Source organism: Ceratotherium simum, chromosome 3 (assembly GCF_057802395.1).
Source record: "Ceratotherium simum simum isolate JZ-2026a chromosome 3, ASM5780239v1, whole genome shotgun sequence".
Taxonomy (NCBI): domain Eukaryota; kingdom Metazoa; phylum Chordata; class Mammalia; order Perissodactyla; family Rhinocerotidae; genus Ceratotherium; species Ceratotherium simum.
The window spans coordinates 28,705,339-28,849,517 of record NC_141902.1 but is presented as its reverse complement, the minus strand read 5'-3'; the positions used below and the strand labels follow the sequence as shown (position 1 = coordinate 28,849,517).

The 144,179-nt window shown below is 37.5% G+C and overlaps 5 protein-coding genes, 1 long non-coding RNA gene and 2 pseudogenes across 6 annotated transcripts; 6 read left to right on the top strand and 2 right to left on the bottom strand.

Moving 5' to 3' along the window:
* The first annotated feature begins 18,659 nt into the window (after positions 1-18,659).
* On the top strand, positions 18,660-19,308 carry LOC106800420 (olfactory receptor 11H6-like; annotated as a pseudogene).
* Positions 19,309-29,749: 10,441 nt separating this feature from the next.
* On the top strand, positions 29,750-30,718 carry LOC101407670 (olfactory receptor 11G2-like). Its single transcript, XM_014780370.2, has one exon. It carries the CDS (start codon positions 29,750-29,752, stop codon positions 30,716-30,718), a length of 969 nt encoding a protein of 322 aa, XP_014635856.2.
* A 23,030-nt stretch (positions 30,719-53,748) lies between these two features.
* On the top strand, positions 53,749-54,729 carry LOC106800419 (olfactory receptor 11G2-like). The gene has a single exon (XM_014780369.1). It carries the CDS (start codon positions 53,749-53,751, stop codon positions 54,727-54,729), a length of 981 nt encoding a protein of 326 aa, XP_014635855.1.
* A 7,311-nt stretch (positions 54,730-62,040) lies between these two features.
* On the bottom strand, positions 62,041-63,067 carry LOC106800418 (olfactory receptor 11G2-like). Its single transcript, XM_014780368.2, has one exon. The coding sequence runs from the start codon at positions 63,065-63,067 to the stop codon at positions 62,099-62,101; it is 969 nt and encodes a 322-aa protein (XP_014635854.1). The 3' UTR covers positions 62,041-62,098.
* Positions 63,068-83,533: 20,466 nt separating this feature from the next.
* On the bottom strand, positions 83,534-129,112 carry LOC147917501 (uncharacterized). Its single transcript, XR_015550054.1, has 4 exons — positions 128,829-129,112; positions 113,184-113,340; positions 85,874-85,996; positions 83,534-84,557 (listed from the first exon to the last, which is right to left on the bottom strand). It is a non-coding gene; the product is annotated as an uncharacterized LOC147917501 (long non-coding RNA).
* LOC101407392 (olfactory receptor 11G2-like) lies at positions 90,592-91,614 on the top strand. The gene has a single exon (XM_014781010.2). The coding sequence runs from the start codon at positions 90,628-90,630 to the stop codon at positions 91,561-91,563; it is 936 nt and encodes a 311-aa protein (XP_014636496.1). The 5' UTR covers positions 90,592-90,627; the 3' UTR covers positions 91,564-91,614.
* On the top strand, positions 115,899-116,861 carry LOC106800006 (olfactory receptor 11G2-like). The gene has a single exon (XM_014781009.1). The coding sequence runs from the start codon at positions 115,899-115,901 to the stop codon at positions 116,859-116,861; it is 963 nt and encodes a 320-aa protein (XP_014636495.1).
* Positions 129,113-135,765: 6,653 nt separating the features above from the next.
* Positions 135,766-136,796, top strand: LOC101387186 (olfactory receptor 11G2-like; annotated as a pseudogene).
* The last annotated feature ends 7,383 nt before the right edge of the window (positions 136,797-144,179 follow it).

Sequence of the window (144,179 nt, the reverse complement as noted above, 5' to 3'; positions counted from 1 at the left end):
GCCACCCACTTCCAAAATGTTGGTCATGAAAACCCTATGAATAGCAGCAGAGCATTGTCTGATATAGAGCTGGGAAGTGACAGCATAGCACCAAAGACCAGGCAGGGTTCTGCTCTGCTGTACATGGGATCACTAGGAGTCAGAATAACCTCAACAGCACTGAAAACAAAATTATAGGACATTGTACCTCAGGTTATGGAATAGAAATGTTTCTAGAAATTCTCTGTAAGCCACCATATAACTAACCACTCATAAAGAATATTAATGAATTCTCCAACACAAAATAAGCGTGACTATAAAATATAATGTAAATTAAATTACAAACAAGTATTATTTAAAACATTTAGGTAAACACAGACTTTAGTAATAGAAATCTTCAATCTACCATCCTGCTAAGAATTTTAAAAATACTAAATTTAAAGAAAAACAATAAAACTTGAAAAATCTAACAACCTGAACAGACAATAGGACACTCTTAAGTCAATTTTTTAATGAAAATCTGAGTGGTGAGCACTAAAGTCATTCATGTTCAGAGAACACTTGCCTATAGTTCAAATCCTTATTCTTCATGACAACGCCTGGCTGAAGAGATGGAGATGGGAACCCAGGGCTCCCATAAATTTGGAGTCCTCAGTGGTCTTCATCCTCAAGTAAATATGAACGAGAACTAAACTTGACACCACGGAGAGGAAAACCGAAAATTAGCCATCCCTGAAAGTTTGTGGCCATCGTTCAGCTCTTGCTTAGATTGACACCCACCATTTTGTCCAATTTCCCCAATAAATTGCCTGGAATATATTCTCCTTTGGATTTAAAGGTATTTAACTTTCTACTAAAGACTCTGTTATGCCCTTCCCTTTGTCTCTCTTCAGAAATGGACATACACGTAAACACACACATACACACACACGCCTTACAATCCCATGGTTCTTAAAATTTTAAAATATTTTAATTCTCCAGCATAGACCATATGTTAGTCCATGAAACAGTCTTAACAGGTTTTGAAGAATAGAAATCATACATGTCTTTTCCAATTACAATGTAATGAAATTAGAAACCGACAAGAGAAAGAAATGGGGTAATCTGAAAATAAATACAAATTAAATGATACCCTCTTATACCACCAAAGGGTCAAGGAAAAAATCACATGGAAAATTATAAAAGATCTTGAAATAAATGAAAATGAAAACACAACATACCAAAACTTATGGGATACAGAGAAAGCAGTGCTAACAGAAAAATTTTGAACTGTAAAGCCTTATATTAAAAAAGAAAACTCTCCAATCAAAAACTTAACCATATACCTTAAGGAACTAGAAAAAGAGAAACAAATGAAAACCAAAGCTAGCAAAAGGAAGAAAATGAAAAGGATTATAGAAGGGATGAATAAAATAGAGAATAGAAAATCAACAGAGAACATAAATGAAACCAAAAGTTGGGTTTTTGAGAAGATCAACAAATTGACAATCCTTTAGCTAGATTGACTAAGAAAACAGGAGAGAAGACTCAAATAAATAAAATCAGAAAGTGGGGACATTACAGTTGATTTTTTTAGAAATAAAAATGATTATGAAAGAATCCAATTAACAATTATCAATTAAAAAATTGGTTAACCTAGATTAAATGGATGAAGTCCTAGAAATACACAACCTACCAAGATGAATCATACAGAAATAGAAAATATGAATAGACCTATAAGCACTAAGGAGCTTAAATCAATAATCAAAAACCTCCTAACCAAGAAAACCTCATGTCTAGATGAGTTCACTAGTGATGCTATCAGATATTGTTTTAAAAAATCAACAACAATCTTCAAATTATTTTTTAAAAAATGAAGAGTAGGGAACACTTCCTACCTCAATCTATGAGGCCAGCATTACTCTGACATCAAAGTCAGACAAAGATACTATAAGAAAAGAAAACTACAGACCTATATGTCTTATGAATATAGATGCAAAAATTCCCGAAAAAATACTAGCAAAACAAGTTCAATCACATAGTAAAAGGATTATACACTATGACCAAGTGAGGTTTATTCCTGCAAGGTTCAATATATGAAAATCAATCAATGTAATACACCATATTGACAGAATAAAAGAAAAACCACATGATCATCTCGATGCATAAAAGGCATTTGACAAAATTCAACACCCTTTCATAACAAAAACATTCAACAAACAAGGAATAGAAGAAAACTACCTCAACAAAATAAAGGTCATATATGAAAAACCCACAGTGAACATCATACTCAATAGAAAAGAAAAAAAGAAACTCAAAGCTTTTCCTCCGAGATCAGGAATAAGGCAAGGATGCCCGATTTCATCATTTCTATTCAACGTAGTATTCAAGTCCCAGCTAGAGCAATTGGCAAGAAAAAGGAATAAAATGTTTCCAAGCTGGAAAGGAAGATGTAAAATTTTCTCTCTTCACAGATGATGTGATCTTATACATAGAAAACCCTAAAGATTACACACACACACAAAACTCTTAGAGCTTATAAATAAATTTAGCAAAGTTACAGGATACAAAATCAACAAACAAAAATTAGCTGCAGTTTTATACACCAACAATGAACAACCCGAAAAGTTTCATTTATAAAATCATCACAAAGAAGAAAATATTTAGGAATAAACTTAACCAAGGAGGCGAAAGACCCATACATTGAAAACTACAAAATGTTGCTGGAAAAAATTAAAGACAGAAATAAATGGAAAGACATCCCATGTTCATGGATTGCAAGACTTAATATTATTAAGATGTCAATACTACCCAACATAATTTACAGATTTGATGCAATCTTTACCAAATCCTAATGATGTCTTTTGCAGAAACAGAAAAATCCATCCTAACATTCATATAGAATATCAAGGGACCCCGAAATACCAAAACAATTTTGAAAGAGAAGAACAAAGTCAGAGGCCTCACACTTTTTGATTTCAAAACTTACTACACACAATAAGCAAAACGTGGTACTGGCATAAAGACAAACACGCAGACCAATGGAATGGAAAAGAAAGCCAAAAAATAAATTCTTACATATATAGTCAAGTGATTTTCGACAAGTGTGCCAACACCATTCAACAGAGAAAGGACAAATGGTGCTGAGAAAGCTGGATATCCACATGCAAAAGAATGAAATTGGACCCTTATCTTACACAATATTCAAAAATTTATTCAAAATGAATCAAGGACCTAAACTTAAAACCTAATACTATAAAACTCTTAAAGAAACCCAAGCTTCATGACATTGGATTTGGCAATGATTTCTTTGATATTACACAAAAAGTACAAGCAACAAAAGAAAAAAAATATATACATCGGACCACACTAGAATTAAAAACTTCTGTGCAACAAAGGACACTATCAACAGAATGAAAAGGCAACCCATGGAGTGGGAGAAAATATTTGCAAGTCATATATTTGAAAAGGAATTAATATCCAGAATATATAAAGAACTTCCATAACTCAACAACAACAACAAGAAAAACAATTTAAAAATGTGCAAAGGACTTGAATAAGGCAAAGAACTTCTCCAAAAAAATTATACAAATGGCCAATAAGTACATGAAAAGATGCTCAACATCACTAATTATTAGAGAAATGCAATTCAAAACTACGAGATACCATTTCACACCCATTAGAATGGCTATTATCAAAAAAAAAAAAAAAACAGAAAGTAAGAAGTGGCAAGGATGTGGAGAAATTGGAGCACTTGCACATTGCTAGTGGAAATGTTAATAGTACAGCCCCTATGGAAAATGGTGTGTCGGTTCCTCAAAAAAATTAAGCATAGATTTATCATATGATCAAGCAACTCCACTTCTGAGGATAGACCCAAAAGAACTAAATGCAGAAAATCAAACAGATATTTGTACACCCATGTTCATAACAGCATTATTCACAATAGCCAAAAGTTGGAAGCAACCCAAGTGTTCTTCAACAGACCAATGGATAAACAGAATGCTGTATACACAAACAATGAAATACTATTCAGCCTTTAAAAAGAATGAAATTCTGACACATGCTACAACATGGATGAACCTTAAAGACATTATGGTAGGTGAAATAAGCCACTTAGAAAAGACCAAATTTTCTCTGATTCCACTTTTATAAGGTTCCGAGAGTAGTAAAATTGGTTTCACACGTGTACATCTATCCCCAAACTTATCGAGTTGTTTATATTTAATATGTACAGCTTTTGCATGTCAATCATACCTAAAAAAAAGTAGTTAAAGAAAAGACAATTTTAGAGCAAATTTACATAGTGGCTAGAGAAAAAATTCAATAAAAAAATATGATTTTGGCAATAAGAACTTCTGATGATGTTAATAATAAAATTTCAGTGTAAACTCAGCCTCAAATGAATAATGATGAAATGCCCAGCAATGTTCAATATGTGAATGTTTCCAGAAATACAAGAAACTCTTCAAAGAAGGCTAAAAAGGTGCCCAGTAGAGGAAGAGAGAAGGTCAAAAGGGAGAGAAGAAAGAAAAAAAGAAGGGAAGGAGGAAAAGGAGAGAGAAAAAAACAGAGGGGGGAAGAAAGAAAGAGAGAAAGAGGGAGACAGATGGAGGGAGGCAGGGAGGAGGGAAAAAGGATAGAGGAAAGGACAAGAGAAGAAGATGTACTCAAACCAACAATAACGGAATTTAAAACCAGAAAATGATGATGGGGAACCTGATACTGCAAGGGAATATGAAAAACAGGTGGTATCATTCAGTAGTTAGTGATAGTCTTGAACTCACCAATGAAATAGACATTCTAGGAAGAGGGTCTGTAACAACATGACTTGAAGGCTCACCAGAGATCAGCTGGGCTATAGAATGAGGTAGTCTCTCCTGCACATTCTCTACAAGAAAATGGTTTTATATCTGAGACATCTCTGCCACTGAGTAGTAGTAGAAAATGTGAATAGTAGGGCAATATTTGTGGTTCTCTTTCTAGCAGAAGTGGTAGCAGCATTCTGCTGCCTAGTGGAGAGTATCAACAAGCTGTGTCCTCAGAAGGTCTATTATCTTCTGAAACTTGTTCTCTACTTATAAAAAACCTGTTGCTGATAACCAACTAAGAGAAAGAATCAGTGATGTATCAGATGAATCCAGTATTACTTTACCTGGAAAATCCTCATACATGCTCCATCTTCCACAGTGAATAGTCCTGGTTGCTGATGGATGATGTCTCAATGTCACAGTCTTATGGCTGTGGAAGAAATTATACAGGATATTTTTTCCATATTGCTTCTATTAAGTCTAGGAGGTTGATACGAAAGATGATTTTGGAATGAACTGAATGTAAAACAATTCCCTTTGAGTATAGAGAGTATAAATGATGACATCACAAGAGGACTATGCTTCCTCTGAACCATAGAAGGAGATGATATGAGATCTGAATTCCCACCTCAGTGATATCAGGGGTCTCTCCTTATACTTAGGAATGGTGCAACTATACAACACCAGTATTTGTGTTCTCAACTTCCATTGTACTTAGCTTTCCCTTTTGCCACATTAAAATGGTTTTGTTCGGCTTTACCTGTCCACACTACTATTTTAATATTCCGCAGTTTATATTTTTTAATTAAGATTTAAAATGTTTTAACATTGCCACTTGTTATCAGTTTAGAGTTATCACAAACTTAGGGTATATGTATATAATATACCATACCAAATATACCATATATAAATATGGTTTATTTATCCCTTTGGAATAAATGCCTAGATTTCTATGTAATTATGCTTGTTAAGGGAAGAAATGGAAGATAGAGTTATGATGATTTGGGTCATGAGACATCACAGATGTGAAGGAGCGCTATACAGGGTCCTGCAGACTTATTGGTAACTCTCTGGAATAACTTATTTCACTGAGACTAAAAAGCACATTTTCACCTTTTAATATCTCTGAAAGTTAGGTGCATCTTATAACTGATGATGTGTCGTAGTTTCATTGGCAGAAAGATTTTTCTTTCTTAGGCATGTATAAAATAGTCCTATGTCTTACAATTGATTGTGTTTTAGATTTGATGACATATGATGCTTCATAAGAGAAATAGTGCCAGTGTGTTTATTACTCTGTGAGGTTTTCCTGATGAGAATATTAGGATGAGAAAGTAGTATGTATAAAATAATAGCACTTGAAATTTAAATGCTAAAATGTATTTCCTAATTCTACTATTGAAAAGGTATATTTAAACTTCGATTGTTTTTAATAATCATCTCAAAACATATCTTAATTTTTATAAAATTGTATAGTTGTTTAAGCTATAAAGTCTCCACAAATTGTTTCACTAAGGAATCCAAATACCTATCTTCCTCTTTCTTCTTTCAAAATTTCTTGAATATATGTGTCCTTTATATCTGTGAAAGGAAACTCACAGAACTTGAAGTTCTTCCATTCTCTGTTAAATGAATAGCAAAAATTCTGAGGTCTGCTTGGTGTTAAGGGATGCTAAAAGCATGAATAATGTATTTTCAATTTTACCGCTCATGAAAATAATTTGGGGAGAAAGCCCTAAACTAGAGTTTTTTTAAATTTCTCATTCTTTAAAACAGCCTTTGGAGTAAATGCATAGAAATAGATGCCAGCTAAAGAAAGAAAACATGAAGGAAGGCATGAAGAAACTTTTCAGATTTCAAGAAAGTCTGTTATTCAAGTACTTATGCTTTGCGCAACTGATTTGTTAGTAAATAGAAGTTTTATGAATTGCAGTTCAGTTGAAGAGTTTAAATACATGCTGTGGATATGCTTTGATAAAGCAAAGAAACTGTGATATATATCAGTGCTATATAATGTATTTGTTTTTGTGTCTATGTTCATACATGTTGACTTTCCTTAAAATTACAAATAGAGGCAACAAAACAAGATGAATGATTATCTTCAATCCCAAAGCCAGACAGCCAGAGTGTCACTTGGACAACTTATTTATCCTCTCTGGAGAGTACGTGAGAATTCTTTGTGCTGATATTTCAATGATTTTCTAAGTTGAAATTATTTCAAAATGAAAGATTAAAGATTAAAAAAAGAAAAGAGAACAATAAAATAGGATCAGATTCAAAAAGAAATCTTGAGGCACTAAAAATGAAAGCATTTATAATCTCTTCATAAACGTAAGTATTCTGATGATTTTTTAGGTCAAATAGGCTTTCATATGATAGTAAAGTCACAAACGCAATGTGCTAAATTAGATTTCTAAAAGACAAATCACTCCTTCAAGAGCATGTAAAATCATCAGAATTCTATAAAAAGGTAAACTTCTGGTTTAAAAATAACTTTGACATTTGGAAATAAAACTCGCTGCCGTGGATCACGAATGAGTTGCAGAGCAGAGGAGGAAACTCTGAATCCAAACTGTCAAGTACACATCAGTCTACTCAAAGTTCTGGATTGCTTGTTTATTTTTTTTAATAAGGAAAAGATAACAAACTATTTTCAGGTATTGACCAGAGCTCATTGGAGAACACTAATCTGAGCAGCTGTACTAGTTAGTTTCATAATTAGCATCAAGAAAAACAGAAAACTTGCCCACAATCTAGTCTTTTCCTTGTGAGCAATGAAAAGGAGACAGCAGAATTAGGTAAAGCAAAGATGCTTTGTACTTTCTCCTAAAATGTGGTGAGGTGGGAAATATGAAGAATACATGTAGATGAGATATTTATAGACTTTTTGGAGTTAAACTGTTGTTGATGTTTCTGTTTCACAAACTTCCATAATTCACTTTTCCAAACAAAGCAAATAGTACTTTTAAAGAAACCATTATAACAATTAGCACCCATCTGACAAAATTAATATTTAAGTTGTCAAAAAGTTTAATCGGAAAAAAAGAGTTTAACTGGTTGTTAGAAACTTGAAACAAATTTGCTCATCTAAACAGTTACAAATGGTGGTTAGGCCACAATGTGCCTGCCCCTCTGTCTTCGTTGGTCTCCTCAGAAGTAAATCCTGAGACTAGGATTCCAGTGCAAGTAGTTCATTTGAGTAATGTGGGGAAACTGACAGAGAAAAAGGAAACAAGGAAAGGAAGTCTTCCAACAAAGAGTGCCATGTCAAGCCAGCTACCACTGTGGAAACTGGAGCTAATCCCACTGGAGAACCTCCAGGTAGTCAAGTAGACATTATAGAGTTATCTCGCTACAGGGGCAAGAGAGCTGTGATATTGATATTGATAGATGAGGGCTTCTGGGGAGTGTGCAAGTCATTAATTTCCCTGGAAGTTCCTTCTGGCGTGGAAGACCGAGGTAACTGCAGGCAAAGCAGATTTCTCAGTCAGAAAAACTTAGAGAAATAAATGCAGATGCTGGCACTTGCGTTGAAGTGGAAAAAAGGAGGAAATACAGAGCGGATATGGAGAGGGAACCTATGACCTCTGTTACTCTGTCCTAACACCACCTCCAAGAATTCTGTGAGAAAATATCTGTACTAAGGGGAACAGGGAGAGGAGAGGGTAAGAAGGAAAAGGAAGGCAAAGAGGACACTTTATAAGTTAGCTCTCTATATCCACATGAATAAATTAATCTCCCGGGTGCCTCATTCCACAAGGCTTAACTCTCCCACGGTGAGTCATCAATGCAGAGTGTTCTTGTCTACTTTTCAGAGGGTAAAATTATTCACTCAACAAAAATATATGATAGTCCATGGTGTGCCCAAGTAACATGATGTGGCTGTGACACAAGGACATCTGCAAGAAATGGTGGGGAAAAGGAAAAACAACAACAACAGTAATGATAATAATAAGTTTGGGCTGAATTGCAAGGGTCCTTGTTCACCAGTTTTGAATGTTCTGTTGTGGACACATCAGAACACAAAATGATTACAGAAACATCAAAGCTATTCAAACAAGGAAGTGAAATGAACTAAGTCTTTGAGATAAAACTCCCTCCACACTTGGGGATAGACAGACAGAGAATGAGTTGTGCTAAAGACCTGCATCTCCATCAGGGATAAGGAAGGCTTAGAGCCCAACTCCCAGATGCAGCTGCTGCAGTGGATCTATGGAACCCCCTGGTCTGGCCTCTCTTGAACCTGGGAACTGTTCCCTGAGAGGCACCTGCTTGAGACTCCCAGGGCCACCATAAACAAGAAAGGTAAAGATCTATAAGAAAGCAGGGTGGTCCTGGAAGGAGACTGTAACTGTACAGCCCTCTATGCCTGAGGTCTCATCACACCTCCAGCCCATGTCTACTTCTGGAAAATCAGAGAAGGCTCTGTCCCAAAAACTTATAATCAGAACCACTCACTAGAGATCCAATGAATAGCTTCCTGCATCACAGCCACCACACCCTGTGTTACTTTAATAGACTTTCCCTTGAGTGCCTGGTAGGCACCCTAAGTGGACTTAAAGATTGATTAGATCTCATGCTGCCCCTGAGAAATTTGGGAAATGTAATATTTTTCTACTCTACTAAAAACAAAGGCAATAGGCATCAGGGTCTCCAGAGAAGGCGGGTCCCAGGGAAAGGGAAGCACTAACACAGAAAAGTCTCCTGACACTCTTTTCCTTCTAGAAGTGGTAAACTGATCCTCATGGAGCAGGACTCATTCCCTGGAGGCTCTGCTTATAATCTCTCTATCCTGTAGCAAAGACTGAAAAATCTTCACCCTTTATCAGGTCCTTCACTCCTTGATGGTTATTGTAGAGGGGACAACCTCTCCTCTCCAGGAAGATCAGACACTGTCAGAGAAGCTTCAGGTTTGGATTCCCCTCTTGTCCATGAAAGGAGATGATGAAATCCTGAGAGGAGAAAATAAACACTAGAGAGCTAGAAAAACTACTACCCTCTACATAATGATCCCTTTTCTTCCCTTCAGCTGTATATTATATGGCTAACAATTCCTAAGCATTACTATCTGCCAGGACCTAGACAGCACTTCCACATATGTGATCTCATTCAGAGTCCTCAATACTTTGGTAAAAGTATTCCTGTGCCCATTTTACAGTTGACGGAACTGGGAATAGTTTATATAATTGACTTGACAAAGTTTCCACAATTGGTAAGGTAGGAGTTACAATTCAAACTTCAGCCTCCTTGCTCAAAATCCTTCGCTTTACTACTATGCCTTAGCTGCCTACCACTTCTCATAAATGGGAAAGTTGTTCTTTTTTTCAAGAGCTTTGCAGAAATGGGACAGGTGTGACAACCTCCTGTCCAGATCAAATGAAGCAGATAGATATCCTGCTGTGAGAACAGGCCAATAGTACTTGTACAACATTGTGCCGTCTTGGACTAGCCTTGGGGAAAAAGTAAAATATCAGAGAAATGTCTTTCTCTCATCTTAGATATTAGAGCTGGCTAACCTAGAGTTGGCCTCTTCCAAACTTTCCACGATATAATGGAGGTGAGGGTGTAGTCTATTTTGATCGGCTTTGCTAATAAACTCAGTCCAAGCAACCTGTACACATAACACAGCTGTGACAAGATTGTATCCATATTCACACTCCCTCTGCCACAGTGTTTTCTGCAGCTCATTCAGGAGAATCTTCCAGCTACTTTGGACAGTTCCAGCTTTGCCTTGTGCCAGGGGAACACCACTGCTGCTCTCTGCAAAGAGCAGCAAAGTAATAAAAGGTGAGTAACTATATGGTCTTGTTAGACATCTCTTTTTTCTCACCCACTGTTAAAATAGTTAGGTAAAGCATGAAATGGTACTGGCACACAGGGAATCATTTTTCACACCCTTCTTGTTTTCTAGGGCAGTTTTGCCAGATCTCAAAGTTGGAGAATTACCTTGAGAGGGAGTTGGCCTGAATCTTTTGGCTTCGTGTATAAGTGACAGACTATCCAACTGGTGTTTTCATCTGAGAGACAGAAATGTAACTAAAATATCACCTCTAGATCTATAAAGTCTTGATATCATGTGAACTTATGGTATAGTTGGAATAAGAGTAAGCATTTTACAATGAAAAGTGGTTAAAAATCATGTAATCCTACTCCCTTTTCATATGAAGAAAACAAAGCTTATAGAGGTTAAACAACTCCGCTAGAGCCACTAAGCAACTTTGTTGCAAGTCTGAATCTAGAATTTCCATCCCACCCTCTCTCCTACTTCAACATCCAGAGCCATGGGACCATAGTTATCTTTAATAGTCAGAGAGGAAACCATCTCAAGTGAGACATGTTCTACCACCCAGAACATTCAATCTCCCCTTACTTCCTGTGAATGGAATTCCTCTCAAGGCCAACAGTCTGGTAGCCTCAGGTCATTTGGAGCCTTTCTTGTATATTTCGTTCCCTAAAATTTCATCTCACAGGTTTTCTGAAGTTCAAATGAAGTAATTGGTAAATATCTATATCTATCTATCATCTCTCTATATTCTTCTATGTTTGTAACAGTGTAGACAATCATTTATTTGGCAAATATTTACAAAATACCTACTATCTGCTTCAGACTGTGCTGGGGACTGGGGATGAAGAGTGAGCATGAAGGACACGAGCAAAGACCTTGAACCAGGAACGTACTTGGCTGTTTCTAGAAACTAAAAGAAGACCAATGTTATATTACCAAACTGTTGTGTGGACAAGGGAAGGTGTGCATGCATAAGTGAGCATGTGTGGGTGGGTGTGGGTGTCTGTGTATGTGTGTGTGTCTGTGTGTTTAGATAGAGAGAGAGAGAGGCAATCCTGATGGCTTTTGACGCTTCCTTTGTAATTTAGCCTAAAGCTGGACCAACAGATTTGTTAGCTCAGCAGAAGAACAGGCTGATTCCAGCTGCTGACTTCTAAAGGTCCCTCCCATTTCCAGTAAGTTCACTTGCTGGACCAAGAAGCTTCCCTCATTCCACAGTCAAATGGCTGGTCCTTGCTCTCCTGTGCCTGTAAATGCTTAGAGCTGGGTTCAGCAAACTATGGTCAATGGGCCAAATCTGGCCTGCTGCCTGTTTTTCTGTGGCCAGCAAGCTAAGAATTTTTCATTTTTAGTATAAATTTAAAAATCAATATAATAATCACATTCTGTAACACATGAAAGTTATATAAAATTCAAATTTCAGTGGATATAAAGTTTTATTGGAATACTCTATGTGCGTTCAGTTAGGTATTGTCTACGGCTGCTTTCAGACAACAGCAGAGGTGAGTAGTTGTGACAGAGACTATATGTCCTGCAAGCCTAAAATATTTAAGAAAAAGTTTGCTGACCCCTGAGGTAAAGCATTACAGAAGCGTGTCCCTCTTTACTGAAATGCTGGCTAGTGTGGGTATAGTCCAACTATGCACACCGCCCTGTGGAATCAGGAGAGCACAGGAGATGATATACACTCTGCTACCCATTGTGTGTCAAACACTCTTTTATACTTGCAGTGCTTATGTGAGTGGAGTGTGTACGCCTCCTTTGCACAACAGAGTGTATGTTTGTGTGTGTGTGTGCATTTGTGTGTGAGACAGAAAAAGTGATTAATATAATCATGAGACTAGGTTGGAGATGTTAGGAGGAGTCAAATCAAAACCCACAGTTTGGAGATCTTATTCTATTCTTAGTGTACTGGGAAGCTAACTGATGTCTGAGTGCAAGGGAAGGGACTGATCTGATTTTCTTTTTAAAAGAGTCACTCTGGCTATGGCATGCATAGCAGGTTGTAGAGAGGCCAGGGTGGAAACAGGAACCAGTTCCGACAGCGTTAACGGTGGTCCAGGGGAAAAAAGATGACAGCTTCAACTAGAGAGGAGTGGACATGAGACTTATTTTGGAGACAAACTAACAGATATTATTGATGCATTAGATGTGAGGGTAAAGGAAAGGCAGGAAATATAACACTGAAATAAGTTACACCAGAAAAAAAAAAAATTAGCATTTACTCCAAGGAGTCAATTGTTAGATTGTTGAGCAGATGCTTACTCCTAAAATGAAATTTCAAGAGCACCAGCCAAACAACCTTGGTCAAAAATACTTAATCATTATTAGTAACAAGTGTTTTTAATTTATCATAATAAAGTTTCCTTCCTCTGAATTGGTACTAGATTTATAGACTTAATCTTTTTTAAAATCCATCAAGGACCTTTACACATACCAGAATTCTTCTTTTGTGTCCCTGTTTTTATACATTAGCAATCAAGGGGCTCATGTGACTCCAACATAACTTTGAAAACATACTACAAAGGCCTGGATATGGTGCAAAAAAGGCTAAATGCCTAGTGTCCTTGATCATGAGTGACGCTGAGACAGATGGACTTTAAAAATATGTTAGGCTCTTCTGCTGTCTGCTTTCAACTCCCCTTCATGAAAGACAAATATGTTGTCTCAGAAATTTACTGGGCCCCTGGACAAATGACTTTAAAAGCAGAAAAGAAAAAGACTTACAGAAAATGGAAGTTCATAATGCAGGTACCAGAACCTAGCCTACCATCCCCCACCAAGAGCAGAGACCACTAAATAGGTTCCAGTTATATACATTAAAATAGAATCTGGCAGATCTGTGGAGATTTTATTGGCCCCAAGCATCCCTCATGCCATGGGAATCAGGGAATCCTGAATTTAAAATGACCCAGAAAGAATTTTAAAAGAACATGTATTGTGTTATTATTACTCTCTCAGTCTCCGCCCCCCAACCACCAAACTTGTATTCCTGTTCCAAATAATGATTAAATGGGACAAATTGAATGGCTTTGTTAATGATTACACTTCCTTTCTTCTGATAGAGTCTTTTGTTCTCCAATTTAAATATCCCAGCTCCACCCTCTGTTACTCATTTCCATACTTCTAAGCCCCTCTAAGTTGCTTTCCTCCAAGTTCACTGCAGTTTGCCCATGTACTTTTTAAATTCTGTGACCCAGAACTTATGAAGAGATCTATATCTGATCTCTGTAGAATCAAACAAGATTATATCATTACCTCCGTTTATACATTTGTAGCTAGAAAGAAATCAATGCCTGGCTTCAAAGCTTCAAATGACAGGCTGACTCTCTTGTTAGGGGCTAATGCAGATGGTGACTTTAAGTTGAAGCCAATGCCCATTTACCATTTTGAAAATCCTAGAGCCCTTAAGAATTATGCTAAATCTACTCTGCTTGTGCTCTATAAATGAAACAATAAAGCCCAGATGACAGCATCTGTTTTCAACATTGTTTATTGAATATTTTAAGCCTACTGTTGAGACTTACTGCCCAGAAAAAAAGATTCCTTTCAAAATAGTACTGCTCATTGACAATGCACTTGGTCACCCAAGAGCTCTGATGGAGATGTACAGGGCTAATCTTTTCATGTGTGCTGACACAAGATCCATACTGCAGCCCATGGGTCAAGGAGTAATTTCAAACTGCAAGTCTTATGATTTAAGAAATACATTTTGTAAGGCTATAGCTGCCATAGACAGTGACTTCTCTGATGGATCTGGGCAGAGTAAACTGAAAACCTTCTGGAAAGAATTTGCCATTCTAGATGCCTTTAAGAACATTAGTGATTCATGGGAAGAGGTCAAAATATCAACATTAACAGGAGTTTGGAAGAAGTTGATTCCAACCCTCATGGATGACTTTAAGGTGTCAAGACTTCGGTGAAGGAGGTAACTAGGGATGTGGTGGAAATAGCAAGAGAACTAGAATTAGAAGTGGAGCCAAAGGATGTGACTGAATTGCTGAAATCTCATGATAAAACTTTAATGGATGAGGAGTTGCTTCTTATTCATGAGAAAAGAAAGTGGTTTCTGGAGATGGAATCTACTCCTGGTGAAGATGCTGTGAAGGCTGTTGAAACGATAACAAAGGATTTAGAATATTGCATAAACTTAGTTGATAAAGCAGCAGCAGGGTTTGAGAGGATTGACTCCAATTTTGAAAGAAATTCTACTGTGGGTAAAATACTATTAAACACCATTGCATGCTACATAGAAATCTTTCATGAAAGGAAGAGTCAATAGATGCTGCAAATATCACTGTTGTCTTATTTTAAGAAATTGCCACAGCCACCCCAACCTTCAGCAACCACCACCTGATCAATCAGCAGTCATCAACATCAAGGGAAGACCCTCTACCAGCCAACAATTATGACTCACTGAAGGCTCAGACGATGGTCAGCACTTTTTAGCAATAAAGTATTTTTAAATTAAGGTATGTGCATTGTTTTTGTAGACATAACGCTGTTGCACACTTTGTAGTGTAAACATAACTTTTATATGAACTGGGAAACCAAAAATTTTGTGTGACTTGCTTTACTGCAACATTCACTTTACTGCAGTGGTCTGGAACTGAACCCACAATATCTCTGAGGTATGCCTGTATTTAATATTCTGATCCAAGACTTAAGGCCAACTTATTCTTCAGCTTTGACCCAGGCCTCAATATCTTTCCCTTTTTGCCTAGAGGTTGAACCAATTTAGACCTCAGTTAAAAAAATACTTTCTGAGATCTGGCCAAAACTTTCTTACTGTTATCCCTAGATGAGGCCACTGGGTAATCCAGGAGAATCAGAAACAAACCTTGGCACATTTATTAAAAAGTGTACAGGGGACTGGAGCTCAGCGGCAAGGCCTGAGTGCACACACAGAGTGCTCTGGATCACCATCCCCCAAGATGGGCTGTCGAGGACAGAATAGCCACGGCTCAGAACGTGTTTGCTACATACTCTCCTTTAGACACAGGAAAGTAATCAGTCCTTCTCAAATCAGGAAAGCCCACAGCGCCTTTTATGACTGCATGTAACCAACTTTCAAGTTGTTTAAGCAATATGGCCATTGTGTGGGCTTCAAATAACTGCTGTACTTGAGAATATTACATTCCAACACTCATCTCCTTTTAGAGGTCTTCGGAGAAATTTGGAGGTGAGTTCCGTTGTGTTTGGCTTTGCTGCACACTTTCTCCTGCTGGAATGAAAGAAGAAGCTGAGGCTGACTGCATACTCCAGGAGAGAGAAACCTAAATTTGGACCTCTGCCCTCCACCGGATTCTGTAATTCTCACGCAACAGCTTCAGGTAAGGTGCAGCTCAGATATCTTTGTGATGTCTTCTTTACTTCTTTTTCTGTCCTCTAACCCTGTGTTGTATTTTCTCCATAAGAAAATGTAAATTAGAACAGCTTCCCCATAATGGAAATTGGTTAGATTCTCAACTACATAACATAGCCTCCAGCATCAGAACTGCTCTAAATAAATGTTAGGTTATATATGTTTTATTTATAAATATGTAAGTAAATATATTTAATAAAAGTAACAGTTTTTTACTAAAATTGAGGTATTAGCTGAACCACAAAACCACATGGGCCAGGAACAAATTGTAGAATCACAACTTTATTCTATACCTTATTTCTTATTCAAGTCACATATACCAGATTTCCTGACCCTGAATATGGAGCAGAAGAAAATACCAGACAGTAAGAGAAAAAAATTTTCTACTAAAGCACATGGCTACTACATAGGAAAAAACTGTCAGTTACAGACTATAAATACATTTTCTTTGAGAGGGAGAATTCTAAAACAGTTCATTTACCTATTTAAAAATAAGAGGAAAATATTATAAAAGCCATTCAATAAAATCATTTAAGGATATGGGCAATTAGATAGAGAAACAGACTGAGAGAGAAGACAGCAAAAAGCAGTGTATGTCCACACACACACATGCACATACACATACACTCTTCGAGTATGATTATAACTTAACAATGATAAGAAAACACAGAGCACAAAGCAGAGTGGATGAAGGGGAAATAAGGAAAGATGAAGCGATTCAAAGAGAGGCAGCTTCTATGGGGTTGTCTTGAGGAAGCTCCTGCAATGGAGATCCACCCGTTTACTTGGACAGAGGGTGTATCCCCATAACTAATACAGTCCTTGTTGTCTTGCTTTTGTTTTTAGCAAACTGGAGATTCCAGTCTTTGTATTTTTTTTTTACTTTTTTCCCTGACTACAAGCAACTGTTTCCTAATTAGTCACTATTAGAGCATGTCCATTGATTGAAGCAACAAATATTTAAAGAGCAACTATAATACACCGGACACCATCCTAGATTTGAGAATTACATCAGTGAGCAAAATAACGTCCTCCTCTTGTATTCAGGTAGTTGAGACAGAAAATACTTGCTAAGTTTATAATACAATGTCAGGTAGTGACACGTGCTTCAAAGAAAACCGAAGCAGGATTGGGAAACAGAGTCACAAAGACGCACTAAATTAGGGAAGGCCTCTCTGAGTCTCTGATTTTTACCAGAAATATGAATGAAGTAACAAATTAAGGTATGTGAATATTGGCAAGAGACAGAGAGAGACATCCCAGGACTTGACAGGACCACACTTGGCATAATCTAATACAGTGTCCCCCCTTATCCTGGGAGAATACTTTCGAAGACCCCTGGTGGATGCCTGAAACTGTGGATAGTACTGAACCCTATATATGCTATGTTTTTTTCTATACATACATACCTATGATAATTTATAAATTAGGCACAGTAAGAGATTAACAACAATAACTAATAATAAAATAGGACAATTATTAACAATATACTATATAAAATTTACTGTAGATCTTAGCAACCTCTGCATACAATTTTTTTTCTTTCCTTATTAAGTCAAGAACTTGCACCCCTTCACTTAAAGGAAGCACTTTATGACTTCTCTTTAGCATATCGCAATTGCCAGCATCACTCCTCTTTGGGGTCATTATTAAGTAAAATAAGGATTTCTTGAATACATGCACTGTGATACCCTAACAGTCAATCTGATAACTGAGAGGGCTACTAAGTGACTAAAAGACAGATAGCATATACAGCATGGATTTGCTGGACAAAGGGAAGACTCATGTCCTGGGTGGGATGGAGCAGGACAGAGCGAGATTTCATCACACTACTCAAAACAGCATGCAATTTAAAACTTATGAGTTGTTTATTTCTCGAATTTTCCATTTAAAATTTTCAGATTGTGGTTTACTGCAGGTAACTGAAACCACAAAAGCAAAATCATGGATAACGGGGGACTACTGTATCAGCAGGGCTGGAGCGGCATGGGTAGAGGGAAGAGTGGTAGGAAATGAGGGCATGGAGGAAGGCCTCATTGGCCATATAAGTGTGGTAAGGAATTTGGGGTTTACTTTAAATGTGTTTAAAAGATTGAGAGCAGATAGATGACATGATCAGATTTTTAAAAACCTATCAGTCTAGCTACTGTGTGGGTAATAGTCTCCAACATAAAAATGGAAACAGGCAATTGAAGAGGCTCCTGTAGTAGTTTAAGTGAGAATTTTATGGTAGCATTGACCAGGGTGAAAGCTGATGGGAATGCTAAAAATTGTTCAGATTCTGAATATTTGGAACATTATGCTTAGAGGGTTTGTTGATGGTTTGGATGTAGAGTATTGAGAGGAGTGGTAAGATGCGGCCGACGTTTGTGGCCTGAGCAACTGAGTAAATGCAGGTTACGTTTAGTAACAATACTGAAAATCTTTAAGTAATCTAAACCTATGCTGCTAATTGAATTGTAAAGAAATTCAGAGAATATCTTAAGGAGAAAACTTCTGTAGGGTCATTTGTAACATTGTAATGTCTTGTTATTGCAGTTTTAGGAAAAAAGAAATGAGAAGCCCAAGAGTGAGTAATCACTCTGATCTTGTGAGTGAATTCATTCTTCTTGGATTCCCTTGTACCTGGGAGATTCAGATCCTCCTGTTCTCACTCTTCTCTGTAATCTATGTCCTGACGCTAACTGGAAACCTGTGCATTATCTGTGCAGTGTGGTGGGACCACCATCTCCACACCCCCATGTACATCCTGCTGGCCAATTTTTCATTCCTGGAGATCTGGTATGTCACTTCTACTGTCCCCAATATGCTAGCCAGTTTTCTCTCTGAGACCAGAACCGTCTCCTTCTCTGGCTGCTTCCTCCAGTTTTACTTCTTCTTCTCCATGGGCACCACTGAGACCTTCTTATTGTCTGCCATGGCCTTTGACAGGTACCTTGCTATCTGCAGACCGCTGCATTACCCCACCATCATGACAGTTCAACGCTGCATCAGAATGGGAGCCGGCTGCTGGGTGTGTGGCTTCTCCTCTTTTCTCCTTCCAGTTTATCTCATCTCCCAGCTTCCTTTTTGTGGCCCCAATACTATTGATCACTTTTTATGTGACCCAGGACCCCTTATGAAGTTGTCCTGTGCACCAGCTCCTGCCACTGAGATCATCTGTGCCATCTTTAACTCAGTCCTAATTTTCTCCACTTTCCTCTTCATTACCAGCTCCTACACCCTGGTGATCAGAGCTGTGTTGAGGGTCCCCTCAGCAGAAGGCCGGCGCAAGGCTTTCTCCACATGTGGCTCCCATCTGGCAGTGGTGTCCCTGTTCTTTGGCTCCATCATGGTGATGTATGTGAGCCCAACAACAGGCAATCCAACAGGGGTTCAGAAAATTGTAACTTTATTTTATTCTGTGATGACTCCACTTTTCAACCCCTTGATCTACAGCCTCCGGAATAAGGAGATGAAAGAGGCCCTGAGAAAACTGTTTAGGATTGTAAGATTTGGTCAAAGACAGCCTCTAAAGAACTAGAATCCACAGATGTATAGGACATATAGTGATATAAAATTATAGGAGGTTGATGGTCCTAAGTAAATTGAGAGACAATTATGTTTCCTATATTCCCTGGAATATTTTTAAGGGTGCATTTCAATGAACCAAATAGTAAATAGGATCTTACTGGAACTTGCATAATCATTTGTACTAGGCTTTATTATATTAATATTCCTGTGTGTATGTCATGGAAATAGGAAAATGCCAGACATTCTCTGGCATTTTTGAATAAAAAAACCACATATAGCACAGATGTCAATTGGTCACTTTCTGTCTTTTGCAGATTTAGGTACATTTGTCTCTGACCCTCAGTTTCATAGTGTTTAGATGTCTAGAGTCCCTAGCACTACCTCCTTAAACATACACACACACACACACACACACACACACACACACCATACAAACATGTTCCTGCATGCTTCTTTCCACCCACTCCTGAATCCACCTGCTGTCTTGTAGTTTTTGTTTTGTTTTGTTTTTTTGGTTTTATTTTTTTTGTGAGGAAGATCAGCCTTGAGCTAACATCCATGCCAATCCTACTCTTTTTGCTGAGGAAGACCGGCCCTGAGCTAACATCTATTGCCAATCCTCCTCCTTTTTTTTTTGTTCCCTTTTTTCCCCAAAGCCCCAGTAGATAGTTGTATGTCATAGTTACACATCCTTCTAGTTGCTATATGTGGGACGCTGCCTCAGCATGGCCAGACAAGCAGTGCCTTGGTGCGTGCCCGGAATCTGAACCCCGGGGCCGCCAGTAGCGGAGCGCGCACACCCAACCACTAAACCACAGGGCCAGCCCTGCTGTCTTGTTTTGATCACATCAGTCTGGACGCGAGACTCATCCCCTTCGATATTTTATCCAAAACCAAACTCATTGCAGCTTAGTGTAGGTTTATTAACCTGACTACAGGTTGGGGTTAGAGAGAGTCAGAGGAAGGGCCACTGTGCTGAACATCCAATCAGTCTCTCATCTTATACCTGGTGCTGCCTCTTTCTCCTCCTTACTCATCTTCTTCCCACCAGCCACAAGAGTGATCGTAATGTCTTTCCCTTTCTTATTCAGAATATTTGTCCATGTGTAGGCCCTTTGGGGTTTTAAATTCTTCCTCAAGTGGGCTTGTCAAAAAATTTCTTCTCAGGAAACCTAATTCTTGAACAGGATCTTGTGAAAATAGTTTTCTCCAGCTGGTTACTTTTTGGGTTGTTTTAGGTTCTTGTAACTTGATATATTCCCTCTTTATCTTAGCACTACCCAGGGGCACTCAATGCCAAAGAGTAAATGTACTGAAAGACAATAGAGGTGAGAACTGGAACAAAGATTATTGGAAAAAACTTAAGGAAAAAATAATAATTCATATTTCAACTGCTTTATGATTTTTAAAGTGCTTTTCTCCCTGTGTGTATTAGAATGAACACACAGACAGGAAATTGTGTGTGAGTCTGAGGATGGAAATAAGATAATATAGCTAAGGTCTGAAATGAGGTATATTACTCCCCAGTTAATTTTCAAAGTGACCTGGAATTATCATATCGCATCTTAGTAAGTAAATCTTACTCTGAGAGGGCACAATCTCATCTGCTAGTGAAATTGTGCCCAGTTCCATAGGAGCACAGAAAAACAGACTCACTTGTGTATCTTCGTTTTAGCTATGCAACAGAGCTGAAAGCCAGTCTCTATGTGGGGTGACAGCATGACTTAATTTAAAGCTTGGGTGCAGGGCCAAGGCTAGTCTCTGAAGCCCTTTACAAAATCACAAAGCAGCCCCTCAGCTGCAGGTCTTGATCAGAAGTGCTTTTATGTACCCCTTCCTCAGGAGGGACCCACACACACATCAGCATGCACATTTCTGCTCCCAAGGCACAAGCTGGGTGACAGTCACCATTCCCTCCCTTGGATAGGCTTCCTTATGCCAGGAACAACCTGCAGAGCCTTATACAATATCCCTTGGTAGAGGAGGGAAGAAGTGAGCCCCATGTAGCCTTCCCCACATTCTCTCATTGGAAGTATTGAATGAAAGGGGAAGGCGAGTGTTTAACCTGCCAACACTTCTAAAAGAAATAGGGAGAATAAGGTAGGGATTAAAACATGGCACATCAATATTTATCAATTATCTCTGGAATTGAAACTCAGAAATTTGCGCTCACCTCAGTACTTATTTTTCTGCCTATTTTTCTTTATTGAAGACTAGTAGACATTTGACGTGAATTTTCATAAAAATAATTTCAAAGATGATTAAAATCAATAAGATACTTTAAAGTCGTGTCCAGATGCAAAGCAAATATACAAAAGATAATAATAGTGAAGTGTGTATGAATAAAACTGCAATTACTTACCTTGAAACGGTAAAAAAAAAAAAAAAGGTATGAATAAATGGAGATATCTACCATGTTTCTGGATGTAATGAGTAAATGTTGTCAATTTGTCATTTCGTCCCAAATTAATTTATAATTTAATGAACATAAAATAATGATAACATCAAAATCATACCCATTCAAATGTTCAGAAATTGGAGATTAAGTGAATTATCATATGTCCAAATTATACAATATCATACAGATATTAAAAATCATGTTTTGAAATACAGTTGATGAGTTGGGAAAATGCTAACAACATAATGCTAAGTTTAATTTCTCTTTTTTCAAGATAGAAAAGACTTATAGAATTGTTTCAGAGCTTATTTCGTAATTAAGAAAATACAGGAAGGAAATATATAAAAAAGTTTCACAGTTGCAATATTTTAATAAAATTATGGGTGATTTTGTTCTGCTTCTTAATGTGTTTTACAAATTTACTATGATAAGCTTGGTATTTTTTCTTACCAAAATAAAAAAATGTTAACTCAAAAATCTCAACTGACAGTGTTAAAGAAGGCTTATTCTTTATTTCTAACTCTTCCCTCAGAGTGAAATGGGGGATCCTGCTTCAGGAGCTGAAGCTCAGTCAACATAGTGGGACTTTGGTCTGGATTCCACGTGCTGCTGGCTGGAGCAGCCACTGAGGCCCTTCAGCGGCTAAATTTGGAAAGAATTTGGGTGATAGATCCCGTCCCCAAAACTAAAATTGGTTCAGAATCAATATACTGAACACATACATAATCCTTCTAGGACAAAATAACACATACATGAAATACACACAAACACAAACAAGCTTGTTATATCTTATATTTCCTATAAATTTTCCTGGAAAATTTACCTGCTGCCCTGAGCTCATTTAGAACACAAGGCTCTGTGTCAGTGAGCATGTGCTGATTTGGGGACCTCGTCAGTGTCCTCCTGATAGCACCAGTGGTATAAACTCACCACATAAGTAGACCAAGTGAGACAGTTCGCACTTCTTGGTTTTGTGCTCTCTCCTCAAGCCAGTTCTCCTTTATACCATCTGCATTTCCTCTTATCTATCTCAACTCTTCCAGCTTCCTTGTAGAAAATCAGCGCTGGGGAATAATCTGAAACTGTAAATAACCCATATACCCACCAATAAATAAATTGTTAAGACCACTATAGTATGTGTACATGATAGAATGTTTTAGCAGTATTAAAATAATTTCAAAGATTGTCCCAAAATATGGGTAAAGACTCAAAATATACTAAGTGAGAAAAATAAGATTCAAAATTGTTATAGTATGATTAGAAATAGATTAGGAACGGGAAAAATGCAGGAAGGTGTTAATAACAATTTGATTTAGATAGACTAGTAGTGCCATTAATAATTTCTCTACATTTTTTTCATATTTGCCAGTTTTTCTTAGTTTTATTTTCCAAAATAGTCATTTAAATTGCATATAATTTTCTGACACAGTGTAAATGCCTAGAGACGAGTCAAAGAGCAAATGATTAGAACCTTTATATAAGTGCAGAAGGTGTTAGTGGTGCTGTTTCTGGGATGAGAGTGCACTAGAAGAGGTACTGTGGGAGAGATTTAGGCTGGTGAATCTCAGACCTTTGAAGGTGTCTCCCTGAGACAGTATCCTTCTCGGTGCTCTAACTATCAGCCCTGTGTGTGGGAATGTGACCTGATTTGTGTATTTCAACAAGCTTAATTTCCTCGACAGTTGTGTCTTTAGCTTTCTTCATGTCCTTCCAGGCCTCCCTATCTATATACCTAGGAATCTTTCCTGATTTCCCCCTTGAATTTCATCCCATAATGTACCTGAGATTGTCTTTAAAATCTTAGGCACAATGAATCCTAGCATTTGCAACAACACAGGTGGACCTTGCAGGTATTATGCTAAGTGACATAAGTCAGACAGAGATAGACAAATACCGTATGATCTCACTTATATGTGGAATCTAAAAAAAAAAAACAAACAAACTCACGGAAAAAAAAAATCAGATTTGTGGTTACCAGAGGTGGGGGGTCAGTGTCGGGGGAATTGGAGGAAGATGGTCAAAAGGTACAAACTTCCAGTTATAACATAAATAAGTACTAGGGACGTAATGTACAAGATGATGACAATAGTTAACACTGCTGTATGATACATAGGAAAGTTAAGAGAGTAGTTCCCTAAGAGTTCTCATCACAAGGAGAATTTTTTTCTTATTATTGTGTCTATATGAGATGATAGATGTTAACTAAACCTATTGTGGTAATCACTTCACAATATATATAATTCAAACCATCATGCTGTATACCTTACCCTTATACAGTGATGTCTGTCAATTATTTCTCAATAAAACTAGAAAAAAATTTTTAATGGAATGAGGGGAACTCAGGCAGATAGTGAGGAACCAGAAGAGGGGGTTAAAGGATGCAGAAACTCTGAGGCATTCGGATATGGAGACCAGCCTCGGAAGAAGCTTAGACCTGCCCACTGCTCTGGTTTTACTGCTTCATCTATTAAAAGGATCCTCAACTGGAATAAAGGAGGAGGTGGTGAGAAATTGACTTCAAACTGGCCAAGTTCGGAATGAGGTCGACAAGCCAGTTCACAAACTCTACAAATGTCTTTGCTTGGCTACAGATTTCTACGTTACAACCCACCTCCCTCGTCCCTCTGTATTATAACATTGGCAAACAATGGGGAAGGGGCTCAGTGGAAAAAAGAAAAAAAATTGATGAACCTTCCATACAGAAAACTATAAAACTTTATTGAGAGGCATTCAAGAAGACAAATTAGTGGAGAGATGTGCAGAGTGCGTGGATTGCAAAACTAATTATTGCATAGATGACAATAAATCTCCCCATTCAAAGCAATCTCAATCAAAATTCCAGCAATAATTTTTGTGCAAATTGAAAATTGGATTCTAAATTTACATTGAAATGCAACGAGCCAAGACTACCAAAAAAAGTTCAAAGAGAAATAAATTGGTAGGATTTACCTTACTGAATATCAAGACATTATAAAGCTATGATACTTAAGAGAACCCATGCATATATGGACAATTAATTTATGATAAAAGTAGGACTAGATAGCAGGGGTGGAATGAAGGGTTTTTTACCAAAAAAAAAAAATGTCTAGGTCAAGTGGATTTTCATGTGAAATAATTAAATTTGACCTCTATTTCACACCATACAAAGAAATTAAGCCTAAAATGATTACAGATCTTAAATGTGAAAGGGAAGATATCAAAGCTGCTAAAAAATAAATAGAATATTCTCATGACTTTGAAATAAGCAAAAAATAGTTAACCATTTTTTGATAAATTGAACACATTAAAATTAAAAACTTCTGTTCATTAAAAAGTATTATGAGACTGGAAAAATAAGCCACATAAATGAGAGAAAATACCCATATACATATATATGTATGTGTATACATATATATACATATACATATATACATGTACATATACACACGTATATATACATATACATACATATATATGTATATGGGTACATATAACTGATAAAAGCCTTATTATCAGAATATATTTTTTAAATCTTTAAAATAGTAATGAAATCCCAAGAAAAATGGGCAAGACTCTTGAAAAGTCATTTAAAAAAAAAGTATATCCAAATACAACACAGGATGTGTTTTCCTAAACGTTTTTCCTTTAAAACGGACATAACCAAGAGTGGCAAAAAATACAGAATAATAGGGATTATCATATACTACTCATGAGAATGTACATTTGGGCAGCCATTTTGTAATACTCTTTGACGTTATCTGTTAAAGTTCAACATATGCATTCACTAGGATCCAGCAATTTCATATATATATAATATAAATTCTTGCAAACATACACGAAGAGATATGTAGAATATTATTCATGGCAGCATTTTTCATAACAGCCCCAAACTTGAAACAACCCAAATGTCCAAACAACAATGGGGTGGAGACTTGTGGTATATTCATTCAAAGGAATATTATACAGTAATGAAAATAAATGATCTACAGTTTGTGAAAGACCACAGACAAATCTCACCAATTTAACTATGAATGAAAAATTCCAAACACAAAATATATGCTGTTATGATTTCATTTATGTATATTTCAGAAACAGGCAAATTGATGGTATTAAAGATAGAGGTTACTTTGGAAAGAGAAGTAGTAATAGGAAGGGTCACAACGAGGCTTCTGGGATGCTAGGCAACATTTTATTTCTTTTATTCAAGTAATGGTTAAATGTGTGTGTGCACTTGAATAATTCAGTTAGCTTTATAATTATAATATGCATACTTTTAGGTACAATGTTTTGAAATTAAAAAAAAAATCTTAAGCCAGATCATTTTCTCTTTGCCTGGAATGCAATTCCCCCAGATGTAAAGTTTGTTCTCTTACTTCAAGACATCATTTAAATGTCACCTTGTCTGTGAGGGTTTCCTTACCACTCTATTTAAAATCATAATCCCCCATTCTAACATTCTCTCCCCACACCATGCTTTATTTTTTTTCTCCATATTGTTTTCTAACATACTATATAATTCTCTTATTGATGGTATTTATTTTTCTCCCTCTAATAGCATGTAGATACTGTGAAGACAGGACATTTGTGGTTGTTTTCCACAATATTCCTGGGATCTGAAATAGTGATTGGCACATGGTAGGTATTCAATAAATATTTGTGGAATAACTGAATGCCAATTAAATTTCTTGAACCGCCAATTCTTTTTTTCCAACTTTATTGAGATATAATTGACATATAATATCGTGTAACTTTAAGGTATGTAACATGATGATTTGATGAATGTATGTATTGTGAAATGATAATCGCAATAAGGGTAGTTAACACCTCCATCATCTCACATAATTACTTTTATTTTGGTTGTGGGACCATTTAAGATATACTTGCTTAGCAACTTTCAAGTATATAATACAATATTGTTAACTGTAGTCACCATGCTGTACATTAGAACTTATTCATCTTATAACTGGGAGTTTGTACCCTTTGACCAACATCTCCCCATTTCCTTCATCCCCCAGGCCCTGGCAATTACCATTCTACTCTGTTTCTATGAGTTTGAGCTGCCAATTCTTTTTTCTCTACATAAAATGCAACTCAAATATCTCTGACAAACTGTGCAAGTACAGATATTTGATAGACAAAGAATGATTTCTTCTTCTTCAAAATAGATATAGGGAATCCGATGGTAGGGCTTCCTATTGTAGCTATTATGACAATCCCTATTATTATTTAATTATTCCCCAGGCACCTTCAACAATACATGGGTACTAGAGAAGAAGGAAAAGGTAAAATCAACTTCTACATCTTCACTATTCTTTCAAGAATACTGAGACAATGTTTGATCATAAGTGAAAATTCAAAACTTATCTCCTCTTTTGAACAAACACTATCAAACCATCAAGAGAGAAAGCCCCAAATTCCCAAAGGTCATGATGCAAGGAAATAGACATATAAAATACCTTCATCTGGCTTTCATTTTGACCGCAAACATGTGTTTTGAAGCTGGAGAAAAAATATCTTCTGGGGTTCACTCTTTGCAACCCATGAGAGATTACAAACTGGATCATCCAATTTCTTGGAAGTCTCTCACATGTCTTTTGCTCCATGGAGTAATGTTTTATCTCCTCATCTCTGACCTTCTTCTTAGCATTCATCCAATGACTGAGTAGAGACTGTATAACATGTGAGCCATATGTACTCCAATTTTTTGCAAAAATAATTTAATAGGAAGCATTTTCTTCTTATCTTTGAGAAAACTGAAAATATTTCATTGGAATGAAATGACGGCAAAAGATAAAGCCTAAAAATATGAATTGCCTTCTTGCTTCCCTGAGTTCTGGAGGATATTTTTTACTTAGTTCATATATCCCTCTAAAAGAGGGATAAGAGATATATACAAAGAGGCTGAGGATTTCAAGTGAAGATGTATATTAACTGATAAATTGCTGGAGAAGGATTTATTTTGATAATTTTTGTTGCCTGGTGAGTAGAGGAAATATGGAAAATCTCTCTTGAGATCTTCTTTCTCAAGCCTGTATATTGCTTTTCAGTTCCATTAGATTAATGAGCCTTGGTTTAACATAGATTAATTCTTTTGGAAGTAATAAAAATATTCAGCATGTATGAGTTTTTGTTATTATCTTTGTTGCAGATACAGGATTTACTGCAAACTCTAGTGTTGGACAATTACTATCCCCAGGTAATATTCCAAAACAAGAAGGGTAAATATCAATAATGATTTGAAACGAATCCTTCATTGATGACCTTTCTCTAAGTAAAATAAATTAACTGAGGTGGCTGAGACTAGGGTCCTGAGTAAATAGGACACAGAAATGTCTAAGGTACAAAAAGACAAGACATTGTAATATAAAAATATCTTTCAAACACGTTATTAGGGGACATGATTTCTCAAAAGCCCTGTGTGAATTTTTTCTTTAAAAACATTAACTGTTTTAGACAACCCATTGAGCCAAGGATTTAGCTGATATGATTTACTATATCTATATTTATATAATCCTAGAGGCGATGAGAAACTATAAATAGTAGTCCTTCCAATTTAGATGCCATCTCAACCATCAAATAAAAGAGTCAGCCATCTACTTGGCCTGAACTAGGAATCTTGGTATTATCTCCCTATGTGAAAATATGTCAAGGGACTTCCCTGACTCAGAATATTGGATTCCCACCTTGAAAACACTTCCTTGATTTCCTATATATTCATTATAAAATGCAAAAATATTTCCAGGAGTGAAAAACAAAAATTCAACAAAAATGTATTAAACTTCTACTGTTAACCTCTTGAATATAAGCTTCATGAGCACAAGATCTTTCATATCTACAGCTGTTTCTCCAACACTTAAAAGCCCACTTGACACAATGAAGAAGTTTAATAAATATTTTTAAATTAATTACTTTTCCTAACATAATAGATCAGAGTAAGGTCCTGAGGAAAGAGAAGAATTGAGTTTTGATTCAATAACAACTGCTTGGGATGGAAGTAGCCAAACAGAGAGAGAAGTGAGAAGTTTCTTGTTTCAAATTTGCCCAGATAGGAAAGGCCTAGATGGGGCTTAGTGAGATATAAAAATATACCAAAGGTCTGTATAAAATGGGGAAAAAGGAACACGTGGATAAGGGTTGTGAATAAAGGAATATGTAAATCCTCACAAAATATAAAACAGTCACTCAGACCAGCTGCTCTCCCTTAGGTCGGTAGCCATAATGGACATATCTAGTCCGTATATGCATAGGGAAGTATAGTAAAATATTTAGCCAGGGCAATTTAGAGGCCGAGGTATGGGACTCTTTCTCATAAAGTATAGTGCATCCTGTTGCCCAAAAAGGAAAGGAAACATTTTTTTACACTAAATATTGGTATAGATACATGAAGTAGCATAAAAGGCCATATATCCTGGAATGATAGAGGTATGTTTTATTACCCCTTTAAAACACCATGAGTAAGCTAGAGGAACTGAAAGTGAAAATGAACATTAATTTATGTCCTGTCATGGCACCGTATTGAGATAGAGCCTTTTAAAATATCTTGATTTTGTTTTTTATTATTATATCAATTATAAATCATAAAGAATCAGGTATTCATATAACTGTTGAAAGAAGTTCACATGCACAGAAATGTAGTAGCAATATAGTTCAGGTAAACAGATGAAAGAGTAGACTATGTAGGTAATTTATGAGAATCACGAAAGTTTGTATTCCTAGTATCTAGTCTAGTGTCCTTAAAAAGGTAAAAATTTGTCTGTAATTCCTGTTTTCCCTCTTTTCTATCATTGTGAGTTTCTAAAATAATATATGTTCAGGGGCTGAGTCATGAAGGTCACAGTCAAAGTCTGTTTACCACTCTACGAAATAAAAGATTTTAAAGTTTGGTGTTTTCAGGAAGAACGAGAATACTCCATTAAAATGCAGTAACCAATGTCATCTCCATGTCTTCTAGACTAATGAACGCATCCACCAGAGAAACCACCAGCTCCATTAGGTACTTTATCCTCATGGGCTTTCCTTCGAGCCCAGAAATGCAGCTCCTCTACTTCGGGATCTTCTCAGTAGCCTATACCCTGACCCTGATGGGGAACTCAGCCATTGTCTGTGCTGTGTGGTGGGACAGGCGCCTTCACACCCCCATGTACATCTTCTTGGGGAATTTCTCTCTCCTGGAAATATGTTATGTCACCACGACCATCCCTAACATGTTGGCCAACTTCCTGTCCACCAGCAAGTCCATCTCCTTTGTGAGTTGTTTTGTGCAGTTCTACTTCTTCTTCTCTTTTGGGTGTGATGAGGGCTTCTTCCTTTGCGTCATGGCCTTTGACAGGTACCTTGCCATCTGCCGTCCTCTGCATTACCCACGCATCATGACTAAACAGCTGTACACTGGCCTGGCTATCTTTGGATGGTCGTGTGGGTTCATCCTCTTCCTAACCCCAGTTGTTCTCATTTCACAGTTGCCCTATTGTGGCCCAAATATCATCAACCATTTTGTGTGTGATCCTGTCCCACTGATGATGCTGTCCTGTTCTGAAGACACCACCACGCAGTTCATTTACTCCACTTTCAATGCTATTTTCATGATTGGCACCTTTCTCTTTATCTTTTGCTCCTACGCTCTGGTGATTCTGGCGGTGCTACGGATGCCCTCAGAGGCTGGTAAACACAAAGCTTTCTCAACTTGCGCTTCTCATTTAGCAGTTGTCACCTTGTTTTATGGCTCCATTTTGGTAATGTATGTTAGTCCTGGATCAGGATACCCAGTGAAAATGCAGAAATTCATTACCTTGTTTTATTCTGTGATAACACCTCTGTGTAATCCTCTAATATACAGCCTCAGGAACAAGGAGATGACGGCTGCTCTGAGGAATATGTTCAGAACTGAACAAGGTCTTCATAAAATATAAATGAGAGCCAAATTCCATCTCTCAAATGCAAGTTACCTTAATAAAACATGAGTTATATATTTGTCTACAAATTCATTAAGTTTTATTAAGAAACTACTGTAATGAGGACCCACTATCATCTTAAACACCACTCAGCATAAGACGCAGTAGTCTTACTTAGGAAGAGTATGTTTTAACAAGTGAATTCAATTTTGTTTTGAAGTTAATATCGTGAGCTAAATTTTATGAATCTAAGCCTGTTAGTCCCTCTATATGTAATTCAATTTCTAACAAGAAGACAGATGTCCACTTTGCAGTACTGATTTGAAGCAACTAATACACATGTAACAGAGATCATAGATTGCTTTGAGTATTAACACTATAAGCCAATAATTCTGCTCTGGGACATAGTGACTGATAAAGAAGATTCAAGTTTGAACAAAGTCTACCTTGCCAGAGTGCAGCTTGTGTCTTTACTTTAAGGAAAGAGACTAATAGCCTTAGCTGGATATTAGTGATTTTTCAGAGTGCACAAGACAAGGATAAGGAATTTAAAGTGTATTAGTTCCCTGGAATATAGTAAAGATAAGAGCTAAACATAAAGACCAGGGAATTACTCTGGGCATAACTCACTGTAGGGTAAATCCAATTTAAACAGCTTCTGGTACCATATGTGGTTTAGTGTTAGTACTGCGTGACTTATTTTAATACTGCCATAAGCATTATTAAAACTATTTCTATAAAATATTTAATTAACATTGTTGCTTTGATTATGAATTTTATTTCATTCTCTTGCCATTTTTCTCAAACATGACTCCCCAAAACGTAATTAAAAGGAATCATAATGTAAAAAGTAATTTATAGAATTTTAATTTGTGGGTTTGAAGAAGTCGTTTGCTCCATAAAGTGAAGCACATTCTGGATTGGATTTCATTTCATAAAGAACGTGGGTTGAGAACATTTTCTGCCCTTGAAAGCCAGGATTTCTGAGTTCTGGAAAAGAAGTTGTTGTCTTTATTCTATTTCACGTAAGAAACAAATTAAATAGCTAAACAATTGCCTGAAAACTACTTCATGTTGGAAGAAAGTATAAATAATTTAGAACTTCATCCAAACTAACTTCAAAGGTAGGTTCAAAGTGCTGATAATGTTAATACTGATTTTCATCTGTGGAGCTTAAGGAATGTCCATGCCAGTTCCTTTCATCTTTCTTAATTATATAAGAAAAAGGGATAAGAATTAGTGATTATTATTAAAATATTGTGTTGTTGTTATGAAGGTATACAGTCCCTATGTTTCTTTTGTCTTTAAGTTAATTATTAGCCAAATTTTTCTCATTCATCTTAAATTATACCTCATATTAAGTTTGCTGCCACTTGATAGACTTGCAAATTATCTAATACGTTAAGAAGCATTTCCTTAAGACACAGAGCTACCTTTATGGCACCAACATCTCTTCCTCAATTTATACCTATGATTTCATGGTGAGAAGTGAGGTTTCATAAACCAGCTGACAAGGGAAGAAAAGAACCTCAGGCTTGGTTCACAGATGGATTGTCTGAATATATACTAGTGCAAGGAAGAAATGTACTACTGCTGCACTACAGCCCCACTCGGGGGTCACCACAGAGTATTGAGGAAATCTTCACAAAGCAAAGAGCTGGGAGAAATCCATCTAGTTATCTACTTTTGTATGGTGGGAAAAATGGCCTGCAATACAAGATAAGAATATACACAGATGAATGACGGTTGCAAAAAGTTTTACTGATTGGTCAGGGGCCCAAAAGGAACCAGATAGGAAAATCAGAGTCAAAGAAGTTTGAAGAGGCAGCATATGGATAGACCTATGAGAGTGAGCACGAAGTATGCAGATCTTTTTGTCTCAAATCAATTCCCATCAGAGAGGATCTTCCACAGTCGAGGCATTCAACAGCCAGGTAGAAAGAATGAGTCACCCAGGACATGTCAGGCAGCTCTGATCTCCTCCACCTCAGTGCTTACACAAAGTGCTCATGAAGAGAGTGGTAGGGATGGAGGCTATACATGAGCCACAAAATATGGACACTCTCTTACCAAGGCTGGTGAAGCCGCTGAGCCACTGAGGATGCAGCCTCAATGAGAGACCAGGGTTAAGCACTCAATATGGCTCCATCCCTTGAGAAAACCAACGAGCAATGAGTAATAAATTGATGACATCAAATTCCTTTCATTCTGGAAGGTGCAAAGATTTGTCCTTTCTGTGACTGATATTTATTTTTTCCTGGATATGAGTTTGACTTCCTTTCCTGCCTAGCCTCTGTCTGCACCACCATGTTCATGCTCACAGAATACCTGATTTACTAATATGGGATCCCTGCACAACATTACCACCTCAAGGAAGTGAAACAACAGGCACATGATCACAAGATTAACTGGTCCTACCATATACTGCATCACATGGAAGCAGTTTATTTGATAGAATGTGTTGTTAGTGTCGTCGAGTGATTCTGACTCCTGATGACACTGTGTACAGCAGAGCAGAACCCTGCCGAATATTTTTGTGACATCCTATCACCTTCCAATGTTATGTCAGACAATACTCCACTGCTATACGTAAGGTTTTCATAGCCAATGTTTTTGGAAGTGGGTAGCCACGTCCTTCTTCCTTGTCTGTCTTTGTCTGGAAGCTCCGCTGAAACCTGTCCACTATGGGTGACACTGCTGCTATTTGAAATACCAGTGGCATAGCCTTCAGCATCACGCAGCTGTTACAGTATGACAGCTGACAGATGAGAGATGTGGCTCCTAGCGACTTGATAAAATATAGGAATGTAATATTAAAGGCTAACCAGGCTTCCTCAACCTAGGCATCATTGACATTATGGGCTGAAAATTCTTTGTTGTGGGGAGCTGTCCTGTGCAGTGCAGAATGTTTAGCAGCTTTCCTAGACTCCACCCACTAGATAGCAGTAGCAGCCCCTAGCTCTACTGGTATGACAAGTGTGACAACCAACAATGTCTCTAGACAGTGTCAAATATCCCCTGGTGTGTCGGGGGAACCGCCCCCATTTGAGAACCACTGGGGTAAGTAAAGATATCAATTAGAGGCTCCACTGTAAGTTTGGGACTCTGTCCTCTAGAAAGTGTTACACATATTTAATCAATTGTCAATAGAAGGGGCTTCACCCCCAGCAGCTAAAATTATAAGAGTCTGAGAACCAAGAAGAGAAAGTAAGTTTGACTCATAATTTCCAGTGATTCTCTTACAGAATTTGTTCTTGCTACTTCTGCAAATTTAAGTTCTGCCAGATAAATTATGGTTACCAGGATGGGAGGAGGGGAAGCTTCTATGAGGGGACCAAGAAAGGGTTCCATTAAACCTGACACTGTGACTGCTTCTATTTGGAACTCTCTTGTTGGTGGACCAACAGACAGAGAAGGGATTCGCTATACTAGTCAGTATAATCTGTTAGAATTATCCATTATTGCTGCTTCATAAGAGGGACGGGTGGAGTATGTTCAGAATTGAGAGCATCACTGGGGCTTCTTTTGGTCCATTCATGCCCAGTGATATCATTGAACAAGCAAACACAACATACACAGCCTGACAGGGGCAAAGCAACCAAAGGCTCAAAATCCTTAGAGATAAAGATCTAGGTGACCCCAGCAGGCAAGCAACTTAGAGCATCTGAATTGCTCATCAAAGATGAGAGACATCTACAATGGGTGGTAAAGGAGGGAGATGATGAATATCCATGATGGCTACTCATTAACCATTCTGCATGAAGTCATTTTTATAGATTTCAGGCTACCAGCACCTTGAAGATGCAGAAATAGAATGGACATAATACAGAGAATAAATGGATCTGAATAGTTCAAGTAGGAGATTGTAACAAAAGCTTTTGGTGTCCTGCATTACATCTATTCAGCCTGACTCTATTTTCAGTTATGGCTGCCTGGACAGTTGCAAGCTTGGACTCATAGTGATGGTGTTAACCTCAAGCGTTCCACATATCTTTTCACTTTCTGACTTGGAGCCTTCTCCAAAGCCTCTGGGGCCCAGTCAGCTAGAGAGAAAACGCAACCAGAATATAATGAAAGTAATTCTTCAAAGACAATCATCAGTCTAACGGGCAGAGGGGCCAGTGGATAAATGCCCAGCTTCTTAGACATGCTGGCAGAATCAAGCCCCTGATGCCCCAATTGCCTACCTCAGAGACCTTGAATAAGCTGACATTAGCTCTTCCTGCTTCCAAGTGTCACTCTCACTGCTCTATATTCCTCCTTCCTAGGTAACTCCAAATAAACTATGCACCCGAGTCTTTATCTGAGGTTCTAATTTGGGGAAACCTAAACTAAAACAAATATTAACTATGATCTCTCCCAATTATGCTTCCCACAATCAAAACACATGAATGTTCCTACTGCCACACTTACACTATTTCCATTCTTAAACATGCCTTCTTAGCAAATTAGGTCATTGTCTTCCTTTTCGTAGGCAACCTCTCCACTATTCCCTTGAGCCCATCCTCTCATATATCTTTGGACACTGTAATAGTTACCTTACCTTTCTCCAGAATCATGAACCTTAAACGTTTACCTTTCCAAAGTCTCCTTCCTCAAACAGAAGAGACAGGGAAGGAGAGGGATTGAGAGAGAGACTGAGAAGAGAAACCATATCTCCCTGGAATAAACTCACTTTTAGGTGTCCACATTTTTCCTCCATATCTAGACGACATGAGAAAATAGTCTACAGTCAAACTACACTTCATCTCTCACGCACTCCTCAACACCTTGTGATCTGGTTTCTCACTTCCTCTGCTCTGCTAAAAGTGCTTTTCTTCATGTTTCTGTAGAGGAATAACTAAAAATCATATGTATTTTCTTTTAGGTATAAAAAAGTCTAGTAACTCAGATTTCGAGATCTGCCATCACTTTCATTAGCCAGCTTTAACTTATACCAGAGTAGATGTAAACTTTACATTCTTGTGATTCCCCATTAATTGGATTTGAAAACCTCTGTTATAGCCTGGAAATAAGATTTCTTAGGATCAGTTACAGCCCTTTATGAACAAGAGTAAAGGTGAAAAAGTTGAAAAAGGTGTGTTATCTTACAATTGAAACTCAAAATCCAGTTAATTTTTGATTTTTCATGTTGTTGTGGAATTAACAAAAGTCTAAACCAATATTTCTCAAACTTTAATGTGCACTTCAATCACCAGTGAGCCTTTTTAAAACGTAGATTCTGCATTAGTAGGTGTAGAGCAGGACATAAGATTCTGCATTCTGAGAAGTTCCCAGAACTTCTGCTTCTGGTCCATAGGTTACACTTCAGATAGCAAAAGACTAGTCATGATCTACTTAAAATGTCAGAGGAGACAAGTTCCTGAATATGAAAGTAATATCTCCAATAGACCCACATTAATAGGAAAAAGTCAGAATTAGAGAAATTATTGTAAATGAATGTTTCTCGTTCACAGTCGGGTTAAGAGGTAGACATTGCCTGATTTCTATTACACTCTACTAAGATTCTGCCAGCTTAACAGTGTCTTTATTAAGTTACCTCCTGAAGAGAATGATTATGATTTTTCATTAATGCTGAGTGTGTGTTAAGTTCTGTTAGCCATAAAATTGCCAATGTAGTACAATGTGATTTATTATATCATTATATAAAGAACAAAAACAGACAAAATAATTCTTCATACTGCTAATTATGTAGACATGGGTTGCAATATTATAAAGCAGGCATATAAAAGATATTTATTATATATTTGTATTTTTCTCAACTAATTTTTGAAATTTGGCTATGTTTATACATGCAAACTGCATTCACTTGTTTTAACTACTTTATTTTCATCACGTGACTATACCACAATTTATTTATCAATTATTTTCATTGACTATTTAGGTTGTTTACAGTTATTTTGTTATCATTGTTTTTGTTACTGTTTTTTTTTAGCTTGGGGTTTTATTAATGCCGCTACAAACAATACTGACATGAATGAATTTCGGTATTTGTATACTGAAGTTGATATATTATATTTATATACCAAATGAATTGGCATATTATATTTCCATTTGCACGTGTGTGAGATTTTTCCTCTGATATATATCAAGAAATGGAATTTCTGGGTCAAAGAGCATGACCATTGTCAAATTTTCTAGATAATTCCAGATTGTTATGAAATGTAGTTGAACCAATTTACTCCTCATCCTAAGTGCGTGAGTCCTAATTTCTAAATATTCTCAACAATACTCAATATTTGAGACAAAACAGAAAATATTGTAAATGCAAATTGGGAAACTCCTTTATTACTTTTCATTTATTCACTTATTCAACATGTATTGGCTGAGCACCTGCTATGTGCAAGGATCTGTGTTATGCATCGAGAATACAGTGGTGAGGTAAACTGGACCTGCATTCTCTTGTAGAGCTTACAATCTAGTCTAAATCCTAAATCATAATTAAAGTAGCCAGATAAACAAACATCAAATTAAAACTTCGATAAGTATTATAAAGGAAAGGTACATAAAGCTCTAACACCATCCAACAGCAGGGGAGTGGGGAACTGTCCCAGTCTTCATAGTACAGGAGGACTTGGGGAAACACCTGGATTCAGCTGGAGCTGAGATTTGAAAAATAAATAAAATTACCTACGTAAAGGGAGATGAAGGTGGAAAGAGCATTTTGGGCACAAGGAATAGAATATGACATGATTTAATCTTCACTTTTGAAAAGTTAACTCTGACCACAGTAGAGAGAATAGTTTAGAGAAGGACCAGGGCATAAGTGAAACCAATTATTAGGCAAGTATATTTATTCTAAGTGGAGATAATGGCAGTCTAGAGGTAGAGGTAGTGGTGGAAATGGAAAGAAATGTATACTGTGGGAGATCAAGATTTGGCCACCCTGAAATATATCTCTTTACCTTGATTGTTTTCTCTGAGGGACATCTGACCTCCCCCACTAAATGCCTAAAGAATTTGACATGGTGGCTCCTTCCTGGAACAGATCTTCTATCATGATGGCTGTAATGATAAGGTAAAATAGATGTTACAATGGGAGGTGAACGAACCCCCTTTTATCAAAAAAACTGTATCTCTCCCTAACCACATTATCTATAGATGACCCTGAAAAGAATTGTCTTCTTGCCCTCTGAAGTCCCAGACCACTACCCACTCCCAACACCTTCCTCGCCTTTAGCTACAATACTTAAGCAAGCAGCTTAGACAGAGGGACGAGTTGCTCATTTCTGAGTTTCTCCCATGTATTCATGTTATTAAACTTGGTATTATTTTCTCCTGCTAACCTGTCTTGTTGATTATTTGGCCAGCCATAAGAACCTTAAGGGAAAGGGCAGAGGGGGATTCTCCCTCTCTCCCCACAATACTCTCATGATATATTTGGGAGGTAAAATAGTCATGATTGGAAATGGAAGTGGGGGTCAGGGAGATTATCAGAGATGCTCTCAGCGGTTTGCCATGTCCCTCATCCTTAGTACTTCAGTGCATGCCAGCCTGACTTCCAATTGTCAACACTTGCATTTCTTTGCCTGAGCACTTTCTCTGATCAAGAAGCCTGCTTTTGCTGTTCCTGCTGTAGGCTGAACATGCTGAGGAACTAAAGCCCCTTAGGAACAGTCCTTAACTAATGACTATCAGGAATGGGTGTACAAATATCCTTTACCTCTCAGGTAGGAGGTTTCTGAGATGAATTTTCTACCCTGGCTTCCAGAGATTTTTCTAAGATTAATCCCCAGTTAACCATTCTTTCCTTATCTGTCTCACTTCCCCACTCTCTGACCAGAGACTCTTTCACCTACCAAATAATCTACTTGTACATGAATCCTTGACTATGGATCTGCTTCCAGAATAGCCATGTAGTTCTAAGAATTGGAATCTCATTCTCTTAGGAACACAAGAGGAGAATCAGGTTTGAGAAATTCATTAGACCAGTTTTGGAGTCGAGTTTGAGGTGCCTTTGAAACATCCAAGTAAAAATACCATCTGTCAGTCATACATAAGTACCATGTAGTAGTTCTCATCTGGAACTCTGAAGATGTAATTTGTAATTTGATGTAATCATTGACATATAAGTGGTAACCAAAGCTGTTGAAAATGAAATGACCTAGGATACAGTTAGCATTAAAAGATATGACAGCCTGAAACCCACGTTGCAGAACATCAATGTTTAGTGGCCAATTTAGAGGGAATGAACCCAAAATTAGATGGAGGAGATATAGCCAAAAACATGGGAAATTTCTGGGAAATCAGGGAAGAAATCAAGATAGAATTGTCATTGAAGCCAAAGGAAAATTATATTTTGAGCAGTGAACAGTGCAGAAAATGATTTTTTTCCAGACAAATTTTATTTTATTTTTCCCATCTTTATTGAGGTCTAATAGACAAATAAAAGTGTATACATTTAAAGTGTACAATAATGACTTTGTATACGTATACACTGTGGAATGATTACCACAATCAGATTAATTAACACATCCATCATCTCACATAGTTACCTTTTCTGTGTGTGTGGTGAAAACACTTAAGATCTATTCTCTTAGAAAATTTCAAGTATACAATATAGTGTTAATAATTAGTCATCATGCTATACATGAGATCCCAAGAACTTATTCATCTTATAACTGAAAGCTTGTACCCTTTGACCAGCATCTCCCATTCCCCCCACCCCCCGACACTGATAACCAATATTCTACACTCTATTTCTATGAGTTCAAATTGTTTTTTGGATTCCACATATAAGTGAGATCATGGAGTATTTGCCTTTCTGTGTCTAGTTTATTTCTCTTTTCCTCATCTCCTTCAGGTTCATCCATGTTATTGCAAATAGTAGCATTTCCTTCTTTCTCACGGCTGAATAATCTTCCAGAGTGTGTTTGTGTGTGTGTGTGTGTGTGTGTGTGTGTGTGTAATCTTCTTTACCCAGCCATCCATAGATGGACATTTGGGTTGTTTTCATATCTCAGCTATTGTGAATATTGTTGCAGTGAATATGAGAGAGCAGATATCGCTTCAAGGCAGTGATTTGGTTTCCTTCGGATATATACCCAAAAGTGGGATTGCTGGATTATATAGCAGTTGTATTTTTAGTTTCTTAAGGAACCTCCATACTGTTTTCCATAGTGGCTATGCCATTTTATATTCCCATCAACACTATACAAGGGTTCCCTTTTCTCCATATCCTCACCAGCACTTGTTATCTCTTGTCTTTTTTATAAAAGCCATTCTATCAGGTGTGAGGTAATGTCTCATTGTGGTTTTGATTTGCATTTCCCGATGATTAGTGATGTTGAGCATCTTTTCATATACCTATTGGCTATTCGCATGTCTTCTTTGGGAAAATATCTATTCAGGTCCTTTGCCCATTTTTTCATCAGATTATTTGGGGCTTTTTCATCAAGTTATATGAAATCCTTATAGATTATAGATATTAACTAATTATCAGACAGATGGATTGAAATATTTTCTATCATTCAACAGGTTGCCTTTTCATTTTGTTGATTTCCTTTGCTGTGCAGAAGCATTTTAGTCCCATTTGTTTATTTTTGCTTTTGTTGCCTGTGCTTTTGGCATCATATCCAAAAAAATCATTGTCAAGACCAATGTCAAGGAGCTTTTTATCTGTATTTTCTTCTAGGAGTTTTATGGGTTCAGGTCATACATTTAAATCTTTAGTACATTTCAAGTTAGTTTTTGTGCATAATGTAAGATAGGGTTTGAATTTCATTCTTCTGCATGTGGATCTCCAGTTTCACAATACCATTTATTGAAGAGATTATCCTTTCCCCATTGTGTGTTCTTGGTGACTTTGTCAAAGATTAGTCAACTGTATATGCATGGATTTATTTCTGGGCTCTCTATTCTTCTTCATTGGTCTATGTGTATGTTTTTATGCCAGTATCATCCTGCTTTGTATCAGTTAAATCAAGAAGTGTGATGCCCCCAGCTTTGTTTTGCTTCCTGAAAGTTGCTTTGGCTATTTGGGGTCTTTGTGGTGCCATATAAATTTTAGGATCATTTTTACTATAAATGTGAAAAATGACACTGAAATTTTGATATAGGTTTATTGAATCTGTAGATTGCTTTGGGTAGTATGGACATTTTAACAATATCTTCCAATTCATGAACACAGACTATCTTTCCATGTATTTGTGCCTCCTTCAATTTCTTTCATCAATATCTTACAGTTCTCAATGTATAGGTAGGTCTTTCACTTACTTGGTTACCTTTATTCTGAAGTATGTTAATCTTTTGATGCTATTGTAAATGAGATTGTTTTCTTAATTTCTCATTCAGATAGTTCACTGTGGGTGTATAAAAATGCAACTGATTTTTGTATGCTGATTTTGTATCCTCTAAATACTGAGTTTATTAGTTCTAAGTGTTTTTTAGTGGAGTCTTTAAGGTTTTCTATATATAATATGTCATCTTCAGAGACAATTTTACTGCTTTCTTTCTGATTTGGATGCCTTTTTTTCTTTTTCTTGCCTAATTGCTCTGGCTAGGACTTCCAGTACCATGTTGAATAAAAGTGGTGAGAGTGGGAATTCTTGTCATGTTCCTGATCTTAGAGGGAAAGCTTTCAGCTTTCACCATTGATTATGATTTTAGCTTGTACGCTTGTCATATATGGCCTTCATTATATTGAGGTACCTTCCTTTTATACCTAATTTGTTGAGAATTTTTACCATGAAAGGATGTTGAATTTTGTCAAATGCTTTCTCTACAACTACTGAGATGATCATATGATCTTTATCCTACATTCCGTTAATGTGATGTTTCATGTGTATTCATTTGTGCATGTTAAACCATTCTTGCATCCTAGGAATAACTCTCACTTTATCATGGTGTATGATCTTTTTAATGTGCTGTTGAATTCAGTTTGCTAGTATTTTGTTGAGGATTTTTGCATCTATTTTCAACAGGGATATTGGTCTGAATTTTCTTTTCTTTTGTAGCGTCCTTTTCCGGCTTTAGTATCAAGGTAATGCTGGCCTTGTATAATGAATTTGGAAGTGTTCCCTTCTCTTCAATTTTTTGGAAGAGTTTGAGAGGGATTGGCATTAACTCTTCCTGAAATGTTTGGTAGAATTTGCCAGTAAAGCAATTAGGTCCTGTGCTTTTCTTTCTTGGAAGATTTTAAATTACTGATTCAATCTCCTTACTAGTTATTGGTCTGTTCAGATTTTCTATTTCTTAATGCTTCATTTTTGGTAGGATATGTGTTTTTAGGAATTTATCCATTTCTTCTAGGTTCTCCAAATTGTTCGCATATAATTGCTTATACTAGATTCTCATGATCCTTGTAATTCTGTAGTATCAGTTGTAATGTCTCCTCTTTCATTTAAGATTTTATTTATTTGAGTCTTCTCTCTTCTTAGTCAGTCTAGCTTAAGGTTTGTTAATTTTGTTTATCTTTTCAAAAAATCAGCTTTCAGTTTTGTTGATCATTTTTATTGTTTTTCTTGTCTCTATTTCATTTATTTCTGCTCTAATGTTTATTTCCTACTTCTGCTACTTTTTGGCTTAGTTTATTCTTCTTTTTCTAATTCCTTGAGTTGTAAATTTAAATTGTTTGGTTGAGATCTTTCTTTTTGCTTCACGTAGGCATTTATCACTATGGACTTCCCTCTTAGAACTGCCTTTGCTGCATCCGATAAATTGTGGTATGTTGTGTTTCCATTTTCATTTCTTTCAACAAATTTTTTATTTTCCTTTTGATTTCTTTTTTGACCCACTGGTTGATCAGGAATGCGTTGTTTATTTTCCACATGTTTTTGAATTTCCCAGCTTCCCTTCTGTTAGTGAGTCATAGTTTCATACTAGAAAAGATAAGTGGTATAATTTTAATCTTCTTAAATCTCTTAAGACTTATTTCTGATTGAACAAATGATCTATCCTGGAGAATATTCTTTACACATGAGAATAATGTGTATTTTACTGCTGTTGGATGGAGTGTTCTGTGTATGTCTGTTAGGTATCTAAAACTTTGACAACTTGGATGAAATGGACCAATTCCTTGAAAGACATAATCTGCTAAAACTTACAAGAGAAGAAACAGGCAATCCGAATAGGCTCATATCTATGAAAGAAACTGATTCGATAGTTAATAACTTTCTAAAATAGAAAGCATCAGACAAAAATGGGTTCATTTATAAATTTCTACCAAACACTTGAGGACAAAGTTATACCAATTCTCTACAATCTCTTTCAGAGGACAGAAGCAGAGGGAATTCTTCTTAACTCATTCTATGAGGCCAGCATTACCATAACACCAGAATTAAATGAGAACATTATAAGAAAAGAAAACTATTGACTAACATCTCTTATGAATATAGATGCAAAATCCTCAACAAAATATCAACAAGTCAAATCCAATGATGTATAAAAAGAAATATACAGTACAACCAAGGTGGATTTATCTCAGGTATGCAAGGCTGATTCAACATTTGAAAATCAATTAATGTAATCTATCACATCAACAGGTAAAAAAGGAAAATCACATAATCATATCAATAGAGGCAGAAAAACATCTGATAAAATCCAACATCCATTTATGATAAAAACTCTCAGTAAGTATCTAGCATCCAACATATATAACGAACTCTTAAAACTCAACAAAAAGAAAACAATTCATTTTAAAAATGGGCTGAAGACCTTAACAAACACTTCACTAAAGAAGATATACAGATGGAAAATAACCACATGAAAAGATACTCTATATCATATTTCATCAGGAAAATGCAAATTAAAACAACAATGAGATACCACTACACAACTCTTGGAATGGTCAAAATCCAGAACACTGACAACACCAAATGCTGACACAAGAATGTGGAGTGACAAGAACTATCACTCATTGTTGGTAGGAATGCAAAATAGCACAGCCACTTTGAAGAAAGTTTAGCAGTTTGTTACAAAACTAAATATGCTCTTACCATACAATCCAGAAAGTGAACTCCTCAGTATTTATCCAAAGGAGCTGAAAATTTATGTCCACACAAAACTTGCACACAGATGTTCATAGCACCTTTATTTATAATTGCTGAAACTTGGTAGCAACCAAGATGTCTTTCAGCAGGTGAATGGATTAATAAACTGTGATACATCCAGACAATGGTATATTATTCAGTGCTAAAAATAAATGAGCTACCAATTCATGAAAAGACATGAAGGAAAGTTAAATGCATATTACTAAATGAAACAAGCCAATCTGAAAAAACTGTATATATGTATGCATCCAACTATATGACATTCTGGAAAAGGCAAAACTATGGAGATAATAAAAAGATCAGTGGTTGCCAGGAGTTTGTAGGTGATGGAAGGGATGAAAGGGTGGAACAAAGAAGATTTTTGGCCTGTGAAAATACTCTGTATGATACTATAATGATAGATATATGCCATTAGACATTTGTTCAAACCCATAGAATGTACAACACCAAGACTGAACCCTGAGGTAACAATGGACTTTAGGTGACTATGATGTGTCAATGTTAGGTTCATCAATGGTAACAAATGTACCACTCTGGTAGGGGAAGTTGATAATGGGGGAAGCTATGCATAAGTGGGTTCAGGGGTTACATGGGAAATCGCTGTATCTTCTTCTCACTTTTGCTGTGAACCTAAAACTTCTCTAAAATAATAAAGTCTTCAAAAAGAAAACAAAGGCCTGTCTCCATTCACTAAGTCTAGGCAATTGCCTCAGTAAAAATTTTATCTCTGCCCAACTTATTCTGATTTAGGGATTCATCACTGCAACCTAAGAAAACTTAAAATATGAAGTTACCTCAAAGGTGGATGTGACATTCTCAAAAAAAGTCTCAAAAAAAATATATATATATATTTAATTAATTCCCATTGAAAATTCATTACTATTGTTACAACATATTTGGAGGGATCAGGGAAGGACAGCCACAGAATGGTAAAAAATCAAATCTAACTTCAAAAGATGGTAAATTATTGGTCTAAGATCAGTTATTAAATGATGCAGTATATACAATGATCCTCTCGTCTCCCTCCCCCCAAATTACAGAAGGGAACATGAAAGACTTCAGAGCCATATTCATTACCCCAGAAAAGGCAGAGTGAAAGGGCAGGTCCCTTGTGTCCTGAACTGTACTGCTCACAGACGCCTGACCCCTACAAAGCCTGTGATTCTTCCAAACCTGTTGTTACGCGAAAAGAGGATCTGGGAAAGTTGGATTCACTTTAGGGAGGCCACTTCATTATAATTACTTTCAGGTCCTAGTTTCTGTGCAGTGGCCAAATTCAGAAACGCAATCAGGATCTAGCCGCCTTCAGGATTTCTTAGATTAGCTAACTAGTGGCTCCTTGGTCCTGAAGGAAACCTTTTTTTTTTTTCCCATTGCACTAAGATAATTTGTCTTACCTGGCAGTGGACGAGCTCAGGATTATCCCAGCACATTGAGGTTACGTGGTTCTAGCACTCCCAGAGTGTTACTGTCTGGGGCCAGCTACCTCCTAAAATTAAGCTGGGCAGAAGATAATGAGCTCACTGGAGATGTCACAGAGCCTCTGTCTCCATGCCAGCAATCGTTAGAAGAGAACACAGAGAAAAGTAGAAGAGAAAGGAAAGAAAAGAGAGAAAAATGCAGGAAAAGTTGAAGAGTAATAGAAAAACATACAGTGTCTAACCTCAGAGTGAAGAAATGTGTTGAAAGTTCTGGAGAAAACAACTTTGTGTGAAAGACCGACTTTCCAACATCTTGGACAGATATGGTTTCATGAAAGAATGGTTCTGAGCTACATTTCATTTTAGACTAAGAGTAAAAGGATTGGGACTGATTTGGAAATACATAAACTATTGTAATGCCAAGAAGTTCATATTAAAGAAACTGGATAGCCATTAAAATGGCAAAAAATTAACAGATGTTTTCTGTAAACAGATCATTGAGTTGGGTGTGAAAAGGTTTTGAGGTGCCATATGAAACCCCAGATACACCAGAGGCTTCTCCAAAATGTACACTTGGAATGTTCTTGAGTAGCACTGAAAGGAGAGTAGGACTGAGGGTGGGTGGGTGGAAACTAGTTACTCCGGGTAATAATATTCTGGATAAGATTTGCTCTGAATTGCTCCTGGTATGAATTTGAGGAGCATGGGCAGAATGAGTGTGCATTTCTTAAAAGCCCGCAGCTTCAATAGGTTTGAATAAGAAATGATGAGGCTTATCTTGCCACTTTGTGGCTCTGAGCCAACGTGCACAAAGCTTGGAGTACAGGCTGGTGCTCAAGAGAACCAGAGTGCCTAACTGAAGAAGTAAAGTTCGGAACACGTCCCCCTCTCTCCTCCCTAGAGAAATCAACTTGCCCAAGACTGTACATCGCTATCAGTGTAGGGTGACAGTAAAATTACTTAATTAGCTAAAAATGAATCAGGTCTAAAGTTCTGCCCTTGAGTGGGACTTTTGCCACTGTAGACTCCCTCGGACTTTTGTCTGATCAGAGTGGCTTGTTAGACTGTGAGCTCCTTGAGGGCAAAGATTAATTAATCTTGTCTCTCCAGAGTCCAATGTTCAAATGCTTATTTATTAAATCATGTTGTTTAACAAGTACATTGCTTTAAGTGAAAACATTATTTAAGAAATAAGCTTTAAATGTTATAATGTTGACCAGAGTGAAAAAAGGCATAACAATTTAATAATTGCTATAAGCCATACTTAGATTAGATATTATTTTCACTAGAGTTATCCTAATCTCTTGAAAGATAAAACACCTAGTGAATTACAGCCAATCTAATCTCTAAACCTTTGTGAATTTCTGTTTTATCACTTGAAAAGAGTAATGCCTCCCTCACATTTTGCATGTAAAATCTGGGGGCACAGTGCCTGGAATAGGATAGACTTGCGGGAAGGGCCCAGGAACTTGCATCCTACATTAGACCCCAGGTGATTCTTACACACTGAAGTGTGAAAGCTGGTGGACCACTCCTGTGAGCAACAGTCCCTCTGCTGGGTAGCCTGCAGGTGGAATACAGGAGACCAAATTTTAATACTGCTATACTGAGTGATAAAGATGGGTGGGGAGGTTAGTCTTAGTAGATGATTGGGAAGGTATTTGGGATTTGGGGATTTGTTAAAGTGAATTTTAACTGTCACTTAAAGAATCACGTATGAGGGAAGAGTTGCTCCAGGAGCCTTGAAGCAACTGGTGACATCCAATATGAAGCTGGTTTTTAAAGTCCAGAACCAGTCTGCAGGTGTCAGGTGAGCAGCAAACCAGAGGGGCCATTACCAGGTGACACTCCCACCAAGGGATTCAGGGAGGCTTTTCACCTTTGAGCTCATCACTGAAAGTAAAACACACCTGGGGATTGAGTGATGCACTGTGATTGTCCCTGCTGCTCCTGAGAGGCAGCCTCCAGGGACACTAATTGGCCAGAAAGAGATGCCAAATAAAAGGGAGGGAGAGTTTCCTGGCACTCTACTCCTTTTTGTGTAACAGCCAAAGAGGATCTTTTGTGAAGACCAACCTGTGTCAATGCTGCACTAGGAATCTAAAATCTTAGATATCTAAGATTGTTTTACAAATGTTTAAGCAAATGTGGCGGTACTTTGACCATCCTGCATCAATATTCACTTTTGTGTAAATATTGCTACCAAAAAAGGGCTATGAACATTATTATTTTTCTATAAATATATTTTATATTATAGAAAAAGTATATACAATAATACAACATTCTTTTACAAAACCCACGCACTGTTTGCTTGGCCTGTGAAGAGAATATCCAGGAAAGATTTGTTTGAAAATCCTGTCAGAGTAATCTTAGCCAGCACCTCTTTATTTCCGTTGTTTTTCAGATGACATGATGACAGAATTTATGAGTTTTGGTTGAATCAGAAATGAAACAACTGAAATTGGAATTTTAAATTCCCTATACCTTAAAAAGGAAAACTGAATTTGTATCACCAGGTGGAGCACACTATGTCATAAGACAGAAACAGGATGACCCCTCAACATGATAAACTTAAAACAAGAAGTGAGCAGAATGGTTCTCAAAGAGAAAGAATTCCGTTCTTCTCTAAATCAGGAGATGAAGAAAAGATAGTACCCTCAGACATGGGATCATGTCTCATCCCATGGGAAGGAAGGCTGAATGACAGAGATTAAAGATTCTCAGTTTCATCTAAATCCATTCAGATGTCCCTATTTAAAGTTTCAGCATCTCAATCTGTTTTGGTTATCTATGAGTGCATAATTACCCCAAAACTTTGTGATTTAGAACAACCAAAACCACTTATTATCTCTCATAAATCTGTGCATTTACTGAACTCAGCTGGGAAATTCTTTCCTCCACATGACGTTGGCACAGGCGGTAGTCATCTGGAGGCATGATTATACCTGGAACAGCCAAGAAATATCTCCTAAATAGCTGCTGGTTGTTGGCTGGAAGCTCAGCTAATTCTGTCAACTGGATCTTGGTTCTGCTCCACATGTTCCAAGAGGCAACAGTGGAAGCTACAGGTCTCATAAGGCCCAAACTGGGAAGTTACACAGCATCACTTCCATCACTTTCTATTTATCAGTATGGGTCACAGGACCAGCTTATATTCAAGGGGAGAAGTAGATGCCTTCTCTTGATGGAGAAATGGCAAGGTCACATTATAAAAGAGCATGTAGGATGGAGATATTCTTTGGGCCATCTCTTGAAACACATTTGACCATATAGTCCACCCTCTCAGATCATGACAAATCACATCCCTCCCACATGTAAAATATATTCAACTTCTCCCCTAAAAGGCTCATCCCATTATGGCATCAGGCATTAGTCCATAATCTTGTCATTTAAATGATGCATGAGGTTCCTGGGTGCAGTGACCTGACAGGATAACTGCAATATTCACTCCTGTTCAAAAAGAGGGAGTTCTTTTCCTCTCCTTTCTTACTTATTTTCCTTCTCTTTCTGAATAATTCAGCCATAAAGGCATTAGGTCTGGTAGAGACAAGTGGGTGTCCATGGCAGAGAATAGATCTGTGTAATCCAGAGGGTAATGTCAGAGCCCAAGTGGGTTGAGGGGGTGGTGGGGGAAGGGTAACTGGGCAATTTTAGAAACTGATCAGGGTCAGAAGAGTGTCCAGGTATGGGGATATCCTAGCATGGGGTGTCTATGCTCAAGCAGGGTGACAGGTCCATCTGCACAGAGAAGGCCTGGTAATGGAAATGGGAGGCTGGTGGCCTACAGGGGGATTATCAAATAAGCTAATAAGTTAAGTATAATAAATTAGGCTTCTCACTGTCAGAAAAGGGAGTAACAAATACAGAAAGGGTGAAACCTAGAATGAACCCTGTAGTGTTGAATTGTAATTGAAAGTATCAATGTAAACTCATCATTTTCAATATATATGTATAAATATATAAATAAATCTGTCCACTGAGAGGGCCTAGGAGCAGTGATGGGCCAATAGCAATGAGCATACCTACCAGGTTCCATTAAAAGGAACCAGAACTCTTTAAGAAAATGGCTGACTCCAGGACTGGGATACAGAAAGTAGAAGAGGAGCCTGGAACATCTTTTCTGTGCCAGAAAGCAAGGTAGTACTTAAGGATTTGAGGGTGCATACCAAAAAGAGCCAAAAATAAGCTTGATTGGGTTCCCACCAGTCAAATCAGGAACAATTTAAGCATCAAAGTAGTGATAGTAACAGATTTGTAATTATTCAATTAAACGGGGAACTGTGAATCCATACAGATATAAATAAATAAACGAATAAACAAAGTTTGATGAAGTATTTACAAAGCTTCAAAGTACCTCTTCAGAATCTGCTTATTAATCACAAAGGGAAAAGACACACTTTACAGTGGAGTCGTCTGGCAAACATCACCTTAATCAAAGTGAGCGTTATCATAAATGGGATGAATTGAAGTCATGTGTCACCTGATGGAATACAATAGAAGACAGTGGTGTCTATTGCTATCAAAGATACCTAACCTGAATCTAATCCTAAAGTAAATACAACGGATAGAAGAATACTATACAAAATAAGTAGGCTGTAATTTTCACAAATGCCAAGGTCTAGGAGGGACCCGGGAACTGATTCTTACTGAAAATAAACTACAGAAACACGACAACTATGGCAGCCATAACGGTATGCGACACAGATCTCCCTCCAAGAAAAAATGGTCAATGAGCTGGAAGGAGAGTAGTTAGCTGATACTCCAGCTGCAGTACATCTGTGACCCATCACAGCATTTAAGCAAAGGCCATGTTCTTCCCACAGCCAGTCCCCGGACAACAATGGGGGTGAAGGTGCTGGGCCCAATGCAGGAAATCTTTGAGCCAGAGCTCTTCATTGGGCTAGCTAAGACTTTCTCAGAGCTGCCTCACCGTCTGAGGCTCTTCTTAACCCATCCTCTTCCTTGTCTCATCCTTTCACAGGTGTCAGACCCAGTCTCAGTCAAAAGTTTTCCCTGACTGCTCTTGCTGCCTCTCCCCTTTATTTTTCACACATTACCCTCAATAAATCTCTATACTTCTAACTCTATTAAAGGCATCTACTTCTCAACGGACCCAAATAATATTAAACTAAAGGCAACAAATAATTCTGAACTGGATTATTTTGCTATAAAAAAATATTAGGAAAAGTGGCAAAACTACAATGAGATTCTTAAGATTAAATGGTAGTGATGTATCCATGCTAATTTTGGTTTGATGGTTGTGTTGGGTTATATATAAGAATACTCTTGTTTCTTAGAAAGACACAGTAAATTATTTGAGGATAATGGGACACCAATTCATCGCACTTTCACGCTTCATTTCTCTCAAGTGAAAAAAAAATTGTAATTCACTTATTCATTTACTGATTTTATTTTCTGTTGCTACCCCCCCCACACAATTGAATTGTTCTACGTAGGCAGGAATTTTTTTCTGTTTGATTTACCCGGCTATATCCCCAGGGTCTGTTAAGCACTCAATAAACATTTATTGAATAACCCTGTGCCAGTCTTTGCACTTAAAATGTCATTTTTCTAATGGATATAATAAAATTGCAACTAAAATGTCTCTAAACAATAAATTTGAGAATATTGGTAGGAAAAGAATTTTTTCTCTTTCTTCACAATAAAAACAGGGAATCTAACGGTGCGCCTTCCTATTGTAGCTATTACAACAAACTCTATTACTATTTAATTATTCCCCAGGAACCTTTCACAACTGCCTGGTTAGTAGAAGCAAAAGAGAAGATAAGAATTTAGTTCTGCAAGTGCACTATTCCTCAGGGAATAGCAGGGCTTGGGACTTCTTTATAAATAAATAAAATTCAAAAACCATCTCATCTTTTGAATAATACTTCAAAAATATCAGAGGAGAGGGTCCCAAATCTCAAAAGGCCATAACACAAGGAAATACATACAGACAATACCTTCATCTGGGCATTCATGCTGACCGTAAATATAAGCTTTGAAGATGGAGAGAAAAAATCTTTTAAAATTCACTTTTTACCACTCATGGCAGGTTACAAACTGGATCGTCCAGCTCTTCAGAAGTCCCTCACATGCTCTTCACTCTGTGAGGTAATATGTTATTCCTCCTCTCTGACTTTTCTTCTTGGCACATATCCAAGGAGTGTGTTAAAAGTTTGTGGGCCCTGTTACAAATGCTGAGTTTTCTGCATAAAGGAATTTACTGGCAAGTGTTTTCTTCTTGCTCTGAAAATGTAAATATCTTATTAGAATAAAATTCAGACAGAAAAGTTTGAAAATATTAATTTTCCTCTTGTTTCCCCAAGTCATGGGAAATACATTTATCTACTTTCCTTCTCCCTTTAAAATATTAATGAGTATTGTTTACAAACAGGTCTGGGGATCTTGTGTGAAAATGTATAACTGATAAGTTACTGGAGGTGGATTTATTGTCTATATTATGATGAATTTCATTACTTGTTCAATAGATAAAATATGGCAAATCTCTGTCTCCACTCTGATATCATATCTCTCCAACCTGTATATTGCTCTCAGTTTCACTAATTTAATATGTCTTGGTTTATATGAAATAACTCTTCCTTACATGGCAAAACCATTCAGCACCTGTGTGCTTTCTGTTTCTTGCATTTATAGGATCTTCAGACTGTGACTTTATACAGTTAGTATTCTCCAGAAATACTGTAACAGGTGACCCAAACAGGGTGAGTATTGATACTGATTTGATATGCCACTGTTAGGGTCCCATTGTCAGTGAAATCACTAATTAATACAGCTTAGAGGCGGTATCAGGACACAAGCCAGAGCATAAAAGACAAAAATTAAATGGATTTTAAAAATTCATTCAAATGAGTTATGAAGATAACCACTAAGACCTGTATGGCAGGTAAGTGAGCTTTTTCTTCACTAAAAGCAGCAGAATAATTTGTGGGCATCCCATAAGTTAGTGTATTTTTGAAACTTCTTCATATCAATTGCCTCTTACATTAATATTAATATCGTACTTTTTCTCTCTTTGCTTCTGTATGTTTTGTACTCACTATATGTACTTAAGTACAGTTTAAATTTTCTTAAGTTAAAGACACTATTTTTCACTTCTAGTGACCGGCCAAGATTCACTAGCTCCATAGCTTTCTCTACACAAGGTGACATTTGTTGTTTCTCAGATACTGTATGACAACCTCAGCTGAGAACAGCACACAATTATTTAGGATAAAAATCCTAAGTGAACTTAAAAAAAAAAATCTAACTATACAATTACAACAGATCAAGGGAAAATCTATGTCTTCCAGGAAAAAAAATAATTAAAAAATTAAAAAATAAATAAAAACAAAAACAAATAAAATCCTCTTATAACTAGAGACATTATAGTACCTGCCCTACATTGCCCCCTGATATGATGTGATTTCTATGGGAAAAAAATAGACTGAACTACCAGTTTGCATTCAGACTTGTTACAATCTCCCTAGCCTTGTGAGCAATGAGAAAACATAAACAGTAGTCCTTCCACTTTAGATGCCAAATGTGATTGCCAAGAGTAGGCTTCTAAGGAAACAAGACATATAAAAATGTGGATTCAATAACAATAAACTGGAGAGAAGGGGGAGCAGGAGTGAGTGAAGTAAGATATTCCATGTTTCAACGTTGTCTTGATAGAAAATGCCTAGAATGGGCATAAACTTGTACCAGAGGTACGTGTGAAGAAAAGAAGAAAGACCAAACATAGAAAGCAGCTATGAAAGTAATATGGAAATGCCACTCACACAAATGAAAAAATTGTTCTCTACTTCACAACTTTTTTCGCAGCAAAACCAGCCACGTCTAGTCACATTCAATAGTCCAGTCATTCAGAGCAGTTGCTCTCGCCACAGTCAGTTGCACCAGTGACATATCTAGTTTTCACATTCACAAGAGAGTATATCAAGATTTTCAACCAGAGAATTTTAGGTGCCAAAGTGTAGGACCCTTCCTCATGTTATGGAGCTGAATCCAATAGGCTGGATAGAGAGAAAGTATTTCTTATACACCAAACACGTGTTGGATGTGGTCATATAATATAGGATCTATGCTGGAACCAGAGAGTCACTTTCAGTCATCACTTTACAAGACCATAAACAAGCATAAAAAGAAATATTCCCTGTGCATGTATCTCAGTGAGACAGAATCTTTTGAAACGTCTTAACATAAGTAGTACTTCATTTAGTACTATAATCAATATTACTGATTATAATAAATTAGCTTTACATAATACTCTAGAGAGAAATTTCACATACACAGATTTGTATATACTATACTCTATAAGGTAAAAGATGAGGAAATACACAAAGAAAGGTTAAGTGACATATTTGAAATTATAAATTTTGCACTCCTTATGTGTAATCCAATATCCTGACCTAGTTTACTGATTGCCCCAAACCATGTTTTCATTTGTATTATTATTTGCATCTTACCAAAATGAAATCATACTCTTGGAGAATAGGCTGTGACGATCACAGTTTTGTTGCTTTAACAGAAACCTCGTTGTCTATTAACTCTATCAAAAAAATGGAAAAGAAATTTGGTGTTTTCAGGAAGAACCAGCATACTCCATTAAAGTGCAGTAACCGGTGTCATCTCCATGTCTTCCAGACTAATGAACGCATCCAGCAGAGAAACCACGAGCTCCGTCAGCCACTTTATCCTCATGGGCTTTCCCTCAAGCCCAGAAATGCAGCTCCTCTACTTCGGGCTCTTCTCAGTAGCCTATACCCTGACCCTGATGGGGAACACAGCCATTGTCTGTGCTGTGTGGTGGGACAGGCGCCTTCACACCCCTATGTACATCTTCTTGGGGAATTTCTCTCTCCTGGAAATATGTTATGTCACCACGACCATTCCTAACATGTTGGCCAACTTCCTGTCCACCAGCAAGTCCATCTCCTTTGTGAGTTGTTTTGCGCAGTTCTACTTCTTCTTCTCTTTTGGGTGTGATGAGGGCTTCTTCCTTTGCATCATGGCCTTTGACAGGTACCTTGCCATCTGCCGTCCTCTGCATTACCCACGCATCATGACTAAACAGCTGTACACTGGCCTGGTCATCTTTGGATGGTCGTGTGGGTTCATCCTCTTCCTACCCCCAGTCGTTCTCATTTCACAGTTGCCCTATTGTGGCCCAAATATCCTCAACCATTTTATGTGTGACCCTGTCCCATTGATGATGCTGTCCTGTTCTGAAGACACCACCACACAGTTCATTTACTCCACTTTCAATGCTATTTTCATGATTGGCACCTTTCTCTTTATCCTTTGCTCCTACGCTCTGGTGATTCTGGCTGTGCTACGGATGCCCTCAGAGGCTGGCAAACACAAGGCTTTCTCCACTTGTGCTTCTCATCTAGTTGTGGTGATCCTGTTTTTTGGCTCTGTTATGGTGATGTATGTTAGTCCTGGGTCAGGACATCCAATGGAAATGCAGAAAATTGTGACTTTATTTTATTCTGTGATAACACCCCTCTGCAATCCTCTAATTTATAGCCTCAGGAACCAGGAAATGAAGGCTGCCCTAAGGAAAGTCTTTGGGACTGAAATACCTTTTCATAAAATACATCAGAAGTCATAGTCAACCAAGTTCCATCACAACCTATCTTCATAAGATATGAGTGAGATAATTTTCTAGATAATTCAATACTTTTGGTTCAAGAACTGTTACAATAAAGCCCATTATCATCTCAAGTATCACTCACTACATGATGGGCTAGTCTTATTTAAGAAATAAACTTGTCTTAAGAAAAGTGAACTCTTCATATATAACTGCATTTCTAGAAGTAAGTATAAATCTGCTACATCTTTCAGAATTGGAGCAAGATATAAGGATGTAGCGTAGGTCATAAACTTGTTTTGGGATGAACACTGTAAATAAATTCTCCCTCACTGGTAGTTACTGACTGAGAGGAAGGATACCTGCATGAAGTGAGTCCAACCTCGCAGCTGTGATCTTATCACTATCTCCGAAGAATGATACATGTTTTTACTCTAAGGATTTTAAAGAAACAAACTAATAGCCTTAGCTGGATATTAAGTAGTAGATCAGAGAGCACCCAAAATAAAAATTAGGAATTGAGTCGCTACTGTTTATCATGAATAGGGTTAAGATAGAGGCTAAATGTACATGGCCAGGCATTAGTCAGGACCAGACTCCCTTTGCTGCAAATCCAGTGTCAATTGACAGGTTCTAGGACTATATTTTGTTTCAGTATTTTTGCTGCATGACATATTTAAGTATTATCCAAAATATCTCTAAAGATCTTTTCTTCTTTAAAATATATAATCACAATTGTTGGTTTGATTATACATGTTATTTTAACTATTGGCCATCTATTTTTTCAAGGATAACTCTCTAAAATGTAACGAAAGCCAGTAGAGAAATAAGATTCGATTTACAGAGCTGTGTTTACAGGCTTCAGAAAGTCATCTATCCCGCAAAGTGAAGTGCACTGTAATTGGACTTCCTGTAGGAAAGAAGGATTTGAGGTTGTCTGGTCTTGAAGGGGCAGGATTTCTGGGGAGGTGCCAGAACAAAAGAGAAGTTTTCTCTGTTCTATTTCATGAAAACAAAGTGAACTGAATGGTTGAACAATTGCTTATACAAATTATTTACATATCAAAAAACTTTAATTAAGAACTTCATCCAAATTATCTTTAATATAGTGTAAGATGCTGACATTTTCCTGATTAATTTAATTATAATTTCCCTCTGGGTGCTTACGGTTCATTCATTCTACAGTCATCTATCTTTCTTAGCATTTTGGGAAAAGAGATGAAAACATGTGGTAATCAATAAAATGTACTGTTTATTATTTCTAACAGTGCGTGGTTTCCGCATTTGTAACCAACTTTGAGGTAATAATTAACTAGGCTGTTTACATCCCAGACTTTCCATATCCTGGGAAGACTTTCACCTCATATTTCAGGTTGCTGCCTCTTGACGGAATGAAATCCAACTTATTTAGTAATTTTCACTGAATTCAGCCCTTTATAAATTGAGAATATAGTGATTAAAAAATTTGAACTTTAAATTTGTCTAATGTGTTTTAACAGATGAGCTATTTATAAGGATACAAGCAAAAATCTATCCTACTCAATAGATGATTTCTTGTCTTCATAATCTCCCTCACATACTGCCCTCAACCACTATCAAAAAGTTACATTATTTTCAAACCATATAATAAATTCTTACCTCCTCACATACAGAGAACAGTTCACAGCCTACTTCATTTATTTCAACAATATTCATTACACTTTGAGCATTTATCAGCTGCTAGTCACTGATATAAATCATTTATATAAACTATCTCCAAATTTTCCAACATGTTTTTCTAGGAACAATCCATGTGAAGTTAATAGGAAAGGAAAAATAAAGTCTTCTCAATTAAAAAAAAAGTCCTATATTTAAATAAAGCAAGAAAAGGGTTACACCAAATTAAACCAATTCTTGAAGCCTTTAAGAACATCATAAGCATTATGAATCTCCCAAATAGATATAATAGAATAAAGTTTTATCCAATTTGGACATAACTTCCTTTTCCTCTAAATCACCTCACGGAACTATTATTCCACTGAATGTGTTTTGAGGACAGTCATTTCATTTATTATATACAACAACCCTTAGGAGCAGATTATTATCAATGCCAGGTTAATAAATTAGAAAACTAACAGTTGTAGTGAGGTTCAGCAGTTTCCCTAATGTCACACAACTGGTAAATATAATGGAACAAGAAGGTTATTGTACAGATGCCGTTGGTGAGCCTCTGTTTTCAGGTGAAGCTGTACTGAACATTTCCATGTGAATTTAAACTCATACTGACAGTGTCCCACTCGAAAAGCACCACATATCTTTCAAATTTCTGCCTCAGAGGTTCTCAGAAGCCCCCAGAGCCATGACAGCCTGTGTGTAAATGCAGCCCCAAAGTGTTTTGGGGTCAGAACAGATGGATGAATGCATCTAACCTTCTTATTTCTGGGAGACATTCCCTATGTCCCTGGAATCCCGTTGCCTTCTTCAGTAGCTTTCCCCCCTCCCCCTCTTACTCTCCCTGTTCCTTCTTGCTTTTAAGATCACTTCTCATATGTAACACCTGCACTCAAGTCCTTGCCTCAGGCTCTGCTTCCAAGAGAACCCATATGAACACAACTGGTAATACACGTGGCCCTAGAAATCAAACCCTCAGTATGAGATCCTGGAAAGATGGCAGCAAAGACTCGAGTGCAGGAAATAAGTCAGGTTGTGATAACACCTAGCATAAAAGAGCATCATACTTGTTAGGACTTTCACCTACGATAAACTGGGAGGAGGCACAGGTAGAAGGGAAAACACTGTCTGTGCAATAGCTCTAGCACATGAATGCGATGGAGACAAGGGTAATTATAAGAGCTGTGGAGTTGGGTGACTTTTTATTTCCTTGACATATTTAAGAAAGAATGACAGGGCCGGTCCCGTGGCTTAGCGGTTAAGTGCGCGCACTCCGCTGCTGGCGGCCCAGGTTCGGATCCCGGGTGCGCACTGACGCACCGCTTCTCCTGCCATGCTGAGGCCATGTCCCACATACAGCAACTAGAAGGATGTGCAACTATGACATACAACTATCTACTGGGGCTTTGGGGGGAAAATAAATAAATAAAATCTTTAAAAAAAAAAAAAGAAAGAATGACAAACTGAGGTCAACCAATTATCAATTAGAGCACATATCCTCTAAAATAAGAGGACAAATTTTTATATTTTGCAACCCCTGCTACTAAGAAAGAGGAACAGGACTTAGTGGGACTCTTGATATTTGGGAGGCAGATAAAACCAATTTTGTTGAATACTGCTCTGACACATTTATCAAGTGATTGACTTAGAAGACTGCTGATTTTGAGTGGGGCACAGAGCAAAAACAAACCTCTACACTACATTCAGGCTGCTGCTCATTTTGCCCTACTGCTCAGACTCTATAGATAAGACTACAACGCAGTAAGCATCATTAGACTTGTAGAGTATATCCCTAGAGTCCTAGAACAAGGTCATGATTATTATTGCATAGAACTACTCGTTGTTTGCAAAGGAGATCTTGATTTCCATTGGGGGAAAATCTGAGCATCTTACCATGGGAAATCAAGTTGTTATGCAAACAGAGCTTCCCACCATGAGATGGATATTGTCACATCCACCAAGTCATAAATTCAGTCAAGAACAGGAGCAATTCATGATGCACTGCAAATAGTACATTAATGGATGTGTTCAGGCAGATTCCGAGTACACATTGCCTACTTCTGCTGTACCAACATCTTTTCCTTAGTTTACACCTACAGGCTTATCAGGGGTTCCCAATAACCAGTAAATGAAGGAAGAAGCAGCTCAGTCTTGATTCATGGATGAGTTGACTCAATATATTCATGTGAGCCAACAATAGCTGGCCATTGCATTTAGCCGAACTCAGAGGCTGACTCTAAATCATGATGGTGAGGGCAAGTTCACCCAGTGTGCAGAAATTAAAGCAGTAAACTTAATCTTCCTGCAATAACTGTGCTGCCTGCTTCATTGCTATTTCTTTTGCCAATATTTCACCACTGCTGGCCCCCCACCCTGCTTCTGCTTCTTGCATCACTAGCCCCTGCATCAAAGTCTGGTGTAGTTGTGTGTGCTTGGTGGGACCAAGAATACATCCCCAAGCCGTAGCTGCAAGAGAGGTTGGGAGAGCTAATACCTGGCAATAAAAACTCTGATTATGCAAAGATAAGCTCCAAGCCTGATAATATTGTGATTCTCCCAGCCATAAAAGGAGATTGAGATATTAGGCAGCCAAAACAAACAAACAAAAAATACCTACTATAACAACCCATTCATTTTGACTCCTCAATAATTTCCTTGGGCTATGTTCTCCCTAGAAGTTACATAGGGTAGAACTTCGTTAAATGATCTACCCATCAACAGCAGTAAAGTAGAAGCAGGATGAGAAATGGGAATAAACTTCCCTGTGGGTAGTTGAGGGCTTGTCTATCTCATGATGAGTGCTCATATTATGATGTTTATCAGTTACTGCTGCATTATCTGGAGTTCTGAGAGGCAGAAGTGCAGCTAAAGAGAAAGAAATCATCCATCATCTGAAAAAGTCTCCATTAGCTGCATTGAAATTTAATGCTGCCCACTCCCCTTTCTCAGAACTGGGGAGCAGGGGATAAAGATTCTTCACTTAACTCACTTTGAGTCAAAAATTTTTAACTTGGGGGTCAATGGACCACAATTAACCAAATAACTAAGATCCTCATTTATATCTAGATATTCGAATTGTCTGAAAAAGGTATTCAAGTTAAAATTAAATATTTTGAGTTTTAGCCTACATAGAATTTGGTTTGGGTATATATAGAATTTTAGATAACCAGGGCTTGCTTAGTTACACTAGGATGAATTATATTCCATTTTCTCTATAGTTTTTTAAATTACACAAGGAACATATTTTAAAATGAAAAAGTTTTCATTGCAAAAGACTAAACAGTACAAAATAAAGAAAATTCCCATATCTCCAAACTTCTATACATGTACTCTTCTCCTCAGCAATGTGTTCACTTTGGCAGGTATACTTCTTGACCTTTTTCTATGCATTTATATAAAAAAATATAAATTACACATTTTGAATGAGTATATAAATTGGATTATACTTAAGTATTGCTCTACAACTGACTATCACACCCATCCACTATTCTCACCTAAAAAGCAATGTCTGAGAGGGGAATTGCAACCAGGTTCTGCAGGGACTTTTGTCAGTCTGGAACAAATTAGGACAATGAAGCTGAAGATGCAATTCTTCAGGAAACTCTTTACCAGAAGGTGGTGCATGGACGTGTGAGAGCTCTAATCCCACAACAGTGTGTTACCAGTTGTTTAAGTTTCATCACATCTAAGGTGATTAGAGAAACTCTCCAGATCCCTCTGTATCAAGGACTGCTATTACCCACCCAAAGTGCATCCCCCCTTTTCCTTAGTAAAAGAATCCTGATTTTGTTCAGAGTAGCAGTGATTTCAGCTAAAGACACTTGCTTCTTCAGCTTCTCTTGCATCCAGCTTGGTCACATGACATAGCTCTGGCCAATGAGACACAAATTGAGGGTTTCTGGGAAGTTTGCTTTGCTGAAACAAGAACTGTTGTTTCATGCTCCTCTAGCCCGGAACAGGGAAATACCTGGATGTTTAGCAGACATCTTGCAACCATGAGGTAACAAATATGAGGATGAGGATGAGGATCTACAAGCCAAATGTCACAGAACCAGCACAGATCAGTGGTTATGTATATTATGTGAGGAAAACAGTAAGCCCCTAACTAGATACATATGATGGATATATCATGATAGATAGATAGATAGATAGATAGATAGATAGATAGATAGATAGATAGATAGATAGTAGATAGATAGATAGATATTTTAGACTTTACTGTTTAGAGCAGTTGATTTTGGTTCACAGTAATTTCCCATATGCCCTCTGACTCCACACATGCATAGTGTCATCCACTATGAACATCCTCCACCAGAGTGGTACATTTGTTACCATTGATGAACCTACATTGACACATAATCATCATTCAGAGTTCATAGTTTACATTAGTGTTCACTTTTGGTGTTATGTATTTTGTGGGTTTGAAAAAATTTATAAATGATATGTATCCACAAAAAATAAAAAAAGAATTTGGGGTTTGTCCAGTGTGGAAGCAGAGGGGAAATAAGTGTGGGGACTGGTGGAAAAGAGGTTTAAGAAGATGATTCTGGAATTTGACATGGGAGATATCAGAAACAAAGAGAACATTTATGAAGTTATTACACCTTCACCGGTATAGATTGCTAGGACCTGGACAAAAATGATGAGTAAAGATGACAAAGGATCGTAGGGAAGATACCACAGAATTTAAAGACATTAGGATAGGGTATGAGAAGGTGAGGATTTATAAATATTAAAATTTTAAGTTCAGATTATAGATCAGTGGAGCCATTGGCAAATAAGGATGTTTAATTTAAAAGGAGATGAGCAAATTTAGAATTAGACATCTGAATTTAAAGTAGATCTTCATGTAAAAATATCCAGCACGAGTTTGCAAATGTTTGACAAGGGTTTGGATGTGAAGTTAGTGCTGCAGTTATCCCAGAACAAAATTTTAGCCCAAGGTTTCCTCATGATGTGCAATACTGTAAATTAAATTACTATTCTAGAAAACAAGAAATTAGAGAGTAGAAATTATCTCTAAGAGACACTTATCCAGAATTTTACAGAGAACTACATGAAAAGAAGTTTACCTTAGACCTAGACGGTAGCAATTCACAAAGTCTATAGCTCTTCGGCTTACACTGAGTATTAGCTAAACTTCACGTGTCTGCGTGTGGAAGATCTGGCCCTACCTCCTAAAGCAATAGCATTGGCAAAATGTAGGGAATCAGTTAAGTCAACATAACCTTACTGAGGACCCTGATTGGTGCCCAAAACTATACTTAGAATTATGGAATATACAAAAGTAATGCTTTAAAATTGTCCCTGATGTTGAGAGTTTTTTTTTTTAATCTGGTTATCTGAAAGATTAACAGTTAACTATTTATTTGTTTGCAATACACTTAACATTTTCTATGCTCTAAAAAACAACTGGCTTTGATGAAGGCAGAATTTGAGGATGTTGAAATACATCAAGTAGTATGTAATGAAAACCAAAAGAGAAACTAGAAACTCAATTATAGAGACATATATGAAAATCTCATTAAGTTGGATTTCAAAATGAAGTCTATCTAAGGTACAAGCATATCTGGAACATAAGAGTAATAGCTTCCTAAGACTTAAATCATAAGTGCAATGACTTTTTAAAAATCATCCTCCCAATACATAAAAAGAAAATAAAATGAAGGGAAAAAACTCTGATCTCGTTTGTCTCGTGATCTTCCATTCTCCTAAACATTAATGATGCATTATGTTAAATTCAACTTTTGAATCCTTTAGAAATTTCCCATAACAGCACATTCAAAATTTTCTTTAGTGCCTCCTTCATATCTTTGTTCCGAAAGTTGTAGATCAGGGGATTAAAGAATGGGGTTGCCAAAGCATAGAACAGGGTCACAAATTTCTGCATCCCAGGATAGTCCCCAGAACCTGGTCTAACGTACATCACCATGACTGAGCCATAGAACAGAGACACCACAGCAAAGTGGGAGGCACAAGTAGAGAAAGCCTTATGCCTTCCTGAGCCTGAGGGCACCTGTAGCACCACACTTAGAATACAGAAGTAAGTGCCAAGGATGTACAGGAAGGTGAGAAAGATTATGAGAGAGCTAACGGTTCCACAGATGAGAGTAATTCCAGGTACTGGAGCACAGGACAATGCCAGCAAAGGTGCCAGATCACAGAGAAAATGGTCAATGGCGTTTGGACCACAGAAGGGCACCTGAGATATTAGAGTCAAAGGAGTCAGTAACCAGAGAAAGCCACCTGCCCAGCAGAAAACCACTAACTGAGCACATAGGTGATGGGTCATTATAGTGGGATAGTGCAAAGGTCTACAAATGGCAAGAAATCGATCAAAAGACATCACCGACAGAAACAAGCACTCAGCAGCACACATGGAGAAGAAGAAGTAGAACTGCAGCAGGCAGCCAGTGTAGGAGATGCTCTTGGTCTGGGAGATGATGTTGGCCAACATTTTGGGCACATCAGAACTGACATAGCAGATCTCCAGGAAGGAGAAGTTGGCCAGAAGGATGTACATGGGTGTGTGGAGTTTCCGGCTTGACCACACAGCACAGATGACGGATGTGTTCCCCAGGAGGGTCAGAAGGTAGATGAAGGAGAAGAGAACAAAGAGGAGGATCTGGCTGTGTCCACCACAGGGAAAGCCCAGGAGAAGGAACTCATTCACAAAGCCAGAGATATTAGTAGTCTCCAAGGTCCTCATGGGCTGACCTGTGGAAGTGACAGAGATGGTAAGAACCACAGAAATATTCACACTATTTTTCTTCTTCCTGGTAAAGACATGTATGTTTATTTTCCTCAGTTTGGGTTTGTGATATTACTATCTTCCCTACAGAAGGGTGAGTTGTTATTTCCTCTGTCTCCTTTCCTCCCTCATTTATTCAATAAACACTTACTTTGCACATATTCTTGCCACTGTCCTAGGAGATAGGGAAAGAACAGTGAATAAAAGAGCAGAGGCCCTGCTCTTTTGGAGTTTATATCAAATATCTTTTGTTCAAAGCAACTTCAAACGATACATTATGGCTCTAGAATTTCTGTAAAGAGGGAGTTTAGGCGCTTAAATCTGATTGGAAGAGATCTAAGGAGATTTACCTTGGAACCTCATTTGCACAACAAGAAAACTGTTTTTACTTAGATTGTATGTTTATTTGTGACAACTTCATGGGGAGCTGACACAGAATATGGAGTGGAGGTTAGCATCCCTCCACCCACAACATGGTGCTGCCACTGACACAGTGACAATGGGATATGACAATCAAAACAAAATTTCTTGGTGTAATGTGAGACATGAAGATTATATTCAGTTGGATAAAATAAAGAAAGGCTTTTGAGAGGGAGATGGACTTTGGCAAAAGACAGAATGTTCCAAGGGCAATGATAGAGGCGAAACATTAATAACATACAACAATAACGTGAAATGATTTGGACATAAGACATTATGTTTAGAGAAGAGTCGAAAAAAGTGGAAGTTAGAGTACTTATAGAGGTGAAAATGATGAGATATAAGGTCCAAAGACGGGGCCACGTGGCAGGGGTCTCACTGCCAGTCTGACTACTCCAGGCGTAATTTGCTCATCAGTGGAAACCAACTGGAGCTGGTCTAGTAGGAGAGTGAAATGATCCAAGGCTTATGGAAGCTGCATTTGCAAGACAATTTGTCAGAGAATTACAGGGCAGTGAAATTAGCAAGAAACTAACTATTAGCAAGTCCAAGGGAGGGCCGGCCCTGTGGTGTAGCAGTTAAGTGTGCGCGCTCCGCCACTGGCGGCCCGTGTTCGGATCCCAGGTGCGCACCCATGCACCACTTGTTAGGCCATGCTGTGGCAGCGTCCCACATGATATAGAGGAAGACAGGCACAGATGTTAGCCCAGGGCCAGTCTTGCTTAGCAAAAAGAGGAGGATAGCATGGATGTTAGCTCAGGGCTGATCTTCCTCATTAAAAAAAAAAAAAAAAAAGTCCAAGGGAAAAGCATGAAGAGCTTGATGTAGGGTAATGTCTAAGCAAAAAGATACCAGGCATGGATTCAAAGGATGTGACATGGCAGAAACCTAATCTCCCGGTCTTTAAAATCAGCAGAGGTAATTAAATGCTGCTCAAAGGGCACAGAAGGAAGACACAGAAAATAGAGACCTCACTTTCCATGACTGTCCTCTCACCTGGGATGCCTCACAACAGTCCCTCTCTCAGGGCCTTTCTGTTCCCGCAGGTCAATATACTGAAGAGTCGTGCTCCTGTCCTTGTCTTTGGGGGTTTCTCAGCTCCCACTTGATTCCCCAATCCCTTGTTTCCTTTTGACTCTTTTGTATCTGAGTATTATATTTCATAAAATAAATTAGCTGCTACATATAAAGTTTTCCTCTCCTACAAGCCGTGCACAATGGGTGTTGATTTGGCTATGCTGTCATCTGTGTGAAAGAGAACAGTAAACAAGACAGTCATCTAAATTATTGCCAAGTCTTAAAGAAAAATTTTCCCATTTCCCTGTCTGCTAAGAATATAATTCTATTGAAGATGACCTGCAAAGACAAAATGATAATTTGACCAAAAACATTTCCTTAATCCTGTGTCTAATAAGGTTTGTGTAATAGGAACAATGATTGTAAAGAAAAATAATCATGAAAATGTACGCTCTTTTTTCATAGCAAGATATACAACAAAATGAACATTGAGACATAGGAAAGAAGTTACTGCTCCATGTGCCCATACGCACTTATTTTAATGCAGCCCAGGAGTCTAAGGTGTCAGCTCCTTCGTAAAACACCTTTTGATTCCTTTCTTCACAAAGATCCTTTTCTGGTTTTACTCAGAGAATAGAACATGACACAAATGTCTCCTTTCCCCATTACTTATCCCTTCCAGACTCTGAAGCCTGTCTCTAGAGACCTCAACCCCAGGAGCAATGGAGGCAATTAACATTCATCATACAGACTTGAGTATGTTTCACCTTCAGTGATTATCATATTGGGGATGAAAACTACGTGAATGTTCACACTCATTTGTACACTCACATACATGTGCATATATACGCACACATATTCCAGACTGATACAGAATTGCTCCCTCCAGAATTGCATTCCTAACTTTAACAAATTATTTCTTAGCTAACAAAGTTTTTTGACATGAGATATATCATTATCTTCAAGCTGTTTTAGACCTAGTCTCCCATGCCTGTTGTCTAAATGGCATTTTAAAGATCTTATCCACTATATCCAAAATGAGCTTATCCCTAGATATTCACAGAGCTACCTATCTCCATTGTCTACATATATCTCCTTATCTCCACATATAGTTCAAACAGGATAATGTTGGTCAACCAAGAAGTTAGGACATTAATTGTGTGACAGAGACAAATCTATTTCCTCTTCTTCAAATGAAGACTACATTTGTTCTAAGCCTTCCTTGCAGCTAGGTGTGCTCATGTGACTGAGTTCCAGTAAGTAGAATGTAATTAAAACTGAGGTGCAACACTGCAGGCCTTACTCATGCATGGTCCTTCATGATCTCTGATGTAATTGAGCAAGTTGACCTAGGAAGCTAAGTTTTGAAGATGATGAAGCCAAAGATGGAAAAAGCCTGAGTTCCGCAATCATCACTTGAAGAACAATCACCTGTCAATCAGGAACACCCATTTGGATTTTAAGTGAGCAGTAAATGCCTTTCATATTTGATCCACTAGAAATGAAGTCTATCTGGAGAACAATAATGTGCCTAATCGAGTCAAATATTTACATTTGTGTGGGGGGGGGGTGTGAGGAAGATTTGCCCTGAGCTAACATCTGTTGCCAATCCTCCTCTTTTTCCTGAGGAAGATTGGCCCTGGGCCAACATCCCTGTCCATCTTCCTTCACTTTACATGTGGGATGCCTGCCACAGCATGGCTTGACAAGCGGTGCATAGGTCCACGCCTGGGATCCAAACCCGCGAACCCCAGGCTGCTAAAGCGGAGTGCGCGAACTCAACCACTACGCCATCAGGCCGGCCTGAATATTTACATTTTGATAAATGTATAAAGAAAATAATCTGTGGGTGACTATATCAAAATGTATGTATTTGCAGACTTATTCCCTTCAATTTTCTAAGGAAATGATGTTTATGAAGGACAAATTCTGAGAAATGAAAATATTGAGCCATGGAGTGGGCGCGTTTTAAATTTTGGTCAGTGTGGCCACATTTCCCTCCAAAGGGGTTTCAGAGCGTTCTTCATTACTGTTACTTTTCTCTACATCCTTAGCACCAAGGCCTAGCTTTTCATACTGTGCTGCTGGCCTAGTTCTTCAAAGTGGGCCTCATAAATGAATATAGCAACACTATTTTATGCCCCCATTATGATGATATATGTCAATGTCAATTGAGAGAACATGGTACATATCCTTAAGTTTAAAACTCACTTTTCATCCAAGGTGACCCAACGTCTACCCTTCAAACCTACAATCTACAATCTCAAGAACACAAAGCTAATGACCACACTAAATAAAGACCTGGGAAACTGCATTAGCTACCCACAAGCCATTATAGAACCAACCTAGCTCTCTTGCTGTTTTAATATGCACATATGAGGGATATATGAGTCTTCAGAACTCACTAGATCTGTTACTAACCCAGGTTATTACCCTTAGAACTCTCACACATTTTACAAACATACATTTCTTGGAGAATTTTTACATTCTAATTTCTTAAGAGGGGCTCCATATTTTAGCACATAGCTTTTGGATCCCTTAACTATGCTCTGAGTAGTTTTCTCTGGCTCATAAGAGCTCTTTAACACTTAACACAGACTTTGTCATACATTCTATATGCAATAACAAAGAGCCCCCACAGAAATATGTTACAGAGGGCATAAGGTAAGGTAAGACAGTTGCTGTTGTTGTTGTTATTACTATTATTATTATTATTATTACTTTTTAAATTGTTCTCAGGTGCCAAATATGTGGTAGAAGCCCCAGGGATTATTCCACTGTTTGGAATCTAAGATGAATGAAAGGCCCAGAATTTCTGTTTGGGTACTTTCAATTAGAAATATGGCTTTAGCTGAATACCTACCTAACTGAAATATCAAGCTACTAACCTTAAAATGTTAATGTACAGCAGAGATTTCCTGCCTTGACTCTAGGACTATGAGATGTTGGCAGTCTTATCAAGGGAAATTATGAAATTCTCAAAATATTGAGACAATACAATTAATCTGAATTCAACTTCTCCTTAAAGCTAATTGGATAGCTGACAACACATTTGATGAGAGAAGGAGCTAAAAGAGTACAGTGGAAATGTTAACATGATGATAATCAAAATTAAAAACAACTGACATTGGTAGTGTGCTTTGCATTTTTAGATTATTTTTCATTGTGGTAAAATACACATAACATGACATTTACCATCTTAACAATTTTTTAAGTGTACAGTTCTGTGGCATTAAGTACCTTCACATTCTTGAGCAACCATTACCAGCATCCATCTCCAGAATTCTTTTCATCTTCCCAAACTGAAAATTTGTAACGATTATACAATAATTTCCCATTCCTCTCCCCCAGGCCCTGGCAAACACCATTCTACTTTCTGTATCCATAAATTTGATGACTTTAGGAACTTATAAAAGTGGAGTCTTACAGTATTTGTTGTTTTGTGACTGGCTGGTTAATCCATGTTTCAGCATGTTTCAGAATTTCCTTTCTTGGTAAGGCTGATAATATTACATTGTATGTATATATCACATTTTGTTTATCCATTCATCCATTGATGGACATTTGGATTGCTTCTATCTTTCGGCTGTACTTCGCATTTTACAAATAATTTTTTATGTGATTTCTCATTGATCCTCATAAAAACCCCCCAAAATGTCCTTTTTAAAAACTGGCAATGAAAGTTTCAATTTGCTGAGATGGAGCCAGAAGACAGTGTTCATTAATCTTTGTCCCACAAATCATTGTCATCATTTTCATAAGACAAGGAAACATGGGGAAGTGTAGCAAAGATAACTGTCCTTTTGATTTGCATTTATATAGATCTCTTTCAAGAATCAAAACTTTTTTTCTTTAAAAATAGGTAACTTTTTTCTTTACATAAATATAATGGAATTGTCATTTAAAAGTCTGGAAAAAAGAAACTGCTGAAGCTCATACTTGGCAACAATAGTTAATGATAAATTTTGGTACAATTATTATTTATAATAATATACCATACAATATTATAATATAATATTTATTGAGTGCCAGGCACTGTTGTAAATGCCCCCATATGTTAACTCATTTAACCCCAAACACTCTATGATGTAGATATGATTATTAGGATCATCTCCAGTTAAAATTGGAAAAACAGACAAATAACAACTTGAGTACCTTGCCTGTAGTCACTCACTCAACAAGGAATAGATACAAGCTTAGAATTTTAAGGAATTCTCCTATGGAAACATTTATTCTAGATCTAGTACCTTTTCTTACTTTTAACTATAAGTTTTCTTGATTCTTTATAATAAGACTCAAAAGGAATTTTATCTCACCAGAATGTCTCCCATTCAAGAATTATGTTTAAACTTAATTAACTCTAAATTAATTATTTTTTTAAAAAAATTATTTTTGCAGCACGCAAACCTTCACTTCCTTATCCCTAAGGTTGTAGATCAGAGAGTTTAAAAGTGGAGTCACAATTGAGTAGAACATGGTAAAGAACTTCTGCAGCCCAAGCTGATTGGGTGCCTGTGGGCTTACATACATCACCATGACTGAGCCATAAAATAGGGACACTACTACCAGGCGGAAGGCACATGTGGAAAACGCTTTTTTCCTACCTGAACCTTTAGGAACCTGAACCACAGCTCAAAGGACCAGAGTGTAGGACACATGGTATAGAACAAAATGATAAATGTTATCACAGCACGGAAAGTACTACAAGTCAGAGTTGTCTTGGGGACAGGGACACATGATATGACCAGCATTGCCCCAAGATCACAGAGATAGTGATTAACGACATTTGAACCACTAAATAGAACTTGGGAGATAAGGGTGGCAGGTGTGACCAACCAGAGGAAGCCACTCACTTGGGAAGCAGTTACAAGGGTTCCACAGGCTTTCCCGTTCATTATGGTGGGAAAGCGCAGTGGATGGCAGATAGTAACATACCTATCAAATTCCATGAGGCCAGGAAAAAGAGTTCTGTAGCACAAAGAGAGAAGAAGACGTAGAACTGTAGCATGCAGCCATTATGGGAGATGGTCTTAGTCTTGGATAGGGAGTCGAACATGTTGGGCATGTTAGAGAAGTTGGCCAATCAGGTATACATACATGGGGGTGTGGAGTTCCTGGTCCCACTACACTGCACAGATAATAGCACTGTTGCCCAACAAAGTCAAGATGTAGATGATTGAGAACAAAACGAAAAGGAGAATTTCTACTTCTTGACTACACAAAAAACCCAGGAGGATGAATTCATGAATGGTAGCAGTGACATTATTGTTATGCAAAATATGCATTTATCTCTAACCTATAATGTGCATAGACATAATCAGAAATACATATTAAGAGTCTCCTATTTTATTCAGTTCTCAATAATACCTTAATTTCTCATGGGAAGTAGATGGTATTATATGTAGAGAATAAGATAGAATATTAATATTTAGTCAACATGACGAATTTTATCAAAATAGCACTGTTGGAAGACAAATAGAAAAATACCATTGGTACTATTATTTTAAACATTACTTTACTTTAAATACTTCCTCTAGAGATGTATTTTCTGATTTGGGCCTATAAGAAAAATAGAGATAGAGATGAATCATTATACACCTTAATTTGTCACCTTTATTTAACTCAAGTACAGCTAATAAGCTTCAGGAAGGTATTTATGCCCTTAAGCTGGACTTGAATTATTTCATTGCCTCCACTATCATTTCAGTCAGCATCACAAGGCCCACAGATTCTTCCTATTTAGCTACATTATTATAGACTCTTGGTAGGTCACAATAATAATGCACATCCCTAAATAAATACATTAAATCATTAATTAGTTTCCACTAAAAACTTACATCCCAGATAATTCTAGTGTGAGAAAGACAACACCTGGCTTTTGAGAATTACTATTATACCATATGGGTGCCAGAGAGGTTTGCACTCAGGGACGTCATTTCAGAAGTTTTGGATTGACAGCAGTGAAAGTAAAATATGGAGGCTATGTTACTGACTTAGAAGCACAAGTATGTAAAATAAAAGAGATCTCATAAAGACCTGGATGCTAGTTCAGCAATTCCCAGCGTAAATTAAGGAATGTAGCATGTGCTTTAGAAATATTTAAATGAAATTATTTTAATTTGATTCAAATTATCCTCTGCAGAGTCCCCTTCATTCAAGTTTGTTATAGCCTTTCAGTCCCATTTGCAAAATTTGCCAGTTTACTATTTTTTAAAATGATATCACATACTTTACTTTTTAATTAGAACAGATTTTCAACACATTCATTTTTCTTTCCCATGTATTTTATATTATTTTCCCTGAATTTTTATTTTAAATATATAGAGTTTAGTGAAAAAACAAAGCGCTTAATATCTTAATGTTCCCTAAGTGGAAAGTCAAAGTAACTGTTTAAGAATGAAATGTCAGTTTTACCACAATTTAAATTTTTTTTTTAATTTTAAAAATAGTATAAAGAGTCAGAATTCAGAAAGAGCTAAAATGAAATCCTAGCTCTTTTAAATATGAGATTCATAATCTGGGACAAGTGATTCTCTCTGAGTTATAATTTCTTTATCTGCAAAATCAGGGTAACAATACTATCATGGGGAGTTAAGGAAACATTAAATAAAATCATATTTTTGAAGCACCTAGCACAGTGCCAGCAAGTAAATGTTTAGTGCTGGGGGCTCATTTTATTGCTCTAATTACCATAAACAAAATATGAGCTGGTTCTTCCCAGAAAGTATTTGTCTGAACCTAAAGGGGAAATATTCAGCTTCTATACACATTCTTGTGTCTGTGTATTCAATGTCATGAATGATATGAGTTTAATGCACTTCCGTGGTGCTAACTTACAGTTTAAAAAGTGTTCTAAAATTGCATGTTCTAGAACTCAAAATGAATATCTCAATAAAAACATTACTGTTGAATTCCCAAATAGTCCACAGAAGACTAATTTGATCGTTGAAATTACCTTAATTTTTCCTTACTCTTTTAATTGACCCCCTTTGGTATTATTCTATACAATCATGGTCTTTCTCTGATTCCCAACCTGTCAGCTTCTATTCTTTCAGTCCCTTCTACAAAGTGTTTCAGCTACAGATTTTGTTGAAGGGACTTTTGTGGGTTTCTTGAAATTAACTACTATTAGGAAAATTCCTTCTCTGAAAAAAATTCCATTTCGGTTAAAACTTACGAGTCCAGACACAGCTCTCTCCTCTACTGCCTTGCATATGTTAAAGCTGGGAGGGTAGAAGTGAAGCTGTGTCCCTTCAGTCTGAATTGATAAAGCTTTTTTTACCCAGAGAAGAGCTTCAAATAAGCTTTTGGAATGCCAGGTTTTAGAAATGTTTGATAGTTTCCCATGTCACAGACGTCGCAGAGTAATAATGGGAGAGACAAGACTTGAACCCAGGTTTGCATGTTTCCCAAGTCCATAATCAATCTAACTCAAATAGATTGGTAGCTATAGAAGTAGAAAGAGAGCTTGAGCAAATAATAATATTCAGGAGATCTTACCCCTCTTCTGTCTGCTATAGGATAATACTGTCATTCCCTCTTCTCTTTCCTCTCCATCCCAACCCAGGATGAGTAAGGAGCTAGTAACACGGAACACCCTCCCCTCCTCCTATCCCGATCTTAGCATCATTTTCAGCATCTACCTAGATGAACACACTTTAAGCAAAGCTGACAATAAACAGAACAGAGCACTATCTAATAATACAAGACCCTGATCACTGAAGTGATTGTAGCCCAGATGTGATCACAAGTAAAAACAGCAGGGTAATTTGGAGAGGGTGGGAAGCAATTTGGAGTAACTGTGGAGGGGACTATGAAACAGAAAGTTACCACACTGAGGCTCGTTACTGGGACGATAATTATATGATCAGGGGAGATAGTAAAATCGTGCAACCTTTCAAGGAGGACTGAGTTTTTTACAATGCAAATAACTAAAACTGGTTTGGAATCTTTTAAGAGACAATAAGACCTGAAGTTTGAGACATGTGAAAACTTTTGCCAGGATAGGTTTCCTCGTATGTCAGGAATTTTTCGCAGAGTAGTGTTCATTCTCATGGTAATTTTATCAAAGAGAAAACTCATGGCCTGTCTCCACCTGGCCTTGCACACCTTGCACAAGCGAAATCCTCAACTAAGTGACTTCCTCAAGACATCTATTCATTCACTCGGCACATACATATTACCATCTATTGTGAGGAAGATACAATAAAAGGGGGATTCATTCACACTTATTCTAGTAAGATATGTCCAACCTCCAGCGGAATCCAAGTGTCCTGTCTGCTCGAGAAAGCATAAATTCCTAGCATTCAACTACTTCTGGCTCTGACAGGATTATTATTTAAGGAAAATATATCTCTTTTTTTTCCCCTCCCTTCAAAGTGTTTGCTTCCTCCTGAGCCACTGGTAGATGTTCTGCTTGCCCTACAGGGCACACAATTTTTTTTTTAAATGAGTCCCGAGAAGGAGGCACTTGGAGTCAGGTACAATCTCTGACTTCCTGGAAGTGTATATCTGTTGCCATCTCAGACTTCTTGAAGGATAATCGGACCCTAAAAACCTTCACTCTATCCATTGTGGAAATTTCTTTAAGAATCACTATGCCAGATGAGAACAGATATAATTTGTAAGACCAATTTCCCTCTTAGAATCACAAACTTTGAAGTAATTGACTTTTTAATTGTTGCCACAACAGATAAGTTATAAAGACACAAACAATGGAAAGGGGTCACATATTACATAACTGATACCACTCCCCCACCATCCTTTCCCTGACCTTTTGGTGACTGTCATCTGGTTGTTGATTCTCATGGTGAAATAAATATAATGGCACCATGGCTGTTTCCATTATTTTAGACTTTAGAATAAGGATTGATGTATAAGACATTGATGAAAGAAATTGAAGGAGACACAAATAAATCAAAAGATATTCCATGTTCATGGATTGTAAGGATTAATATTGTTAAAACGTCCATACTACCCAAAGCAATCTAAAGATTCAATGAAATCCCTATCAAAATTCCAATGGCATTTTTCACAGAAATGGTAAAAACATCCTAAAATTTGTATGGAACCACAAAAGACACCAAAGCAATCTTGAGAAAGAACAAAGCTGGAGGCGTCAATCTTCCTGACTTCAAATTATATTACAAAACCGTAGTCATCAAAACAATATGGTATTGACATTAAAACAGACACATAGACCAATGGAACAGAGTCAAGAGCCCAGAAATAAACCTATGCATATATGGTTAACTAATATTTGACAAGGGAGCCAAGAATACTCAGTAGCGAAAAGACAATCTCTTTAATAAATAGTGCTGGGAAAATTGGATATTTGCATATAAAAGAATGAAACTAGACCCCTATCTTATACCACTCACAAAAATTAACTTGAAATGTATTAAAGACTCAAATGTAAGACCTGAAACTATGAAACTCCTAGAAGACAACATAGGCAAAAAGCTCTTTGACATAGATCTTGGCAACACCTTTTTGGATATGACACCTAAAGCACCAAATGAAAAGACAATCTATGGAATGAGAAAAAATATTTGCAAACCATATATCTGATAAGGAGTTAATATCTAAAATATATAAAGAATGCATACAACTCAATAGATAAAAAAGAATCCAACTTAAAAATGGGCAAAGGACCTGAATAGACATTTTTCCAAAGAAGATACACAAATGGCCAACAGGCACATGAAAAGACACTTGACAGCACTAATCATCAGAGAAATACAAACCAAAGCCACAATGAGATATCCCCTCACACCTGTTAGAAAGGCTTTCATCAAAAAGACAAGAGATAACAAATGCTGGTAAGGATGTGGAGAAAAGGAACCCCTTGTGCGCTGTTGGTGGGATTGTGAATTGGTCAGCCACTATGGAAAACAGTAGTATGGAGGTTCCTCAAAAAATTAAAAACAGAACTACTATATGATCCAGCAGCTCCACTTCTGGACATATATCCTAAGGAAATGAAAACACTATGTCAAAGAGATCTCTGCATCCCCATATTCACAGCAGCATTATTCACAATAGCCAAGACATGGAAACAACCTGTGTCCATTGACAGATAAATGGATAAAGAGGTTGTGCAATATACATATAATGAAATATTATTTGGCTGCTAACAAGGAGGAAATCTTGCCATTTGTGACAACATGAATGGACCTTGAGGGCATTATGCTAAGTGAAATAAGTCAGACAAATACTGTATAATCACACTTACGTGTGGAATCTAAAAAAATATGTATCAAACTCATACAAAAAGAGATCAGATTTGTGGTTACCAGTGGTAGGGTGTGGGAGTAGAGGGAATTGGATGAAGGTGATCAAAAGGTACAAACTTCCACTTATAAGATAATTAAGTACTGGGGATGTAATGTACACCATGATAACTATAGTTAACACTGTTGTATGATATATATGAAAGTTGTTAAGAGAGTAAATCCTAAGAGTTCACATCACAAGGAAAAAAATGTTTTCTTTTTCTTTTTTTTTGCACCTATATGAGATGATGGGTGTTAAATAAACTTATTGTAACCATTTCATGATATACGTAAGTCAAACCATTACGCTGTTCACCTTAAATTTATACGGTGTTGTATGTTAATTGTAACTCAATAAAACTGGAAAAAATTGACATAATTAGTAACCAAAGAAATACTAACATAAAAATGAGACATGGGTGTTTTTCTTCTATCTATATAGAGATGAATTTTTAAATACCATCCATATGCCAATAAGGATATCATAGGATGGTATCCTCATCCACACAGTTTTAGAATATATTTTGGAAAGCAATATGGCCATATATAGAGAGAATACTATAAATTATAAATATCTTTTGACATTATAATTTTCTTTCAAGCAATCTATTCTAAGGAAATATTCTGAAATTAAACATTTATTTTTTTTTAATTTTTTGTTTATTGCAGTGACATTGGTTTATAACATTGTACAAATTTCAGGTGCACATCGTTGTACTTCTATTTCTGCATAGATTACATCACATTCACCACCCAAATACTAATTACAACCCATCACCACACACATGTGCCGAATTATCCCTTACACCCTACACCCTTCCCCCTTCCCCTCTGGTGACCAGCAATCCAATCTCTGTCTCTATGTGTTTGTTTGTTGTTGTTATTATCTACTACTTAATGAGGGAGATCATATGGTATTTGACCTTCTCCCTCTGACTTATTTCACTTTGCATAATAACCTCAATGTCCATCCATGTTGTCACAAATGGCTGGATTTCATCGTTTCTTATGGCTGAGTAGTATTCCATTGTGTATATATACCATATCTTCTTCATCCATTCATCCCTTGATGAGCACTTAGGTTGCTTCCAGGTCTTGGCTATTGTGAATAATGCTGCAATGAACACAGAGGTCCATGTATCTTTACACATTGGTATTTTCAAGTTCTGTGGATAAATACCCAGCAGTGGAATAGCTGGATTGTATGGGAGTTCTATCCTTAATTTTTTGAGGAATCTCCATACTATTTTCCATAGTGGCTGCACCAGTTTGCACTCCCACCAGCAGTGTATGAGAGTTCCCTTCTCTCCACATCCTCTCCAACACATGTTGTTTCCTGTCTTGTTAGTTATAGCCATTCTGACAGGTGTGAGGTGATATCTCATTGTAGTTTTGATTTGCATTTCCCTGATAGTTAATGATATTGAACATCTTTTCATGTACCTGTTGGCCATCTGTATATCCTCTTTGGAGAAATGTCTGTTCAGGTCTTTTGCCCATTTTTTAATTGGGTTGGTAGGTTTTTTGTTATTGAGATGCATGAGTTCTTCATATATTTTGGAGATTAACCCCTTATCAGATGTAAGATTTGCAAATATCTTCTCCCAATTGTTAGGTTGTCTTTTCATTTTGTTGAGGGTTTCCTTTGCTGTGCAGAAGCTTTTTAGTTTGATGTAGTCCCATTTGTTTATTTTTTCTATTGTTTCTCTAGCCCGGTCAGACATGGTGCTTGAAAATATGTTGCTAAGACTGATGTCGAAGAGCGTACTGCCTATGTTTTCTTCTAGAAGTTTCATAGTTTCAGGTCTTACATTCAAGTCTTTAATCCATTTGGAGTTAATTTTTGTGTATGGTGTAAGGTAAGGGTCTACTTTATTTTTTTGCATGTGGCTGTCCAGTTTTCCCAACACCATTTGTTGAAGATACTTTCTTTTCTCCATGGTATGTTCTTGGCTCCTTTGTCAAAGATTAGCTGTCCATAGATGTGTGGGTTTATTTCTGGGCTTTCGATTCTATTCCATTGATCTGTGTGTCTGTTTTTGTGCCAGTACCATGCTGTTTTGGTTACTATAGCTTTGTAGTATATTTTGAAATCAGGGAGTGTGATACCTCCAGCTTTGTTCTTTTTTCTCAGGATTCCTTTAGCTATTCAGGGTCTTTTGTTTTTCCATATAAATTTAAGGATTATTTATTCTATTTCTATGAAAAATGTTGTCGGAACTTTGATAGGGATTGCATTGAATCTATAGATTGCTTTAAGATGTATGGACATCTTAACTATGTTAATTCTCCCAATCCAAGAGCATGGAATATCTTTCCATTTCTTTGTGTCTTCTTCAATTTCTTTCAGCAATGTTTTACAGTTTTCGGTGTACCCATTTTTCACCTCTTTGGTTAAGTTTATTCCTAGGTATTTTATTCTTTTTGTTTCAATGGTAAATGGGATTGTATTCTTAATTTCTCTTTCTGCTACTTCATTGTTAGTGTATAGAAATGCAACTCATTTTTGTATGTTGATTTTTTATCCTGCAACTTTACCATATTTGGCTATTACTTCTAAAAGTTCTTTGGTGGATTCTTTAGGGTTTTCTATATATAAAATCATGTCATCTGCAAATAAGTTACAGTTTCACTTCTTCCTTTCCAATTTTGATCTCTTTTGTTTCTTTTTCTTGCCTGATTGTTCTGGCTTGGACTTCCAATACTATGTTAAATAGGAGTGGTGAGAGTGGGCATCCTTGTCTGGTTCCTGTTCTTAGAGGGATAGGTTTCAGTTTTTCACCATTAAGGATGATATTAGCTGTGGGTTTGTCATATATGGTCTTTATTATATTGAGGAACTTTTCTTCTATACCCATTTTATTCAGAGTTTTTATCATAAATGGATGCTGTGTCTTGTCAAATGCTTTCTCTGCATCTATGAAGATGATCATGTGATATTTATTCTTCCTTTTGTTAATGTAGTGTATTACATTGATTGATTTGAGAATGTTGAACCATCCCTGCATGCCTGGAATAAATCACAATTATTCATGGTGTATAATCTTTTTAACGTATTGTTGTATGTGATTTGCTAGTATTTTGTTGAGAATTTTTGCATCCATGTTCATCAGTGATATTGGCCTGTAATTTTCTTTTTTTGTGTTGCCCTTGTCTGGTTTTGGTATCAGGGTAATGTCCACTTCATAGAATGAGTTAGGAAGCTTCCCTCGCACCTCAATTTTTGGAAGAGTTTGAGAAGGATAAGTATTAAGTCTTCTTTGAATGTTTGGTAGAATTCACCAGGGAAGCTGTCTGGTCCCGGACTTTTATTTTGGGGGAGGTTTTTGATTACTGTTTTCATCTCTTTACTGGTGATTAGTCTATTCAAATTCTCTATTTCTTCTTGATCCAATTGTGGAAGGTTGTATGATACTAAGAACTTATCTATTTCTTCCAGATTGTCCAATTTGTTGGCATATAGCTTTTCATAGTATTCTCTTATAATCTTTTGTATTTCTGAATTGTCCATTGTAATTTCTCCTCTTTCATTTCTGATTTTACTTATTTGAGCCTTCTCTCTTTTTTCTTGGAGAGTCTAGCTAAAGGTTTGCCAATTTTGTTTACCTTTTCAAAGAACCAGCTCTTGGTTTTATTAATTTTTCTGTTGTTTTTATAGTCTCTATTTCATTTATTTCTGCTCTGATTTTTGTTATTTCCCTTCTTCTGCTGATTTTGGGCTTGGTTGGTTTTCCTTTTTCTAGTTCCTTTAGGTGCATTGTTAGTTTGTTTATTTGAGATTTTTCTTGTTTGTTGAGAAAGGCCTGTATTGCTATACACTTCCCTCTGAGAACTGCTTTTGCTGTATCCCATAAATTCTGGCATGTCATATTTTTACTTTCATTTGTCTCCAGGTATTTTTTTATTTCTCCTTTGATTTCTTCATTGACCCAATCATTGTTCTGTAGCATTTTGCTTAATCTCCACATATTTGTGGCTTTTCTGATTTTCTTCCAATAGTTGATTTCTAGTTTCATACCCTTGTGTTCAGAAAAGATGCTTGGTATTATTTCAATCTTCTTAAATTTATGGAGACTTGTTTTGTGGCCTAATATGTGATCAATCCTGGAGAATGTTCCATGTGCATTTGAAAAGAACGTGTATACTTCAGTTTTTGGATGGAATGCTCTATATATATCTACTAGGTCCATCTGTTCTAGCGTGTCATTTAAGGCCAATGTTTCCTTATTGATCTTCTGTTTGGATGATCTATCCATTGGTGTAAGTGGAGTGTTAAAGTCCCCTACTCTTATTGTGTTACCGTCTATTTCTCTTTTTATGTCTCTTAATAATTGCTTTATATATATAGGTGCTCCTACATTGGGTGCGTAGATATTTACATGTGTTACATCCTCTTGGATAGTTCCCTTGATCATTATGTAATGCCCTTCTTTGTCTCTTTTTACAGTTTTTAAGTCTATTTTGTCTGATATGAGTATTGCTACCCCAGCTTTCTTTTCATTGCCATTTGCGTGGAGTATCTTTTTCCATCCCTTTACTTTCAGTTTGTGAGTGTCTTTAGGTCTGAAGTGTGTCTCTTGTATGCAGCATATATATGGGTCTTGTTTTTTTATCCAATCAGCCACACTATGCCATTTAATTGAAGCATTTAGTCCATTGACTTTTAAAGTAGCTATTGATAAGTATGTACTTACTGCCATTTGTTAACTTTTTTTCCTCAGTGTTTTAGTAGTCCTTCTCTGTTCCTTTCTTCTTCTCTTGCTCTCTTCCCTTGTGGTTTGATGGCTTTCTTTAGTATCATGTTTGGGTTCCTTTCTCTTAGATTTTTGTGTATTTATTATAGGTTTTTGGTTTGTGATTACCATGGGGTCCATACACAGAATTGATGGCCTTTTAGTTTGACCCCTGTCTGAAAGCTCTACTCTTTCACTCCCTTCCTCCCACATTTTATGTTTTTGAAATCATATCTAACGTCTTTTTAGTGCATTTATATCCATTACCCTCATACCATGGATATAGATAATGTTTCCTATTTGTGGTCTTCTCTTTTCCCCTTAAATAAGTCCCTTTAGCATTTCTTGTAGTACTGGTTTCTTGGTGACAAACTCCTTTAATTTTTGCTTGTCTGGGAAACTTTTGATCTCTCCTTCCACTTTGGATGATAACCTTGCTGGGTAGAGTATTCTTGGCTGTAAGGTTTTTCCTTTTAGCACTTTAAATATGTTGTACCACTCTCGTCTAGCCTGTAAGGTTTCTGCTGAGAAGTCAGCTGATAGCCTTATGGGGTTTCCTTTGTATGTAACTTGTCTTTCTCTTGTGGCTTTTAGGATTATCTCTTTATCTTTAACTCTGGACATTTTAGTTATGATGTGTCCTGCTGTGGGCCTCTTTGGGTTTATCTTGTTTGGGGCTCTCTGTGTTTCCTGTACCTGGGTGTCTGTTTCCTTCCTTAGGTTAGGGAAGTTTTCATCTATTATTTCTTCAAGTAGATTCTCCACCCCTTTGTCTTGCTCTTCTCCTTCTGGGACACCTATAACACGGATGTTAGTGCACTTGATGTTGTCCAAGAGGTCCCTTAGACTGTTCTGACACTTTTTAATTCTTTTTTCTTTTACTTGTTCAGCTTGGGTATTTCTTTTAGTCTGTCATCCAGCTCGCAGATCCGTTCTTCTGTATCCTCTACTCTGCTTTTGAGTCGCCCTAGTGAATTTTTCATTTCAAGTATTGTATTCTTCATTTCTGATTGGTTTTTATATCGTCCATTTCTTTGTTGACATTCTCACTGAGTTCATCCATTCTTCTCCCAAGATTAGTGAGCATCCTTAACACTCTTTGTTGAACTCTCTGTCAGGTAGCTTGCTCATTTCTGTTTCACTTAGTTCCTTTTCTGGGGTTTTGTCCTGTTCCCTTATTTGGAATGTATTCCTTTGCCACCTAATTTTGTCTCTTTCCCTGTGCTTGTGTCTATGTATTAGGTAGGTCAGCTACATCTCCTGCTTTTGGATAGGTGACCTTATATAAGTGATGCTTTATGAGGCCTACAGTCTGCTTCTCTCAGTTCTCCATGTTCCAGGAGTGACCCCTATGTGGGCTATGTATGTCCTTCTGTTGTGGTCTGTTTGCTCTCCCTGTAGGTGCCCAGGGAGGCTGAGCTATGCTCCTGGCCAGCTGTTGTAATGCTCAGCTGCTTGTAGTCGTTGTGGGCCCTTCAGTCTCTTTATCGGGTGTGGGAAGCCCAGCACAGTTGGCTGCAAGTTCTAATACCACATTTGTGTTGCAATATTTCTTTTAAGTGAGTAGGCCCAGGTGTGGCAGGTTGTTAGGCTCAGGGGCTTACAAATACTATAAGCCTCCAGCCTTTAGGTCTCTTGTCAGCTCTCTGAGGATTACAGCTGGGTGTGGCTGGCCTCAGGGCGCGGAAGCACCCAATTGTTTCAGGCTTTGGAATGTGGGGCAAACTCCCTATGTGGGTCTTTGAGAAGCACAAGTCTTATGCAGCTGACAAGCCCCACTGCCCACAGGTCCACACACACAGTCCACACAGTCCTGCCCCATGTGCGTGCCCCGACCTCCTGAAGTGGACCCAGTCTCTCTATGGCGGGAGCCCCACACACTCCGCCACCGCCCCACACTCTCCACCCACTCCTTGTGCATGTCCTGCCCCACTGAAGTGGGCCTACTTGCCAGGCTGCAGAGAATCCAATCACCAATCTATGCAGGCCCACAAGTTGCCTGTGGACTTGTTGTTGGGTGGGGCCAGTCCCTAGGATGGGCTGCCGGCCCTGGCTGAGCTGCATTAAATCAGTGCTCTAGTGGGTGGGGCAGACCCTGGGCTAGCAGGCCCCCGGGGGAGAACTCCAATGGCGTCTGCCAGTGTCTGTGTCAGCACGCCCACACCAGGTCACAACAATGGCTGCCGCCAATGTCCCAGTCCCTGGAGAGATCTCACCTCTCACTGAGATGCACTCAGAGCCTATCAGGTGAGTCTCTTTTCACCAAAGCACTGTGAACCTTTCTTTCTGGTGATTTTAGGTTGCTTTCTGAAACAGGTGAATTTGTGCATTGGCCCTTTAAGAGCTGGTTTTAATTTCTTTGTGAACCAGCTTTTCTGGGGGTACTCCCCAATGTTTTAGTAGCAGGCAAAGTCAGATATTATGCCACTCGTCTCCATTGTGCTGGGTCCACAAAATGCCTGCAGTAGGAGCAGTCCCGGCTCAGGGCACCACTCCTCCTGGTAGGGCTGTGTAACTTTGTGCTGCTCCCAGGCAGACTTGGAGCGCTGCAGCTCGTGAAGGTGGTGTTTTTTCTCTCCAGAAGGGAGTTTCTGCCTCTTCCACCTCAATTAAGATTGTCGTTTGTTGCAGGAGTTCCTCTTATCCAGTTTTCAGTTCTCTCTCTGCGGTAATTTTTCCACAAGTAGTTGTAAATTGGCTGTGTACACGGGAGGAGGTGAGTTCAGAGTCTGCTTACATCGCCATCTTGCCTTCCTCTCCAAGATTGTCTTTAATTAGAGAAGACATAGTCATCTATGTAGAAAATCCAGTGGAATCAATGAAAAGAGCTACTAGAACTAATAGGTAAGTTTTTTTAATATTTCAATATATAAGATCCATACACAAAAACCAATTGTATTTCTATAAGCAGGTACTAGCAACAACCAGAAATTGATATTTTTTAAAAAAATAGTCATTTACAATATCATCAAAAAGTATTGAATAGAGATAAATATGACAAAAGATGCAAAAGGCTTATACAATGAAAACTACAAAACGTAGCTGAAAGAAGTTAAAGATGTAAATGACTGTAAAGCTATAACTTGTTCATGGGTTGGAAAACAGTATTGTTAAGAAATCCATTCTTCCCAAAATGATCTATGGACTCAATGCAATCCCAATCAAACTCCCAGGAGGCTTTTATGGTAGAAACTGGCAAGCTAATTTGCAAATTCAAATGGAAATGCCAATGACTTAGAGTAAACAAAACACAGTTGAAGGAATAGCGCTCTGATTTTAAGACTTACTATAAAGTTACAATGATCTAAACAATGTGGCATTGACATTAAGTTAAACAAATAGACCAATGGAACAAAATAGAGTCCAGAAATAGTCCCATATATACGAAAAACTTTTTCAACAAAGGTGCAAAAGCAATTTAGTGGAGAAAGGAGAGTATTTTTAATAAATGGTGCTGGAATAGTTGGATATCCATATTAAAAAAATGAACTTCAAGTTTCAACAACTCATAAAATACACAAAAATTAACCTGAAATGGGTCATTGGTTATAAAGCCTAAAACTATAAAACATCTAAAAGAAAACATAGGCAAAATTCCTTGTGCCCTGGTTGGGCAAAGATTTCTTAAATACAACACCAAAAGCACCAACTATAAAAGAACAAACTGGTAAACTGAACTCCACCAAAAGTAAAAATATCTGCTCTTGGAAAGACACTATCAAGTACATGAAAAGATATTCCACAGATGAGGAGAAAATATTGACAAAGCATACATCTTTTGAAGGAATTGCATCCAGAATACATAAAGAACACTCAGAAATCAATAGTAAGACGTCAAAAGACCCAATTAAAAAATGGAAAAAAGATTTGAACAGACATTGAACAGAACATATACAGATGGCAAAGAAGCAAATGAAAATATTTTCAACGTCAATAGAGAAATACAAATTAAAACCACAATGAGATATTGAAACCACTGTATACATACCAAAATGATTAAAATTGAAGGACTGGCCATACAAATGTTGGTGATTATATAAAGAAACTGAAGCTCTCATACACGCTTTGTGCAAATGTAAAATGGTGCAAGCACTTTGGAAAACAGTCGGCAGTTTCTTAAGAAGTTAAGCATGTATTTACCATTTGATAAACCCATTTAACCCCTAACTATGTACCTAGGAGGAAAAAAGTGTATACCATACAAAGTCTTACACACAAATGTTCCTAGTAGGTTTATTTATAATAACACAAAACTGGAAACAACCCAAACATCCAAGAACAGGTGAATGGATAAACAAATCTTGGTATATCTATATACAGAGTATTACTGAGCAATAAAAAGGAATGATCTACTGTTACATGCAACAACATGGATGAATCTCAAAATAATTGTGCTGAGTGAAAGAAACTAGACCAAAAAACAGAATACATATGGTATGATTTCTTTTATATAAGGTTGTAGAAAATGCAAACTCGTCTATAGTGAGAGAAAGATCAGTGGTTACCTGGGGAGTGAGGTCAGGGAGGGGTAGGAGGGAAAGATTGCAAAGGAGCATGACGATTGGGGATCATGATTACATTTATTATCTTGATTATGGGGATGGTGTCACAGGTGTATACATATGTGTGTGAAAATTTATCAAATTACACATTTTGTATACAGTTTATTGTATATCAGTTATACCATCATACAACTGTTTAAAAAATGAACAGTATTCTCAGATCAATCCCAGAGATGGGAAAGGGATATGAAAAGGACAGAAAAGAGGCAAAGAGTAGCATAGATCCTCTTGAACTCTATTAATTGATCAACCCTCCACACCTGCTTTTCTTGGTGACTGCCTCCACAGGGCTTGACTCTCCCACTGAAGTCAGTCACTCCGGGTGCTCTTTCACATTTTCCAGAGGGTAAATTTCTCCCTCAACACATTTTCTTTTTCATGCTACCACCGTGTGCCTGAGTGGTTTGGTTTCACCAAGACTTAGAGACATCTGCAAGAAATTCTGGGAATTAGGACAGAAAAGTGAATGAGGCTGAACTTCAGAGTGCCATATTTGCCAGGATAAATATTCTGAAATATTTTAAAATATAAATGGTGGCCAAACAGGGAAGTGAGCTGAATTCATCACTGTTTTAGACAAAAATTTCTGCCACACTAGAAAGGACGGAGAGATAGGAGATGAGTTGTGTTAAAAGATCTGCCCCTCTGTTGAGAATAAGTATAAACTTTGGAGCCCACCTCCCAGTTGCATTTGGGGAGAGAGCAGCTGCAGAATGATCCTGCTCTGACTAACCCTAGCCAAGAACATCCTTGGGCCAGGAAAGTGTCCCTAGATGTAGCTGCTGTCTTCTTAGAGATGTCTACATGAAGTCTCGTGGAAAAACTTTCTGCTTCACCGCCAACTTATTATGTGTTAGGTTTGTCAATGCCCTTTGGCCAAAGATCACAGGAATACCTATAAATGAACGAGTTGGATTTATTACTCATTATATCAAGGGATAACATGTACCACGGGAGAACCTTGGGATGTCTCAGTAAGACAGTGTTAGAAAGAACCTATTATAGGATTGGTACTTTGGTGGAGTGATCCCGGGGAAGAGTCTGAGAAAGTGGTGGTTTGCTCCAGACTGGATGTTGTCAAAGCAAGGGCAATTCTATAACTAGATATCTCAACAAATCTTCTCTATAGAGAGGGCAGACAAAAAATAGAATAAAGCTATAATTGGCTTTTTTAAAAAAAGGAGTCACTCATTTTAGCCAAGACAGGAAGATATTTGGTATTTTATGGGTGGCACACTGACCTTGTTTTTTTCTGTGCTTAGACAAAATTATGAAGTAGCCTTGTTTTGTCCCATTTTATCATGGTCTCAGAGTAACCTTGACTGAGCTTGTGTTTTGTAAGATTGTTTATGTCCAATAACAGAAAAACATGGTGTAGCTGAGGGTGTCAGACCAGCTTGTAATAACTGCGAGGTCTGGTTGTGAATGTCAGATCAGTTATGGACATCTGGGGCTGCTTTTATCCCCTTCAGGCTTGCAAGATTCTTCATTGGCCATATGGTAGACACACTTAGGGGAGTTAGAGATAGACTTATTGGTTGATTAATCAAACAATCCATTGATTTGTTAATATTTTATTCTACTTGTGAGAGGTTTCAAGCAAAGAAAAAATATTATTTCAACTTGCATAGAAAAAAAAACAGAAATTAAGGTAGGTCCCAAGAGAAGTGAATAACAAGCATATAGAAGTCTCTTGACACTGTTTTCCTTTTAGAAGCAGTAAATAGATCCTCAAGGATCAGGAAAAACAGGACTTACTTCTTTATAGGCTCTGCTTATAACCCCTCCATCCTTCAGCAAATACAGTCAAGGATTCTTATCACAACCATTTCCACCTCTTTTCTTCTCTCTGGTTATTGCCAAGAAGACTATCTCTTCTCTCTAAGAAAATAAAAAAGAAACTAGTGAGAAGGTTCAGTTTGGAATTCCCTTTGCTGATCCAGGTAATAAGGTTATATAGTGTTTAGAAGAGCAAAAAAAATCATAATCTGCCAGATTTTACCCACAGCTCTCTTCGAATTTGCTACAGCCATACATGTAAAGCCAACATTTCTTAAGCTCTTACTGGTGAGGCAATGGTCAAGGTACTTCCACAGACAATTATCTCATTCAGTAATATTTAAAACAGCCCTTTAAAGAAGGCATAATTATGCCCATTTTATAGCTAAGGAAAGAGTATTAATTTCCTATGACTGGTAAAAGAAGCTCTTGACTCTGAATCCAATGCTTTTCTGTTATACACAGCCACCTACCACTCATCCTAATCTGGAAAATTATCCTTAATTTTAAGTACTTTCCAGGAACAGATTACCCAATGCTACAGATGTGGCAGCCCCCTCACTGAAGCTCTACAAACCAGCTAAAGCAGGGAATTGGGTTGTCATGAGACATCTCTGGACTGGCTGTGGACAGAGGGCCAACAAAAGAAGTACCAAGACTTCTGTACCGAGCTTTGAGGGAAAATTAAAATATCAGGGAATGTCTTCCTCATACTGTGTAAGGCACAGCCTGGTTTACTCAGACAGTCTATCTCAACCTTTCCCGGTTTGACTCATTTAACAAGTAAACCAAAAAAAAAGTTGATTGTTGTTAATTAACTTGGTCCAAGTGGCCTGAGTACATAAACACAGAAGTCATTGTACCGATGTTCACGACGCCCTCTGCAGTTGATGCAGGGGGAATCCAGTAGCCTTTTTTCTTTTCTTTTTTTTTTTTTTTTGACAACTCCAGCTCAGACTTGTGACTGGTAAATGTCATAGTTTCTTCTGTATAGAGGAGCTAAGTAATAAAAGGTGAGTGATAGTACAATCTGGTTAAACATATTAGATTGAACCTAAAATGATGATGGCCATTCCTGTTATCTAGAACACCTTCCTGTTTTCTAGAACAGCTTTGTGTGACTTCCTGACACGGAATTGCTCTGAAAGGGAATGATTTTCCTCCAAAGTCTATCACCATCTGTTTTTCCAATTTTAAGGCATACTCTGCTGCTACTAGGAAAATGGAAGATTTAGGGGCAAAAGCAGAAGTGAGGACCTCTGTTAGGGTACTGTTGCAGAAGTCCAAGGATGAAAATTTGAACTTGAGAGATGATGGTGAAGACAAAGAGAAGTGCATGATATGAGTCATATTTCAGAAACAGAAGCATCTTGCTGATGAATGGGACGTGAGGGGTAAAAGAAAAGAAGGTATGTAACATTAAATAGACCAGGAAAAGTAAGTTCTTGAACATTAACTAAGTCGTTTGAGTGCTGAAAATATTTTGAGATGATGGACAAAGTGATTATCACAAAAAAGAACCTTTTAGAAGCACCCTGACAAACATTTTGATTAAAAATGCCCCAACCACATTAGTAACAAATTATTTTGACCTATTGAAAACTGAGTGACTTTTCTCTGAGTTATTATTCCCCCCTAGGCCTAAAAAGGACTTTTTTTAAGTTTATGGAATTTAAAGTCCATATGTGACCTTCACATATTATAGCAAATTTTCTTTGAGTCACTCCTTCCATTCATTAGCAGTTGATGTGTTCTCACGGCTCCAACATTTGTCAACAGCCTCATTCAAAGAACAGGTCATTTGGAAAAGTGATGGCTTCAGAAAAGACCGTATTTTGAATATTTTCATCCTGAATAAGAACAGTGTAAAGTAATGCAAACACATGTTATATATTTAATGTCGGGTTTAAGTTTACCTTCAAAAGATGAATATTTGGTATCTGAAATTCAATCTCAGTCCTTAGTCACACATCCTTATAAGCAGAGAGGAAAGGGCATTTAGAAATGTAAGTTTATGGTTCAAGAACCAGAACCTAAACCTTCCACAGCTGAGGCACTAAAGGACCTGAAGTAATATTAAAGACATAAACTATGAGGATCTTGTGAAATTTTATTGATCACATGAGTCCCCCACGTCATGAAAATCACACAAAATCCAGAACTAGATCTAGCTCATAAAGGGAAGCTTTTTTACACATTTCATGAGTTCCAAAATGTTAATCAGTTTGCTAGTCCTCCTGTCACAAATTTTCTTCCTCTCCAAAAAGAAAACAAAAATACATTGTAATCAACTACCTCTCCCTGACACCTTCTGCCATTTATCCATAGAGGTCTTACTGTTTTTGAATATACCAAATAGACCATTGTCAGACTCTTTGGATAACTATGCCAACTCTCAAAAATGATTTATGATTGATTGATTGATTGATTGATTGATGCTATATTCCAGATAATGGAAAATAGATATTTTTTGTGTTCCTTATGCATGCCCTATTTACAGAGGCCATATTAACCAAGAACAAGGCCTGAGTGCAGGATTATTTAACAAGGGTTTGTGTTTTTGTTTCTGTTTTTTTTAACTCAGAAAATCATCAAGCCATTATGCAAATATATAACCATTCAAAGTCATTCTGCCTTGAGATACTCCCAAGCAGTGACTGGGAGAGGAAACAAAAAATTTAAAGTTTTCTCGTCTTTTCAAGTTTCCAGCTACATGTATGTTAACATTAGATCGATAATATCAAGTTCCACAGTTTATATAACTGGAATAGGACACAATGGATTTTGCAGAGTCATATTCCCAAACCAGACAATCAAGGATCTGTTTCAACAAGACCAGACTAATGCTGATCCTATCCCTCAGCTGTATCTACCCTGGATGGCAGGAAACGGTATTAACAGAAGTGAGCTGCAGCTATTTCCTACAATTAATTTGAACGTTTTCTCCTGAAATTGGTAGGTTGCATTATCAAACAGAATCAATGAGTGAGTTAACCCCTTAAAATAGAAAAGTGATTCCAATTGTCCAAAGGTTCCCATCTTCCATGGCCATGCAGTCTAAGTCAGTTTTGCCCACGAGTAGATGTGTTGATATGCTCTCTTTCTGAGAACTGAAAAAGTACATTTATTCATTCATTTTATGAATATTTATTGAAAGCTATCTAAGTGCAAAGCATTATGCTCTAATTCCCAATCACTTCTGGTAAAGTAACTTCTCTGACAAGCTGATTTCAAGCCTATGACAAAGTTCTATTTGAAACTTGCTGCTTAGGAAGAGGCTCCTGAGTGAGCCACTTCAAAGAATTCTTTCTTGGGAGAGGTATATAGGAAAGTAGGAGGTACAGTATAAACCAATGTTACTGCAATAAACAAAAAATTAAAAAAAAAAAAAAGTCATGCTGAAATTGTTTTTAAAGTTTGCACAACTGTAATTACCCTGGGGCTAAATGTTGTAAATGTAGCCGATAAAACAAAAAATGAAATAAAATTAGCCTCACTCCTTAAAAAAAAAAAAAAAAAAAAGAAACGTCTTGTTTAAATCATAAGGCTGATCACAAGACTCAAAGCTCATATAAGATGGATAATGAACTTCCCAGAAGTGGCTGTAAATTGCATCATACATTAAAATGTTCTCCTAAATCAAGTTTGGGGACAGTTTTCTTTATCATTTCCAGAATACTCTCTCTTGAGAGCAGCACAGTTCTGATATAACCACCTACTCTGAAAAAAGTGCTGCCAAGAAGAGAATTATCTAGTTTGATATTACAAGAAGGAAAAAAAAAGAGCAGCTGTTAAGATCCAGTCTATTGTCCTTCCCCAGGCTCTCATAAATACAGACCTTAACATTAAAAAAGGATGCTGACAATCAGGGATCTGATATATTGTCAGTGGGAATAAAAAATAGTGCAATAATGATAGAATGCTGTTCAGCTTAATCTACTGAAGTTGAAGATACACACACCCTATGATCCAGCCTACAGAAATGCATGCACTTGGCAACCAGGAAATAATGAACTATACGTTTGTAGTAGCATTATTCCTGATTGTCCCAAACTGGAAATAACCAAAATACTCATCTCTAGTAGAATGCTTAAATAAGGGTGGTTTATTCATAGACTGTAATAGCATAGACAGCAGTAAAAACGGACAAGCTACAGATACATGCAGCAACATGAATTTCACAAACTTACTGTTGAACAAAAGAAGCCATCCAAAAATACTACATATAACATGATTTCATTTATATAAAGTACAAAAACAAGCAAAACTAAATACTTTTATTTAGGAATGCATACTTTGTTATTAAAACAAAGAAAATAGGAGTAGATTACCACAAGGAAAGAATGTTAAAATTGGAGAGAGAGGCAGAGGATAGTGATTGAAACGTAGCATGAGGGGAGATTCTAGGGTGCAAGTGATGTTCTATTTCTTGACCTCAGTGGTGGTCACTGTGGAGTTTTATTTATAATGATTTCATAAGCTGTATATTCCTATGTTAAGCATGTTTCCATACATTTAACAATAAGGAAACATCTCAGTATATCGACTGACTCTAGTGTTTCTACAGTCCAACAACTAACACAAGACAGTATTTCAGGATCAGACAAAATAGTAACTATTGATACATAAGTGTTTATTGCATTCCCCAGGGTGGCTTCAATACAATCTGGGTTCCCATCTGTCTTCACATTGTTATTCAATAACTTGTTGGTGTTTTTACAGCTCACAGACCCATGAAAACCTCCAACACCCCCAACAACTCCAGCACCATCACTGGCTTCATCCTCCTGGGCTTCCCTTGCCCCAGGGAGGGGCAGATCCTCCTCTTTGTGCTCTTCTCTGTTGTCTACCTCCTGACCCTTGTGGGCAATGGTTCCATCATCTGTGCTGTGCTTTGGGATGGGAGACTCCGTACCCCCATGTCCATCTTGCTCGCCAACTTCTCTTTCCTGGAGATCTGCTATGTCACCTCCACTGTCCCCAACATGTTGGCCAACTTCCTCTCTGACACCAAGGTCATCTCCTTCTCTGGGTGCTTTCTCCAATTCTACTTTTTCTTCTCCTTCGGTTCTACAGAATGCTTTTTCTTGGCTATTGTGGCATTTGATCGATACTTTGCCGTCTGCTGGCCTCTCCATTACCCCACTCTTATGACTGGACGTCTCTGCACCAATCTTGTGGTCAGCTGCTGGGTACTTGGTTTCCTCTGGTTCCTGATTCCTATCATTGTTATTTCCCAAATATCTTTCTGTGGATCCAGGATCATTGACCACTTCCTGTGTGATCCAGGTCCTCTGCTGGCCCTCGCCTGTACCAGAGCCCCTGTAATAGAGTTAACTAGCTCGATCTTAAGTTCTCTGCTCTTATTTATGCCCTTTCTTTTCATCATGGTGTCCTATGCTCTGGTCCTGAGAGCTGTGTTGAGGGTCCCTGCAGCAGGTGGAAGAAGAAAAGCTTTCTCCACCTGTGGGTCTCATCTGGCTGTGGTTTCTCTTTTCTATGGCTCAGTGATGGTCATGTATGTGAGCCCAACATCTGATCATGAAGCTGGAGTACAGAAGATAGTGACTCTGTTTTATTCTGTAGTTACTCCACTCATTAACCCTGTAATATATAGTCTGAGGAACAAAGATATGAAACACGCTATGAAGAAATTACTGGGAACATAAAAGTAAGAGTCTTGGTTTAAAAGATTTTAGGGAGCAGAATCTGTTTTTAATTTTGTGGTTAAAAAGAAAACTAACTGACATCACTCAGGAATTGTTCATATTGTTTTTGAACTTTATACACTATGTTTTTTATTTCCTAGATTTATAGGGGTCTCAAAGATATACTCCATCTCCCTGATTTTACAAATGATTGAGCCACAGATTGAAAAACTGGGTTTAGTTTGTTGGGGAAATATAACTAAAATCAAATCTCCTGCCAAACCGGAAAACCACTCCACAAACGTAGAAGAGAATAAAACAGTTTTGTTATTGAATAAACCTTAAAGCAAGGGAATACGTGCATCACACTCAATCCACTAAGAGATGGCAAAGCTAAAAAGAAATCTCATCCTTTTACATAGCCACACAAATACAACCCATTACATACATGTTCCAAGATAAACAATAACTAGTCCTCAAAAAGACTTGACAGCACCATTTGCCACACATAGTTCATCCTAGATTCATCTGGTAATTGGGATGGGCATCTGTGTTTGCTAATTGGCTTCATACAAAGGAAAAATAAACATATCTATAGGACAGGATGTAGTTTTGCTGCTTGGAAGTAAGGCCACCCAGTTAGGCTCCCATCCTCCCACAGAAACTGGGAGATTGAGCACTGTGTGCTTTGAGGATTACATGTAAAGAGACTTCCCTGGTCCTTGACAAAGACATTCCTGGATCATAAAGCTGGCAAAAGGCTTATTTAGCTTTTAAAGGATTTACATATATTTCGAAGACAGAGAAAAAACATAATTACAAGTGTTCTAACGTGAATGCTCTAAAAAAAAAGGGAAAGGGGTACCTCTCTTCCCTTGTTTCCAACAGGGATAATTAAGCCTCTTATTTTTTACTTGAATTTGCCCTTACAAATTACACAAGGTAATAACCCTAGGGCAAAACCTAAAGTTTTCTATTATCCTTTCAACAACAACAAATTGTCTTTACTCATCTAGTTGAGCTTATATTTCTGTCCTCCAGAACATCTGTCATGGTAGCATCAATTATAGACAAAAGATTAACATCTTTGAGAGAAAGAGAGATATAAATATCTTCAGATCAATACGAAAAAACCAACAGCGCAATAGAGAAGGTGCCAAATATATGAAAAAGGCAAACAGCAAAGACTTTTAAAGATCTGAAAAAACATTCTATTTTATTCAGAATTAGAGAAATATAAACAAAAATATAATAAATATACCTCTTTTCCCAAAAATTGACAAAGATCAAAAATGATGTAGGGAAAAACAGCAGTCTCATCCTTTGCTAGTAGAGCACAAACTGGTACAATATCTATGAAGGACATTTTGCCAAAAACTATCAAAATTGAATGGGCATTCACTTTGACTCAGCAATTCCACTCCTAGATATTTATCTAACTACTATACTCACACATAAGAAAAATGGCATATGTACCAGAATATGACTACTGTTTCTAATAGCAAAAATCTGAACAACCTAAATTCCCATTCATTAAGGACTGATTAGATAAATTATTGTATATCCATAGAATGGAACATGCCACATCACTGTTAAATACGAAGATCTGTACATGTCTATTGATTTAAAACTATGCTCAAAATATACTGTCAAATGAAAGAGATGTGTATCCTGGGCTATCTTTCATGTGAAAAAGATTATATAGGGATGTATATATGTTCATAAATACATCGCATGCTTCTTGAAGGATAAAGAAGAAACTAGTAACAGTGATTGCTTTTGAAAAGAGAATTGCAAGTCTGGGGACAGGAGGAGGAGACATTTTCACTGTATATGGCTTTGTATTTTTAAAATTTTGTTCTATATGCATGTATTGCATTGAAGCAACATTTAATGTTAACATTAATAAATAAATTTAAAAACTATTTCACCATGAAATTAGAACCAGGGAAACATTTCTTCATAATTCTTTGATTCTTCAGGAAACTAGGAAGAGGACTGACTCTTGATGGAAAATGAAAAAGAAGAAAACTGACAACCTCTTGATGTTATCTCACTAAAATTTGTTGGTTCTGTTGGAACAAAGTAGGAAACGTCTTCCTCCTCTGAGGAACTAAGAGAATAAATAAACTATGAAAAATTGAAAGTGTCTATTTTTTATATAATTGCTGTATCGTCTTCCTCTACAGTCACTTATTCATTAAAGCAAACACGTTCAATATACTAGGTGCTGAGTTAGAAGGTGAATCATATACAGAAATGAATAAGACACATTTCTCTCTACTGTGGGGCTCATAAACAAGGGGTAAATGGAGGAAGATGTATTATAAGTAAGAGAATTATACATCGCTACAGGAGCAAGTGAAAGAGGAGCACAGATAAAAGCCAGGAGAATTAAGGGCTGAGAAAGCATGGCAAGTTCTGAAAAATGCATATAACCATGCACAGATCACCATCTACTTACAAGTACATCACAATACACAGAAAAGAAGTGTTTCTAGAATAGGAGTCTATAGGGAATTTACTACCCATTGTAATTTACAATTGGCCACATTTATTGGTATATTAATGAGCAGCCTTGAGCAAAATAAATATGGCTCCAAGATGTAATATAATTCACAATTCAACAAACAATTAAATAGCTATGGCTAGATAGATAAATGTAAAGAGAAATAGAGAGTAGTAAAGAAATATATCATTTAGGAAAACAGGATTTCCCATATATGCACTCCCATGTTTATTACAGCATTATTCACAATAGCCAAGATATGGATACAACCCAAATGCCCATCAATAGATGAATGGATAAAAAGGATGTGGTACATATACACAATGGAATATTATTCAGCCATGAGAAAGGAAGATACCCTCCCATTTGTGACAACACAGATGCACTTTGAGCACATTATGCTAAGCAAGGTAAGATAGACAGAGAAAGACAAGTATGGTATGATATCACTTATAGGTGGAATCTAAAAAAGTTAAACCTACAAAAAACAGAAAAATGGTGGTTACCAGCAGGTAGGGGGTGGGGGATAAGATTGATGGTGTTTAAGGGTACAAACTTATAAGAGTAGTAAATAAGTTATAGAGATCTAATGCACAGTATAATGAGTATAGACAATAATATTGTACTATAATGATGTAATGTGATGAATGTGACTACAGTGGCAATTATATTACAATATATAAATGTATCAAAGTAACACATGGTACACAAACTTACACAATGTTACATGTCAAATTATTTCAATTAAAAAAAGAAGTATGTCATTTGGGTATTAAGATATAAAAATCAATCTTCAAAGGACATCAAAGAGCAATAATTATACTGATATTTAAAATATTACACTCAGAACTTATCCTTTGAGCCTGAATCATATTTGCAGGAATGTAATATGTGTATTTGACCTGCTTTTGTGAATTCAGTATCTAGCTTTATTTTTTGGCTGTTTATTTTATTTTATTTTATTTTTATTTTTTGTTAATTGCAGTAACACTGGTTTATAACATTGTATAAATTTCAGGTGCACATCATTATACTTCTATTTCTGCATAGATTACATCATATTCACCACCCAAATACTAACTACAACCCATCACCACACACAAGTGCCGAATTATCCCTTTTGCCCTCCTCCCTCCCCTCTTCCCCTCTGGTAACCACCAATCTAATCTCTGTCTCTATGTGTTTGTTTGTTGTTGTTATTATCTACTACTTAATGAGGGAGATCATATGGTATTTGACCTTCTCCCTCTGACTTATTTCACTTTGCATAATAACCTCAATGTCCATCCATGTTGTCACAAATGGCTGGATTTCACTGTTTCTTATGGCTGAGTAGTATTCCATTGTGTATATAGACCACATCTTCTTTATCCATTCGTCCTTTGATGGGCACTTGGGTTGCTTCCAAGTCTTGGCTATTGTGAATAATGCTGCAATGAACACAGGGGTGCATGTATCTTTACACATTGCTGTTTTCAAGTTCTGTGGATAAATACCCAGCAATGGAATAGCTGGATTGTATGGTAGTTCTATCCTTAATTTTTTGAGGAATCTCCATACTATTTTCCATAGTGGCTGCACCAGTTTGCACTCCCACCAGCAGTGTAGGAGAGTTCCCTTCTCTCCACATCCTCTCCAACACTTGTTGTTTCCCGTCTTGTTAATTATAGCCATTCTGACAGGCATGAGGTGATATCTCATTGTAGTTTTGATTTGCATTTCCCTGATAGTTAATGATGTTGAACATCTTTTCACGTGCCTGCTGGCCATTGGTATATCTTCTTTGGAGAAATGTCTGTTCAGGTCTTTTGCCCATTTTTTAATTTGGTTGTTAGGTTTTTTGTTGTCGAGATGCATGTATTCTTTATATATTTTGGAGATTAACCCCTTATCAGATGTATGGTTTGCAAATATCTTCTCCCAATTGTTAGGTTGTCTTTTCGTTTTGTTGATGGTTTCTTTTGCTGTGCAGAAGCTTTTTAGTTTGATGTAGTCCCATTTGTTTATTTTTTCTATTGTTTCTCTTGCCCGGTCAGACATGGTGCTTGAAAATATGTTGCTAAGACTGATTTCGAAGAGCGTACTGCCTATGTTTTCTTCTAGAAGTTTCATAGTTTCAGGTCTTACATTCAAGTCTTTAATCCATTTGGAGTTAATTTTTGTGTATGGTGTAAGGTAAGGGTCTACTTTCATTTTTTTGCATGTGGCTATCCAGTTTTCCCAACACCATTTGTTGAAGAGACTTTCTTTTCTCCATGGTATGTTCTTGGCTCCTTTGTCAAAGATTAGCTGTCCATAGACGTGTGGGTTTATTTCTGGGCTTTCGATTCTATTCCATTGATCTGTGTGTCTGTTGTTGTGCCAGTACCATGCTGTTTTGGTTACTACAGCTTTGTAGTATATTTTGAAATCAGGGAGTGATACCTCCAGCTTTGTTCTTTTTTCTCAGGATTCCTTTACCTATTCGGGGTCTTTTGTTGTTCCATACAAATTTTAGGATTCTCTGTTCTATTTCTGTGAAAAATGTTGTCAGAACGTTGATAGGGATTGCATTGAATCTATAGATTGCTTTAGGAATTATGGACATCTTAACTATGTTAATTCTTCCAATCTAAGAGCACGGAATATCTTTCCATTTCTTTGTGTCTTCTTCAGTTTCTTTCAGCAATGTTTTATAGTTTTCAGTGTACAAATCTTTCACCTCTTTGTTTAAGTTTATTCCTAGGTATTTTATTCTTTTTGTTGCAATTGTAAATGGGATGGTATTCTTAATTTCTCTTTCTGCTACTTCGTTGTTAGTGTATAGAAATGCAACTCATTTTTGTATGTTGATTTTGTATCCTGCAACTTGACCATTTTTGTTTATTACTTCTAAAAGTTTTTTGGTGAATTCTTTAGGGTTTTCTATATATAAAATCATGTCATCTGGAAATAGTGACAGTTTCACTTCTTCCTTTCCAATTTGGTTCCCTTTATTTCTTTTTCTTGCCTGATTGCTCTGGCTAGGACTTCCAGTACTATGTTAAATAGGAGTGGTGACAGTGGGCATCCTTGTCTTGTTCCTGTTCTCAGAGGGATAGCTTTCAGTTTTTCACCATTGAGGATGATATTAGCTGTGGGTTTGTCATATATGGCCTTTATTATGTTGAGGTACTTTCCTTCTATACCCATTTTATTCAGAGTTTTTATCATAAATGGATGCTGTGTCTTGTCAAATGCTTTCTCTGCATCTATTGAGATGATCATGTGATTTTTATTCTTCATTTTATTAATGTGGTGTGTCACGTTGATTGATTTGCAAATGTTGAACCATCCCTGCATACCTGGAATAAATCCCACTTGATCACGGTGTATAATCTTTTTAATGTATTGTTGTATGCGATTTGCTAATATTTATTTTTATTGAGGATGTTTGCATCGATGTTCATCAGTGATATTGGCCTGTAATTTTCTTTTTTTGTGTTGTCCTTGTCTGATTTTGGTATCACGGTAATGTTGGCATCGTAAATGAGTTAGGGACCTTCCCCCCCTCCTCACTTTTTTGGAAGAGTTTGAGAAGGATAGGTATTAAGTAAGTCTTCTTTGAATGTTTGGTAGAATTCACCAGGGAAGCCGTCTGGTCCTGGACTTTTATTTTTGGGGAGGTTTTTGATTACTGTTTCGATCTCCTTACTGATGTCTTGATCCAGTTTTGGAAGGTTGTATGATTCTAAGAATTTATCCATTTCTTCCAGATTGTCAAATTGGTTGGCATATAGCTTTTTGTAGTATTCTCTTATAATCTTTTGTATTTCTGAGATGTCCGTTGTAATTTCTCCTCTTTCAATTCTGATTTTACTTATTTGAGCCTTCTCTCTTTTTTTCTTGGTTAGTCTAGCTAAAGGTTTGTCAATTTTGTTTATCTTTTCAAAGAACCAGCTCTTGGTTTTATTAATACTTTCTATTGTTTTTATAGTCTCTATTTCATTTCTTTCTTTTTTTTTTTTTTTCTTTTGTGAGGGAGATCAGCCCTGAGCTAACATCCGTGCTAATCGTCCTCTTTTTGCTGAGGAAGACCGGCTCTGAGCTAACATCTATTGCCAATCCTCCTCCTATTTTCCTTCCCCAAAGCCCCAGTAGATAGTTGTATGTCATAATTGCACATCCTTCTAGTCGCTGTATGTGGGACGCGGCTTCTGCATGGCCAAAGAAGCAGTGTGTCGGTGCGCGCCCGGGATCCGAACCCGGGCTGCCAGCAGCGGAGCACGCGCACTTAACCACTAAGCCACCGGGCCGGCCCAATATTTCATTTATTTCTGCTCTGATTTTTATTATTTTCCTTCTTCTACTGATTTGGGGCTTTTTTTGTTTTTCTTTTTCCAGTTCCTTTAGTTGCATTGTTAGATTGTTTATTTGAGATTTTTCTTGTTTGTTGAGATAGGCCTGTAAACTTCACTCTTAGAACTGCTTTTGCTGTATCCCATAAATTCTGACATGTTGTATTTTCATTTTCATTTGTCTCCAGGTATTTTGTGCTTTCTCCTTTGATTTCTTTGTTGACCCAATCATTGCTCAGTAGCATTTTGTTTAATCTCCACGTATTTGTGGCTTTTCTCATTTTCTTCCAATAGTTGATTTCTAGTTTCATACTGTTATGGTCAGAAAAGATGCTTGGTATTATTTTAATCTTCTTAAATTCATGGAGACTTGTTTTGTGGCCTAATATGTGATCATTCCTGGAGAATGTTCCATGTGCATTTGAAAAGAATGTGTATTCTTCAGTTTTTGGATGGAATGCTCTGTATATATCTACTAGGTCCATCTGTTCAAGTGTGTCGTTTAAGGCCAATGTTTCCTTATTGATCTTCTGTTTGGATGATCTATCCATTGGTGTAAGTGAAGTGTTAAAGTCCCCTACTATTATTGTGTTACTGTCTATTTCTCTTTTTATGTCTCTTAATAATTGCTTTATATATTAAGGTGCTCCTATGTTGGGTGCATAGATATTTACAAGTGTTATATCCTCTTGTTGGATTGTTCCCTTGATCATTATGTAATGTCCTTTTTTGTCTCTTTTTACAGTTTTTGTTTTAAAGTCTATTTTGTCTGGTATGAGTACTGCTACCCCAGCTTTCTTTTCATTGCCATTTGCGTGGTGTATCTTTTTCCATCCCTTCACTTTCAGTTTGTGAGTGTCTTTGGGTCTAAAGTGTGTCTCTTGTATGCAGCAAATATATGGGTCTTGTTGTTCTATCCAGTCAGCCACCCTATGCCTTTTAATTGAAGCATTTAGTCCATTGACGTTTAAAGTAGCTATTGATAAGTATGTACTTACTTCCATTGTTTAACTTTTTTTTTCCTCAGTGTTTTAGTAGTCCTTCTCTGTTCCTTTCTCCTTCTATACAGAATTGATGGTCTCTTTAGTTTGACCTCTGTCTCAAAGCTGTACTCTTTAACTCCCCTCTTCCCTCATTTTATGTTTTTGATATCATATCTAACCTCTTTTTTGTGCATTTGTATCCATTACCCTCTTATCATGGAAATAGATAATTTTTCCTATTTGTGGTCTTCTCTTTTCCCCTTAAATCAGTCCCTTTAACCTGTCTTGCAGCACTGGTTTCTTGGTGACAAACTCCTTTAATTTTTGCTTGTCTGGGAAACATTTGATCTCTCCTTCCATTTTAAATGATAACCTTGCCGGGTAGAGTATTCTTGGCTGTAAGTTTTTTCCTTCTAGCACTTTAAATATATCATGCCGCTCTCTTCTAGCCTGTAAGATTTCTGCTGAGAATCCAGCTGGTAGCCTTATGGGGTTTCCTTTCTATGTAACTTGTCTTTCTCTTGCTGCTTTTAGGATTGTCTCTTTATCTTTAATTCTGGACATTTTGATTACGATATGTCTTGGTGTGGGCCTCTTTGGGTTTATCTTGTTTGGTGCTCTCTGTGTTTCCTGTACCTGGCTGTCTGTTTCCCTCCTTAGGTTAGGGAAGTTTACATCTATTGTTTCTTCAAATAGATTCTCTGCCCCTTTGTCTCGCTCTTCTCCTTCTGGGACACCTATAACACAGGTGTTAGTGTGCTTGATGTTGTCCCAGAGGTCCCTTAGACTGTCCTCGCTCTTTTTAATCCTTTTCTCTTTTACCTGTTCAGCTTGGGTAATTTCTTCTAGTCTTTCATCCAGCTCACAGATCCATTCTTCTGTATCCTCTACTCTGCTTTTCAGTCCCTCTAGTGAATTTTTCATTTCCAGTATTCTTCATTTCTGATTGGTTCTTTGTTATGTCTTCCAATTTTTTGTTGACATTCTCTCTGAGTTCATCTATTCTTCTCCCCAGATCAGTGAGCATCCTTAACACTCTTTGTTTGAACTCTCTATCAGGTAAGTTGCTCCTTTCTGTTTCACTTAGTTCCTTTTCTGGGGTTTTGTCCTGTTCCCTTACTTGGAATGTATTCCTTTGCCTCCTCATTTTGCCTCTTTTCCTGTGCTTGTCTCTACATATTAGGTAGGTCTACTGCATCTCCTGCTCTTGGATAGGTGACGTTATATAAGTGATGCCTTAGGAGGCCTGCAGTGTGCTTCCCTCAGTTCTCAATGTTCCAGGGGTGACCGCTATGTGTGCTACATCTGTCCTTCTATTGTGGCCTGTTTGCTCTCCCTGTAGGCACCCAGGGAGACTGAGTTATGCTTCTTGCCAGCTGTTGTAATGCTCAGCTGCTTGTAGTTGTTGTGGGCCCTTCAGTCTCTTTATTGTGTGTGGGAAGCCCCAGCACAGTTGGCTGCAAGTTCTAATACCACATTTGTGTTGCAGTATTTCTTTTACATGAGTAGGCCCAGGTGTGGCAGGTTGTTAGGCTCGGGGGGCTTACAAATGCTATAAGCTTCCAGCCTTTAGGTCTCCTGTCAGCTCTCTGAGGATTGCAGCTGGGTGGGGCTGGCCTCAGGCACGGGAGCACCCAACTGTTTCAGACTTTGGAAGGTGGGACCAACCCCTTATGTGTGTCTTTGAGAAGCATACGTCTTCTGCAGATGATAAGCCCCACCGCCCACAGGTCCACACACACAGCCAACACAGTCCTGCCCCGTGTGCGCGCCCCGACCTCCTGAAGTGGAGCCAGTCTCTCCTCGGCGGGAGCCCCACACACTCCGCCACTGCCCCACACTCTCCACCCGCTCCTTGTGCACGCCCTGCCCCACTGAAGTGCGTTCAATTGCCAGGCTGCAGAGAATCCAGTCACCGATCTATGCAGGCCCACAAGTCGCCTGAGGGCTTTTGTTGGGTGGGGCCATCTCTAGGGTGGGTTGCCTGCCCTGGCTGAGCTGCATTAAATCAGTGCTCTAGTGGGTGGGGCAGACCCTGGGCTAGCAGGCCACAGGGCAAACTCCAATGGCGTCTCTGTCAGAATGCCCACACCAGGCCACAACAATGGCTGCCGCCAATGTCCCAGTCCCTGGAGAGGTCTCACCTCTCACTGAGATGCACTCAGAGCCTATCAGGTGAGTCTCTTGTCACCAAAGCACTGTGCACCTTTCTTTCTGGTGATTTTAGGTTGCTTTCTGAAACAGGTGAATTTGTGCATGGGCCCTTTAAGAGCCGGTTTTAATTTCTTTGTGAACCAGCTTTTCTGGGGGTACTCTCCAATGTTTTAGAAGCAGACAAAGTCAGATATTATGCCACTTGTCTCAATTGTGCTGGGCCCACAAAATGCCTACAGCGGGAGTGCTCCCTGGCTCAGGGCCCTACTCCTCCAGGGAGGGCTTCAGATCTTTGGGTTGCTCGCAGGCGGCCGTGAAGCTGGCGTCATTTTTTCTCTCCAGAAGGGAGTTTCTGCCTCTTCCACCTCAATTACGATTGTCGTTTGTGGCAGGAGTTCCTCTTATCCAGTTTTCAGTTCTCTCTCAGGGGTAATTTTTCCATGAGTAGTTGTAAATTGGCTGTGTCTGCAGGAGGAGGTGAGTTCAGAGTCTGCTCTCATCTAGCTTTCTTTTAACCTTAAGGAACACAGACATTTATTTCTAGTCAAGAAAGATTTCTTTAATGCAATGGTTCTTTTCATCTACAATAAAAAAGATAGCTGGATCGTTTCTCAATATATAAATAAGGAATGCTTATTGTAATAATACTCAAACAATAGGCAAAAGCATAAAAATTTTTAAAAAGTTATCTAAAATCCCACCACTCTCAGGTAACCACCATTAATGTTTAGTGAATAATCTTTCATATATTCTTTTATACACACACATACTCACATAGGTCAATTTTACATGAGTGGGATATTGTACATGCTGTTTTTATGGTAGACTCCATTATTTTTTTCCAACTACTCCCTACCACCACCACTTCATCCTCAACCTAGTTTTCACTCAATCACCTTCCATCCCTACTAGGTAAACAATATTAAAAACCGAGTACATACGTTTCATACTATTCCCCATTCTCCTAATTATATAAAAATATTTATAATCATATATCAGGGTTTTTTCATTCTTTATCTTAAAAATATCAAATCATATTACATAGACTTCTCTATACAGTGCTTTTTCATTTGGCCTTATAATATGCAAGTCTTTCCAAAGTAAGATTAGACATATCAAATATTTTCATTTTGTATAGTAGGCCAGAGATGTATAATTAATAAAACCAGTGTCCTTCCACAGGGTCCTTCAATAGGAAGAGCTATTCACGAACCTTGGCTATTACTCATTCTACAAAAGACAAGACTGACAACAGGTTTCATGTCCTTATTGAGTGGGCTGTCATTGAGGAAGTTTAAGACCAGAGTCTTTATAGAGGATATCACTATAATAATGTGAGTTATTGCCTTCATTTCTACCAAATGGCCAGATGTGGGGTTCACATACATCACCATTGGAGTTTCATAGAACAGAGACACCACCACCAAGTGAAACCCACATTTAGAGAAGGCATTTTGATGACCAGCTGCTGAAAGCCTGAAACACAGCTCTTAGCACCAACATATTGTGGTCCCAGAATATATGAAATAGTGAGAATGATGATGAATACAAAGTACATGTTCTATGATGTGGCATAGGCATAGAACACATAGCACATGTTCTATGATGTGGCATAGTTATAGGACAAGGGCAATCAGTGGGTCCATGTGTAGTAGATGCTGTAATGTGCTGTCCAGATCTTTCCCTCACGACTGATGCACTCATTCCCCCAGCTACCAGAAGTCTAGTGTGCTGATGACTGGTTCACAACTGAATCCCTAGCCAGAAATTACCCTAAGCTAAAGCCTTTTCCTAGAGTTTTACTTGATCATCTCCCCTACCCAGGGTCAGTTCACATTCAATGATTGGTCAGTGCTGGTGTACAAAGGCCTGACACTCTTGCCTCAATCAGTGACAACTCTGAACAGTCATCCCTGCTCCACAGTTCCACATAGCCTCAGCTGAGACTTTTGTTTCAACTTTAACACAGTTCAACTTCTCCTTCTGCTTTACCCTAGTTTCCTCACTCCTGTACAGCTAGCTGTTGTTCCCAAGAGAACTCTGCAACAAACCTTCCACATAAAATCTTAGCATCTGTTTCCAGGGAACACAACCTATAACTCCATGTACTTAGAAACAAGAACTTAGAGAACTTAGAGACTGAGTGTTTGAGAAAATCAATGAGCCAAGAGAGACATCTCAGCTGACCACAGATCTTGTGACGAGGATGGGGTAGTGCATTGGGTGGCAGATGGCCAAGTGCTGATCATTTTCCACGACAGAGTAGAAGGACCACACAGTAGCGCTTAGAGAAAAGAAGTAGAGCTGAGTGAAGCAACTGGAATAGGACATGATCTTGGTTTTAGAAATAAAATTGTCCAGCATGTTGAAGACCATGCAAGTAACTTAAAAAATCATGATACCTACACCAGCTAGCTCACAATGTATCTAAGTTTACCTTCCACTTTAGCCATTCAAGAATTGAATCTATTTCAGTCCTCACTACAACATTATATGAGCTGTTACTATTTTACTTGTTTTACAGAATAGAAAGCTAATGACTGGAGAGAATAGCTGACAATTTGCCCGTAGTAGAGTCTAATACTAACTAGGAAAGCGGGAACTCAACCAGGCCTGTCTGAGTCCAAAGCTCATTTTCTCCATCACTATTAACTTGCCATGGCAGAGTTATATATACTACTGAAAAATATGTGTCACCAAAGCTGAAATAATATCTATGTGTCACCAAAGCTGAAATAATATTCAGCTATTAGGAACTGTTTATGGGAAAAAGCTGATAAGAACTTAGTGAATAAGCATAGTATAATATTGTAAGTACAATACTACACCTCTGTGTGGAAAAATTAAAATCCAGTCTCTAGAAAAAAATACAAAAGGGACGTATACAAAAATATTTTAAATGGCAATGTTTGGATAGTAATATTGAGGTTTTTATTTTCTATTTTTTCTTTTTTTCGAATTTTATGCTTTATTTTCAAATGTTTCTATATCAAATAATAGTATGTTAATAATAATTTTGATTCTATAACAAATTATTTTCTTTAATAATACTAATGATAAATCTAGCTCAGAGTTTCCTAGTTTAAAAGAACTGGCATAACTTAAGGATATTCATCTATGTAAAACCTCACTAACCATGCTGTCCCTTACCTTTCCTAACAAAGCTTATATTTGTAACTTCAAAAAAGTATTTTCTTAATTTTCTCAGAATTAAATTAAGAGAAAGCCACTATGTCCCTTGAGGGAATGGGGCAGGAGCAGGAAGGTTGAAAAGTGAGCACTTAGTAGGGGACAGAAGAAGAGACAAGCCCTGTTGGCCCACTCAGCTTCATTTCAGCCGGTTTCATGGGTGCTATACAGAACAGGGGAAGTTTCCTGACTCTGACTTCTGCTGACGAGACATAAATGTGATGAAGTCACACTAGCAATATTCCAAACTGAAGACTGTTATCAATCACGTTGTATAGTTTCTTATACCTCATATTCCTAGGTTAACGTGTCCCTAAAAAGTTGGCAAAACATTTATGCTTCATTACCATTTAAATTAATTCATATTACCAGTGTAAATGAACTCTAAAATAAAGTAAGTCTGCAAAATACAATACAAATCACAATTTAGAACCCAGTTTATTTATTTAAATACAGATAAATGCATAGATACGTAAATATATATTTGTGCCTATATGTATTTGAGAAAATAAAAAAATAACTCTAAAGAAATGTCACAAAGTGTAAATATATTACTGAAGAAGTTTTTACATTTTACTTCAGTGATAGATCCACATGAAATATGTTTTGGATCATGGATGGACCTTTATATTTAGAATATAGCTCTTTTCCTATCCCAAGGTAAATGTCCTTTAGAGCTACAAAATTCTTACTCATTTAAATAATTTTATAAAATATCTTATCCATGGCATCTTTTTCATATTTTTTCTTCCAGAACTTTCATGTTAATTTGCTCATGATAAATGCCTTGTAGATAAGGACAATCCATTACAGTTCTTTTCATTTCTACACTTTTCCAATTCTCATATTAATTCACAACCCGGAAGAGTGGTAGATACATAGTAAATGTTGATTAACTAGCTGTTGATGGATTTCTAGAAGTTCTATGCTCAGTCAGACATAAATCACAAATGATCTGCAGCAGAGAGCAGAATTTCCTCTACCTACATATATGTCACTACAGTTGAAATAATTCCCTAAAGCTGTTCTCCATATTTTCGTATTTCTTTCTCCTTCTTGTTATCTTATTTTAGAACCCAGTTAAATCATAAGGAAGATTGGATTTTATTTGCAAATGTTTAAAAAGACTATGTGCTTCCAAATATGACCTTGAGCCAAAGAAAAGAGGCATACTTGATAAACACAAGTGATTTGATGATTTTTTGTAATTTTTTATTTTGAAATAATTTCAGCTTTACAGAAAAGTTGCAAGAATAGTAAAATATAGAACAATATATTTATATATATAAATATATACATAAGTGTATGTCTATACTATATATTTATATATATATTATAGTTCTATAAAATATAGAACTATACATAGAACTATATAGAACTATCTATATGCCCTTTATCCAGATCCCAAATTGTTAAAAGTTTGCCACAATTGCTTTATTATTCTCTCTGTCTCTTTTTATATCTCTCTCTCTGTCCTTGTGTCTATCTTTCTCTACATATATACCTTTTGAGAGTAAGTTGCAGACATCTTGCCCCTTTATATCTACATGTTTAAGTGTGTATTTTCTAGAAATAAGGAATGGTTTCTCACATAACCACAGTATAATTTACATTGCTATAATACTATTACGTAATTTACAGACCTTATTTGGCAATTTCCCCAATTATGCTATTGATATCTTTTATAATGGGAGATGGGGAGAGATTTTTTTTTCTAGCCCAGGATCTAATCAAGCTTACAAATTGACCACTTTTAAAATCAAGCAAGTCTTCAGATGTTAGCAAATTGGTGAAAACTTCAAAGTCCTAAAGGAGATTTCTAAAATAAAAATCACTCTTTCTATAGAATTCTATGGAAAGGAATTTTTTCTTCAGTAAAACTTTCATATCTGAAAATTACAATAACTGCTTTGTAGCACAAATAAATTAAGAACCACTGAATCCTAAATGATAAATGGTTATCAGATTCCACACAGGTTTTTAAATATTTTCTTCTACAGGAAAAAAATTTAAAAATTATTTCCAGCATTGATCTGAGCTCATTATAAGCACTAAATTGATCTGCTGGGCTTGTACAAACTCATAATTAACAAAAAGAGAAACAGAGAATTTAGTTACAGCCTGATCTTTGCCTACTCTTACCAAGAGTATATTATGATGCACAAATATCTTGAACTTCATCTTTAAAAGTAGTTGACTGGAAATACGAAGGAAAAGGAAGACTACTGTGTAAATAAAACATCATCAACCCTTCTGAGAGTTTACTTATCATTGATGTTTTTATTTTGTATCCTTCTTTGTGACAAGTTTCCCATATGAAGTGCGTACTTTTAAAGTAATCATTGCTGGAAATATAAATTCAAGTCAAGACTAATTAAATTTGCAACAGGGTTTTTAAAATATAAACATTATAAATCGTGATTTGATGCGTAAGTCAGCACATGATATCATATTCAACCCATTATATATCTGCTCACAATATCAGTGTATTCTGAGATCTAATCACAGGTACCAGGAAAGGTGGGAAAGGCAAATAAAAAGGAAGAAAAATAAGCATAGCACCACGTGGATATTCTTGCATGCAATTAACTTATAAACGCACTACACCTGAACATGTGAATTCAGCTCTTTGGGTGCATCAATGCGCAGAGGTGGGGTCTCCTACTTTAAGAGTCAGAGTGTTCTCTCATGCTTTTCAGAGGGTAAAATGACACTCAACAAATACACAGCTAGAGTTTTGTGTGTAGTTGGATCATAGGAAAAAAAGCACAGGAAACTCTGAAAGGCAACACCTGAAAGACAGGGCAGGGGTCTGGTGCAGGGGCCTTACTGACCAGGCTACAGAGTTTTATGCTGTGGGTAGGGGAAACATCAAAGGTGCTTCAACGGGATGTGAGATGTTAAAAACAAAAAATCCTTCAAGCAGTGTGAAAGGACAGGTGATGAGTTGTGCTAAAAGCCCTGCTCCTTTGTTGAGGGTGAAGAAAACTTGAAGCCCAACACTCAATCGCAGCTTCTCTGCACGTTGCTGCTGCAGAATGACCCTGTTATGTGGCCCCTTGGCCAAGAGCATCACCGGGCCTGGTAAGTGCCCCGTGAGAGGCACTGTTCTTCAGTGGAACTGTTGTGACTCAGAAGCCCTAAATGAAGGAAGAGAGGGAAAGATCACTGAGGAGGCCACAGTGGTCTTCAGAAGATAGTGATATTCCACAGCCCCCTTGGCTAAGCTCCATTACTTCCCCAAAGGATCTCCTCTTTCTAGTAGGGAAAGGGGGATCTGTCCCCAGAACCTAAAATTGACATCAACTTATCAGAAGACCAAAAAATAAACTCCTACAATACAGATACCTCATCTTGGGTTTTATTTGACAGAATTTCCCTTGAGCATATGATAGATTTCCAGAACAGGTTTGGTGAGTGATTGATTGATGATTCTATTGATTGCATCTCTGGCCATCTCTAAGAGATTTAGACCCAGTGAAAGACATTAATTCCTCTGTCACTGGGGAAAATAAAGGCAGAAATGAAGGCACAAGGGTGTCCAGAGAAGATAGGGAGTGAACAAGGGAACAACTAGCACGGCTTTGTCTCCTGGCACTGTTCTTCTTCCAGAGACAGTAAATGAATCTTCAAGGAGCAAAGGACAAATTCTACTTATAATCCCTGGATCCTACAGCACATTCATTCACTGATCTTCATCCCAACATATTTTTACACCTTCTCTTCCAGCTGGTTACTACAAAGACAACTACTGCTACTCTCAGAAAAGCCTACAAGAAACCAATTGAGAAGCTTCAGTTGGGAATCCCCTTCCCACTTCAGGAAAGAAGGTAATGTAGTACTTAGAGGAGAAAAAATATTCAAATATGGCTGGAGAATCTACAGCTCTGAAAAAAAAGTCTCCTGCTAACTCTGCTACAGTTTTACACAAAACATCTAATATTTATGATGTCAGATATTGACACAGTGCTTCCACCTTGTCAATTCATTATCTCATTCAACAGTCTTTATAACAACACTACATGGAAGGCATTATCATCTCTATTTGACATTTGAGGAAACTAAGAGGCAAGAAATAATTGCCTTTTAGAATTTCCCAAAACAATGCAATGTAAATTCTGGAATTCAAATCCTGGGCTCCCATATTCAAATCCAGTACTAATTCTAGTATACCACAATTGCCTACCACTTACCAGCAATGGATAAGTATACTTACTTTCAAGGGCTTTCAATAAAGTTTATACAAGGTGATGGAGGGCTATATAGCACTAACTGGTTGCCAGACATTTTACAAATATTCTTTATTTAATCCTCAAAACTCCCTCCGTAGTTAGTGCTCTTAGACTCTCCACCTTACGGGAAAGGAAACCAGAGCATAGAGAGGTTAATAACTCGTCCAGCATCCACAGCTAGAAAGCGGTAGAGGCAGGATGCAAACCCAGATGGACGAGCTCTGGAAGCTGTGCTCCTCCATGGAACAGCCTCCCCAGGCCAGGGAGGCAGAGGACTATGCTCACAGGGAAATTGTCTGGACTGGCTGCTGAGCAAGTTAACTAGTGAGCATACCAAGACTTGTACTCCACTGCTGTTTCTGGGACCCGCTTTAGGGAACAAGAAACTATCAGTGAAAAATATCAGACTGCTGGGGCCAGCCCTGTGGCGCAGCGGTTAAGTGCGCACGCTCCGCTGTGGCGGCCCAGGGTTCGCCGGTTTGAATCCTGGACGCACACCGATGCACTGCTTGTCAAGCCATGCTGTGGCGGCGTCTCATATAAAGTGGAGGAAGATGGGCATGGATGTTAGCCCAGGGCCAGCATTCCTCAGTAAAAAGAGGAGGATTGTCAGATGTTAGCTCAGGGCCGATCTTCCTCAAAAAAAAAAATATATATATCAGACTGTTAAATTAGCATCCAGATGTCACAAGTTTGGATACACATACAGCATCCAGGCTTCCGGAAACTAATTTCACAAGTTAAAAAGTAAAGCTTGTTTGCTTTGTTTTGTTAATCCTCTGTCCAAGCAGCCTGAGTGCAAGACGCGGCCTTGAAGTCCCTCTGCTCATGTCCCCGCTACCTTGACCACAGCTCCCACTGCAGCCGGTGCTGGAGGACAGGGCCAACTTAGACTGACCACTTAACACAGCAGCTTCTTTCTGTGCTTAGGAGCTAACTGACAAATGGTGAGTAACAAAACAGCTTAGAGAAAATATCTCTACCTTTACCCACACTTAATTTTATTGAGTTTATCAGAAAATATTTTTGCACATTTCCTATTTTCCAGGACAGTTTTATCAGGCTTGTACTTGGAAAAGTATCCTGAAAGAGAACTGTTCTGAATCCTGTACCTTCATATATAATTAACACGATATCTAGCCCAGGTTTTCCTTCCAGTGTTACATATCACTTCTAGATTTGCAGGTCTAGCTGTCCTGTGTAGTCTGGGCATTCCTAGAATAACAGTAAACATCCAGAGATGAACAGGATTAAGAATTATGTATACAAATAAAAGTCCGGGACCAGACGGCTTCCCTGGTGAATTCTACCAAACATTCAAAGAAGACTTAATACCTATCCTTCTCAAACTCTTCCAAAAAATTGAGGAGGGGGGGAAGCTCCCTAACTCATTCTACGAAGCTGACATTACCCTGATACCAAAACCAGACAAGGACAACACAAAAAAAGAAAATTACAGGCCAATATCACTGATGAACATCGATGCGAAAATCCTCAACAAAATACTAGCAAATCGCATACAACAATACGTTAAAAAGATTATACACCATGATCAAGTGGGACTTATTCCAAGTATGCAGGGATGGTTTAACATTTGCAAATCAATCAACGTAATACACCACATTAATAAAATGAAGAACAAAAATCACATGATCATCTCAATAGATGCAGAGAAAGCATTTGACAAGATTCAGCATCCATTTATGATAAAAACTCTGAATAAAATGGGTATAGAAGGAAAGTACCTCAACATAATAAAGACCATATATGAGAAACCCACAGCTAATATCATCCTCAATGGTGAAAAACTGAAAGCTATCCCTCTAAGAACAGGAACCAGACAAGGATGCCCACTGTCACCACTCCTATTTAACATAGTATTGGAAGTCCTAGCCAGAGCAATCAGGCAAGAGAAAGAAATAAAAGGGATCCAAATTGGAAAGGAAGAAGTGAAACTGTCACTATTTGCAGATGACATGATTTTATAGATAGAAAACCCTAAAGAATCCACCAGAAAACTTTTAGAAGTAATAAACGAATATGGTAAAGTTGCAGGATACAAAATCAACATACAAAAATCAGTTGCATTTCTGTACACTAACAACGAAGTAGCAGAAAGAGAAATTAAGAATACCATCCCATTTACAATTGCAACAAAAAGAATAAAATACCTAGGAATAAACTTAACCAAATAGGTGAAAGATCTGTACACCGAAAACTATAAAACATTTCTGAAAGAAATTGAAGACGACACAAAGAAATGGAAAGATATTCCGTGCTCTTGGATTGGAAGAATTAACATAGTTAAGATGTCCATACTTCCTAAAGCCATCTATAGATTCAATGCAATCCCTATCAAAGTTCCAACAACATTTTTCACAGAAATAGAACAAAGAATCCTAAAATTTATATAGAACAACAAAAGACCCCGAATAGCTAAAGGAATCCTGAGAAAAAACAACAAAGCTGGAGGTATCACACTCCCTGATTTCAAAATATACTACAAAGCTATAGTAACCAAAACAGCATGGTACTGGCACAAAAACAGACACACAGATCAATGGAACAGAATCGAAAGCCCAGAAATAAACCCACACATCTATGGACAGCTAATCTTTGACAAAGGAGCCAAGAACATACAATGGGGAAAAGACAGTCTCTTCAACAAATGGTGTTGGGAAAACTGGATAGCCATATGCAAAAAAATGAAAGTAGACCCTTACCTTACGCCATACACAAAAATTAACTCCAAATGGATTAAAGACTTGAATGTAAGACCTGAAACTGTGAAAGCTCTAGAAGAAAACATAGGCAGTACGCTCTTCGATATCGGTCTTAGCAACATCTTTTCAAACACCACATCTGACCGGGCAAGAGAAACAATAGAAAAAATAAACAAATGGGACTACATCAAACTAAAAAGCTTCTGCACAGCAAAGGAAACCATCAACAAAACGAAAAGACAACCTAACAATTGGGAGAAGATATTTGCAAACCATACATCTGATAAGGGCTTAATCTCCAAAATATATAAAGAACTCATGCATCTCAACAACAAAAACTACCAACCCAATTAAAAATGGGCAAAAGACCTGAACAGACATTTCTCCAAAGAAGATATACAGATGGCCAACAGACACATGAAAAGATGTTCAAAATCACTAACTATCAGGGAAATGCAAATCAAAACTACAATGAGATATCACCTCACGCCCGTCAGAATGGCTATAATTAACAAGACAGGAAACAACATGTGTTGGAGAGGTTGTGGAGAGAAGGAAACTCTCATACACTGCTGGTGGGAGTGCAAACTGGTGCAGCCACTATGGAAAACAGTATGGAGATTCCTCAAAAAATCAACGATAGAACTACCATATGATCCAGCTATTCCACTGTTGGGTATTTATCCAAAGAACTTGAAAACACCAATTTGCAAAGGTACATGCACCCCTGTGTTCATTGCAGCCTTATTCACGATAGCCAAGACTTGGAAGCAACCTAAGTGCCCATCAAGGGACGAATGGATAAAGAAGCTGTGGTATATATACACAATGGAATACTACTCAGCCATAAGAAACGACGAAATCCAGGCATTTGTGACAACATGGATGGACATTGAGGGTATAATGCAAAGTGAAATAAGTCAGAGGGAGAAGGTCAAATACCGTATGATTTCCTTCATTAAGTAGTAGATAATAACAACAATAAACAAACACATAGGGACAGAGATTGGATTGGTGGCTACCAGAGGGGAAGGGGGGAGGTAGGAGGGTGAATGGGATAATTCGGTACATGTGTGTGGTGATGGGTTGTAATTAGTATTTTGGTGGTGAACATGATGTAGTCCATGCAGAAATAGAAGTACAATGATGTACACCTGAAATTTTTACAATGTTATAAACCAATGTTACTGCAATAAACAAAAAATTAAAAAAAAAAGAATTATGTATACAACTCCCATTTTACATTTAAGAAACTAAAACTTGGGGACGTTTAAATAACTACGCCAAATCCATAAAACAAGTTAGTTTTAAAAAAAAAATCAACAGAATTTAGGCCCTTGTCCTTCCACTCTGCTGCCTGTCTGTTACCAGTTGAAGAAATAATTAGTTAAAATCAAATAGCTTCTGTTATCAAAAACATTCAATCTCTCAAAACCCCCTTTCAAATGAATTCCATGACATCTATATCAATACTCCACTAACTTCAGGTAATATAGAGAAATTCGTAAATAATACATTCCTGCAATTTTACTCACATCATTTTTTAGGTTCACATGGTGTACAAATCACTTTCGTTAAACAATATTGTTTTCAGGCTTGGAATGTGTTCTCTCACAATGTCTTCTAATTTATAGATATTTTTAGAAGAAGCTTTTATTCTCTTCATTACAATTCATGCATTTTCCAAAGTTTCTAGGATAAACATATTTTGTAATTAGAAAAATATTTTGGGGAAAAAAGAGAGCACCTATACAACAATTTATTAAACTCCTACTACGTGCCACAACTGTTATAAAGCAATGAATTCAGCAGACTGTGTCCCTGCCCTCATTCAACCAGCAAAGACAGATAAGTAAAGAAATAAAAAAATTTCAGATTTTGATAAGTAATAGGGAGAAAATAAATAGAAATTTATGAACAAAAGAATGGCAGGACAATTTACCTAGGGTTTTCAGAAGAGAATATTTAGGCTAGACACTGAAAAATGGGCTCCAGATGAGATTTCCAGGGAAAGAGAACACCTAGAGCGAAGAACCTGGTCAGAGAAGGACTGACTTATTCTAGGATAGAAAGAAGGTTTGTGTAACCAAAGAAAAAGGAAGAAGGGAAAGGCAGAGCAGGAAAGGGGGAAGGGGAAGGGAAGAAATTGGTGAAGTAGGTGGAGGCCAGATCATTCGGGGGCCCATGCGCCATAAAATGGAGCTTGGATTTTATTCTAGGTTGGGGAAGTTAACGAATGTTTTTACATAAAGAAATGACATGATCTTACTTACATTATTAAAAGGTCAGTATGGCTGCGGTGTAGAGACTTGTGGAGAAGCAAAAGCAGGAAGCAAACAGATCATTCAGGAGGCCTTTGTAGTAATCCAGAGAAATAATAATGGTAGCTTGAACTACAGGGGGTGTAGAGTAAAGAGAGAGCAGCAGATGCAACAAGTTGTATTTTAGAAATACAGCAAATAGGATTGCAGCTGAATTGTATATGAATGATAAGAGAAAGGGAGATGTGATATTAAAATATAAGGCAAAAAAAGAAAGTCCCCAAATATTTACTCAACTATCCATATGTCAGGAATAAAATGATCAAATACATGACTGTATATAAATTGGGATTTGAGGAAAATCAGCAAAACAATCCAGACCAAAAATACACAACCACTATTAAGCAATAGATTCCTTGAATTGATAGCCAGGTATCAATTCTCTAAATTAATATTATAAATTCACAGGCTTCATCAAATGTTTGTTTTATTTTAACTTCTGAGACTAAACAACCTGAGTTCACTAGTTATATCAAATCCTACCTTCTGCCAGTGTGCCAAATGACCCGAACATTAGTTTTAAAACATTCTACAAAGAGGGGCCAGCCCCATTGCCTAGTGGTTAGGTTCAGCACACTTTGCTTCAGCAGCCTGAGTTCAGTTCCTGGGCGCGGACCCACACCACTCATCTCAGCGGCCATGCTGTGGTGGCAACCCACACACAAAATAGAGGAAGACTGGCACAGATGTTAACTCAGGGCAAATATTCCTCAAAAAACAAAACAAAACAAAATATTCTACAAAGAGATAAGGCAAACTGGAAAAAAAAAAAGAACCTTCCTCAACAAAGGCAAAATTCCTGAATATTTTTATCCCAAATGAATATAGTAGAAAGTCATCTTACAAATATGAGATTTTTCATTAAAATTTGCTTTCAGCTCCCCTCCATAAGAAATAAATATATAACCATTTGAAACTTAATCTGAGCCCCTAGACTGATGAATTTAAAAGCTGAGCAAAAGCATATAGAAGATGGCGATCCTAATGCAGTCATCTTCTCCCCCTCACCATCCCACCCCAGCTGAGGCCAGCAAAGTCCTGTGGTGATAGACACTAAGACAGAGATGGTTAGAATCATGGCAGTTCTTATTGGACACGTGAGTGCCCCTTAACATTGAATCAAGTAACGTCCTAAACAAACTTGATCCAGAGAAAGCGTTCTAGCATACCACTGCATCCTTATACCAGAGAATAGGCCTATTTCAAGAAGGTCAGATTACTGATGTTAATGTTATCTTTCAGGATACCTATCCAGATGGCCTTATGTGCTATGTTTTCAGGTAGTTTTCCAAAGCAAACATTGATAGATTTATTCTTGAAACTGGTAGATAATGGTATTAGAGAGACTAAATCAACAGGTTAGGTTGAAATATAGCCAAATGTTAAATAATTTCTAACTGACATCAAAAGTCCCACATTTTTCCAGCTCCAGAATCACATGATCCAACAAGACACCTGACTACAAGCAGCTGCATTAGATGACTGCTCATGAGTATTTAGCAATGCGCTTATCCATTCATTTAAAAAAAAAAAATTACAGAAACCTTTCTAAATGCAAGGATCATGTGTATCCCCAGTCACCTCCATGACACTGCTGTTTGACTTAGCAATAACCTCAGCCTACTCTCTAAAAGGTAATTGCCAAGAAGAGATCTAACCCAGTATATTTAGTTTAAGACGAGAGAAAAGGAGAATAATACATTGTACTGTCTGTCTACACTGCATTCTCCTACCTGGAGTAAGCTACACGATGCAGGGATTTTCATCTATTTTGTTCACTGCTGTATGCCCAGTACCTAGAAAAAATACCTAGCAAATAGTAAACACTCAATAAATATTGAATTCATAATGAATAAACAAACAAATCTCGTTTCCTGTTTGGGCAAAGACAATGATGTCCCTCTGTGATTCCAGGGAAATTTAGTAATTATGGGTTCTTTCACAGCTCACAGACCCATGAAAATCTCCAACACTCCCAACAACTCCAGCACCATAACTGGCTTCATCCTCCTGGGCTTCCCTTGCCCCAAGGAGGGACAGATCCTCCTCTTTGTGCTCTTCTCTATTGTCTACCTCCTGATCCTCATGGGCAACGGTTCCATCATCTGTGCTGTGCACTGGGATCAGAGACTCCACACCCCCATGTACATCCTGCTCGCCAACCTCTCCTTCCTGGAGATCTGCTATGTCACCTCCACTGTACCAAACATGTTGGCCAACTCCTTCTCTGACACCAAGGTCATCTCCTTCTCTGGGTGTTTTCTCCAATTCTACTTTTTCTTCTCCTTCGGTTCTACAGAATGCTTTTTCTTGGCTATTATGGCATTTGATCGATACCTTGCCATCTGCCAGCCTCTCCATTACCCCACTCTTATGACTGGACGTCTCTGCACCAATTTTGTGGTCAGCTGCTGGGTACTTGGTTTCCTCTGGTTCTTGATTCCCATCATCATCATTTCCCAGATGTCCTTCTGTGGATCCAGGATCATTGACCACTTCCTGTGTGACCCAGGTCCTCTATTAGCACTCACCTGTACCAGAGCCCCAGGAATGGAGTTTTATTGGACAACCATAATTTCTCTGCTCTTATTTATGCCTTTTCTCTGCATCATGGGGTCCTATACTCTGGTCCTGAGAGCTGTGTTGAGGGTTCCTTCAGCAGCTGGGAGAAGAAAGGCTTTTTCCACCTGTGGGTCCCATCTGGCTGTGGTTTCACCGTTCTATGGTTCAGTGATGGCCATGTATCTGAGCACAACATCTGAGCATGAAGCTGGAATTCAGAAGCTTGTGACTCTGTTTTATTCTGTGGGAACCCCACTCACTAATCCTGTGATCTATAGTTTGAGGAACAAAGGTATGAAAAATGCCCTGCAGAAATTTCTGGGAATATAAAAATTAGAACCTTAGTCAAAAAAAAATCTTTGGGCAACTAGCCCATCTTCATATTTTTTCAGGTAAAAAAAAATGTAATTAAATAACTAGTACCACTCTGAGAATTGTTCATCCTCTTATTGAACCTATTCATCATGGCTGTTTGTACTTTTCCTAGAATTGTTAGGGTGAGAAAGGACTCACAGACTTTATCCAACTCCCTCATTTTGCAGATGAAGAAGCTGGAGAATGAAAATTTTCAATGATTTGCTCTGGTCATAACTTTATAATGCAAAGAAAAATCTTTATTTTTTAAAGAACTGCTCTGTTTCACTCATAAAGAGAGAAATACATAATAAGTTCTAAGAAAGTACTGTTTTTTTGCCATTCAGATGTGCAGCCATAAAATATTCTTTCATCTCAAGAGAGGAAAAATATATACATTACTGATAGAAGTGTAAACTGGTACAATTACTACTTAGGACAAACTGCAAACCATTTAACAAAATTTTAAATGCGTACATTCATTAACCCAGCAATTTCACTCACTCCTAGATACTTACCCTACACACACATAATCATACATATCTGAAAATATGTGTATACAAGAATATTCATTGCAGCATTGTTCATAATGGCAAATTATTAGAAACCACCTAAATGCCCATTTACTGAGACCTGTTTAGTTAAATTACAATGTGTCCATGCAATGGAATACAATGTAGCATTTTTTAAATGAGAGAGTTTTGGATGCACAGATATGGAACCACCTCCAAGTTATATTGTTAAGTGAATAAATTATCTATATTATGTAAGCTGTCGTTTATGTATAAAATTATAAATTTGTGTGTGTATTTAAAAAAAGAATAGAATATCTTTCAAAGGATAGATAAGAAACCTAACAATGGTTGCATTTGGGAAAGAAGGATGTCTTGGCTACAAGAGAACAAAAAAGACTTATTTTCACTGTGTACTCTTTGGTATCCTTGATACAAAATTCTATACATGATGATGATGACATCTCTACTGGTAAATTTTCTAAGAATTGGAACCTAAGAAACAGTTCACCACAATTCATGGGTTCATTGGGAAATCTATGAATCTTTGAATCTTCCATGGCCAACGAAGGAGCCAGGATCTACAAACCCACAGAGGTCATTTCATTCAGACTTCTTGGTACTAGAGGGAGAACATGGGAAACTACTTGTCTTCTGATGATTTGTGGGAGAAAATAAACTGTGTTAAAGTTATAACTAGTCTCTTTTCAAAACTATTGTGTTTATATTCTTTATTGTTCACTCATTCATTAAAAAACATTTAATGAGGGGCCGGCCCGGTGGCGCAAGCGGTTAGGTGCGCGCACTCCGCTGCGGCGGCCCGGGGTTCGCTGGTTCGGATCCCGGGCGTGCACCGATGCACTGCTTGGCAAGCCATGCTGTGGCGGCGTCCCATATAAAGTGGAGGAAGATGGGCACAGATGTTAGCCCAGGGCCGTCTTCCTCAGCAAAAAAAAAAAAAAAAGAGGAGGATTGGCGGATGTTAGCTCAGGGCTGATCTCCTCACAAAAAAAAAAAAAAAAAAAAAACTTTTAATGAATACCTTCAATATATCAGGTACAGGGCTAGGAAATGAATCAGATTAAGTGAATAAGTCACATTTCAGTTTTTCATGAAGTTAACAGTCTAGGATGAGAAAAAAATTAAATAGTGAGATGTGCTGTGACCAAGAGAGAGATTAGTTGCCATAGGAGTCGGCTGGGGAACAGTATGTGCGAAGAATGGAAAGGCAAGCAGTGAGAGAGCAGGAAAATGAAGTATTTCCACACGGCTAATTACAGCTCATGGTCTACAGGGTCACTACAAGATAAAGGTCAGGAGTGTCCCTAAAAAGGGTCCATGAAGTGTTTAAAGGAAGCCAATCTTGGAGCCAGCCCAGTGGCATGGTGGTTAAGTGCGCACACTCTGCTGCGGCAGCCGGGGTTTTGGATCCCAGGCGCACACAGACGCACCAATTGTCAATCCATGCTGTGGTGTCCTCCCATATAAATTAGAGGAAGATGGGCACGGATGTTAGCCCAGGGCCAATCTTCCTCAGCAAACAGAGGAGGATTGGCAACAGATGTTAGCTGAGGTCTGATCTTCCTCACAAAAAAAATAAATAAAAAGAAAGCCAGTCTCCTATTTTACAGTTTACTGCTACTACAGGCAAAGAAGTCTGACTATAAAATATGATAAAAACTAAAATCCAAAATGCCTTTTTAAACAACAACATGTACAAATAAAAATGGATTATTTTATGGCTAAAATGTGAAAACTTCTTTTCAAGAGACATGGAACTTCAAACGTCTGATTTCTCTGAGGGTAGGAACCACAAAAGCTGGAAAGTGCTTCAGGTCTTTGCCCCGCCCCTCTAATCAGCATTATATCTCAAAGCAAAGCTCAGTCTTTCCCATTCAATATGCATTTGTAACATAGTGTTTATTTTTATAACGAAAATATCTTAATTTCTCTTTTTACTTACACAATACATGTTATTCATGAACATTTTTCAAACAATAAAGTATAAATCACCCAAAATCCCACTGTCTTAAGATAACTATCAATAATTTTTAGGTAACCATCTCCTCACACATGTGTATATGCATATGTACATTATATATATTATATAATTTATATTAATGTATATGATTTATTTACACATACTGATACATATAGTTTTACATATATGGTCACAAGAAACACACTGTCTCTATGGAAGCCATCCTTCATTTTTTCTTTTGCTCTCTTTTCTTCTCTTCACTCCTTCCTCACTTCTGTCCATAACCACCTCACACTCTAGTTAAATAAGCAATATTAATAACCTAACGTGTATCCTTCCACTTTATTCTCCATGCACAAGTAATTACATACTTATACACACACACACATACTTTCACATACCTACATTCTCATGCATATATTACATACCCATGCACACATATACACATATACTCACATAAATTTGGATGTTGCAATTGTCTTAAAATATGGAAGTATATAACATAAACTTCTTCATACTTGCTTTTTTCACTTAACATTAGGTTAATAGATTCCTTCAAAGTCAACTACTGTAAATTTTAACTCATTCTTTTTATTAGCCGTTTAATAGTCCATTTAGCACAATTTACTCAGCTATTTCTCTGTTTATATGCATTAACTTTATGTCCTGTTTTTGTCCCTATAAATAATGATGGAACACACACACACAATCTAAAATACTTATGTCTTTATTTTTATGAGATAGATTTCCAGGAGTGTATCTTTGGATCAAAGAGCAATACACATAATAGATATTATTAGATTGCTTTCACTCAAAGCCATACACAATCACATTTCCACCATCACTATGCGTGCCCCATTCAACCCTAGAAACTATTATAATGACTTTAAATTTTGCCAGTCTGGTGGGTCAGAAGACATAGCCCGCTTCTTTTGTTAGTGATAAGGTGGAGCAATTTTTTCCTTATGTCATTGGCCAATGGATTTTCTCTACTGTGATTTGCCTTTTAACATCCTTATCCATTTTTTAATTATTTATATTTTTCTTAAGAAACCTTTGTTTTAGATATTAACCTTTTTTGTGTGTGTGTGAAGAAGATCAGCCCTGAGCTAACCTCTGCCAATCCTCTTCTTTTTGCTGAGGAAGATTGGCCCTGGGCTAACATCCATGCCCATCTTCCTCCACTTTATATGAGACGCCGCCACAGCATGGCTTGACAAGGGGTGCATCGGTGCACGCCCAGGATCCAAACCCCGGGCCGCAGCAGCAGAGCGCGTGCACTTAACTGCTGCACCACCAGGCAGGCCCCTATTGCAAATATTTTTCTCTAAGCTAGCAATTCAGTTTTGTTTATAATATTTTTACTAAAATTCGATTACACATACAGAATTTTTTTTTCTTTGTAGTAATAGTTGGAGATTGATAAAAAATAAAGACAGGTCAATTTGGATAGTCAGAAGAGGATTATTCTCCCATTTTCATCTTCACCAAAACAGGAAAAGATGGAGCTATTCAGCTATACAAAGGCAAATCATTAGCTTTGATTAATTCTCATTCCACAAAAGACATGACTGAGGGTAAGATTCATATTACTGTCAAGTGGGTTGGAGATGAGAGCGTTTGAGATTGACATCGCTCCAGAATATATTAATGTCACGATGTAATAAATGTCTTCATTTTAACTGAACCCCCAGATGTAGGAGTCAGGGAATGGAATATGTATTCTATGATGGGTATGGGGATACAGGACAGAGCATCAGTGGGTCCACATCACACAGAAAATGATCAATAATGTTAGGGAAAAGAGAATTTAATGAGGATTAAGAATATGAGGACACAATGAGTGATCATGAGGACACCAGAATGCCCAGAGCCACCCATGATGGTGGGATAGTGCAGAAGATGTTCAGGTACCAATCATTAGCCATGAAAGAGAGCCAGCAGCACTCAGTTGTGTCCAGGGAAATAAAGCAGAAGTGAGCAAAGCAGCCAAAGAAGGAGATGGTGTTGGATTGAATATTGATCAATACATTGTGGATTGTGCAGGGAACATACAAGAATGCAATCATTGCCCCAACAACTCATCAACAGAGCTCAAAGAGAAATGGACACAAACACCCAGAGACCTAGGTTTGAATTCTAGTTTTGCCCCTTACTAGTTATGCAATGGCAGAAAGTAACTAAAATCCCCTGAGCTGAGTTCCCTTGTATTTAAAGGTAAAATTAAATCTAACCTTTCTAAACCCCACAAGTAGTTCTAATTACTGTTAAGTCCTAGACAAACAGCAATTATTTTTATGAAGATTATTCCATATTTTTGCCTTAGGCTGGAAATGGGGGGAAAGCTACACCAGAAGGGTTTATGATCAGTCTTTAACTCACAATTCAATAAAGTTAAGGAAAGAGTGTTAGAAACCTAAGCTAATTTACTAAATAACTTACCTCTAATCGTTGGTAGGAGATAAAGTGATATACAGGAGACAGGCATAACTACAGACAACCTAGAGTCCTCTCCTGGAACCAGCCTTGCCTGAGCCTATCATTGATTGCACAGATTACAAGAACTGAGTCTACACTGCCCAGACCAATGTGGTAGGCAGAATAATGATGCCCCAAAGACATCCATGTCCTAATTTCTAAACCTGTGAATATGTTACCTTGCATGGCAAAAAAGGACTTTGAAGATATGATTGAACTAAGGATCTTGAGACAAGAAACAGGATTATCTGAGTGGCCAATCTAATAATAAAGATCTTTATAAGTGAAAAAGAGAGGCAGGAGAGAAAGAGTTAAAAGAGATGTAGGGGTTGGAGTTAGGGAGAGGTTTGAAGATGTCTCACTGCTGTCTTTGAAGATGGAAGAAAGGGCCACAAACCAAGTAATACAGGAGACGTCTAGAAGCTAAAAAGGCAAGGGAATGGATTCTCCCCTAGTGCCTCCATAAGGAACACAATCCTGCTGACTGCTTGAATTTAGTCTGGCGGAAATTATTTCAAACTTCTGTCTTCCAGAATTCTAAGATATTAAATTTGCATTGTTTTCAACCTCTAAATTTGTGATATTTTTTATAGCATCAATAGGCAATTAATACAATCTGGATAAGAATTTGAACTATTTGGATTGTGGCAATATTCTGAAGGAACCTGTGTGCCAAGAAGGATGTGAACACATCTTCTGTTTTGATTGAATAAGTGACTACTCTGGAAATAAATGTACAATATGCTACTCTCCAGCTCAGCCAGAGATGAGAAGTTAAACAATTGAACAACATGATCCAACTTTGTAGCAAGCTTCAAAATCATGACAATAAGCTTACAAAGTTGAAGGAAGATATCCAATAAGCCCACACATATATGGTCAACTAATCTTTCACAAGGGCACCAAGAACGGAGAAAGGATAGTCTCTTCAATAAACGATGTTGGTAAAACTGAACATCCACATGCAAAAGAATGAAATTGGAACCATACCTTACACCATACACAAAAATCAACTCAAAATGTATTAAAGATTTGAACATAAGACCTGAAACAGTAAAACCCCTAGAAGAAACCATAGGGAAAGAGATTCTTGACCTTGGTCCAGGCAATGATTTTTTTGGATGTGACACCAAAAATACAAGCAACAAAAGCAAAAATCAGCAAGTGGGACTACGTCAAACTAAAAACCTTCTGCACAGCAAAGGAAACAATAAAGAAAATGAAAAAGCAATCAAGACAACCTACAGAATGGTAGAAAATTTTTGCAAACCATATTAGATAGGGGCCTAATATCCAAAATATATAAAGAACACATACAACTTAATAACAAAAAAACTGTCTGATTTTAAAAACGGGCAGAAGAACTAAATAGACAGTTTTCCAAAGAGGACATCAAAACAGCCAACAGGCACACGAAAAGGTGCTAAATGTCACAAATCATCAGGGAAATGCAAATCAAAACCACAATGAGATATCACCTCACACCTGTTAGAATGGCCGTTATCAGGAAGACAAGAGACAACAGGTGCTAGCAAAGATGTGGAGAGAAGGGAACCCTTATATAATGTTGATGGGAATGTAAAGTGGTTCAACCTCTATGAAAAGCCGTGTGGAGTTTCCTCAAAAAATTAAAAATAGATCTATCATACCATCCAGCAACTCCACTTCAGGGTATATACCCAAAGGAAATGAAAACAGGATTTTGACAAGATATATTCACTCTCATCTTTATCACAGCACTATTCACAATAACCAATGTGGAAACAACCAAAATACCCATCAATAGATGAATGGACAAAAAAGATATGGTACATATACACAATGGAATGTTATTCAGCCATGAGAAAAAAGGAAATCCTCCCATTTGTGACAACATGAATGGACCTTGAGCATATTATGTTAAGCAAGATAAGTCAGAGAAAGACAAGTACTGTATGATATCACTTATACATGGAATCTAAAAATATTAAACCTGTAAAAAACAGAGAGTAAAATGGTGGTTACCAGGAGATGGGGGGGTAAGATTCATAGTGTTAAAGGGTACAAACTTGTAACAAGTAGTAAATAAGACATAGAATGCATTATGTAGTAGTAAATAAGCCATAGAGTGCACAAGAGTGCACTCTAGTGCACAGTGTAATGAACATAAACAATAATATTGTGCTATAATTATCTAGTTTGATAAATATCAGCAATTGTACTACAATATACAAATGTATCAAAGTAACACCCTGTACACCTTAAACTTACACAATGTTACATGTTAAATTTATTCAATAAAAAAATAAAAGGCAACCTATGGAATGGGAGAAAATATTCGCAAACCATATATTTCACAAGGGGTTAATACTTCAAATATATAAAGAGCTTCTACAATTCAAAAGCAAAAAACAACTAGTAAAAAATGGGCAAAGGACCTAAATAGACAGTTCTCCAAAGAAGACATACAAATGGCCAACAGGCATATGAAAAGATCCTCAACATTAGTAATCATCAGGGAAATGCAAATCAAAACCAAAATGAGATATCACTTGACACATGTTAGGATGGCTATTATTAAAAAAATGAAAGATAACAAGTGTTGATGAGGATGTAGAGAAAAGAAAACCTTTTGGTGTACTGTTGGTGGAAATGTAAATTGGTACAGACATTATGGAAAACAGTATGGAGTTTCCTCAAAGAATTAAAACTAGAACAACCATATTATCCAGCAATCCCTCTTCTGAGTATTTATCCAAATGAAATGAAATCAAGATCTTGAAGAGATATCTGCACCCCTGTGTTCACTGCAGCATTATTCACAGTAGCCAAGAAATGGAAACAACCTAAATGTCCATCAACAGATGAATGGATAAAGAAAACGTGGTATCTATTTATATACATGTATATATGTATATGTATGTAGATATATAGATATAGATATAGATATATAGATATAGATATAGATAGATAGAAACACATATATATTCCATTTAGCCTTTAAAAGGAAGGAAATCTTCCCATTTGCAACAACATGGATGAACCTTGAAGACATGCTAAGTGAAATAAGCCAGACACAGAAAAACAAATACTATATAATCTCACATATATATGTGAAATATAAAATCGCCAAACTCATAGAAGCAGAGAGTAGAATGGTAGTTGCCAGGGGCTGGGGGAGGTGGACACGGGGAGGTGATGGTAAATGGGTACAAAGTTTCAGTATGCAAGATAAATAAGTTCTAGAGATCCTCTACACAGTACAGTGCCTACAGCTAACAATACTGTATTGTGTACTTAAAATTTTCTAAAATGGCAGAGCTTATGTTAAATATTCTTACCACAAAATAATAATAATAATAATAAAAGGGGTGGAAAATTTGCAAGGTGATGAATATGTCTATGAACTTGATGGTGGTGATGTTTTCACAGGTGTACACATCTCCAAATTCATCAAGTTGTATATATTTAATATGTACAGCTTTTGCATGTCAATCATACCTTTAAAAAGTAGTCTTTTAAAAAGACACTTTTAGGGCAAATTTCAGTGGCTCAGAGAAAAATTCAATAAAAAATGTGATTTTGCCAATAAGAAGTTCTGATGACGTTTATAATAAAATTTTGGTGTAAACTCAGTCTAAAATGATTAATGATGAAAATGTCCAGCAAGTTTCAATATGTGAATGTTTCCAGAAGTATAATAAACTCCTCTAAGAAGACTAAAAAGGTAGCCTGGAGAGGAAGGAGGAAGAAGGAAAGAAATAAAAGAAGGAGAGAGAAAATAGAGAGAGGGAAGAGAGAAAGAGGTAGAAGAAGGAAGGAAGAGGAGAGAGGGAGTCAGGGAGGCACAGAGGAATCAAAAAGGATGGAGGAAAAAAGGAAGGGTAGATTTAGTTGAATCAACAATAATGGGATTTAAAACCAGAAAATGATAAAGGGGAACCTAACACCAACAGAGAATATGAAAAATAGGTGGTAAATCATTCTGTAGTTGTTGATAGTGTTGAACTCACCAATGAAATAGACATTCTAGGAAGAGAGTCTGTAACAATCTGACTTGAAGTCTCACCAGAGATCAGCTGGGCTGCAGAATGAGGTAGTGTCTCCTGCACATTCTCTACAAGAAAATGGTTTTTATCTGAGACATCTCTGCCACTGAGTAGTAGTAGAAAATGTGAATAGCAGAACAATCTTTGTGGTTCTCTTTCTAACAGAAGTGGTAGCAGCATTCTGCTCCCTAGTGGATAGTGTCAACAAGCTGTGTCTTCAGAAGGTATATTATCTTCTGAAACTTCTCTACATATAAGAAACCTGTTGCTGATAACCAATTAAGAGAAAGAATCAGTGATGTATCAGATGAATCCATTTTCCTCTACCTGGAAAATCTTCACGCATGCTCCATCTTCCACAGTGAATAGTCCTGGTTGCAGATGGATAATGTCTCAATGTCGCAGCCTTATGGCTGTGAAAGAAATCATACAGGATATATTTTTCCATATTGCTTCTATTAAGTCTAGAAGGTTGATATGTGTTTTGAGAGGTTCAGTGGATTCGATCAGAGACATAAAGAAACTTTCCAACCCAAACCAAAGGACTGAATGCACACTTTATTATATAGGAAAGGGTAAAAGCAAAAGTCAGCAAACAGATCCGAATAGGTCAATAAAAAGAGGAAACAACATCAGATCGGCCAAAAAGGAGAAACATCAGACCTACCAAAGGGAAATAACATCAGATCAACTGAAAAGAGAAACATCAGATTGACCGAGAGAGAAACATCAGATCGGGTACTTACAACATCCATGCTCTTACACTGGGGAGAGTCCTTCAATTGACACGGCTAGATGGAAGTTCCGATCGACAGAGGTCCTGGGCAAGGTGCCCCGCCACCACAGGCGAGACTCTCATCAAGCCCCAGTCCTCAGCAGCTTATATAGTATGGGTAATTTCCAGAGTAAGCATTTGCAGAGTAAGCATTTGGTGTTCTCATGCACAAATGGTTATCAGTGGTGTATGTGCATTGAGACCCCTGACTATCGTCCCAGCCCGGCACAGATGACCAGTCCTACCCAGGCTATGATGCCCAAAGAGTCTTGTAATCTTACAAATTGCAACTATCTCCATGGGAGAAGGGCCAGTTCTCACCACACAGAAAGCCGCTTTATATTTCTTTGTGTGTTGGTGGCTGTAGGTTCATGGACCAGCCAAACATGGCTGTACTCATGTCAAGACGACATGAAAGATGATTTTGGAATGAACTAAGTACAAAGCAATTCCCTTTGAGTATATGGGGTATATATGATGACATCACAAGAGGACTATGCTTCCTCTGAACCATAGAAGGAGACACATGAGATCTGAATCCTCACCTCAGTTATATCAGGGGTCTCTCCTTATACTAGGAACAGTGCAATTACAGAACAACAGTATTTGTGTTCTTAACTTCCATTTTACTTAGCTTTCCCTTTTGCCACATTAAAATGGCTTTGTTCAGCTACCCACACTGCCATTTTAATATTCTGCAGCTTATAGTTTTTTAATTAAGATTTAAATGATTAAACATTGCCACTTGTTATCAGTGGTAGAGTTACCAGAAACTTAAATCAAACATCCCTTTGGAATAAATGCCTAGATTTGCATGTAATTATGCTTGTTAAATATAAGAGGAGAAGAAATGCAAGATACAGTTGTGATGATTTGTGTCATCAGATATCACAGATAAAGGAGCACTATACAGGGTCCTGCAGACTTATTGGAAACTCTCCGGAATAACTTATTTCATTGAGACTAAAAAGCACATTTTTCACCTTTTAATATCTCTGAAAGTTAGGTGCATCTTATAATTGACGATGTGTCATAATTTCATTCGTAGAAAGATTTTTCTTTCAGGTGTGTATAAAATAGTGCTATGTCTTACAGCTGATTATGTTTTAGATTTGAGGACATATGATGCTTCATGCGAGAAGTACTGCCAGTGTGTTTATTACATTGTGAGGTTTTTCCTATAAGAATATTAGGATGAGAAGGTAATATGCATGAAATAAAAGCACTTGAAATTTAAACTCTAAAATGCATTTCCTAATTCTACTATTGAAAAGTTATATTTAAACTTTGAAGATTGTTTTTAATAATCATCTCTTACATATCTTAATTTTTCTAAGATTTTATAGTCGTTTAATCTATGAAAATTCCACAAATTGTTTCACTAATGAATCCAAACTTTTAATGCCTATTTTCTCTTTTCTTGTTTCAAAATTTCTTGGATATATATGTGCTCCTTATATCTTAGGAGGAAACCCACAGAACTTGAACTTCTTCCATTTTCTGTTAAATGAACAGCAGTAGTTGCGAGATCCACTTAGTGTTAAAGAATGCTAAAACCATGAATAAAGTATTTTCAATTTTACTTCTCATGAAAACACTTTGGGGAAAAAAATCTTCAACTAGACTTCTTTTAAAGTTCCCATTCTTTAAAAGAGCCTTTGGAGGGAGTCAAGATGGCGGCGTAGGCAGACTCTGAACTCACCTCCTCCCGTGGACACAGCCAATTTACAACTACTCGTGGAAAAATTACCCCTGAGACAGAACTGAAAACTGGATAAGAGGAACTCCTGCAACAACGGACAATCCTAACTGGGGTAGAAGAGGCAGAGACTCCCTTCCAGAGAGGAAAAACGCCACCTTCACAAGCCGCCAGCTTCACGGCCGCCGGGAGCAGCTCACAGGTACGCACCGTCCCTGGAGGAGCGGGGCCCTGAGCCGGGGAGCGCCCCCGCTGTCGGCATTTTGTGGACCCAGCACAATTGAGACCAGCGGCATAATATCTGACTTTGCCTGCTACTAAAACATTGGGGAGTACCCCCAGAAAACCCAGTTCACAAAGAAACTAAAACTGGCTCTTAAACAGCCCGCGCACAAACTCACCCGTTCCAGAAAGCATCCTAAAATCACCAGAAAGAAAGGTGCACAGTGCTTTGGTGACAAGAGACTCACCTAATAGGCCGTGAGTGCATCTCGGTGAGGGGTGAGACCTCTCCAGGGACTGGGACATTGGCGGCGGCCATTGTTGTGGCCTGGTGTGAGCGTGCTGACACAGATGCCATTGGAGTTCTCCCTGAGGCCTGCTAGCCCAGGGTCTGCTCCACCCGCTAGAGCACCGATTTAATCCAGCTCAGCCAGGGCAGGCAGCCCACCCTAGAGACTGGCCCCACCCAACAACAAGCCCTCAGGCAACGTGTGGGCCTGCATAGATTGCTGACTGGATTCTCTGCAGCCTGGGAACTGAGCCGACTTGAGCGGGGCAGGGTGTGCACAAGGAGCGGGTGGAGAGTGTGGGGTGGTGGCAGAGTGTGTGGGGCTCCCGCCGTGGAGAGACTGGGTCCGCTTGGGGGTCGGGGCACTCACACGGGGCAGGACTGTGTTGACTGTGTGTGTGGACCTGTGGGCAACAGGGCTTGTCAGCTGCAGAAGACTTGTGCTTCTCAAAGACCCACATAGGAGGTTTGCCCCACCTCCCAAAGCCTGAAACAATTGGGTGCTCCTGTGCCTGAGGCCAGCCCCACCCAGCTGCAATTCTCAGAGAGCTGACAAGAGACCTAATAGGCTAGAGGCTTACAGCAATTGTAAGGCCCTGAGCCTAACAACCTGCCACGCTGGGGGCCTACTCACTTTAAAGAAATACTGCAACACAAATGTGGTATCAGAACTTACAGCCAACTGTGCTGGGGCTCCCCACACCTGATAAAGAGACTGAAGGGCCCACAACAACTACAAACAGCTGAGCATTACAACAGCTGGCCAGGAGCATAACTCAACCTCCCTGGGCGCCTATAGGGAGAGCTAACAGGCCACAATAGAAGGACACATGTAGCCCACATAGGGGTCACCCCTGGAAAATTGAGAACTGAGGGAAGCACACTGGAAACCTCCTAAGGCATCACTTACATAAAGTCACCTATCCAAGAGCAGGAGACGTAGCTGACCTACCTAATACGTAGACACAAGCACAGGGAAAGAGGCAAAATGAGGAGGCAAAAGAATACATTCCAAGGAAGGGAACAGGACAAAACCCCAGAAAAGGAACTAAGTGAAACAGAAATGAGCAACCTACCCGACAGAGAGTTCAAACTAAGAGTGTTAAGGATGCTCACTGATCTGGGGAGAAGAATAGATGAACTCAGTGAGAATGTCAACAAAGAAATGGAAGATATAAAAAGGACCAATCAGAAATGAAGAATACAATACTGGAAATGAAAAATTCATTAGAGGGACTCAAAAGCAGAGTAGAGGATACAGAAGAACGGATCTGTGAGCTGGAAGAAAGACTAGAAGAAATTACCCAAGGTGAACAGGTAAAAGAGAAAAGAATTAAAAAGAGTGAGGACAGTCTAAGGGACCTCTGGGACAACATCAAGCGCACTAACATCCGTGTTATAGGTGTCCCGGAAGGAGAAGAGCGAGACAAGGGGCAGAGAATCTATTTCAAGAAATAATAGATGAAAACTTCCCTAACCTAAGGAAGGAAACAGACATCCAGGTACAGGGAGCACAGAGAGCCCCAAACAAGATAAACCCAAAGAGGCCCACACCAAGACATATCATAATCAAAATGTCCAGAATTAAAGATAAAGAGACAATCCTTAAAGCCGCAAGAGAGTGTCAAGTTACATACAAAGGAAACCCCATAAAGCTATCAGCTGACTTCTCAGCAGAAACCTTACAGGCTAGAAGAGAATGGCACGATATATTTAAAGTGCTAAAAGAAAAAAACTTACAGCCAAGAATACTCTACCCAGCAAGGTTATCATTCAAAATGGAAGGAGAGACCAAAATTTTCCCAGATAAGCAAAAATTAAAGGAGTTTGTCACCAAGAAACCAGTGCTACAAGAAATGTTAAAGGGACTGATTTAAGGGGAAAAGAGAAGACCACAAATAGGAAAAATTATCTATTTCCATGATTAGAACATAATGGATACAAATGCACAAAAAAGAGGTTAGATATGATATCAAAAACATAAAAGGAGGGAGGAGGGGAGTTAAAGAGTACAGCTTTCAGACAGAGGTCAAACTGAAGTGACCATCAATTGTGTATAGAAGAAGTAAGGAACAGAGAAGGACTACTACAACACTGACAAAAAAAAAAAAGTTAAAAAATGGCAGTAAGTACATACTTATCAATAGCTACTTTAAATGTCAATGGACTAAAAGCTCCAATTAAAAGGCATAGGGTGGCTGACTGGATAAAAAAACAAGACCCATATATATGCTGCATACAAGAGACACACTTCAGACCTAAAGACACTCACAAACTGAAAGTGAAGGGATGGAAAAAGATACTCCACGCAAATGGCAATGAAAAGAAAGCTGGGGTAGCAGTACTCCTATCAGACAAAATAGACAACTGGTGCAGCCACTATGGAAAACAGTATGGAGATTCCTCAAAAAAGCAAGGATAGAACTACCATATGATCCAGCTATTCCACTGTTGGGTATTTATCCAAAGAACTTGAAAACACCAATTTGCAAAGGTACATGCACCCATGTGTTCATTGCAGCGTTATTCACAATAGCCAAGACTTGGAAGCAACCTAAGTGCCCATCAAGGGACGAATGGATAAAGAAGATGTGGTATATATACACAATGGAATACTACTCAGCCATAAGAAACGATGAAATCCAGGCATTTGTGTGACAACATGGATGGACATTGAGGGTATAATGCAAAGTGAAATAAGTCAGAGGGAGAAGGTCAAATACCGTATGATTTCCTTCATTAAGTAGTAGATAATAACAACAATAAACAAACACATAGGGACAGAGATTGGATTGGTGGTTACCAGAGGGGAAGGGGGGAGGGAGGAGGGTGAAAGGGATAATTCGGTACATGTGTATGGTGATGGGTTGTAATTAGTATTTTGGTGGTGAACATGATGTAATCTATGCAGAAATAGAAGTACAATGATGTACACCAGAAACTTTTACAATGTTATAAACCAATAAAAAAAAATAAAAATAAAAAAAATAAAAATAAAAAAAGATTTAGAGTTCACAAATAAATATAAGCAGGGCAAATAGAGGCCCAGATTTGCAAAAAAAATAAAAAATAAAAGAGCCTTTGGAGTAAATACATATAAATAGATGCCAGTTAAAGAAACATATCTTGAAAGGAGGCATGAAGAGAATTTTCTGATTTCAGGAAGGGCTATTATTCAAGTACTTATGCTTTGGACAAGTGATTTGTTGGTAAACAGAAGTTTTATAAATTGTAGTTCAGTTGGAGAGTTTAAATACATACTGTGGAGAATTATTTCATAAAGCAAAGAAACTGAGTGGTATATATCAGTGCTATATAATGCATTTGTTTTTGTGTTTATGTTCATACATGTTGACTTTCCTTAAAATTACATAAAACCTTAAATAGAGGCAACATAGCAAGATGAATGATTAGGATCTTGGACTCTAAAGCCAGACAGCAGGTGTGTCACTTGGACTAGTTATTTATCCTCTCTGGAGAGTACGTGGGAATTCTTTGTACTGATTTTTCAATGATTTTCTAAGTTGGAATTATTTCAAAAGATTAAAGGTAAAAGATTAAAAAAAGAAAAAAACAGTAAAATAAGAGCTGATTCTAAAAGCGATCTTGAGGCACTAAAAATGAAAGCATTTTAATCTCTTTGTAAATATAAGTATTCTGACCATTTTTGAGGCCAAATAGGCTTTTATATGACAGTAATGTGACAAACTCAACACGCTCAAGTAAATTTCTAAAAGACAAATCACTCCTGCAAGAACATGTAAAACTATCAGAATTCTACGAAAAGGTAAACTTCTACTTTAAAAATAACTTTGATATCTGAAAATAAAACTGGCCGCTGTGGAGCATAAGTTGCAGAGCAGAAGAGGGAACTGAATCCAAACTGTTGAGTACTCATCAGAGTCTACTCAAAGTTCTTGTTTGTTTGTTTGTTTGCTTTATGAGGAAAAGAAAACAAATTATTTTCAGGTATTGACCAGAGCTCATTGGTGAACACTAATCTGAGGAGCTGTACCAGTTACGTTTCACAATTAGCAAAAAGAAAAATAGAACACTTGCTCACAATCTAATCTTTTCCAGCTATTATGAGCAATGCAAAGGAGACAGCAGAATCAGGTAAAGCAACACTGTTTCATACTTTCTCCCAAAAACTGGTGGGAGGAAATCTGAAAAATATGTATAGATGAGATATTTATAGGCTTTTTTAAGAGTTAAATTGTTGTTGATGTTTTTGTTTCACAAACTTTCATAATTCACTTTTCCAAACAGACTGAATAATATTCTTAAAGAAACCATTATAACAAATAGCACCCATCTGGCAAAACAACTCCGGTCAAAAATACCTAATCATTATTAATAACAATTGTTTTTAATCTATCATGATAAAGTTTCCTTCCTGAATTGGTACTAGATATATAGACTTAATCTTTTGTAGAATCCATCGAGGACCTTTACGCATAGCAGAATTCTTCTTTGTATCCCTGCTTTTATACATTAGCAATCAGTGGGCTCATGTGACTCCAACATAACTTTGAAAACACACTGCAAAGGCCAGGATATGGTGCAAAAAAGGCTAAATGCCTAATGTCCCTGATCATGAGTGAAGCTGCTACAGAGGGACTTTAAAAAAATGTCAGACTCTTCTGCTGTCTGCTTTCAACTCCCCTTTATGAAAGATAAATATGTGGTCTCAGAAATTTATTGGGCCCCTAGACAAATGACTTTAAAAGCAGAAAAGAAAAAGACTTACAGGAAATGGAAGTTCATAGTGCAGGCACCAGAACCTAGCCTACATTCTCCCCACCAACAGTGGAGTCCACTAAATAGATTCAAGTTAATGTATACATTAAAATGGAGTCTGGCAGATCTGTGGAGATTTTATTGGCTCCAAGTATCCCTCATGCCATGGGAATCAGGGAATCCCGAGTTTAAAAGGACCCAGAAAGGGTTTTAAAAGAACATCTATTGTGTTATAATTACTCTTCCAGTCTCCTCCCCCAGCCACTAAAATTGTATTCCTCCTCCGACACAACACTCTAAGCATCCAGAGGACCTATACTTGAGAAGGGTGTCAGCTTGCTGCTGCTACCTTTTGCTCTTGGTCCTATAGGTTTCTCAGAACTTGAATATTCCTAGTAAGAAATTCTTAGACTCCCTGGGTCCCCATGCCAAATTTCATAAAGCAAAATATGGATTTAACACGGAAGCAGGGGGTAGAGAACACAGACGTTCTTTATGTTCCTCATTTTACATTTATTTAGAGAGGGTTCTAATTGACCCAGAGGCTTGAGTGCCCATTTCTTAAACAAAGGTAGCCTAACTCATTTAGAACAAAAGAAAGGCATCATGCAGATATTCAATCCTTAAAAGTCACTCTGCTTAGAGATGCTCCCAAGTACTTACTGGGGGATGGAGCAAAGTTTTAGCTTTCCATGCCCTACAAATCCACTGCTGTTTAGAACTCTATGTTACCAATAATACCCATAGTTTATATTATGGGAATGTAATTATATCTATGACTGTAGACTGGGGAAATTCATATCTCTTTTCTAGGTAAGCACAGAGCCATTGCAACATGGCCTACTAATAATTCTTTCACCTTGGTCTACTGTGGATGGCTAGGATTGTTGTTTTAACACAACAGAAACTAAGGCTAATTTCCTCTAGTTCACTTGACTGTTTTACACATGAAATTGGTATATAATATTATTAAATTGACAAATTAATCATGTAGTTTGAAATAAGGCCACTTTCAAAAGTCATGTAAAAGATGGAATTCAAAAAGTTCTATGAGCTTTTGTTATATAGCTAAATAATTTGACTCAACTACTGCTGTAACTGCAATGATGTCACCATCTTCAGAAAAATGTAAGAAATTCCATTTTTTTTGGTTGATGTCTTAATAGTTTATAACATTGTGAAATTTTGGCCGTTACACTATTGTTTGCCAATCACCATATACATGTCTCCCTTCACCCCTTGTGCCCATCCCCCACTCCCCTTGCCCCTGGTAACCACTATTCAGTTTTCTCTGTCCATGTGTTGGTTTATCTTCCACATATAAGTGAGATCATACAGTGTTTGTCTTTCTCTTTCTGGCTTATTTCACTTAACATAATACCCTCATGGTCCATCCATGTTGTTGCAAATAGGACAATTTTGTCTTTTTTTATGGCTGAGTAGTATTCCATTGTATATATATACCACATCTTCTTGATCCGATCATCAGTCGAGGGACACTTGTGTTGCTTCCACTTCTTGGCTATAGTGAATAATGCTGCAATGAACATAGGGGTGCATAAGCCTCTTTGGACTGTTGATTTCAGGTTCATTGAATAGATTCCTAGTGTGGGATAGCTGAATCATAGGGTATTTCTATTTTTAATTTTTTGAGGATTCTCCATACTGTTTTCCATAGAGGCTGCTCCAGTTTACATTCCTACCAGCTGTGTATGAGTGTTCCCATTTCTCCACATCCTCTCCAACATTTGTTGGTTTTTGTCTTGGTGATTATAGCCATTCTAACGGGTGTGAGGTGATATCTTAGTGTTGTTGTGATTAGCATTTACCAGATGATTAGTGATGTTGAACATATTTTCATATGCCTATTGGCCATCTGTATATCTTTTTTGGAGAAGTCTCTGTTTATGGAAGAAATTCATTTTTGTGAGAATGGATAGATCCGTACATAGAAGATAAATAGATAGACATTCTATTAACTGCCAAGTCTAACATAATTTTCAAAAACCTCTACAACACTCTCCTTCAAGAGCTTATCAATTCAGACCAAAAGTTGTCTTGAGTCCACAGTGAAAATATGAATAAGAATAAAGAAGCAGCCCAGGTCAATATTTCAGTTTTAATGAAAAAAAGTAGCTATAAATATATGTCTTTATTTTCTTTCCCAACATGGTTTAATATAAATATGGGTCCCCATCTGTCTATACACAGTCATTTGAAATTTGCAGGTCCTTTCACAGCTCACAGACCCATGAAAATCTCCAACACCCCCAACAACTCAAGCACTATCACTGGCTTCATCCTCCTGGGCTTCCCTTGCCCCAGGGAGGGACAGATCCTCCTCTTTGTTCTCTTCTCTATTGTCTACCTCCTGACCCTCATGAGCAATGGTTCCATCATCTGTGCTGTGCTCTGGGATCAGAGACTCCACAACCCCATGTACATCCTGCTCACCAACTTCTCCTTCCTGGAGATCTGCTATGTCACCTCCACTGTCCCCAACATGCTAGCCACCTTCCTCTCTGATGCCAAGGTCATCTCCTTCTCTGGATGTTTTCTCCAGTTCTACTTTTTCTTCTCCTTGGGTGCTACAGAATGCTTTTTCTTGGCTATTATGGCATTTGATCGATACCTTGCCATCTGCCAGCCTCTCCATTACCCCACTCTTATGACTGGATGTCTCTGCACCAATCTTGTGGTCAGCTGCTGGGTATTCAGTTTCCTCTAGTTCTTGATTCCCATCATCATCGTCTCCCAGATGTCCTTCTGTGGATCCAGGATTATTGACCACTTCCTATGTGAGCCGGGTCCTCTTCCATTACTCCCTTGCAAAAAAGCTCCTGGGGTAGAGCTTGTCTTCTCCACTTTAAGTGCTGTTCCCATCATCATTCTCTTTCTCTGCGTCATGGCGTCCTGTGCTCTGGTCCTAAGAACTGTATTCCAAGTCCCTTCAGCAGCTGGGAGAAGAAAGGTTTTCTCCACCTGTAGTTCTCATCTGGCAGTGGTTTCACTGCTCTATGGCTCTGTACTGGTCATGTATGGGTGCTCAATAACTGAGCAGGAAGCCACAACACAGAAGATTGTGGCTCTGTTTTATTCTGTCGTGACCCCACTCTTTAACCCTAGGGTACATAGTCTTAGGAACAAAGATATGAAAAAGACCCTGCAGAAATTTCTGGGAATATAAAGAGTGTTCATCAAAAAGGCTCTTGTAGGGGCCAGCCCATTGGCGTAGTGGTTAAGTTCACGCACTCCACTGCAGCGGCCCAGGTTCACAGGTTCAGATCCCAGGCACGGACCTATGCACCACTTATCAAGCCATGCTGTGGCAGGTGTCTCACATATAAAGTAGAGGAAGATGGGCATGAATGTTAGCCCAGGGCCAATTTTCCTCAGCAAAAATAGGAGGATTGGCAATGGATGTTAGCTAAGGGCTAATATTCCTCACCAAAAAAAAAAAAGAAAAGAGGCTCTTGGGCAATTAGAGCCCAAAATTGTATTTCACTTACTTACAAACATTTGCAAAAATTGTATTAACTTATTTTCAAGTTAAAATGAAACTGGTTTTATTCAGACATTGTTCATCCTAGTATTGACTAAAACCCCAATCACCTGTGAGCATGTGCTTTTTGTTTATTTCTTCTCTTGGTTCTTCATCATTTTTCCTGTTTCTTACCATGCCTCAATTTTCTTATTTTTACTTTAGTTTATTTTATTTTTATTTCATATTTTGAGTCTCACTTCTCTGTGGTTCTCCTCCCTTCAAGATTTGGTTCTCAAATTGCAGCTGCTTTGGCAGCCACAAACACCAAATTCTTGATTTCCTCCGTTCAGTGAAACTGCTGTTTTCTGCTGAGACTTTATTCTGTGTTTCCCCATTCTTTCCCACATGCTTCCATATCCCTACACTCTCCTGACCCAATGAATTAACTGTCAAATGTCCTCAGGTAAAAACACCCAAGGTGTATGTGGAACTCATCTCCTTGCCCCTCCCTTCTTGGAATTGTAGCCCCTGAAGTTCTGCCTGTGTTGCTTGCTCTCCAGTTCCTTCAAATGGTTGTTTTAAGTATTTTGTCCAGACTTTATAGTTACTTTTGATGGAAGGGTTATTTTAATACAAGCTGCCTAGCGAGGACCATACCAGAAATTCTTTTTCATTATATTTAAATTCATACATTCTCACTTCTTCCCTCACTTTCCATAGATGAAATTATAGCATAACCATGCAAAAACCCATAAATCAGAGACAAGTGGATACAGAGACTGGTACAAACACAAGTCTGGGATGTAGACCTGCTTTTCTTTTCATTGCAAACAGCTCCAGATTTCTGAGGATTCCACCCTTGCCAGCAAAATGGGGGGGGGGTTGCTTAGAGTAAAATAAGAGGTAAAACCAGAACCAGAGAACAGATTTAGGCCATATTTTTTTAAATGAGAGGCGTTCAGCAATAATAGATCAGTAAAAATATTTACTCAGGATTTGTATTAGTAACTTGTGCTAGTTCTCCTTGAACTAGGCCCTGAATGAAAGGTCATCCTATTATTGAAGTGTCTTTACCAATTTAACTACTGGATTCTGCAGATGAAGAAGATGAGGCTTGGGAATCAGGAGTGACTTGCTGAGGATAGTAACTTTAATGGTAAAAAACAAAAATTTTCTATCCACTACCCTTTTCACTAGCCCAAGTTACTTTTTCTTTACTAACTAATGCTATATTTTTATCTATCTTTAGGACTTCTCAGTTTTTTGCCCATTAAACAATGTTTGTTTCACTAATATGCGTAAAGCTCTGTAAACAGTAAGGGAAGAGAACAACATCCCAACAGGAAAACAACCAAAAAGATATAAACAAATAACACACAGAAAAGACTCTTAAACATATGGAAAGAGAACTAATTCATTCATAAAAAGAAAAAGGCAGAATAAACATATAATGGTGAGAACAGAGACTCTGGCCCAAAATGGAGTCACTTGTATTAGGCCCCGCAACAGCCAACCAAGACTTAATACCTAATTACAGTTTCAACCTCCCTCAGAAACGTGACCTTTAATCAGCCAATCTGAAATTTCCTGATCAGCACCTGTTCCCCTTAGGAGGGCGACCTTACCTAAAACAATGTATTCTTTGCTAACAATTTCCTTTTATCTGCTCCCTCTCTGCTTTTAAAAACCTTTCCTTTTCTGGAGCTCAATGAAGCTCCTTTCTGTTTGCTAGATGGGATGCTGCCCAATCATGAATCGCTCAATAAAGCCAATTTGATCTTTTAAATTACTCAGTTGAATTTTTGTTAACAATGATATCTCATTTTTAACCCATTGGAGTGACAAAGATCAAGCAGTTTGATAGCACACTATATGGTTGAGGATGGTGAAATGGGTTCTGTCACGCTTAGCTGGTAAAAATGCAAGCTTCACAAGCTCCATATAGGACAATTAGGCAACTTCTATCAAAATTTAGAAGGCATATGCCCTGTAACCCAGCAATTCAACTTCCAAGTTACTTGGCCTATAGATATTCTCATACATGTGGGAAATAATGGAAGTACAAGAATATTTCATTGTAGCATTGTTGTAATAGCAGAATGTTGAGAAAAATGTAAGTTCCCATTGATGGAAGACTAATTAAATGAGCTATGGTTCAGTCATACGATGAAATACTATGTCTTCAACTTTATAAAATATGAAATAGCTCTGTATGTAATGTTATGTAATATCTCCAAGATATACTGTTGAGTGAAAAAGACATGGTGAGCAGCAGACTGTAGCCCTCTTTCATATAAATGTGCAGACTATCTCCTGAAGGAGATCCAGAAAATGATAGCAATGGTTGCTTCAGGTGAGGAGAATTTGGTGCCTGAGGAACAAGGGAGTAAGGAGACATTTCCTTCATACCCTCTTTTGAACTTTTTAAATTCTCTGCCAGGTATCTGTATTATTTATATTTAAAATAATAATAATAGAGTTGTTTTTAAACAAAGAATAACTTTCTAGAGGAATTTCTGATAACCAGATCTAGAAAATCATTTCCGCCCCCCAATCAGTTGTAGGGTTCCTTAGAGCCTATTCATTTATAGAAAAGTTGAAGCAGGGTCCTAAGAACACCTTAATACTATTTCACTCAGACTTGTTGATACTTTATAGAAAATATGAGAAACATCTTTCTCCCCTTAGAACTTGAACAAATATACTGTGGCAAACTGTAACTAATTTATCATATTTATATTAGACATCCTCTCCCTCATTGTTCAACTATATATTTTTATTGTTGTTGAGCCCCTACAATACCAGACATTGAGCCGGGATATAAATTTGATACAAAAGTACGTAAAACATATTTTCTTCCCTCATAGGGGTCACAGTCTCATGGTAGAGATGCAATAAAATTGCAAGAGTTTTCTTTTTATTAAATGGCACGGGTGCAATGAAAGGAGAAAGACTAAGCACTATGGAAGATCATTGGAAGCAGCATGTGTGTATGTATGGATTTGTGTCACGTGAAAGAGGATTTAAGAATAGCTACTTATAGGGCAGCCAGCCCTGATGTTCTAGTGGTTAAGATTCAGCGCTCTCACCACCATGGCCCAGGTTTGTTTCCCAATCAGGGAATCACACCACACATCTGTTGGTTGTCATACTGTGGTGGCTGTGTGTTGTTGTGATGCTGAAAGTTGTGCCACCGGTATTTCAAATATCAGCAGGGTCACCCACAGTGGACAGGTGTCATCACAGCTTCCAGACTGAGCCAGACTAGAAAGAAGGGCCTGACTACCCACTTTCAAAAAAATTGGCCATGAAAACCCAATGAATAGTGTGAGAAGGTGACAGGAGAGCGCAAAAAGACCAAGCAGGGTTCTGCTCTGCTTACATGGTGTCGCTAGGAGTCAGAATCAACTCAACAGCACTAACAAAATTATAGGGCAATGCACCTCAGGTTACAGAATAGAAGTGCTTCTAGAAATTCTTTGTAAGCCACCAAATAACTAACCACTCCTAAAGATTATTAATGAGTTCCCCAAAACAAAATAAGCATGACTGTAAAATATAATGTAAATTAAAGTCTAAACTGAAATATTATTTAAAACTTTTAGGTAAACACAAGTTTTAGTAATAGAAATCCAGGTTACTTCAATCTACGATCCTGCAAATAATAAAGAAAAACAATAAAACTTGAAAACACTAACAATTGGAATAGACAAGAGGACACTCCTAAGTCAATTTTTTTATGAAAGTCTGAGTGGTGAGCACTAAAGTCATTCACATTCAGAGAACTCTTGCCTATAGTTCAAATCCTCATGCTTCATGACAATGCCTGGCTGAAGATATGGAGATAGGAACCCAGGGCTCCCATAAATTTGGAGCCCTTAGTAGTCTTCATCCTCAAGTAAGCATGAACCAGAACTAAACTTGACACCACTGAGAAGGAAAACAAAAAATTAGCCATCCCTGAAAGTTTGTGGCCATGGTTCAGCTGTTGCTTGGATTGACACACACCATTTTCTCCAATTTCCCCAATATATTGCCTGCAATATATTCTCCTTTTGGTTTAAAAGTATTTAACTTTCTATTAAAGACTCTGTCATCCCCTTCTCTTTGTCTCTATTCATGAATGGTCATAGAAACACATATGCACACATAAACACACACACATACCCACATGCACACCTTATAATCCCATGGTTCTTAACAAAATTTTAAAATATTTTAATTCTCCAGGATAGATTGTATGTTAGGCCACAAAACAGTCTTAACACTTTTTGAAAAATTGAAATTGTACATATCTTTTCCAATTACAATGGGATGAAACTAGAAATCAACAGCAGAAGGAAACTGGGAAATCCACAAATAAGGAGAAATTAAATAACACATTCTTATACAACCAATGGGTCAAAGAAAAAAATCACAAGGGAAATTATAAAAGATCTTGAAACAAATGAAAATAAAAACACAACATACCAAAACTTATGGGATGCAGAGAAAGTAGTGCTGACAGAAAAATTTATAACTATAAGGGCTTACATTGAACAAGAAGAAAGATGTCCAGTCAAAAACTTAACCCAACACCTTAAGGAACCAGGAAAACAAGAACAAACTAAACCCAAAGCCAGCAAAAGGAAGAAAAGAAAAAAGAATAGAGCAGGGATGAATAAAATAGAGAATAGAAAATCAACAGAAAAAATAAATGAAACCAAGAGTTAGGTTTTATAAAAGATCAACAAAATTGACAAACCTTTAGCTAGATTGACTAAGAAAAAATGAGAGAAGACTCAAATAAATAAAAGCACAAAGTAGGGATATTACAGCTGATTTTTTAGAAATAAAAAAGGTTACAAAAGAGTACAATGAACAATTATCCATTAAAAAAATTGGTTAACATAGATTAAATAGACAAATTCCTAGAAATACACAACCTACCAAGATGAATAATGAGGAAAAAGAAAATCTGAATAGACCTACAACTGGTAAGATTAAATCAGTAATCAAAAGCCTCCTAACAAAGAAAAGCCCACAACCAAAAGGCTTCACTGGTGATTCTACCAAACATTTTAAAAAAGAATTAACAACAATCCTCACACTCTTCAAAAAAAATTGAAGAGGAGGGAACACTTCCTACCTCGTTCTATGAAGCCAGCATTACTCTGACATCAAAGCTAGACAAAGACACTACAAGAAAAGAAAACTATAGACCAATATCTCTTATGAACATAGATGCAAAAATTCTCCAAAAAATACTAGCAAACCAAATTCAACAACATATTAAAAGGATTATATGCTATGACCAAGTGAGATTTATTCCTGCAAGGTTCAACATATGAAAATCTATCAGTGTAATACACCACATTGACAGAAGAAAAGAAAAACCACACGATCATCTCAATTGATGCATAAAAGGCATTTGACAAAATTCAACACCTTTTCATAACAGAAACAGTCAAAAACAAGGAATAGAAGAAAACTACCTCAACAAAATAAAGGTCATATATGAAAAACCCACAATGAGCATCATACTCAATTGTAAAAAAAAAAAAAAACTGAAAGCTTTTCCTCAGATTCAAGAACAAGACAAGGATGCCCAATTTCACCACTTCTATTCAACGTAGTATTGACATCCTAGCTAGAGCAATTGGACAAGAAAAAGGAATAAAATGTAACCAAATTGGAAAGGAAGAAGTATAACTTTCTCTGTTCAAAAATGATCTGATCTTACATGTAGAAAACCCTAAAGATAACACACACACATGCACACACACACACAAAACTGTTAGAAATTATAAACAAATTCAGCAAAGTGACACGATACAAATCAACACACAAAAATTAGTTGCAGTTTTATACACTAATAATGAACTACCTGAAAAGGAAATGAAGAAAACAGTTTCAATTAAAATAGCATCAAAAAGAAAGGAATACTTAGGAATAAACTGAACCAAGGAGGCAAAAGACGTGTACACTGAAAACTGCAAAATGTTGCTGAAAAAAATTAAAGACACAAATAAATGGAAAGATCCCATGTTCATGGATTGCAAGACTTAATAGTGGTAAGATGTCAATACTACCCAATGTGATTTACAAATTTGATGCAATCTCTATGAAATCCCAATGACGTTTTCTGTGGAAATAGAAAAATCCATCCTAAAATACCTATGGAATCTCAAGGGACCCCGAATAGCCAAAACAACTTTGAAAAAGAACAAAGTTGGAAGTCTCACACTTTTTGATTTCAAACCATACTACAAAGCCACAGTAATCAAAACAATGGGCTACTGGCACAAAGACAGACATGTAGACCAATGGAACAGAATAGAGAGCCCAAAAATAAATTCTGATGTATACAGTCAAATGATTTTCAACAAGAGTGCCAACATCATTCAATGAGAAAAGGACAGTCTTTTCAACAAATGGTGCTGAGAAAGCTGGATATCCACATGCAAAAGAATGAAATTTGGGGGTCCGCCCGCTGGCCGGCCCTGCTGGCACAGCAGTTAAGCGCGAGTGCTCCCCTGTGGTGGGCTGGGGTTCCCAGGTTCAGATCCCGGGTGTGCACCGACCCACCGCTTGTCAGGCCATGCTGTGGCGGTGTCCCATATAAAGCAGAGGAAGATGGGCATGGATGTTAGCTTAGGGCCAATCTTCCTCAGCAAAAAAAAAAAAAAAAAAGAGGAGGATTGGCATAGGATGTTAGCTAAGCGCTGGTTTTCCTCACAAAACAAAGAATGCAATTTGACGCTTATCTTATATCATATTCAAAAATTAATTCAAAATTAATCAAAGATCTAAACATAAGACCTAATACTACATAACTCTTCTAAGAAACATAAGCTTCAACACATTGGATTTGGCAATTTATTTGATATGACACAAAAAGGACAGGGAAGAAAAGAAAAAATAGATACATTGGACCACGTCAGAATTAAAGGACACTATAAATAGAATGAAAAGGCAACCCATGGAACTGGAGAAAATATTTGCAAATCATATATCTGAAAAGTAATTAATATCCAGAATATATTAAGTACTCCTATAACAACAAAAACAACAAGAAAAACAATTTAAAAATACACAAAGGACTTG

Coding starts and splice junctions, on each gene's coding strand:
- LOC101407670 (XM_014780370.2), top strand. CDS start 29,750: ATGTCTTCTAGACTAATGAACGCATCCACCAGAGAAACCACCAGCTCC.
- LOC106800419 (XM_014780369.1), top strand. CDS start 53,749: ATGTCTTCCAGACTAATGAACGCATCCAGCAGAGAAACCACGAGCTCC.
- LOC106800418 (XM_014780368.2), bottom strand. CDS start 63,067: ATGAGGACCTTGGAGACTACTAATATCTCTGGCTTTGTGAATGAGTTC.
- LOC101407392 (XM_014781010.2), top strand. CDS start 90,628: ATGAAAACCTCCAACACCCCCAACAACTCCAGCACCATCACTGGCTTC.
- LOC106800006 (XM_014781009.1), top strand. CDS start 115,899: ATGGGTTCTTTCACAGCTCACAGACCCATGAAAATCTCCAACACTCCC.